Consider the following 133,703-nt stretch of genomic DNA (forward strand, 5'->3'; position numbering starts at 1 on the left):
AAAATTAAATAAATCGTCTCGGAAAAGATTTCCTTCACGTGATCTTGATCGGGAAATGCTAAGAAAAGTGTGGAAATTGTAAAGGGAGTTACATTTAAGATTTGTTATACAGAAACCATCATAATGCGCCGTTTCTTTTTTTGGTTCTGGCTTACGTTTGAGAGTGAGAGAGCAAAGTAACTGTAAAAACAACACAAGGCTGGGCTCTCTCGTTCTTCTTTCCTTGTATGAGTGAATAGGAAAGACAATTGGATTCTTGTTGTTGGTGGGTTTTGACTCGCTCTCTACTTGCAAATCGAATGCACATTTATTGTATAGAGCAGTTTGACCTTCCGTCTCTGGAATTTGGTGCAAGCCGAAACTCTCTTTGCTTTTGACTAATTGTCAGTAAAAAGGGGAGAGAAGAAGAAGATGCGCTGCTGGAGTGCAGGCTTGAATCAAAATGAAATAAATCGTCCCGGAAAAGATTTCTTTCACGTGATCTCGATCGGAAAATGCTTAGAAAAATGTGGAAATTTTGAATAGAGTTACATTTAAGATTTGTTATACAGAAACCATCATAATGCGCCGTTTCTTCTTTTTGGTTTTCTCTGGTTTTCGTGTGAGAGTGAGATAGCAAAGTAACTGTAAAAACAACACAAGACTGGGCTCTCTCGTTCTTCTTTCCTTGTATGAGTGAATAGGAAAGACAATTGGATTCTTGTTGTTGGTGGCTTTTGACTCGCTCTCCTACTTGCAAATCGAATGCACATTTATTGTAGAGAGCAGTTTGACCTTCCGTTTCTGGAATTTGGTGCAAGCCGAAAGCCGAGAGAAGAGAAGAAGAAGATGCGCTGCTGGAGTGCAGGCTTGAATCAAAATGAAATAAATCGTCCCGGAAAAGATTTCTTTCACGTGATCTCGTTCGGAAAATGCTTAGAAAAATGTGGAAATTTTGAATAGAGTTACATTTAAGATTTGTTATACAGAAGCCATCAAAATGCGCCGTTTCTTCTTTCTGGTTGTTTCTGGTTTTCGTGTGAGAGCGAGAGAGCATAGTAACGGCGAAACAATGCGAGACTGAACTCTGGCGTTCTTCTTGCCTTGTATGAGTGAATAGGAAAGACAATTGGATTCTTGGTGTTGGTGGCTGTTGGCTCGCTCTCCTACTTTTGACTCGGAAATTGTAAAGGGAGTTACATTTAAGATTTGTTATACAGAAACTATCATAATGCGCCGTTTCTTCTTTTTGGTTTTCTCTGGTTTTCGTGTGAGAGTGAGATAGCAAAGTAACTGTAAAAACAACACAAGACTGAGCTCTCTCGTTCTTCTTTCCTTATATGAGTGAATAGGAAAGACAATTGGATTCTTGGTGTTGGTGGATTATGACTCGCTCTCCTACTTGCAAATCGGATGTACATTTATTGTGTCTAGCACTTTGATTATCGGTCTCTGGAATTGTCAGTAAAAAGGGGGGTGATGAAGAAGATGCGCTGCTGGGTTTAGCTACTGCAAATTAATCATTCTGGCTATAATAATGGTCCAATCGGATCCCAATTGGTGATCTGATAGATATGGCGTTTTTAGTTTTCTGCTATCTTCAAAATTGTCGATTTGGGAGGTTTCCGCCCCCTTTGCGGAGGCGGAAGGGGCGTGGCTCATTTTGAAATACACTGGTTTCAGTGTGAGCATACAGCAGTCTGGAGCCAAAATTTGGTGGCTCTAGCTCTTATAGTCTTTGAGAACTAGCCGACAAACAAGACGGACAGACGGACAGACGGACGGACGGACAGACAGACATGGCTCAATCGACTCGGCTATTGATGCTGATCAAGAATATATATACTTTATGGGGTCGGAAACGTTTCCTTCTGTGCGTTACATACATTCACTTTGTGCACAAATACAATATACCCTATTTACTCTTCGAGTACCGGGTATAATAAATGTAATATTGTAAATACCCCATCCATGGCAGAGTACTACTCGTATTTGAATACAGCGGATTCCGTAGCGGAAGCAAGAGATAAGCAGGCGAACAAAGCGAGGGCGAGAGAGCGAGCAGAGAGCCGGCAGCCAGCAAAAGGAGCAGCGTTATCTTCACGCTCTCCCTCTGTCTCTCTCACCGCCACTTAACTGTGCAATTTTTATTGTACTTTACCTTTTGTTCTCGCTGCCTGCGCCATGCTTTCTGTCTCTCTCCTTCTCTGGCTGGTACCTTTTACGCCTCTCCTGATTATGCCCCAAACGCGGACCATAATAAAAATGTCAAATGGCGACAAATATGACAGGATGTACGTTACTAATGAACTGCCAGCCGGCCACCGGAAGTGCCAAAGAGTGTAAGAGCTGTACATTCGATTTAAATCGATTGGTCAATGGAAATGTGGCAAAGCTCTTTGCGCTTGCCTCTCTGCACTTTCATTTGAAAGTAAGGAAACATTTTTAATTAAATTTAATATTTGGGCGAAAGTGGTCCGGCAGGCACTTCGATCAGAACGTGAAACATAAACAGAAAGCTGAAGACAGAGAGGATCCAGCACAAGAAACTATTTCAAAATGAAAACTTCAAGGAAATAAAAAAGAAAACTAGGAAAAAGGAGAAAGATATAAGGCTTGGACACAAAACTTGTGACGAGTTCGCCTAGGAAACGGAATGCAAAAGTTTTTACCAGCCAGCACCAGGCCGTCCGTCCACAGATGAAGTAGAAGCCGCTGGTGGATTTGAGGGCAATGCAGGATGTCGACGGGAGATTGGCGCACAAATGAGCAGCCAAAGCACAGCGAGCGCCAAGGAAATGCACAAAAACTTAACCTAATGAACATTAAGATAATGCAACAACATCAGCAGCAAACATCTCGCCAGAGCGATACCAAGAGGAACTAAGAGAAACCAGTCCTGGGTCCAGTGTGTTCCGCCACTTTCCCTGCCAAAGTCCCCTGCCTGCACCAGCCAGGGTATGGCTACATAATTCTGCATTCGACCTCAGCCGCAAAACTTTTGCTTACAACAACCCTCGAGGCGGACAACAAACTTGGCACAGTGTCACAGTGTCATTTTGAGCAGTAGGCAATTTTAATGTAAGAAATTCACCCCTTTCCGCTGTCATTTATTGCCGAATTTTAAGCTTTAAATATTTTTAACTTATTTTATTTTTAAAACCGAAACTTCATCAATTTATTGCATTATCTCGACTCAATGTGTTTTAATCAAATGAATATTTAATTTATAAATTTAGTGCCAAACGCTGATGAAAACTGAAAAGTTTGTCTGCCATTTCCAGGCTCGTAAAACTCAAGCCCTGTCCACCCACTGTATGCACTAAAAAAATCATAAAAAACTTGTTAATATCGAAAGGATCATTAAATTTAAGTATAATTTCGCTAGGTACCCAGAGACGTCCTTCGCGGAGAGGGGTTTTTGTCATGGCAACAGACCACGGTGCAAATGGTGTGCCTTGAGCAAAATGCATTGGGCGAAAAGTCGAAAGGAAACTTGCGTTTGCCATTTGCCAGTTTGCATTCAGCATAAAGTTTTTAGCTTATGTTGTGATTTTTATGACCCAGGAAAGGCATGGAGGGGAGTCCCAGTCCCAGTCCCTTCCCCTTGGGATAGTGGAGTACTGCACCCAACGGCTTGGCCAGCAAATGAAGATAAGTTTTATGTGGCGCGGAAATTAAGAACTTTGTTTATAGCCCCGGCCAATGCATGCATGTCCGTTTGCTGATGAGGCAACCGACATATGGCCCAAGATGTGGAGGGACACGGGCAATGCTTCCCCAAGTGTGTAGACAAATTACTTTCGTTTCAATGTTAACGATCCAACTAAAACCAACCCATGAAGCCAGCAACGTGGCGCCTTTTGAAATCTGTTATTAAACGTATTAAGAATTCATTAGTTTCAGTGCGAAAAATACTCGATATTCGAGTGCGTAAGCCTGGCAATGGCCTGCTGCTGGCTCGTGTCAATGGCCAATACTTAAATATGCATTAATTTTATACAGATGGCATTAACTTTTGACTTCGCTCCACACCGCTGACAATAGCCCAGAGAGGCCAGACTAATGCTGTCAATGCTGTTGGAATTTAGGTAGAGCCATCAACGACAAAGGCAAAATATTTCTTTGATTGAAACAAAGACAAGGAGCCCAGCAGGCGACAGAAATTCAAATTAATTAAAACTTCTGAAGGGCACAGAAGGTTACCTGAAAATGGTATTCAATTCGCAAAGCTAAAAAGTCAAAAGGAAGAAAAACCTTTTAAAGTCACACAAAGCAATGCTATGTTATCTTCTCTCTAGTAATAATTGCACACACAAAATCTTTAAGGTATAATTAATTATATTTTTAAACCATATGTAGACTCTTATCAAATTAGTAGCCCCTCAACCCTGCCCCAATTGATTCGCTAGCTGATGCGTCTCAATCCCAAAGTGAAACATTTTTTAATCCTGCAAACCAACAAGTCGGAAACTTTTTACAAAAAAAACTCCCACCAGTCACTGCCAGGGAAACTTCAGCGACAGTCCCAGCTTGCTTTCGAGCTGTCGCTTAATTAACTTACAATTGCAGCTAAGGGAGCACAAAAAACCCGTAGAAGAGAATGAGAATGAGTATGAGAAAGAGAAAGAGAAAGCCACCAAAGAAGCTGCGGATAATCAGAGGGAATGGCGGGGTACAAACCTCAGCTAAAACCATATAAATGTCGTGAGGCAAGTTTCAGCAATTAATTATCCGCAAAGTTTTCAATTACAAGCCAATTACGCCCGGCCATCATCCACAATTGCACACACACACACACACACACACACACACACATACACACGTACGCAGCGATACACACACGAAGTAGGAAAAGGAAGAGAGAGAGAGAGCCATCGTGACACAGTGAAAACTATCCAGAAGTGAATCGGGGAAAAGTCTAAACACTTTAATAAAATGCGCTCTATTACTCTCTTTGTTGGGTCGTTCGTAGAATTTGCCGCCTTTAAAATAAAATGGAGTCTATATTTTAGTATTTCCCAAAGAAGTATAACCCTTTCTGTATTTAAGAGATAGAAGCTAAGCATAAGGGGATTAGATATACATAATTAGTTTCCGAAAGATGGAAGACTGAAGTGGATTACCAATACCCAACAATCTCCATTAAATATATAAATAAATAAATTAAGCAATGAATAGCCAACAAACTTTTTTCCCCGATCTTTTTCTGTGCATAATTAATTCATTAAAGATTTAATGCGATCTTGAATAAATTACAGTAAATATTTACTTTTAATTGATGAGCTTTAAGCGCTGTTCATGGAATTTTCCAAGGCCTTTTTGAGCACACCTCCCCCAACCCATTCTTCAAACAGGCTCTCGCACGTGTCATCGGTCCACCTCTGCGGCACCCAGCTCCAGATGGCAGCCACTGGACTACCGCGGACACGTACATCGGACATTAAATGACATTTTATTGAGCAGCATCGACAGGGGCACCAGAACGAGTGCCTGTGCCGTACCCGTGCCCCAACCACCCTCCCCCTGGTACCACCTTTTGATGGAGTTGTCAACTGTCGGCGGGGTGGAGCGAGTGTCAGTGCTGTGTCGATGACACGTTTTGCCAACGCATCATACAACCTTGATGATGCCAAAATGAATGCGTCCTGCCATAACGGAAATGGAATGAACCCCCCTCTCGAAAACCACCTCACTCCAATCAAAATGACGATTTGGAGAGAAAGACAAAGCGAGAGAGAGAGAGAGGGAGAGCTTCCCCTGAACGAGCTAGAAACATTCGCAAATGGCTGACAAATATGGCAACGCGATGCGTAGCAACAATTGAAACTGTTTTTGTTCAAATTTGCAGAAGAATTGACTGCTGCTGGGGAGCTTCGATGAGCTGAGGTGGGGTTAGGATTCGACGCGTGCGAAAGGATATTGGTTTTTGGGGAAAAGCAACGGTCTATTGACATTTCCACTGCGTTCACAGCTCTTAATTAAGGTGTAATTTTCAATATCGAACGCGCGGCAGACAAAGCTAAGTTTTTGCAATTGAAATGGGGTTTCCTTTTTGTAATTTTGTAGCAGGATGTCAGGGAAAGCATAGATGAACGTTGTTCAATGTTTAGAGAAGCAAAAGCAGGCCGTTTTATATTGTATTTTAGTAAGAAACTTTTAAAACTTTGGATATATATAACAGTTACACCACGAACAATTACAACAATGAACAAAATTAAAAGGAAATCTGAGGAAAAGTGCAACAAAAAATCGAACAAGACCGCGTCGTTTGCTGCAACAAATGACATCGTGCAGGGAATGCCGAAAAAAACAGCACGCAAACAGAACATAACCAAAACCAAGAAACAGCTAAAAGTGTGGCAGCCAGAGGCCAAGGATCTGAGGAAGTCCTCGTCGGGAAATGTCACCATGAAGGGGATCCAACACAGTTCTTTCACGATACTCTACCCCAAGGAGCCAAAAAAAGTGACTTTAATAACGCCAATGCAGATCAATGGCACAGGTCAAAGATCAAAGTACGATAAACATAAGGAAATAAGGATTCCCAGCGCAAAGGTTCAACCAAAGAAAATGAACTAATAAGCATTTAATTTAGAAAAATAATTGAAAATTTGTATTAATTTGTATTGTCTGGGATAAAGTGGAAAATCATTTGTAAATGTTTTGCTATAATGAAATTACACGCAATTATGTTTAATTTATGGATTAAAGCAATGACACCAATCCCTTTTAACCACCTCAAGCTTCATCTAAAAATCAGCCATTCGCCATACGAACCTTTACCACTCATAATTCCTTACCCACTTTCATTGGGTGTTCCTTTCAGCTGTGGTTTCAGAGAAACCCCCCGAGCCCGACAATAGTTGAACCCATAAACTAGAGCAAGGACTGCCTCATTGTTAGGCTTTGGCCAGGACTGAGTACTATATGGAAGTTCATGTTTATCCATAGAAAATAGTACATAATGAGCCCGAAAATCGACCAATTGATTTCAATTATATTACACATACACATGTACATAGACACGTGCACATAGCCGTAGAGGTCGTTGAGTCAATGATGTGGTAAATTATTCACAAACGAATTGACAAATGCTTCACGGGGTTAAATTATTTCTAGAACAATTAAGTGGAAAACCAACTATCTGCCATCTAAATGTTTCGTGTTCGACTTTTAATAGAACTTTTGGGCTGTGTGTGTGTGGACTGGGTTGGATGTAAAAGAAACTATTTCCAGCACTTTTCATTATTTATGAAAACCCTTCAGCCAACCAAACACATGTCAGCCAGTGGGCCAAAAGCCACGCAAAGGCAAACCCAGAGCAAATGCAAGGCAGGCCAGGGCCAGGCACCTCGTGCACCTCCCTTCCCGTTTTGCCACGTTATTGTGTGGCTTGGCATCATGCAACCTTACAGAGAGACGGAAGGTCGTAAAGAGGTAAAAGGAGAGCAGAAATATTGCTTGGCGCAAACGCACAAAGTGCAGGACGTGTCGGATCCCTTTGAGTGCAACTGGAGAGCTACTAAACCACCGCTGGTTGCTGCCTTCTCAGCAGATTTTGATTTAACTAAAATTAAAATCAGCTTCGTGTCCCGCTCTCTCCTGAGTCTCTTACCCCACCATCTACGGCTAACTGCATGTCCTTGTCGAGCGACTAAGTGACCGTTTCCCCACACACATGTCAGTTTATATTATCCGAGCGCATTTATCTCGCATTGGCAATTGGATTTGTAATGTGACCAAAGCCAGACAAAACGACAGCATAACAAAGCAATGGCAATGGTCATTGAAAAGGACAATTTTCTGTGAGTGTGCGTGTGTGAGAGACGTGTGCATCGAGCAAAGCTGATGGACAGCCTGACGGGTGTACAGTTGTGCTTTTGTTCGCTCAAGATTAAGCCACGGACTTCGCTGGGGTGGGTTCAAATAAAGTGTTTTGACCTTTTTAGCTAGAGTCCAGATTTTATTCATTTGCAATGATGTTTGATTGAAAAGTTCTTAAGTACTGAGCTTAAATAAAATTAGGTTATTTGGGGTCACTATTTGCGAGAGGAATACGATGAAGCTGAAACCATCATTGATCTCGGCAACTAAATAGAGACTCCCCTGTGGTGATGTCTTGCAACGTTACCTTCTACGTAATTTCAGTACAGATGAAAGGATTAAGCTGAGTCAATGTGCACACACATATTCAAGTGAGTTAGAGAAAGCAGAAAACTAAGAGATAGCGATATCAATGCCTCAAAACCAAACTAGTTCACATCGGGAAGCGGGAACGGGAACGGCAATGGCAGCACCTCGACCCAACGCACTATACGTAACCAGAGAGAAAATCCGAAAACGCAAATTTAAATGCGTCGATGGTGCGATGGTGTTGCCGACACTAGACACTCTCCAAGCTGGGGCAAGGACAATTGAAGTGCACACATGGCACGGCACAGGGCACACGGCAGACGGCACACGGCACCGTGGCAAAGTGAAGAGAGTGAGAGAGCGAGAGCGAGTCGTGAAGCACTCAGTTATATTGTCCAACTGACTGACGGTGAAACAACCGCACCCAAAGTGCTTGCCCTGGCAGTGCATAGATAACAAACGAGTGCAAGGATAACGAGGATACACGGCAAGGACTACGGACTACGACTATGGCAGCGGAAGTAACGCGAAAAATGGCGAAACAGTAAAAGCAGCGATACTTACACATTGAAATATTGAAATACAATTGGTTTAGAATGCGCTCTTCCCCCTCGAGGCACACAGGATGGCATTTCAGGAGAAATACCCACCCAAGTTAGAGTTGAAGGATGTGACATAAGAGGGTTTTTGTGGCTCTTTCGCTTAAAGTTTATCGGCTTGATTTAAATTATGCGCATCAAATATTAGATATTAGATTAAAAGCTCGATTCTCAGACAAAAGATCAAGCAAATTAATGGCGATAGTCGACGATGTTGTGCCGAAACGCCACCCCTTGAAGTGCCACGCCAGGGCTGTCCTCCATCCAGGTTTGTCCTTCGTCTAAGGTAGTTAAATTGCGCGTTAGTGTCAGCGCCAGAATTGAAATCCTTTTTCCCTTGCAGGCACTTTTCCTTCGCGGAGCACTCCACTCGTCTCTCCGCCAGCGTCAATCACGAAGCGTTTTCCTCCATTGAGTGGGACACGTTCTCGAGCAACTTTTCCAGCTGCGCCGAAAAGTTCGCCACAAACAAGGCGACACATGACACGTACTCGACTTGACTCGACTTGAAGCTTCGTCCTCTCCACCTTCTGCTGCTTGTCTCGACTGAGCTTCCAAAAACCACCAACCCACTGCCACCCTCCTAGTCACGGGGATTATTTTTAGTTTTTTGTCAGTGTTTTAAAGTTTAAAGCTCTTTTGTGGCATATTTGCATATTAAGTGGCATGCGTTGGGCTGTAGGACAAAGACAGTCGTGGCACTAGAGCCTTTTTGAGGGCGGGAGCAGGTCCTGGCACGAGAGCCTTTTAGGGGGCGGGAGCAGGTGTTGATGTTGTTAGTTCTTGCCTAGTCTTACGCTTGAGCCAACTCTCTAACCGAAACCGTTTTCGGTACAAGAGGAAAATTTAAACTAGAAAAAGGGAACTAAACACGGATCGAAGCAGGGAATACTCTAGCAGGCGCTTTTGAGTCGTATCTATATTCGGATTTTAATTCAATTTACAAGCAGATCTTTTGAAATCTTCCAAATCAAATTTCGGGTTTCAATAGAAGAATTTTAACATCTCTAAAAGGTACAGAAGGTACCTCTTCCCTTCTATTGCATTTCCTGCAAACAACTCTACGAAATATCCAACACCCTTTGGCAGTGTATAGAAATCACTGCTGTCAGCATTAGGATTACCTTTCTCTGCCTCTGTCTCCGGCTCTGTCTCTGTTCGAGTGTGCAGGGGTTTTAGATGGTTTAGGGTTCCATTCCGTTCTTGTTCCTGGTCCCCATTCAGAGCCTGCCAAAAGGTTTCGAGTGCCTGCGCGTTCCTGTGTTAAGCTCAAACGAGCTGATAAGTCAAATTAGCATAGATTGATGAAAACTGGGGTCGCTCTTTGGAGGATTTGCTTTACATTTACAATACATTTCGAGGAACATTGAGCAACTACAGCTAAGACATTTACGTACAAATACTCAGTTAACATTTATCACTTGTCAGGTAATACAAATCGGTGTTTTTTGTTTTGTTTTGGGATCATCCCGTTGTAGCTTTCTGCTTAAACAGAAATTGTCCAAATATTAAATTTCCTTTGTCCCCCAACTAGGTGCTCTTCATCAGTTGCTCCACGCGCACGCTGGTGGTCTTGACCAGCGCCTCCGTTGGGTTGGAGCAACCGTTTAGCACACCATCGACGCAGGCTCGCACTGTCACTCGGTAGAAGGACTCTGGCTGTAGTTCATTAAGGTAATAGTAGTGCTGATTGCCCGGCACTTGGATGCCAGTCATCTCTTCCTCGACAGTGCATTTCTCCTCCAGCCGCTGGCTGACAGTGGCATGGTCATCCTGGCACTTTTTCATGGCATGCGGTATCTGCAGACTGCATATATCCAAATCCTGTGCGGCACGTTGCCGCTGCTCAATCAAGTTGCGATAAATATCGTATCGGACTGCGGCCAACTTTTCCTGAACGTTGGTTAGATTGCTGGGCGCTGGCCTGGTTGGCGCTGGCGTGGTGGTTGGTGCTGGGGTCGTTGTTGGTTCTTGCTTCATGCCAGCCCTGAGATCATCAAAGTCAATTACTTTCTCAAACTTATCCTTCTTTGGCTGTTCCTGGCGACGTCTAAAAAGAAAAAAGAATACTTTAATGACTGTGGCTTAATTTAGTCATAGAAAACCTACGAAACATAGATTAGATTGGGCAGTGCATCTTCGTAGGTGATCTGCTCCTTGTTATAGTAATCCTCATCATTTGGCTGTGGCCCCGAATCGTAGGGCGTCACATCGTCGCACTGGCAATCCAACAGACTCACATTAGCGGGCCTCGGATTCAGATAGTTTTTGCCTTGCTCTGCTTTGGTGAGATTGTGTGGCTCAAAGGTCACATAGTATTTGCTGATGATGCCATTGGGACGACGCGGTGGCCACCAATGTAGCAGCTATCAAAGAGCATAGAATAAGCATTAATAGATTGCGATATATTCTGTTTATCCTTACAATCTGAGTGCTGAGCTCCGAGCTGCCATAGATCCTGGCCACGGGACTGGGCTTGTCCGGCAGTGTTTGAAAGTAGCGAATTTGTGAATAAGCATCAATCTGCATGTGATAGTCCGTTCGGGTAAGAGTCTTCACAAAAAATGCATACTGTGTGTAAGGCTTGAGGCCGGAAATGACATGACGCCGACTCTTGGTGGCCGAGACATCCATCAGCCAACTGCAAAGCGACATAAACTTGAGATATAATTCGAAATTTTGCTAGTTTCTCCCTTACTTGTCGTGCCCACAGCCGTGACGTCCATCGTACATTGTAACATTGCGCTGTGGCGCTTCCTTATAGTAGTAGGAGTAACCAATCAGCGTCTCCATGCCCTCCCAGTCCATGTAGTCCAGCAAAATGCGCACCGCTGTGGCACTTAGATCATCCACAACCGGTTTCAAAGTGCGCACCGCATCGCCACAAATGACGCGCTCGCCATTCGAGTTGGGTGAGACTTCTGCCACGGATATGTGCTGAACACTCTTCAGGGATGGCTCCAGCTGTAGAATCTTCTCATGGCAGAGGCGCGGGTTCAGGTGAAAGAAAATGGAACCACGTTGCACGAGCACCTGATGATTGGGTGTCCAAATGTTCTCCAGGTGATGATTGTTCACCACGAAGAGCGCGTATCTTAAAGGGCATAGATGTAGTCATCTTGCAGTTTGGGTTTCTGGGTCACTCACTTGTTTTCAATCAGCTGATCGCCACGTATGACATCCAAATTCTGCAGAAACGACAAAGACATCAGCTGAGCCGAGTGCAAGACCTTCAGATAGCCAGTAATTTCCTTGACACTGGCCAATGCCTTCTCCAACGGCGCCACAATTTTCTCTAAAATAAATAAATTTAAATATAAATGCAGCCAAGCCAGGTAAAACTCACCCTTGATGTCAGTCAATTCAATGATTAGTGATCCATTGATGGTCACACAATCCTGTAACGGTTCCAAGTCCGCTCCACTCCGCACATGATAGACACCCTTGCACTCCACCTGGCAGGTGATCAAACCATTTGGATCACTTACTTCCTTCTGATTGGGGGGACATTTATCCACACAGCGATAGCCGCGCGTGAGCGGTATCATTCCCAGCTGACGGCACTCCTTGTAGCTGATGCACTGTCTCTTGTGCAGCTCGTAGCTGATTACACACTGATCCACACATTTGCCTTTGCTCTGATAGTTGCCACACAGCGTACAATTCTGATCGGAACAGCCCGTGACGCAACTGTTCTTGCAACAATTTCCCACATTGTCGCACCCATGGAGACCACAGGCCGCCGGACAGCCCTTGAGGCGTGGCGGCGTGAGTCGAATCTGGGCAGTGTTCATGTTCCAGCAGAAATCAGAAATATTCTGGCGGAAGGCATAGTCCGCGGCCAGCCCACCACACACCGGACAATGACTGGAAGGTTTGTTGTGCTGTAAGCAAATATTTATTAAGAAAATATAAGAAATAAGGTGTCTGTCTTACCTTGAGGGAGAAATGCTGCTGTGTGGCATTGCTCAGTAGGTGCATCCAGTCCACGGTCTCCACAAAGCACAGCATCGGATTCGTTTCGATGCGTATGAGACCGTTTTGAATGCGCAACAGCTCGACCAAGCCCAGTTCCCGCAGATTCCGATTCTCGTAGACGGCGAGGGCATATTGATCGAAGAGCAAGGCCTGACCCCGTATGATGCGCAATTTAGGAAATATCGCCTCCAGCGTGGGCAGCCCCGTGCACCGATACACCATCAGATAGTCGCTGATTTCCGTGACATTGCTCGAGAGTAGTTCCAGGCTCGCATTGCTCGCGGAGTGCAGGTCGACATACGCAATCCGTACGTGACCGATCACGTGTGTACAGTTTTGAAGTTTCTGAAAGTCGGCGACCTTGTTTAGCTCCAGGGAGCCGCAAATTGTGTCGCATCTGGCCAGAACCGGCCACAGTGTGAAGCAGAACAGTAGCGGCAGTTGCCTCATGGCTGCCAACCTGACACTTTCAATTGACAGCACTTGACCCCGGGCCGCGCGATCGATTGGTGGAGTGGGAGGGAGTCGACAATTAACGTCAGCCCGCTTGAATGTCAATGTCGCTGGATGTTCTGTATTTCTGGCGATCTCTGGATAGTTCTAGACACGCTCTCTCGATCGCGTTCCGTTGCGGCGAACGCTTCGATTTTAACTGATTTACCCGGCGGCAGCGACGCGACAGCTTCTCCATGTTCGATCGCTTCAATTAGCTTCGGCCACCGTTTCTTCTGCCCCTTTCGTTTTTGCGTATACCCTAGCGGTGAGTGTTTTTAATTTGTGGAGCTGTTTGCAATGCAAAGAAGGAATTAACAGGGGAGGGGAATTGAGAATTGTCTGTCTCTGCCGCAGGAACTTGCTAAGAGATAAACTCATCACACAGAAAAGCTCTCTTAAACATAACCTATTCAAATACTTGCTTTGCATATCCCATAAAGCTCAAATATGAATTAACTACATGAAAGAGTATCAAAGACGTCGGCCGCTGCATCGTACTCTTTCATGTTATTGTTTTTTCTCTTCGTGCGCCCGTCTTCTGCTTCTAATCGGCTCACTACACCAGCTGCAAATTTACTGTACGCCAAGATTTAATTGTTTTACTTGCGTGTGCTCTCTGTTTTGCTGCTGGTGTAGAGGCGCTGCGCTGTGCTAGGGCGTGCGCTGACAGTGACTAGGAGCTGAGTGAAAATTGGCGTAATAGCATTTCGAGTGTTTACTTTTTGAAGTGTAAACATAATTCGCAAGATTACGGGAATATGTAGCTATTTTTTGTAGCACCAACAAACACCCCCCTTGTCTAACCTTTATGTACGCCTCTGGCATTCCTGTGCTCCTCATCTTGTCCATCTGTTACGATTCCACGTTTACGTTGTTTCCTTCTTCTGTTTCATTTGGTACCGGCAGCCCAAAAACACTTGTTACTCCTGCATCCATCCGCCTTCTCCCTCTTCTCATCCTTTGCGACCTTGCAACAGAGCGAACCGGTTAACCATATTCCATTCTGTCTGCTCCTTCTATCGCTGTTCATTCACTCTTTTCCTTTGCTTTTGTTTTCTTTTTCTGTGGCTTGGCATGGTTGGTTGTTTGCTCGCGCTGTCGTCGCCGTCGCTGCTTCTTCTCTGTCTGTCGCTCTCGTCGCTGCTGCCTCTCTGTCTGCCGCTGCTTCTGCGTCAGCGCGGGGTGAGTGATAACGAAAATGCAATGCTGCGCAGAAATTAAATTGCACCGACGAACAATTCAATTAGAGAGTAGGAGTAGGCGAACAAAACAAGAAGTAATAAAAGATAGAGAGGAATCAATATGCCAACAATGGGATACCCCTTATTTTGGGTTCCATTAAGTGGAAATTTTTCAAAATAAACTGAAACGAAATAGTATTACTTCTTCGCATCTGTAAATACATATGTACATATGTAACTTATGTAAACTCTGTATATGCATAAAAAAAAGGATTTAATGCTTCCTCAGGCATTTTCCAACAATCACCAATCTACCGACAGACTACAGGGTAACCAAAGCGTAACCAAAACCGAAGCTTTGGCACACCCAATTCAAAGCGTGGTAATGCAGTTTTGGAGTCGGGAGCACAGTACACAGTGAGAGCGGTGAGCAATGAACAATTGGCAGTTCATTAAAGTGCACGTAGCGCTGAGAAAACTCAATTGAAATTGTTTTTCTAAAAAAGAAGAGATTCTATAGGTATATATGTATGTATGTATGTATGTATAATCAGTAGCACCAAATAAGAGGACCTTTAAACTGGTAATACATCAAATGAATAATCAATTTATGTTGGCTTTATACCAATGACATGTATGTACATATGTACCTATGTGCGCCAGGGTCGATAGTTTTGATAGTTTCGAGCCCTTGTTGACACGGCCTTGGTTCAGATGTACTTAAATATGTTCATATTATTATATAAAACTCCATGAAAAAGAATTTGTATTCAATATATTTAATTACTTACATATGTATGTGCATACATACATATGTAAATAATAAATACAAAATCAATTCATTATATTTCGCTGATATTGTAAATTTTCGTACAATGTACATTGTGGATTTGTATGTATGTATGTACATACATATTTACAAAAATATTTCATATTTTATTTCTATACATATGTATGTTCGTACATACGTACATACATATATCAGAACATACATTCATATATGAATAAAATTGTTTTTTTTTTTTCCATGAACTAGATTCAAATTTAATGAGCATATCGTTTTTATTTACAATTTATTATCGGATTTCGGTCCACTATTTTGTTGCCCTTTCACGGGGAGTGTGCATAATGTTGACCATAAGTTACAAACCCAAAGATTCCTTCTGAACCTTAAAATGTATGCATTACTTTTGTCAGATAATTTAAAGTAAACCTACCCAAAAGTATCTGTCCATACGTCACTTGGTTTTGAAATTGATTAGTGCGATTATGGTTTAATTTTGCTTAAGAATATGTTAACCTGAAAATGCTCTGTTCAAAAATCGGATCTGTTAGTGTACATTCAACTTCGGCCATCCCCGACTTACACTCCATTTATATTATTTCAAAATTGAGTAAAATAACGAAATCCAAAACATTCATTTTAACGAGCACAAAATTCACAATTCCACTCAAAAAATATCTACTACAAAATCCAGTCTGTGGAGCGTGTGAAAAAACCACACACGCACACACACAGACACAAATCTATCAGTTTTGTCCGCTTTGTTCGTTGCTTTTTTCTCTGTGAATCAATTTTCGCAGTAATTTGTAGGGCCTGCACTGATGTATAACGCAGAAAATGTAATGCACCATACTTTCCGGCGGCACGTCAAACTATGAAGGGAAAGTAGACCAGACCAACGCCATAACCCACACAACCAGAGGCGCCAATTATTGAATATGCCAGAGGCAGCATCAGGAGCAGGAGCAACAGCCGCGGGCCACATAATCCACCAAGGAGTTGGCGGGAAGACGAGTAGGAGTCTCTTCATGGTGCGCCAGTATCGGAGGCGGCAAACACGTAACGCCATTTTGCGGCGCGTGATAGGAATCCCTAGCAAGGACGTGTGCATATGCCTATCGCGAGGAGTGAGTGGCACAAAGTGAGAAGAGGTACGGATATTGAAGGCTGAGAGACCAAACTTGGTTGAGTGCGAGGAGGACATAAGTCAGTAGGTCCGTCACGGCAGGTTCGTCGTCCCACGCACGTCGCTGCATTTAAGTGCCAAATTAGAAGGTAGCCACGAAGGACTCGGAGTGGAGTTCCTGTCCGTCCCGCTATCCTTTGCACATGGCATCTATAAATCAAACGGTGATGCAATTTATGGCATTGCCTATTCAATGTGGCCCCGGCTGCTGTCTCATCATGACCCATTATTATTATTATTATTACGGGCCTTGACAGACTCGAAAATTAATTAAGTTTGCTGCAAAAATGCAATCCAGCAAATAGGCAATGGCAGCGGCAGCAGCAGCAGCAGCAGCAGCTGGCTTGCCTCACACTCGGGCGCCTCTTGAGCTTGCCCGTCCAGTCCAGTGCAGTTGGTGGCAGTGTGATTGATGTGCCACCGAGCAGCAGCTGACAGCAGTCTGAGCTTGAGCGGCTGATGCACTTTGACACATGACAAAGCATACTGCATGGTAAATCTAACACGGCCAACTGCAATAAAAGCTGTTTTGGCCAGCACACAAGTGGTGTTCCTTCAGTTGAACTTTTGGGAACAAAGTTGTGTAACGCTTTGGAAAAAATTGAAAGTTGAAACAAATTCAGTGAAGATCATTCTCAACTGCATTTTTGCTGTAAAGCGAAATTAAAACTCTGCTTTGAAACTATTTTGAATAATTCTATTGGGTTCAATTCATTTTAATTAAGTTGTTTTTTCCATACGCTCTACTAGATTTAATTTGAACAAAAAGTCCGTGTACTTTAATCATTGAATAAACATGATGAATTAAAATTACCAATGAATGAATATTCAGAAAAAAAATAGAATAAGCCAGTTGAGCCTCGGGCAAGGCTAAATCACACTAAACAGTTGTTTAAATACTTAGAAATAATAACTAAAATATCAATTACGATAAATAAATTAATTCAGATTTCACCTGAAGTGTTCAATTATATTATTAACTTAATGTGGGCATAAAAACAGTCCATAAAAACAGAAAACTGATAAAAACGTGCAGTGGCAATGGCAATAGATTAGAGCATTAAAGTTTGCTTAATTGGGTACAACTTTTGCAGGTTTAATTTGAGCATTTACTGGTCAAATGTCAATGCAAAGTTTGCTGAAAAGTAAAGTCTAAGAAGCATAAGAACAGAAACTTAAACTTGTTGGAACTTGTTGCTCCTGAAACAGTAGTTAAAGATCAACCAATAAATGACGCATAAGTCCGAAACCTAGAACAAAATATCTTTGAAATTTAATAAAGAAACATCACTAAAAAACGGATCACTAAATGCAGTTATTCTTTGCACATCAATCATGGTGGTACATCGACTTAAAGGAGTGCGCTACCACCCACTGTAATGGCTTCTTAAAGCACATAAAAGCTTTCCCATATAATTTTACTGTCCAGCCAATGATGTCTCTTCCTGGTCCTTCCCATTACCAATGCAGCTGGCAAGCAGCGTTGCATAGTTTAGGGCAAGCCATGGAAAAATGGCTGGAGCTACCCTTAGGTTGGCTAGGATGTGGGCAACCTTTATGGCATTTGCATTACGCATCCGCCGTGTCATCGGTGAAATCTTCAAGTTTATGCTAAGTTCTGGTGTAACCAGACCACAGACACACAAAGTTTACATTTCCATCTTTTGCATTTTTCCTTCTCCATTTTTATTTCAATATCCCATATAGCCACATGCCGGAGTCACCCTCCCCCATGCCAAGCACTTCCTGCCGCCTCTGTATATGCGTTCCTTTCATGCAATGCAAATCGTTGCAAAAATAGTTTATTTTTTACATATAAATATGTACATGTACATACATATGTATGTATGTCTGTGCGTACTCTTTTTGTATGCAAGTTTTCTCCCTTTGTTGCTTAAGCATGTAATTTATGTGTGCCTGAGTGTGTGCCACAACAATTTGCATATGTGGGGCAGCAGCAGCACCACACACTCACACACACCCAGGCTCACATGCAAACGACACGTGCCTGTGGCAGGTGGAAAAATTTTTCTATTAGCCACGCATAAAGCTTAATTTATTGGCACTTGCAGCTCGGAATTTTTACTCCCGTTTTTGGCCAGGAAGTTGCAATCACTTTTATCCGCCCGCATGCAGAGCGGCCAGAAATTTGGTTATCAAAGAAAATTAATAATGCATACACACACAGCACACGGGGGACATGCCAGAAGAGATGGCTGGCTGCAGCACCGAATGTAAATATACCCTTGCAGGAGCACTGGCAGCTTCATGTTGATTCGTTTTAAATTTCAAATTTTTATTTTGATATTTTTGTGACTTTGTAAATCCTCTATGTGGTCCTCTCTTAATTTATTTCCCTCAAAATTTAAATACCCTCTCCAGGCACAACAAAAAAAATAGCAAGGGTTCTTTATGCCGTGGCGTCGTCTCTGGTATTTTGCGTGCGATTGCGGAATTTCGTGTTAAATAATGAGTGGAAAATATTTCAAAAGGCTTAACCAGCCATAAAATGGCTGAGCAGAGGGCAGGCAGCCTGCATAGTTTGCTCTCTGGAGTTCAAAGATCCCCACGGCTCCATATTATCAAAATGAAATTAAAGCCATTATTAAATTTCATGGCTGAGTGCGAAGGCGCTGACGCTGGCACTGGCGGTGACTGAGACTTCGGCTGAGAGCCTTGTGGTGTGTTGATGGCCAAATTAATTGCATATCTGATGGCTCTAAGACTGGTGTGCATGGCCGGGTCCTGAATGCTTAGCTCAGGCTGATTGCCGAGACAAGTCGTTGGGGGCCCGCACTCGGCACCATTCGCCCATGGCTTTGTTTTCGATTCGAAATGGTAATGTAAATGGCACTGGGTCTGGCGGGTGGTGTGTGAATGCGCCTGACTGGACGCAGCTCCCTGTGATTCCCTGTGCCCGGGAAATGGAGTGTAGCTCGAATGCGTCACGGATTACCAAAAACGATGGTGATGCGGCGATACGAATCGCATTTGAAGATAGCCTCGACCGGTGTTTAATTGAGCTGAATGGGGGGTTGAAAAGGGCTGTTATTTGGTAGAGCAAAAGGTTGAATGCCGCACTAAAACCATTCAACTGATTTTGGCCTGGGTCTTAAATGCAGCAATGCAGAATTTGCACATCTAAAATGGGATTTCCATTGATGAGGTTAAAGTTGAAACGATATAAAAGTAGAAAGAAAAAATCTAACATTGAGTGGTGTGATTTATGTAGAGTGTTTCTGTTATTATTATTTTATTTTATATATTCGATTTTTTCCACCTATTTTATGTAGCTACTGCGAGAGCTAAGTCCGCTGGAGAGCTGTGTGTATCGTGAGAGCGTTAACATGGCGCTGTTACTGGGAGCGGAAGCAGGCTGTTAACGTAGTACGAAAAGCAGCGATAACAGACTGTTAACAGCGCTGTACTCTCTCTCTCTGCAGCAGTGCAGCTTCCATCTAATTCCGCTGTATCGAGCACCAAAAAAATCCTTATTGAAGAAACACCACGAACTTTAAGTAAACAAAAAGTATGCTCCTTGCGCATTCCATTCCCGAGTAGTTTTCTTTCTTGACTCCCTTCGGCTGGTTCATTAGTTTGCCACGAGCTGCCTCGAGCTCTTTTCGTTTGCTCTTCTACTCGAAGCAATGAGCATGGAAGCCAAAGCCTGTCTAAGCTTAGCCAGAAGTCATCGCTGCTCCGTCTGCAGCCTTATCCCTCGTGGAGCTCGTAAACAAATGCGCACCTCAAATTTGTAAAGATTAGCAGACAATTCGCACACAGTCAACGCTGCCATCTAGCAATCTCCAAGGAGCAGGAGGAGCTGCGGAGAATGAGAATAGGCACAGAAATGGGTATAGAACGAAAGGAAGACAAACAGAAACAGGGACCCGGACACGACCATGGACACGGGACAGGGGACACGGCACAGGTTCGTGGTAACCGCCTTGTCTAATCTAATAGCTGCCGGCTGACAAACATTGACATTTTCTGTTATGTAATCAGACGCCCAAAGGTATGCCCAAAAAGCAAAAAAAAAATGAAACACAAAGAACACGTGCCCAACACACTCCAAGCAGAGGACGAGGACTCCGAAAGGAAGAGCAGAGGCAAAAACGCAATAAATTGTCGCATAAAAATTGATGTTTTATTTTCAGTTGCCTTCGCCTCTCATCCTCGAGGAAGTATTTTTTTTGTGTACGGTGCTATTGTTATACCCTTCTTTGAGAGAGTTTTGCAGATGCTAAGAAGATTTGTTGGGATATGGAAAAATAATATTAATATAGTAGGGATAAATATAAAATAAATATAAATAACTTCTGCTGGCATAAATATTAAATAAATGTATATCAAATAAATATAAATACCTCCACTTTGACACTAGTATTCTCTCTACATATTTATCCCGATCGTTGCAAAGTTTCTCCACATCTAAAAAAATGCTCAATAATTTTAAAATCAAATGAGAATTGAGAGCCATTAAAATCTGATTCACAATTGCCTTTCTATGTGCAATCAATCTGCAATATAAGTTAAGATATCTTAGTTGGTAGCTTAGGGTATCTAATGCTACGGTTTTCGTTTCTTTTCTCCTTCTTCGTGCACCTTTTTCTTGCTTTTTTGCTTACCGCTGTTCTCTTTCCCTTTTACCATGCAAAACGTGCATGGAAATCGCAAAATTTTCTTTTTGTTTTCGGTTAGCCGAAACATAAACAAAGTAAGCCAAGTAGAAAGTTGCCAGAGGGCGCAGCCAAAAATGCTGCTTAGGGGATTGTACATATCCGTGTCGTAGCTGTCGAATTGGGTCTACCCTAGAACCCCCTAGATCAACGCTGATAAGTCGGGCAAGTGGCATCGATAGAAAATATATTTAAATACTTGAAAATTCAGTTGTTAAAACTAATTAAATTTACACTTTTCATACTCTGAACATTCATAAAGTGATCCTTGTTGGCGCGTCGATTTGTTTTGCCATTGCCGCTGCGCTTCAGGTCATCCACAATGATGACGCCAGCATTCAACTGCTTATACTTGGCGGAAATGTGTGAATTAACAAAGTCCAAGACATCCTGTGCCTCCAATTTGCTGCCATGCCGCTTCACCACAGCAGCTGCTGCCTCATCGCCATTAACCGCATCCCAGATGCCAAAAACACAGACCTCGGCGACATCGGGCATCTGTGAGATGACACTCTCAATCTCATTGGGATAGTACATGATGTTGTGGTACTTGATCATGTCCTTCTTGCGATCCTCTATGAACAGAAACCCATCCTGATCGACGTAGCCCAGATCTCCAGTGTGAAACCACTTTTGGGCGTCGCGTATCAGACGCGTCTCCTCGGGATTGCCGTAGTAGCCAGACCAATGCTGACCGGAGTAGAGGCACACTTCACCCACTTTGTTGGGGCCCAGTGCCTGTCCTTGTTCATCGATAATCTTCAGCTTGTTGCCCGGCACGGGTCGACCCACAGAGTTGGGTTTGGCATCAAAATAAAGGTTGACGGTGCCCGTGCTGTTGAGCTCCGTGATGGAATAGCTGAAGATCAGATTGCCCCTGATGCGGCTGCGTATGCGCTGCTGAATCTCCAGCGCGCAGCGGGAGCCACCGAAGATGTAGGTCTCAATGCTGGACAGATCTGCCTGCTCGAATTCCGGACAATTGGCCAGCATGGCCATGTGCGAGGGACACTGAAAGACCAGATTGATCTTGTACTGCTCGATCATGCGACACATGAAGGCCGGATCGAACTCATTGTCCGCAATGACATTTGTTGTGCTAAACGCTCCAGCATGGAGGAGGACTATAAAGCCCGAAATCCAGTCCAAAGTGCTGTGTGTATATTGCATGGAATTCGAGCTCAAACGTCTGTGAAGAAAATTGAATATATGAGAGATAATTGGGAGGATTAAAACTGCATTAAAGACTTACAGCAGTGGCACGAGTAACCGTTGACTATTCGTTATGGTAACTGCTTTTGGCACGCCCGTCGTGCCCGAGGAGCAGAGTATGGCCACAATCTGATCGGGGCCCTGTTGCAGTCGCACCGGCTGAAAGTTCGCCTCTATGGGTGTGGTTAGAACATCCAAAATGCTGAGAGAATCTCCACCCACTGGATGCTTCCGCATGGTAATGATTGTGGCCTGCAGCTGGAGTTTCTCGCTGGCTGCCCGCACACGCTCGTACTCATCTCCGTCGCAGAAGATCAAACGCGGTTTGGTGATGCTAAACAGTTGCTCTATGGTGTCCTGTTCGTAGGAAATGTTTAAGGAGTGAAAGGGCATGCCATTGAACAAACAGGCATATGCCACGGCCACCAGGTGCGTCGTGTTCCTGGCCATCAGACCCACAATATCCGTTTGCTTGAGGCCCAATCCGCGCATGTAGCTGGCCACACGCATGGCATTGAGACGCACCTCCTCACGGGTCAGTCGCGTGTGCTCAGTGGCTGAGATCTGTAATGGAAGTTGATCTAAATGTTCCACATCTAATTATTATATTAGCTTACTTGAGCTATGAGCTTTGGATTGCTCTCCAGCTCCTTGTAGATGATCTCCCCAATGGAGAGATGCGCTGCAAAGCAATTTGATCTTTCGCCGCCACTCCACACCTTCAGCTCGTCATCGTAGGTGACTTCTGGCATGTACGACATGGTTTTGTATGTTTCCTCAACTGTTGGCTACACTTGGCCAGCTGCTACCCTTTTATACAAACGGCCACATGCATTTTTGGGGGGCGCTCAAACGATAAGCGCGACAACAAACGATAAGCCAGAGGGCAGCGCAGAACGTGGAATTCATTCTAACACATATAAGAAGGTTTACAGCTTTACTTTATAATGTTTATTGCCTCAAAATAAGGTTGCATCAGAGGAAAGAGACTTATCAGTCGTCAGTCTCTGCTTGGACTATATTTGTGGGTCGCTGCACCCCAATAAAATATCAAAGGCAAGGAACTGCATTTTTGGCGCGTTAAATTTTGCGCGCTCTTTGACTATTTATACCCGGTACTCGAAGAGTAAATAGAGTAAATTGTAAACTATATATTGTTGTATTGTAAAGGGCGAAAACCTCCCCAACCTACAATTTTGAAGATAAAGGAAAACTAAGAACGCCATTCCGTAGGGAAAGACCATATCTATCTATCTATCTATCACCAAATTGGGATCCGATTGGATCATTATTATAGCCACAATGAAGAAATTTATTTGCAGTGGCTAAACCCACCCCGTCCCGCAGCTTATATTTGTTTTTTGCACATTCTCTCATTCACACTCTGCTTCGCGCAGTGTGCGATCTCTGCCTCTGCCGTGAGTCTGCAGTGTGTGGGTCTAGGGAAGGGGGGCGAGCTAAAGGAGCGTGTTGGCGTGAGTAGTGTTGTTGATGTAGATGACAGATGAAGAAAAAATTTAAAATTTGACAAAACACCGCTAAGGTGCAGATGTAGTACTGAGTGCCGGGTACAAAAGTTGTGACGCGTAAGAAGCGTCTCACACGTCCCTTCTCGTTGTAAAATGTATTTGCTTAAAATTATTGATTGTATATTCTAAGTATGGAATGCGCTCTGCTCATCCATCTGCACAATCTATTTTTTTATAACACATAAGTTTTTCCATAATCATTCATAATAAATCCATCAAAAATCAAAGATAAATATTCCCAAATTTTCCCTTCTCCTCCGCATAGTTTCGCACCACTACCTACTGTAAGTATTCCAAGATAAACCGCATAAGAAATGTTCTCAAAAACCACTCCATGCTCCCACTTTACAGCCACCACAAAATACCTTCACTCTGTGGCAATGTTTTACGTGAGAAATGGGCGTGGCGTGGCATGGTGTGTGGCAATGCAAAATCCAGTGTAAGCTTACAGGGGGCCATGATTATTTGATGTCAAGCTCGGGGGTTATTTATAGGCAGCTGACATGACTATCTGCCCCGCACAAGTAGTTGGAGGCGACGCAAATAGTCTACAAAGAATTTGCTTAGCCTTCGGCAGAGAGGGGGGGATAGAGACTGAGGGGCAGGTGGGAAATTAATATTTGCCACGTGTAGAGCTTTGAGAGGTGCCCGCCGCCGGCCCAGGACATGTGAAAAATGTCGAATAATCCATTACTGGAGGATGCTGCATGGGGCAGACGCCTGACAAGTGGGCTCTTATCGTCCGCAGAGTCCTCTGCAACAGTTTGTTGGCCAAGGCGAGAGGTGTGGCCGGCGAAAGTTAAGAACTTCACTCACTGCACTTGACATGGCAGCAGCAACAGCAGCCTGAGACCCTTGAACTGGCCCATAAATATGCCCCAAAATGTCAGTCAAATGCTTGTCTACTTTCTTGCAACATAAACTGTGGCGCTGCCCCGAGGCGAGTTGAAAGTTTATGGACTTGAAGTGGGTGAGAAATGTTCTTGAATTTGCTTCCAACTAAACCGCAAGGCAGACAATGAGTTTAACTGATTGATTTCTTGGAAATATATCTTTTTGCAATGCTTTAAGTGATTCAACGAACAACTTTTGGTCCATTTTTATAAACATAACTAAACAAATAATGTTATTAGCTAGGAATATTTGATACCAGAGCTCAGTCAGCAGCAATTTCCTTCACAGATAATTTGCCAAACCCTTTATATGTCAATTTCCTAGCCCTGTCCGTAATGCAACTTATGTTTTGCGCTCACATTTTGCGGCTATTAAATAAAGCTTTCTATTTATGCCACATGTCTATACAATTTATGATGAACCCTCGTGGCAAGGGGCTAAAATTGGTTTATCAAAATATGAGGAAAATAGTGGATGAACCCAACAACGAAGTCATCTTCCAAGCTACAATCCCTTTCGCCGTCGAACCCCAAAACTTAACTCAAATATTATGGCTGACTTTTTGCCAGACGAACACCCAAGGAGATACAGCTAAAGATAGGAGGCAGGGAGAGTGTAAGAAAGGGATACAAGCGAGACGGAGAGACATTGAGAAGTAGCTGTAAGTAGGGGGCCTGGGATTGAGAGATTTCTGTAGAGGGTAACACGATAGCGAAGCGGAAATTTGAGCAATGCAGCTAAATTGCGTTTAACCAAGCAAACGAACAAAACTCAAACTAAAGGCATTGGAGAGAGAGATAGACTCAAAGACACGCAGAGGCCCCAGAGGCCAAATACCCAAACCGAATACGAAACCCAAAAACCAGACCCCGCCGCACACCTTTTGCTTGGGTTGTGTAGGGGAAGACAAACTGCGCGTTGAAAACATAAATTCTTGATTGCAATAGACGTCGACAATGTTGTCACCGCCAACGTGGTTCCGGAGGGGGGTTGTGGGGTGTGGCATCATCGTCATCATCAACATCATTTTGATGTCGTCTCCTCATGAACTTGCGCCATATTTCACTCCCAAGGCTAGCATTTCAAAAGGAACAAACACACGCCCACAATCCATCCAACCCGCGCTGACCAAAAGTAACAAAAGGAATAACACGTGACATCTGCGGCACATAAATAAAGCGAATGCGAAAGCGGAGAACCTGTGTAAATTATTGCACGAAAGGACTTTACATTGGTGGGGGTCAACATTTAGGCAGTAAGCTACCCAAAAGACCACCCCCGCTACCATCAATGAGCTACCCACTCCCGGCAATGGCTTACAGCTCTCCTTGCCCCTGCCTTTGGGCAAATTAAGTGCTTAAATTTCAATTAAAACTTGTACTGGAACGAACGTCTTACGCCGCGGAACGCGTAACGTCTTCCATCTCATTAATGCTAAATATCTGCGATATTTTATAGTAATTAGGAGGAGTCAAATTGAATTGGCATTAGACCCACCCCTCCCCCAGCACAATGCTATAAAAAGCAAATGTTATTAGGGTTAGGCCTGGCATAGAATTTGATGGCAAAGCCAGACACTGGGAGACTTTACTTGAGGAAACAGATTGAAGATCCATTTGGAATGTAGAAAAAACTTTCATAAGCACATTATCCTCCAAGGGGAGATATTTCTAAAAATGTGTTGCGCCCATAAAGTGCCCCCAAAATGATGGGTAAAAAAGAAACTTGGCTGGCAAGGTAAATTTTGAACAAAGTGGAGAGATTCAAAAGTTTAAATTGCCGCCTTTTGGCTGCTACATAAAAGCTTCAAATTATTGGGATACAGACAATTTTTCGAGTGGAATATTTTATGGTGTATGTAACGTATTAAGAAATGTTGTAAGTGGGTCTAGAAATTGTATATGAAAAGGTGTTGGACACGTGTGAAACTTTGTTTGAAGGAGGCTCGAGCCCGCTGTTGGAGAGCTCTTACAGTGAGCTGTAAGCGGAGGCGATAACATACTGTTAGCAGGGGATCGCTAGCAGGCAAACTGTTAGCAGACTGTTAGCAGCGGCATTGATGGCATTGATTTATGTTTTTAAAAGTCCTTTAAGCTTTTAAGTATGCATTTACGAGTATCTCCACGAATCGTTAAATTGTACAAAAGTATTACACAATTTCAACGATTTCTTGTATTGGTCAGTGGCTTGGAAGACGGGCAGATATTTATCCTCTCCGGCCCCCACCAACAAAATACCTCGTATGCTCCTCGTACAATACAATTTGATTTCCATTTCGGGCTTGGATCTCTGTCTTTGATTGCCGTTGACCTACTTGCTGCCTGATTACCCAAAAGCGAACACACACACTCCACGCCATGCCACTCCACGCCATGCCACGCCACGTCACTTGCCTGGCCACACAGAAGGAGGTAGAATGCTGCCTGCTTCATGTGGCATAGTTTGAATAACTTGAGGCCCATGCCGCATTCCTGGCTGGCAAATAGCTTTGCATACTTTTTGGTGGCGCCAGCGGTATTCATGCCGACTTTGCCTTGATTTATGCAACAAACAGTTTCGATTAATTGGCCACAGAGCCACAGCTCATTGTACATAAAGGATTGTGTATGATATCCAGCTACTTCCCAACAGACTCTTCACCGCTTTTATTATTAATTTGATGCTCGACTGGTCCCAGACGCCTTTAAAACTTTTCTTTGTTTGTCTTCGAGTTTAGTTTTAATCGCATTTGTTTGACATCGTGTCTCCTTCTGTGTGGCTCTATCTTTGGCTTTCTGGCCTAAGTCAATATTTTGGTTATAAATCTACATTTGCATCTAATATATTAGGATTAGTGCGCAAAGCCACTACGAATATTCATCATTTAATTATCAAGTGCAGAGAAAACAGAGTCCACAGGCTTAAAATGGGTTTGGAAATAAATATTTAAAATACCAAAATAATAGAAATAACTGAATTGATATTTTAAAGATATTTTAAACATTTCTTTCTTCCTTTCAGTGTTGAATATTTGGAGATCATCGCGTATGCACAAACATTTCATTACATTTGCCATCATTTGCAATTTATCCCCGTGGCAAAACTATTTTATATATTTTCGGTTGGTCCACGTCCTCGTTCAGGCAATCTCTTCCTCTCTCTCGCTCTCTCTCTCTCCCTCTCTTGAAAACAAGTCAAGCGGTAGCTGCCGAGCTGTCAACCGCACAGATATGTACAGGATGCGGAACTCAGACTCAGAGCGTAGAGTTTGGGACTGGGGCATCAAAGGTAAGTAAGAAAGAGGCAGAGCTTTTCATGGAACGGTACTCTAGACGCACTGTGCAGTGCAGAGCTCTGAGCTGAGGTGAACTGTACCTGACGCATGGGCAAATACACCAAGGGCCAACTAGCAACGCTGCTCTCCCTGCCATCGCATCTTCCTCTCCCTCTTCCTCTCTTTACGAGTATATCGCCCTCTGAGTGTATGCTTCTGTTGCTAATGTAGTTTACTTACGCTGAAATATTTGCTTTGGCCCAACTGCATTTCCATTTCGGAGCAGGAGTCAATTTTTATCACTCGCTGGAAATTTGCATACGGACCCTGGCAGTTTCACTACAGCCAGCACTGGCAGCAGGTACAGTGAGGCGAATAATGCTTGAAATGTGTATAAGAAACGGCAGCGCACATTTTGCATTTACACATGCACTTGCTTTACCGTTATCTTCAATCACGGCGCTCTTCACAATGCACGCGGCTTGAGAGCGCACCGAATGCTTGGCCTCGATCGCTGATGCTTGGTTCGCTGCTCTCTTTTTGTTAGAATCAACGGCCGCCACCTGTTTGTCACTCTCCTTCTCTCTTCTACACCGTAAGCCGAAGCTTTTACGCTGCGCGTGTGCCGACTGCGCTGCCCGATACCTGCTGCCGACTGCCTGCTGCTCGATATCTTTTTCTATGCACACAACAAGAATACGCCGCTGCCGGCCTCTGTTCTTCAGACACTGTTACGCTGTTAAGTCTACAGACTCTGTTATTCTCTTAAACACACTTTGCACGTGCGAAGATAAAAAGTAAGTATTTTGCTAGATACTTTTATAAAATAATCGATCAGTTATTACCGTGGACATTTTCTTCAATTTTATTCACCTTTGCACCACTATGCAATTGTCGCACAGAAAGCAGCGCGTGTCCAAAAGCGCATTGCCAAACAGCAATTCGGCTGCTTCAAAAAAAAAAAAAAAATCCAAGAGAATTTTGGTGCCTGCTTTTAGCTGAAATTAAGATAATTATGTGGAATAGTCATAAAAGAGGTGCCATGGCAGAGAGAGAGCAAAAATTAGAGTGAATGTGAGAGAACAGGCAAGGATCAGCCGCAAATTGCCGTCATCATTCTTTGGACCACTACCTTTTGTCCGCCTTTCTTCTGGCCTGGCCTGTCCTGTCCGGGACTTATGAGAAAGGCCAAAATGTCATGTACAACAGATAAAAAGGGACGACACGGGGCAGTGGTACGGACTGGATTGGACTGGGTTACGCAGATGGACACGGACACAGCCACGGACACGGCGGCTAATGACACAAAGAAAACAACACAACAAGGGGCTAAAAAACAACGAGAAGGGAAATTAATATAAAACAAAAAAATGACTGAAAAGCAAGCTCAGGCCCAGAGTCAGAAAAGGGTTATAAAGAACATGTCCCCCGCACCCCGCACCACGCCCCCGCCGCACCGGCTATCTAACTCTGAGCGAGGCTCGACTCGGCGCGGCTCGACTCTCTTCGCCCCGCTCTTATCTTTGGTCTAGGGCATTATTGCAGAGGCTTTTCTTGTCTGTGTTGTTGTTGCTCCTGGCCTACTCCTTTTTTTGTTTGTCCTTTTGTGAATTGAAACAATTTGTCTCTTTTGGCCAAGTTGTTGCCTGTGGCGGATTTTAGCCTACCTCTCAGTCTCTCTCTCTCTCTCTCTCCCTGTCTCTGTCTGTCTCTCGCTGTTGTTCGCCTTTGTAGTTAATGAAATAAATGAAGAGCCGAGACCCAGATGGGCGCACTGAAATCTACATAATATTTCTGACAGTGTTTTATTGCAAGCTGCCAAGTTGGTTTTGCTGCCTCAAGAATTATGAGTGGCTTGATAGGCCAAGGAGTAGGCCAAATTAACAGGAGATTGTGTACATGAAAGTAAATACAATATATAAAGGTACTTTGTGCAGAAAATAAGTTTTGTTATCAAAGTGTATTCAATGCGGGCTACAAATCTTGAGAGGAAAGGTAAATAACAAGCATGGAAATTGTGTAGAGAAAGTTTTGACATTGAATAAATTTGGTTATACAATAAAATATTTAGTGCTGTCTGCACTTAAATAAATACTAAAATAAAATAGTATTAACATTATTTATTTTGATAGAGTTTCCATCAATTATTCAGCGCATTTATTGACTTTAGCTCTTGATAATTCACATAAAAACTGTTGTCTAAATTGTGATTTAAATTGATTCTGGACTAAAATGAGTTTATAAATACATTTGTGTTAGATGGAGATTAGTTTCCCATTAGTTCTTCATTTTAAATGTTGAATTTTACACTAGCATCTCAGAAATAATTAATGTAAAATTAAAATCTATTAGAAATGAGAGGACCAAAATCATTTTGGGTTAAATTCAAACCTTAGAGCAAAAGAAAGAGCCTTTATATTAATGTTTAAACTTTAATTGAACACAAAAATTATATAAATAATTTGTTGAATAATTTTTAAGATTTTCCTTTCAAATTTTAAGAGGAGAATCATCTCAAAGCCATCACCTTTCTCCATTGTAATCGCATTCAAGTAGCGTAATTTTGTTCGCCATTGATGCCACTCCACAGGCCTGCACTTGTTTAATTCATTGTTTACGCAATTATCCTCCGCCAGTGCGGTATAAGGGAGTGGGAGGGGGGTGCTCACATTTCGAGCATATGTTTGATTCGATTCGATCCACTTTATTGAATATCCCTCTGTCAGGCAGGCAGGCGGTCAGTGAGGCCATCGATAAATGCCAGCACATCCGATGCGGTGTTGTACGAGAATGAACTGCATTTCATTAGCTCACCGCACTTGCCACGTGCGAAAAACAGCAAAAACAAAAACAAAAACAAAAACAAAAACAAGAACAAAAAACAACTTGGCAAGCAACAAAAATCAGTCAGGCTGTTAAATTGTATTGAAATGCCATTTCATTTGCATAACTTACGAATCGTATGGAGCTCCACATTGCATTACATTAAATGAATGCCAGATGGCCACTTAGGGTGAATAAAACCAATTGAAAATGTTCACACAAGCAGTTAAAGGCCAAAACGAAATAAAATAAATTGAATTAAAATAAAAAACGGCCACAGAAAAATATGTAGGAAAACGTTTTCAGGTTTCAGCTTACCTCAAAATCCAAACAAATAAATAAGATTATGTCGGGGCAGTGGCACTGCAAGGGGGCATGAGGCAGGGGGCACGTACAGCGGCCGAGCTGTGGACGCACTTAACCTCAGCCGTGTTGGGGCATCCTTATCCCTAAGCCCTCGGATACAAAGTCCAAGTTGGTCGTTTGATCTGCTGCAGCCGGGCCCCACTGTACACCTGGCCGTGCTGTCCATCGTGTCCTTTGCCGGCCTCCCTTTGAACTTTGCCCAATGGTTACCAAATCGGCCTAAATGTCTAAACAGGAAATCAATTCTCAACAACCTTTTGTGTTCCACTCACACTGAAGGCCCACAGCTCAGGCCAGGCAGTGCCCATGTCTGGCTCCTCGAATCAGAGCTCGGGATTGGATTTTGTGCTTGACCAGTGGCTGGCAAAATGTTTGCTCGCTGGCGGATAGTCCGGATAGATGAGCGGCAAAGACACTGCCATGGAGTGTTGGAGTGCTGCTAGACCTCCCAAGAGACAGAGTTTTGGTAGTGTTTTAACTCGAACTTTGCAGAAATTCTACATATACCCCGCCGAGATTTGATTTCTTGAATGGTTCTCTCTTCAAATTAGCTCTCAATGCACTTCTCTCTTTGTCTTTGAATGACGTTCTGGCTGCTCTTCAGGCAGAGGCTCTTCCAACAGTCAATTGCTTCTGCTTCAGTTGTTGCCTTTGCCCTGCTGCTATGTTGTGTGTGTGTGTGTGTGTGTGTGTGTGTGTGTGTACTCATGTCTGGGGCATTCTTCAAATGCAACATTTCACCGGAAAGCAGCGGAAAGTCTTTTATATGCGCCCGGCCAACTTCCGGTCCATAGAAAACTAAACTCAGTTACTAAAGAGTTGCCGCTGCCGCTGCTGCTGCCACCGCTGCAGCAGTTGTTTGTTGCCCCAAGTGGTGGCAAGTTAACAAAAGGTGCGCCTATGCATATGCCGCATGCCTCATTGTTGCTGCTGGTTTTTGCTCCTTTTTCGCTTATTTTTTTCTCCACTTTTTGTTGCTTTATTTCTCGTTTCTTTTTGTTGCTTTTGCTGTCGGCTCAAGCCGCAGTCAAGCGGCAATAAAGAGTGCAGGCGGCATTCGGCCTTAAACTTGGCAAATTACTTTAACACAGGTTGGAAATTTTGTTCTCTCTTTCACTCACTCTCTTCCGCTCTCTCTCTATCTATCTTCTAGCAGCGCCGACCCTAAAGATAAAGCGCACACGAAAGTTACTCAAGGAGAAGACAAAACAAAGAAACAGAAAAGAAAGGTGCAAGGCAGAGGCAGCATTGCGACGTGAAGGTACCTCGTAAAGGTACCTCCTCCATCTATTGAATTTTTTTGTTTTTATTTATTATTATTTGTTTATTTAATTTATTTAAATTTTTAATAGTTTTTGGTTGTTTCTCTTCTAGCAAACTTTTACCTTCGCTGCGCACATACCCCTGAGGTACCCTGGAAGTACCAGGCATGCCCAAAAATAAGAGCGACAAAAGTTAATGGATTTCTCTTGTGATATTTGACTTGAGCACTGACCCGAACCCGAGCCCCAAACCCCCGCAAAACAGTCCTCCTTCAAGCCCCAACAATTCTATATTTTCGGGCATATATTTTCTATATTGGGGCATCTTATTTTATTTCGTTCTTTATGCGCGTCGTGAATTTTTCAACTGACAAAGTTTACATTTATTATCAAGGTGTGTTGGCGCGGGGGGAGTGCGGGGCAACAAACAACACATTACGTTTAATTGAATGTTGCGGTTGTGTCGCGCCGACTCCTTCTTCGTGGCACGCGCCGCCCAAGAAGAGAACAGAAATTATAATGTAGTGTAAATATTTAATGATGATGTGGCTTTAGATTACGCAGCCGTCACGTGGCAGCACCACCCACTCGCGTGTAATGGCGGAGGCTGGAACGGGCATGGCAGGCTTGACCTGACCTGACCAATTCAATGAGCTGGAAATGTCGCTACCTGCAGGCGTATTTTTTAACGTACGCACTGTCAGAGGTCGCCAAGTCTTGATGTAATTCCTTGAGCGGGGCAGTCACTGAACCGCAAAAAGCAGCAGGCAGCAGATATGCAAATGAAAGTGAAACATGAGATATGGCATTTATATGGTGCATATATTTAATGAGGCTAAATAAGAAAGCAGTTAAACTTTACTAGTATATAGTAAAAGAAATCCCTTAACCCATAGCAAAATATGCATTGAGCTATAAAATTATGTTTGAATTTCCCGCGGGATTTCCTCGAAAGTTAGTCGTGGAGTTGCCACACCCGCTGAACAAGTCACTTTTGCAAGCTATCGTTCCATTATTTACTCGATACTTCATCCAAACTTCATAAATATTAGGCAACTTTTCAGCTGTAGTTTTGTTGACCTTTTTTAGTTTTTACCGTACTTTTTAAACACTCCATTGGCTAACATTTATCAATTTTGTAGAAAATTGATTCTTCGTTCAGGAAAAATTATATTTTGGCTGCTAAAGATCCCAACGAGCCTGAAATATTAAACCGAACATCATAATGAAGGAATCTGATTTACGTCGGAAAAGTCACGGCCGTACGCTATCGAGTGCCGTGACCAATCGATTAAATGTATAGTGGTGGGTAAACGAAAAATGCACTTTATATATTCTTGGTATTCGTTTAATTGGGCTAAAAACAGTAAAAAGAGTCATTAAATAAACCATTATAAGATAAATAGGATTTGATTAGAATTCATACGTACACAATTCATATATATTCCATATTCAAGTGCTGTCTATGCTTATCGCACAAAAATACCGATACCGTGCATATCGATATATTGGTACATCATGTGAATAGAGAAAATTGTACGTCATGTGATTGTGGATTCTTTTTTTTCGCACGAAGCAGTCACCTGTCGGCCGAGAAAATACAATTACGCCTTCAATTTGGTGAGTGTGCCAGCAAAATATGGAAAATTCAACACTCTGGAACGTCTTTCACATTAGCTAGACAAGAAAAACCTGCAAAATGGCGGCCCAAATACGCACAGTGGTGACATCGACTTTCCTGGGGCTCTTCGCGACCGCGGCCACCATCCTCATCCTGTACTTTGTTATGACTGGCAAGGGCGAACGGGTGAGCGTTGGCTGGTTCCTCGCCTCGTCGAATCCCTACATGTGGGCCTGCCTCGGCATTGGACTGGCCGTCTCGCTGTCCGTGGTGGGCGCCGCCCTTGGCATCCATACGACGGGCACCAGCATTGTTGGCGGCGGTGTCAAGGCGCCACGCATCAAGACCAAGAATTTGATTTCCGTCATCTTCTGCGAAGCGGTGGCCATCTACGGCCTCATCACCGCAATTGTGCTCTCCGGCCAGCTGGAGCAGTTCCAAATGGAAACGGCCCTCAACAATCAGGCCATCATGAACACCAACTGGTTCTCCGGCTACTTGATCTTCGGTGCTGGTCTCGCCGTCGGCCTGGTCAACTTGTTCTGCGGCATTGCCGTGGGTATTGTTGGCTCCGGTGCTGCTCTCTCGGATGCCGCCAATGCGGCGCTCTTTGTCAAGATTCTGATTGTGGAGATTTTCGGCTCGGCCATTGGTCTTTTCGGCCTTATTGTTGGCATCTACATGACATCCAAGTCGAAGATGGGTGACAAGGAGTAGGCCAGTCTGCCAGTCGTCAGAGTAAGTTGGACAACAGCCGAATGGATGGGAGCAGCAGCCTAATGCAGTTTCTATCCCCATTTGCAGAACAATAATCAGCCATCAAGTCATTCCCCTAACCCCAAACATCAGTGAGGATTTGGAAATTACAACAATAAGCTTGCAGTTTACACAGTTTGCTAAATCTGCCGAGACACGCTTTAAACTGGGACTTTAGTTACTTATTAAGTTGATAGTTTTTTGTCTGTAGTTTTGTTTATTTTTACCGCCACGCCCACTCGCGCAATTTATCAGCATCCAATTTTCAATTGATTGCTGAGTGTGCATGGTGTAAAAATGACAACGATTTCGTTTTGTTTATATAATTATTTAAACGAAAGACATTTCTATGTGTATGTGTGAGCGCGTACGTGTGTGTGTGTGTGTGTGTATTTATGATTATAAGCCGAGTTTGTTATGTTTTCGTTTCCTTCCTGGCAATTGTGTTTCTAATTGAGAATGTATTATATTAACTACTACAAAAAAACGATGAAATTGTATACTTGATGAAGATACACAACAGTCGCATTATTATTATACATACATAGAAAGTATTCCATATTAAACAAGTAATAAAATCTATACGTTTTGTTTATCAATCGTGAATGAATCTGACTGACTTCGAGGTCTTATCAGAAGCACGCGCAAAGTTGTTATGTGCATACATACATCCATACATGTATCAGCTGTATCTAAGTACATACATACATATGTATGTAAAAGTATCCAATTGGGATTACCTAAGGTCACTCTCCTTATGCAGCTGTACGCTGCATCGGTACACCTGCTTAAACTGTTGTAATTAAAGCAGCTAAGATGCTATGTCTGCGTTATCTTAAATGTGCAAAGTCAATAACATGAAAAGAGATTGCGATTATTTTATTTTGGGGATATTTTTTATTTAAATTGCCGCTCCATTGTTATACAGCACTTATGTTTTGCAATGCCCAACACTTCAATCAGGGCTGCATAGTACCGATAGTACTTTCGATGACTAATCTTGATGGCGGTTTTAGCTTTTCTGCTGCTGCATTGTTGCTAAGGGCATCGTTTATGTTCTGTAGCTAAACTGATATAACATTATTATTGCCAAAATATAACACTTATCGCACAAAAGTACCGATATTAATATCAGCCAAAAGTGTGCATCGATATATCTTTGCCGCCCTTTATGAAAAGCTAACGCCATCTTGTAACCTCTTTCTTTCCTTCCTTTTCATGTCTCCTTCTTTTCTTTGAAACGGTACAGCGACGCAGACGTGCACTAGTAAAATTCGTAATTTGCAGTTTAATTTTGCATTAAAATGTCCGAATCCGAAATCGAAGCGACTGTGCAGGTGGCCGAGGCGCCTGTGGTGCCCATAGAAACTGCCGATGATGAGATCTGGGAGGAAGAAGGAGTGGCTGCTGCCGGCTATCAGCAGGCCAATGAGTGGCCCGAAATCAAGCTATTCGGCCGCTGGGCCTGCGATGACATATCCATAAGTGATATTTCGTTGCAAGACTACATTGCCGTGAAGGAGAAGTTTGCTCGCTATTTGCCGCACTCGGCTGGACGCTATGCGGCCAAACGTTTCCGCAAGGCCCAGTGCCCGATTGTGGAGCGTCTCACCAGCGGGCTGATGATGAAGGGCCGCAGTAACGGCAAGAAACTGCTCGCATGCCGCATCGTGAAGCATGCCTTCGAGATCATTCACTTGCTGACATCGGAAAATCCGCTGCAAGTGACTGTGACTGCGATTGTCAACTCGGGGCCACGTGAGGACTCTACACGTATTGGACGCGCTGGCACTGTGCGCCGTCAGGCTGTGGATGTCTCGCCATTGCGTCGCGTCAATCAGGTAATCAGAACATAACAAAATAAAGCTAAATGCAAAGAAATCATTCCCCACCATTTGCCTTGCAGGCCATTTGGTTGATCTGCACTGGGGCACGTGAGGCTGCTTTCCGCAACATCAAAACCGTGGCCGAGTGCCTGGCCGATGAGCTGATCAATGCCGCCAAGGGATCGTCCAACTCGTATGCCATCAAGAAGAAGGATGAGCTGGAGCGTGTGGCCAAATCGAATCGTTAAATTGCGAAAATTTCAATATAAATACACACATACATATGCGTTATGTATGCAAGCATCTACGATGTAACTGTAAATACAGTGTTGTATTGCCATAAACATATAGCTGTTTCATTCTAACAACCGTGGCCGGAGTAAAGACTCCCGCGCTTTGTATATACAGCCATCCCTTTCTCGCTGCTGTGTGTGGTGTTTGTTGCCAATTTTAAAGGCTCTCCAGTCAGCCTCCCACTTTGATTTATCAATCAATCTGTGTGGAAATCAATTTCCATTCATTGAACGGAGTGCTAACGTCTGAAAAATCATGAACTTTCGCTGTAAATTCATTTTGCTGATAATTACCATATCGATCGTCGTCATGGCGGCTGTGGTCCTCAGCCATGTAATGACGAACATTGGCGAGCGCATGGGACTTGGCTGGTTTCTGTACACGACCAGTCCGTACTTGTGGGCTGGCCTGGGCATTGGGTTGTCGGTGTCGCTGTCCGTGGTGGGCGCTGCCGTCGGAATCTACACTACGGGGACCAGCATTGTCGGCGGTGGCGTCCGCTCGCCTCGGATCAAGACCAAGAACCTCATTTCGATTATATTCTGCGAGGCGGTGGCCATTTATGGTCTCATCATGGCCATCGTTTTGTCTGGCAGCATAAACAACTATCGTCTGGCGAAGATGCTGAGCAACAAGGCTCAAATGGCCAGGAATATGTACACAGGATTCGCTGTATTTGGAGCCGGGCTGGGCGTCGGATTGGTTAACATCGCTTGCGGTGTGGCTGTTGGCATTGTGGGCTCTGGCGCAGCCCTAGCCGATTCGGCCAATGCCTCGCTGTTCGTCAAGGTGCTGATTGTGGAGATTTTTGGCTCGGCCATCGGTCTCTTTGGACTGATTGTGGGCATATACTTAACGTCCAAGGCGGAGATGATTTAATGCCCGATTACAAATCAAAACTACTATTTATTAAGGCGCCTATTAAAGTAATTAAACACTAATCTTCCTCATCGTCGTCGTCGCTGTCATCCGCCTCGTCGTTATTGGCCGCCTGATCACTGCCCTCGTCATCCTCCTCGTCCCAGTGCTTGATCTTTTTGTTGGTCATAAAGTCCTCTCGCAGCACATTCCACTCGGACTTCTTTTTGCCAGTGGAAGACGCCGCTGCAGTGTCATCATCATCCTCGTCCTCGTCGTCATCATCATCCGTGTCCTGCTCCTCTTTCTTGACAGCGTTGTCTATGGCCGTGGATTTGGCCCGCTTGCCGCTCATCAGCACGTCGAGGAACTTTCTCTTGTTGATATTATTCAGCACTGCATCCTGACGACTGTCCAGTGGCCCCGCATCAGCCAACTGCTGCTCGAGATCCTTCTGCTGAATGCGCACAGCGTTGAAGAACTGGACGACACCGCGAGTGGCCACCTTCCGCAGTGTTCGCTCCCTCTCCAGGTCCTGGTAGCTGGGCTTCACTCTCAGCTGCAGCGGCACATTTTTGCGCTCTGATTTAGTCAGCTGCGCGTCCAATGCAGATCTGTCAGCGTCGCCATTCTCCTCGTCATCGCTCTCCTCCTCTTTAACATCGCCGCCGACGACTTCAAAGTCGAATCCAGGCTTCTTTGCTGTCTCGCTGCTTTTGGAACGAACGACTCCGGGATTCTTCTTTGCCCGGGACAGCACGGTGGGTCCCACCGACTTGCTCTTCAGCACCTTTCCAATGCAATCTGCCCAGCCGGCGTTGGCGCCTGTCTCGCCGTCAGCATCCTGACTGTCTTCCGAGTCCGATTCGTGGTTGGAACTGTCTGTAGCCGGTTCAGCTTCTTTTTTCGTGCGCTTCGCAGTGAGAAGAGCCATTTCAAGAGCTTATAAAATGAAAACAAATTTTAAAAACAAAATACGCGTGCTCCTCACGTTGCTAGGGGTGGTATATAAATGCGATAGCCGTAATCGATAGCTAATGGCATCGAGTACAAGCAGCTGCGATAGTACCATCGCTCAACGGGCACGAAGAAGAAGAAGCATTGCCGGCTGATGACAAATACTGACGAAATTTGTGTGTAAAAAACGACAATAAGTAGACAATGCTCAAGAAGAAACTAGAGGCCTTGGGGTATCCCACACCCAGTGATCTGGCGCTTAGCAGTAAGTACAATGTAGTCAGATTTCGGGCTTTATTAATAGTGCAATTGCACCACAAACTAGATCGCAAGGATTTTGCGAGCATTGTCCTCTGGCTGGAGGACCAAAAGATACGACAATACGCTATAGAAGACCGCGCAATACTGCGCAATGTCGACAATATCGAAATGTGGGAGGATGCCTACCAGAAGTACTGTGCAGACCTGAATATGCCAAGCCTGGGGACACAAAACGAACAACTCGCCTGGATATTGGGCCATGCCATACGTCTGGAGTTTCTGGACGATCCAGCCCAGTACGAGTCGATCAACAGCAAGCAAACGCTGCCCAAAATCAACAACAAGCAGTCGCAAAAAAAAGTGCAGATGATATTTGACGGACAAATTAATGGTAAGAGAGAGTTCGCAAAGAAAAATAGATTTACCATTACCATTAATATTTTCTCTGTTAAATAGTTAACGATAAAGAATTTATTGCTGGTGTGCGCACACTGGCTGGCCAACTGAATGTTCCTCATCATCCCAATCATCTGGTGCAGCTGGAGGCCGTAGCCCGGGTGGTACACGAACGCATTTCGCCAGCTGCCAGGGGACGACAGCCCATTGTGGGCACACCCTTTCCATTTGACAAGGGCAACGATGTGGTGTCCGACAGTGATGCCGCCCTGGACCTACCCATGCGCATACTGCGCCTCTTGCAGATCCAGAGTCTGCGTCAGCTGCAAACGCACATTAACGAGACCATCGTGTCGGTTCAAAATCTAACTGCCAATCCAAAGACTGACACCAAGCTGGGAAAAGTTGGATTCTGAAGTGGGGATGGATATGCCCATGAACAAATGCAAAAGCCAAGCAAGAGCAGTACATAACTAATTGTAAATTTAATGAGTCGGGGCTAGCTAATAAAACCGTCTGCCTGTCTAGCGTCTAGCAAAGAATCCATGATCCTTGGTTACAGTCTGTGCTGGCGTCGTTCCCTCCTCCGGTTCCTTCTCAGCACTTGACTTTAAAAAAACTGCATTTCCCAGGCGAGCCACGCCCAGAGCTCCAACAGCTAATGAATGGACATTGAACCATTAATAAGGGAAGGGAGTGTGCAGTGTGGACAGGGAATACGCACCGGCGGCCAAGCCCTTCATTGTGTAGTTCTCGAGCGGCTTGCTGCGCCGCTTTGCCTGGGCCAACAGAAAGAATCCGATGCCGATCAGTCCGAAGCCGCTGACCAAACGACAGCCCAAGCAGTCCACTTCACTGCTGTTGTTGTCTTTGTTCCAAAACGACAGTCTTCCAATCATTTTGACTGCTTTAAAATAATACAAATTTAAAAAATAATAGATTTCACTCCAAAGGCCAACTCTGGAACACACAAACACATACGATATATCGATAGCTATCATGTAGCAAACACGTTTACATGTGAATGGCACAAACAGGTGTACATTTTAAATTGTTAAATTTTTGTTGAGATTTAATTGATCGGCTGACAAAAATGGAATTTCAGCGTAACGATGCCATGCTCATGGAGATTCTGCAAGATCGAAAGACCATTGTGGGATTCCTAGACTCCATCTTTGGTTTTCTGCGTCGCAAGTAGATAGATTTTCACTCAAAACTTGGCACTTTTAATATTCGTGCTTTCGACAGCACCGACTTTTATCACACAAAAAAGGATGAGGCTGACAAAATTGGATTTCCCAAAGGCATGCGGGATCAGATACTCTATGGAGCAATGCAGCGCTATGACCCGGACTGCGCTCTTCAAGCAATGAACGCCGAGAGTGAAATGCCAGCGCCGCCGGCTGTGCAGGAAATAATTGTGGAGAGCAGTGATGCACCCAAAAGTGAGGCTGCTACTCTACTGAAGTCTGCATTTTCCCCTATTGACTACAAGAATGGAGCTGCCTTTGCCGGCCATTGCTGGTCGCAGACGTTAAAGGATCTGGAAGTGCAAGTGCTGCTGCCCGAGGAGCTAAAAACATCTAAAAATCTGAACATAGAAATCAGAGCTCAAAGCCTTCGAGTGAGCAGCAAACAGAATGCAGGGCACGTGCTTCTAGAGGGGAATCTCAGCCAGCGGATCAAGCACAACGAAGCCTTGTGGACCATTGACCACAACATGCTGCACATCAGTTGTGGTAAGTACTTGGACAGTGATTGAATATCTTAAGTAATTCCCTTCCCTTTCGCTAGACAAGTCCAAGGAGCTCTGGTGGGATCGACTCTTTGAGGCTGACGCCGAAATTGATACAAAGAAAATTGACTGCGAGCGCTACATAGACGAGCTTCCCGACGACACACAGGCGACTATAGAGAAGCTGCGAGTGCAACAGTTGGAGGCGGATAAGAGGCAGAGCCAGCTGCAGGCTGCCAATCCGGAGCAGGCCAAGACCATGGACCGCTTACGCGTTGCCTGGGACGCTGAGGGTTCACCATTCAAGGGGCAACCATTTGATCCATCCATTGTGAGGATGAGTTAGTCTTTAATGTGTCAATATAAGTACTAGATCTAAATGAGAAGTTATTTTTGATTTACTGAGCCTTCAGCTCGTGTTTCTTGCACTGCAGTTGCTGCTTCTGGTAGGCCACATCCTTGTCGTCCGTGGACCAGGCCACGTACATGTACACGGTGAGCAGCGAGGCCAGCAGCAGGCGGTCCAGGCTCATCACATTCGTGGCAAACAGGATGACCGAGAGGCCCACAAAGGAAGGATGACGCACATGGGAGTAGAGGTTACGCAGCTCGTTCGACTTGTAGGCAATTGGCTCGCCATACTCTTTGAGGTCATAGTAGACCTGCTTGATACCCAAGAGCTCTGGCAGATCCATTATGAGGCTGCCGCCGAAGATAACCGCCCAGCCAAGGCCATGGGTGACCACAAAAGTCCACCAGAGTGGAGCACTCTCGTCCACATCAATTTGCCACAAGACAATCGACTGAGCAGGCAGCCAGTTCTTCAGCAGATACTGCAAAGTGGAAAAGCGTGAAATTAGTGTTTGCCTGACTGTTTGTTGGTGTAGTAAAAATACAAACATGTAAACAAATCGATGACGTCAGGCTATAAATAGTTCGCTCTGCGGCAGCCAGGCCCAATGTGCGCCACAAATTCTTCACCAGTGCTGACTTAAGGAAGCTGTGCTGGAAGATGAATCCGATCAGGTAGAGTGTGTCGAACACAATCGGGCCATAGGCGGTCTCCAGCCGGGACTTGTTGTCCAGTAAATTGAAAATCCAAGTGTGTGCCTTCGAGATGGAGCGAGGTGTGGAGAGAAACAGCATCAGCTTCCCAACCACGAAAAAAGTATACGCGAAAGTGGCCACCGAGGCGAGGAGCAGCAACACCTTGGCAAAATTGGCCATGGTTTACAACAAAAAGCAACACAATAATACTCTTAATTAATGGTAAAAGAAATGTTTATGTGATGGCTTGGACGGACGCAACAGGGTTGGGCGGAAACTTGATAACGCCAGCGATACTATCGATGGTTGAAAAATAAGCCGACCATCGATTGTTGCGGTTCACCATCGATGGTATCGAACTTTTGGATTGTTCAGAATGTTTCCCTGTCGCCCCACGCTTTGTGCAATTTTCATTAAAACAATAGAATTTCTTTTCCTCTTGCGTTCTATTTTTCACTAATTTTTATTGTCATCAGTTAACATGTGTCTCTGTTAATAATTTACATACATTTACAAACTGAAAACAAAGCTCCACCGCTTCCAGAAGGGGGTATTTGAATGAAAAAATTAAATAAAAATTTGTAAAATACAATGTCATCGGGTATACAATCCATGAAAAAAAAGTATTTATAATAAGCCAATCTGATTCTTCAAACGAATTAAATTATTCTTTCAGTGTTAAAAGTTTTTGCCAGCTAGTAATATTAAATGGAACATCAAAATCGAGGAATATGATTTAAGACTACGAGATACTTGCGGTATATTTATAAAATGATTTGGTATATTTTAGCATATTTTTGATGGCCCGTCGGTATATATTATCGATAATTCCTGGTCACACTGCAACATAGTTTTTTTTTGTGTGTGTTTTTCCGTTTTCCGCGAATTCTGTATATATCAACAATAAATATTGTTACTTATGCGAAAATAGTGTGCACATTCATGCGAATGCGCCCAGTGGATATAGTAAGTAAAGAATTGGTTACACGCAATTGCTGCTGCAGAAGTACATGACCCGAGCGAAAGCTTGCGCTGGACAAAAGGGCCACAATGTGGCACACACAAACAATAACATTTCGGCTTAAAACGGGAAACATAACACAAAAACGGATCAATAGCATTATTACTTAGATGTTACCATATTGTCGAGTGGGCCGGGTGACCGGAAGAGGACTGGAGATGAAGGCGGACGTGACATGTTGCAAGATGCCAGCACGCATGCACCCTGAGCCCGCTGCCCGTCTGCGGGTCTGCAGCAGGGCAGCGCAGGCGGCGTGCCACAAGCATTGCCCAATTATTTTGATTTTAATTGGGCGTCAATAGGAATCTTTCATTCAGGCTATTACAAAACGAGTTTATTTTTTCACACAGTAATGACAGAATCGATTTTGGCGGGATGTTTGAGGCAAGATATGTTGTAAGAATGCATTTTGGCTTCCTGTTTTTGCAGCACTTGAACGGAAACCGTGCCGGAGACATCGGAGTTTGATGCTCTACACAGAGGAATGGCGGTCAAGGTGCAATTTGAGATTGGCCACACGTCAAAGCTGCGCAGCAAGAAAACCCCACACCCGCAGGCCTTCACCCACGACTGGGAGATCTACGTGCAGGGCGTGAACAAGGCGGACATCAGTGCCTTTGTCGAGAAGGTTGTCTTTCTGCTGCACGAATCCTTTCCCAAGCCGAAGCGTGGTAAGTGTCGGTAGCCGCTCACCCTGCACAAAAGATTTGTGTTTGATTATAATTTCTTTGCTTTTTCGCATGCAGTCATCAAGGAGCCACCGTATGCCATACAGGAGTCGGGATATGCCGGCTTCCTATTGCCAGTCGAAATATATTTTCGCAATCGCGACGAGCCCAAGCGCATCATGTACCAGTACGATCTGGAGCTGCAGCAGATGGGGCCACCGCGTCACCATGTCGAGGTGAAGACGCACGTCTTCGAGGCCCCCTCCGAGGACTTTCGCGCCAAGCTGATGCGCGGCGGGGGCGTGCCTGTCTTTGGTGCGAATATCGGGGCCAGCAGCCTCAGCCGCACAGTGTCACCCAGCGTCGGTGGCGGCAGCGATGGACCCCACAACGAGGTGGCCATTGTGAAGGCCAAGGGTGGCGGCAGCCAGGCCCTGACCATCGATGCGGCACCCATCAAGAAGCACAAATCGCGCAACGATGATCCTGGCAAGACGAGCGCCTTCTCCGCGCTCTTTGGACCGCCCATTACCAAGGGGAACGGCGGCAATATGTTGGCCATTGCCGCACCCCCGAAACACTCGCCGGAGAGCAAAGTCTTGCCCGCCAGCGGCAAGAGCGGCTCGCACGATGGCAAGGAGAAGTCGAGCAAGGAGCGCGATAAGTCCAACAGCGGGGACAAGCCGCGCGACAAGGACAAAAAGGATCGCCATGGCCGGGACAAGGACCGCAAATCGAGCAAGTCCGGCGAGGGTGGCGGCAAGCATGATCGCGACAAGGAAAAGTCCAAGAAGGACAAGTCCCGTGACAAGGAGCGTGAACGTGAGCAGAGCTCCAGCAGCACACCCTCCTCCACGGCCCTGGTGCTGGCCAATTCCTCGGCATTGGTGAAGCGTACGGCAAGTCCGAAGCCAGGCAAGGCCGAAATGAGTGCGCCTAGTCCCAAGAAGACGCTCACAGAGGCGTCCACTGCTCTGGCAGTGCCCACATCGCGCTCCAAGGAGCGTGACGACCACAAGTCCGGCAAATCCGAATCCAAGGACAAGGAGCGCAGCTCCAACAAGAAGTCCAAAAAGGAGAAAAAGGACAAGGAGCGTGAACGCGAGCGCGAACGAGAGAGGGAGCGGGAGCGGGAGAAACAACGCGAGGAGCACAAAGACAAGCGGCTGCCCAAGGATGAGCGAACTGGCCAAACGGACAGTCCGCTGGCCACTGGCAATCCACAGCAGCATCAGGGAGCGGCCAGTCAGAGCGTCTCCGCCACGGGCAAAGCGACGCCCACGTCTGTGGGTAGCAACAGCAGCAGCAGTCTGGCCAGCAGCGGCAAGAGAGGCGGCGAGCACAAAGAGGACTCAACGACGACGGCCACTGCGAAGCATTTGGAGAAAACAGTCACAGATCCAAAGGCCGACAAGGGCACGAGCAATGGCAATGCAGACAACAAGAAGTCGCACAAGCACAAGAAGAAGGAAAAGAGCAAGGACAAGGACAAGGAGCGCAGCGAGCGGGAAAAGGACAAGGAGAAGCCCAAGGAGCGGGAGAAAGACAAACAGCAACTGGCAGCTGCAGGAGCGGCGGCAGCAGCAGCAGCAGCAACTGCGGATAAGCCATCAGTGGCTGAGCCATCGCCCAAGACAACGGGCGCCAGTCCCAGCGGCGAGGCCACAGCGATGGAAAAATTTGCAGCCAGCGGGGGCAGTGCCAATGCCGGCAACAGCAGCAAGAAGGAGAAGCACAAGAAATCTAAGGAGAAGGCCTCCAGCAAAGATGATAAACGGCAGCGAGAGGCCGCCGGACATAAGCAGCCAGAGGCGAAGCACAGTGGCAAGCAGCAGCAACAGACGCATCCACAGCCGGGACAGAACAAAGCTCCAAGCAATCTAGACCTCAGTGATGTGGACTCGGCACAATCGGCGCCGGATCTGGCAGCCACCAGTGCACTGGCCGCAGCAGCGGCTGCCACGCTCCAGCACTCGGACAGCTCCAACAGCAGTTTTCCCGATCTGCCGGCGAGGGGCAGCCAACAGAAATCAACGACACAGGCGGTCAAGGCCAGTGCGGCGTCCGGCAAAGACGCAAAATCGGCTGGCAAAGAGCACAAGGGAAAATCAAAGCCAAGCGAAAAGCCAGAGAAGAACGTGAGCGAGAAACCCGAAAGGCCGGACAGAACGCCAGAGACTAAGGCGGCGGACAAGTCCGAGGCAAAGCCGGACAAGGAGGAAAAGAAACGGAATCGTCGCAGCTCACAGAACAGCAACAGCGGCAGCGGTGGCGGTGGTGGCTTTATAGAGCCACCGGTGAAGCCCTCAAAGAAGGAACAGAACAAGGCGCCGCGCGAGAAATCCAAATCGCCCTCACTGCGTCCCTCGAATGCAAACTCCACGGCGCTGGTGCCAGTGTCTGGCTCGGCGGGCTCAGGATTCCTGCCGCCGCCACCATCCTCGCCCAGCAATAGTCATCCCAGCGGTGGAGCGACAGCAGCCAATAGCCTGAACAACAATAACAACAACAACAATAACAATAGCAGCAGCAGCGGGCACTCGCCGGCTGAGCTGACACCCTCGCTGCAGGTGAGCACGACATCCCTTCCAACGGAATATCTGAGCGAGCTGCAGGAGCTACATCACAAGATAATGACGCTGCAGGACAACGAGGAGCTGCAACAGGTCGTTGAGATGATTGCGGCCACCGGCTGCTACGAGATCACTCACAAGACCTTCGACTTTGATCTGTGCAAGCTGGACCGTGTGACTGTGCAGCGGCTGCAGGAGTTTCTGGCCACATCCGTCTCGTGACACCAAATGGGCAACGCCGCCGCCGCACCAGCTCTCTACAGCTAGACGATGCACAAAAACCCTCATGCACATAACCAAATCGATAAACGTTAATGAAGTTTTAGTTTAAAAAAGTTAGTAAGTGCCCAAGTCCCACACCACGGGTGGTTCCCCCTCTGTGGCTACCCTACGCTCTCCCCCCACCACCCCCATTTGTTTAGATTGTTAAGTTAGAGGCCCGAAAAGCGAGCAGCAGCAGTATGCGATACTCTCTCTCTCCCACTCTCGATGCACAGGAAGGCTATCTATAAGCATACACAGAAATCTATCCATAATTTCCATACATACAGTAGTACCTACTGCCTATAAATATAAATAAATATATATTCGACATTTGATGACACCGAACCCTTAGCTCGAGACTCATTTACAAACTAAGAAACTATTTTATGCTTTTAAATATTATTCTTATTGGTTTCCTATTCGTTTTTAAATAATATGATTACTTTTTTTTAACTTATGCATCTACATTTATTTGTATTAAGATCTTTTTTGATACGTTTTACTCTCTAATTTATTGAGTATTTAACTATGCAAAATAAATTATACATTTTGTACAATTAAGAAAGATTTGGTGCGATTTTTATTTAGTTTTTTGAACCAACCAAACGAGAGTCTAACCAGAAAAGAATAAAAACTAAACCGAAATTGAAGCAAGTATTATAGATATTATCTAGATATATGTACACCCCAAAATTATGCACAGTACCAGAAAAAAATATATAAACAGTAGCATGAAGGAGTGCCGCAGCCCACTACCCTCAAGGATTATATTGAACGATTGCCAGCAGCAGCCTTGACAACACATACACAAATACGTATAATCACGCATCAGAAACCAATGGAATGTAATGTTTAGTATTGTATATACGCGATTACGAATTTACGCAAGCAAAAGTTAATTTTAAACCACAACCCAGAGCCCTGAGGTTCCCCCTTTTCCCCAACAACAAAGAAAACACGCCATTACGCGTATATACTTATCGTATAATGTCTGTATGTGGAGAAATGTTTATCAATATTCAAATAAAAGTTACATACAGGCATACTATAAATACAGTGCTATACAAAAATATATTTATATATTATTCGTGTTGGGTATTTGGTTTCAAAGAGAGGTCGATTCATCATATCATTTCATTGCTTTGTTTCTCTACATATAAATACAAATTAATTAGTATTTGCTTTCATTTTGAGTAAGGGGAGGAACTAATATTACAACAACTGAGGCAGACTTTCAAACTTAATAACAAACTAAAGAGAGCGAGCGGCGTAGTCTTTCGGGGGCAAAATGAAAACATTGTGGGCTGAATACTCGAATTACTACAACTACAAACTAAACAAAATCCTAATATTATTCGAGCTAATTGATTAGCAGTGAGACTAGAGGGAGTTTTGCGTTGACTAGTCGCGGCAATAGCAATATTTCCGCATTTCGGGATCCCGATCGTAGATACATCTGGCCTGATTGCCATACTTGTTCACACGCGAGATATCCGTGAGTTTCGTTGTGGCACTGAATGTCTGCAGATTGTGGGACACGCTGGCCTCGTACAGCCCTTTGCCGGGCTGTGTGACCAGCTGCAGCTGATACATCTCATCGTGTACCTCGGTCTGGCCGGTCATATCCGCCAGGAAGCCATCCCTGTCGCTGTTTGTCTTGAACTGCAGCAGCTCCTTGTGCGGCTGCAGGCGCAGCGCCCAATTTACGCGAAGCAACTGAAAGGGTAAGTCAAATTTAGGTAAAAATCTCCCCAATGGTTTGCTGTGTTACCTCAAGGGGAGCGCAGAGTCCTCGCTGCTCGGCTGTGGCCGCATTGATGGTGTCCACAATGCTCTGAGCCACCTTCAGAATGATGCCAGCGTATTGAGTGTCATTCAGCTGCAGCGAGCGCCAATTGAGGCAAGCGCACCAGTGTGGCTCTATGTAGGCATCGGCACAGGAGCGATTGCTGGGTATGGGCTCCAGCAGCGAGATGGCACGTCCTCGAGCCAATTCCGAGATGTGTATGTGCATGTCGTTGCTCTCGACCGTCGACTCTTCATCGCTGGCAGTCTGCAGCTCTGTGGAGATAAATCCGTAAAGATGATTCCAAATAACGATTAAAAGTTGAAGACTTACGAATGATATGCTTCAGTGTGGCATGCACATCGAATGGCGTTGTGAGACGCTGCTCGTTGGCCACAAAGTTTTTGTACTCCTGGGGGAAGCGCTTCTTGAAGGACTCGGGAAAGGCAAAGCTAAAGAACGGCAGTCGCTCCTCCTGTTTGCCTTGCAATGTCGCACGCACCTCGGCAAAACGATTGCCATGATCGGCCATAAAAATGAGAATGGTGTCGTCCAGCAGAGATCTCTCCTTGAGCGTGACCAGCCAGTCGTGCACATCATCATCGGCGGCGCCCACCAGATTGATGGAATCGTGCGAGAGTCCGCCATGAAAGCTGAACACAAAGCGCGGTGCATCCCGATATTTAAGCATAAACTAAAACAGAAAGTTCTCAAAAACAGATTTGGGAAATGCTTAAGCCAAAGAACTTACATTCTTGGTGTACTCCAGCATGGTGATATGATCCGGCTGATGGCCAATACAGTTGGGCTGACTGTCGCTTGCCATTTGTTCCGCCTGCACAAAATAGGTGCGCAGATAGTGGTCCACGGGCTGCGACTGAAAGCCATTCATGCGGTACGTAAAGGTGCCCACATTCGGCAAATCCTCGTTGAAGGAAGTCATGTAGCCGAGACGTGCAAAATCCTGCCAAATCATGGGATATGAATCCACGCTGCCCGAGCCCGAAAATCGTTTCCTTGTCTCTGGCAGCTCCAGTTCCGTAAAGCCCGTGAGCAGAGGCACCAGCGCCTGTGGCGTGCCATCGCCCACAATGTTATATCCCTTCAGCACGGTGGCGCCCAGTTGATTGGTCAGATACTCGTAGGTCTTTGGCAGCTTGCGCATAAAGGCGTTGCGACTCAACGAATCGAAGCCAAACATCAGGACATTGTAGAACGAGGCGGTGGGCACTTCCTGCAGCTGAGGTTGGGCCTGGGCCACGGCCTCGGGTGGCAATACAGCCAGATTTGGTGCAAAATTCGCAGCCAACGGTCTTTGCACAGTGTCACGTATGCCATGGGCCATACCATACCAACTGTGGGGAGAAAACAAACGAAATTATAACTGATAGCAAAATCAGGAAGCCCATAAAGTAGTCACCTTTGACCGCTGCCCGACCGGCATGAAACTTTAACAAAGTCGCTGCTCTGCAGTACATACGGCTCCTTCATTCGCAGCGTTCGGCCAAAGCGCACCTTGTAGTCGGACTTGCGTATGATGTCCGTATACGAACAAATGACATCCTCGTGACTGGCCGCTATCTCTGGCCTCACAAAGCAAATGGATTTCTACACGAGAAGAGTTCAAAGGGAATCATAAGCATTGCAAAACATTTCTGCTGCAAACATGCCCGTAATCACCTCGCAAATGACCCAATCTAGTCCATCGCCGCAGTGTACTTTTCCCACTGGTTTGTAAAATTTCATGATATCGGGATTATCCACGGGTAGGTGTGGATGTCGACATTCGCCTTGATTCATGGCCGACCTAATGGAGCGCTCGATAATTTCGCTGCACATGAGAATTGCATGTACAAACAAAGTACATAAATAAATGATTATCTGCAAAGCACGCACACACACACACACACTTCGCACATCGCTTGTGCAAAGATAAATACATACATTTTAACATTTTTATCCACATCCCGCTCTTCGTTCAACACATACAAGGAAATGAGCAACAAAATCAGGCAGACGCCAACTGAAATTTTTTGTACCGTCCCGCGGCGTAAGACTCTCATTTTAATTTATGGCTGTAAACAAAAAAATTTAAGGCGTAAGGTCAACGGTGTCGGGTCCATTGTATGGTTCTGTGGACAGCGTACTCACCTCCGTATCCACGTTTGGCTGATTCGACGGTTGGTGTTATATTGCAGTGGGGAGTGTCAAAAACTGTAATTAAGCAATTGTAATTGCACTCAAGTGCATTGTTCAAATGTTAACCACAATTGTTAACAAAAACTCGCGCCATGCACCAACCACAAGCCGGGCGGTAGAGGTGGAAGCAGGACCGATATAAAATATATCGGTAGATGAACAACTTGGGGACGCACGATACTTCTCTCTGTCATTTTGTGTGTAAATTGAATTAAAATAGTGCTGTTCCATTTGAATATATATTTCCTAATCACTAAAAGTTAGTTTGGACCATTCACCATGAACAACTCTGCACAAATTTTAATTAAATTCTATTTATCGATGGCGAGAGTTTTGTTCCATCGATCATGTGGTTTGCGATCCCACCGATATTAATTGTAAACAAAGGCTACACTGGCGAAAACAAGCAACAATTTATCAATTTACAACTTCTTTATTGGTTTTCGGGCCTATAGCGCAAGACCAGGCGCACTGCAATAAAGCAATTATAAAATAAACAGTGCCAATCACCATATAATAGAATGCGTAAACGGTAAACTGTTCAAAAACATTCAAATCGAGATTGACATTCTCCGACACAACCACAAATGTTAGTATGCACTGCAAGAGGAGCGCAACAAAAGTGTTGAAGCCAAAAACCAAGGCAAAGCTGTCCTCCACCAGGCTGCTGGCCAGTTCAGAGCTGCAAGAAGAACAAAAAATGGCTTACATTGACAAAAGGAGATATTGAGGATGAAGACAAACCTGGCCACTGTTATGGCAAAAGCAAATAAGCCACCGAATAACACATATCCCAGGTAGGAATAGTATATGTTGCTGGTCCAGGATGACAATAATATACAGCCACCCTCCAGCACGCACACAAAAGCTATTGTCAGAAAGCTGGTGCGCGTCTTCAGGCGACTTGCAGGAAAATAGCCCGCCAGCAGCGAAAAAATGGCACTGAGGGCTGTCAGTGCAGCGTCCACAGCTCCATTCCATGCAATCTAAGGTAAGGAAAAAATTGTGTACATTGGTCAGCATACATTAACATATGCATCCACCTACTGTTGGCTCGTTGTAGGACTTCCACACCACCTGCATGTAGGTGCTGATCTGGAGGAAGCCCGCCAGGATCATGGCATACCATAGACTCCACTGCAGCACCATGGGATTTGTGTAGGCGCTGTGGAAGTGAGACCACAGCAGCTGCAAGGCTTGCACGCCTGGCTTTGTGGCAGGTGAAGGCTTTGCTACCGTTTCCTCCGGCTTATTTGAACCGTTCTCAATGGCTGCCGGTTCGGACTTTGTGACAAGAGATTGTTTATGGAAATACAAACTCTTTTCAACCTTTGGCAGACCGAATGACCAAAACAGCGCCAGTACTTGAGCTGCAGGATAATGTATATGCTGAGTTATAGATCATCTGATTCACCCGAGGACTGCACTCACATGTAATGCTGATGATGTAGAGCTGCTGGTAGACCATCCACTGCATGCCAACCATAAGCTGAGCCAGCAGGCCACCCACCAGCTTGCCCAGGAACATGGCCGATCGCGTGTATGAGGTCACACGCGGATAATACTGTTTGTCGACTTTGGCGTAGATGTAGGCATAGTAGGCCACCTCAGCCGCCTGATAGAAGCCGTAGAACACCTCAACCACCTGCAGGCCCGTCAGCGTTGTGGTCCACAGCAGCGTGCTCCAGACTAAGATGCCCGTCAGAGCATTGGCAACAATTACGGGCTTGTATCTGTTGAGAGAAAACAGAGATGTGACCTTGCTGCAGCGATTGCATTATTGCATTGGATTACCTGAGAAAGTCTGTGATGAGAAAGACAAAGATTTGTAGAGCCAGATAGGAGTAGGTGCCCACGGGATAGACGGAACGATTGATCTCCTCCTGGGTGACATGATACCAGTCGCTCATCAATATCTCCGCGTGATACGGCTCCGAGGGACGGATCTCGCGCAGGAAACCGAATATGCATAATACCCACGATATCTTCAGCCACGACTCCATCCCGCTGCGGCTGCCAATGCGCATCTAATCGCGATATTTGCTACAACCCAGCGATAATGCTGGTGCGCGCCGCAGTGCACCTCGCGGTGTCTAGAAAGCTTAGACAACCTATTAAAATAATTACACATTCTTCCAGCCTTCCAGCCAGGGGGTTATGAGGGTACCTCTCTGACTATAGAGATTTCGTTTTGACGTCTTTATAATCAGCGCAACCCGCGATTCGATTCGACACGATGCGAGACTTCTCAACGAGCAAAACCTACATGGACTGGACTCGGATGTGTCTGTGCTGCGGGCATGTCGCTGACTTCACACACATGGCGATGCGATGGAGGAGCGTAGGAGAGATTGAGATCCGATGAAAAGTTTCCGCTAATTTGCTGTCAGCATAGCCAAAGCACAATCACGTTGCAGTCGCTGATCCGTTCCCACTCCATGAAATTAAAATTATAAGCTAATTAGACTATTAGCACAGCACTTAAGTGGATCTTTCAGTATAACTTAAATTCTTGGCGACTTGCAAGTCTTTAAAAATGTGGCTACCGCCGCGTTACAGTTTTAAGTGAAATTCTACGCTGATTAGTTAAAGAATTGTTATCAAAATCTTATGTAAAATGTGTGGCAGTAGACGGCGATTAGTGTACAATAATATAAGCAGGAGATTCCCACGCACCATGACGCCAGGAGGTATATTGATAACTTTCGAAGGTGACATTCAAATGTTTTCAGTAAAAGTGTTAATTTAAATTTGTGCAATAAAGTGCAACATCCGGCAGACTTTCAATCAGAAAATATACACATAAAGTGTAAGAATATTTACCTGGCTAATAATATAGAGATGTCGACGTTTAGCAGTCGCTGGCGGCATTCCACAAAAGTTGAAAGCAAAGCTATAACACGTACAAATTGGAATGTGTCCGGTGAGACTTACATAAGCGCATATACATTTATTTCCATATTTACTGGATAAAGCTATGACACCCCTCTAAAATTATAGGTTGTAGCAGAATTGTGGCCCAACAACAACCCCTTAAAGGGTTGAGCAGAGACCGCTTAGTCCCAAAGTTCAGGGATGCCTTTGGCTGTTATTAGCCAATCAGTTTAATAAGCCTTCTGCTGGACAAGTAAAATAAGATTACCTTTTCAGCTAGACACAGCTTGATCTTGATGCAATCGTTGTACATACGTAACATACATTATCAACTAATTATCATTAGCACAGCACTCGAATAAAAACGACAATGATGGTCTATAAAAGCAGGTCTTTATTCCGCGACACTTGAGACAGATTGGGGGCTGTCTATAAATGGAACATATCTACACAATGATTAGCCCAAGTGTTGCCTTCAATCTTTCTTGGAATTCAATCACATTATCGTACACAGAAATCGCTTGAATACTTTCAGTGGGAACGAGACCTGATAGGAACACGTTACATTTAAATTAATTGAATTTGTGCACCACCAACAGGTGATCTTAAGTACTGTGCTAAATGCAGCTACAACTATTCCAACGCATTGTCCAGCTTCTCCGTGTTTGATGCTCGATACATGCACCAAATATACTCGACAAGGACTGATATTAAATAGAGCACGGCCGCGCCAATGAAATAGAATGCATAGGCGGTGAACTGTCCCACCGGATCGAGCTCGAAGCCCGTGTCTGTGACAAATATCATGGTCAGCAGGCTCTGGAAAATGAGCGCAATCAGCGTATTGAAGCCAAATACAAGACCAAAGCTATCCTCCTGCAGATGCCGGGCCACTTCAGCGCTGCAAAGAATTAGAAAATACAATTATAAATAGTTCTAGAAGCAGAGTCATGCTGTATCTTACCTGGAAACCGTGATGGTAAAGCCATAGAGGCCACCAAACAACACAAATCCCACATAGGACCAATAGATATCGTTTGTCCAGCAGCAGATCAGCACGCAGCCTCCTTCCAACGCAGAAAAGAAGGCCAAAGTAAGCAGACTTGTGCGCGAATTGAGCCGATCCGTGTGCAGATAACCAGCGGCCAAGGCACTCAGTGCCGCCAGTGCGGTTAGCACTGCATCCACAGCTCCGTTCCAGGCGATCAGTGGCTCCGGTTCAATCACCTTCCACAGCAACTGCATGTAGTAGGTGACCTGTAGGTAGCCGGCCAGGCCGATGGCATACCACAGGCTCCACTGGATCACGCGGCCATTGGTATATGCACTGCGAAAGTGAGACCACAGCAAATGCATGGCCTTGATCAGCCTGGGCTGCGACTGACTGGAAATCTCCAAGCTGGAGTCCCCTGGCAAATCGGTTTGCGTGTACGAGGACTGCTCCGATATGGCTTCTGGTGTGTCAAACGTTTCATCGCGATGAAAGTACAGGCTCTTGTTCACTCGCGGCAGACCAAAGGCCCACAACATGGCCATAATTTGAGCTGCGAAAGGAACATTATTAAATAAATTTTATTTTTCTGGAAAGTCATCGCTTGTCACTCACTGGCCAGCGTTATGTAGTTGAGTTCCTTGTAGTTCATCAGCTCCAGATTGATCATCACTTGGGAGGTAATGCCGGATACCAGTTTGCCCACAAACATGGCAGCTCTTGTGTGTGAGGTGACGCGAGGATAATACTTTTTATCAACCTTGGCATAGATGTACGTGAAGTAGGCCACCTCTGCGGCCATGTAGGTGCCATAGAAGAACTCCAGAATCTGCAGGGACAACAAGCTAGTGGTCCAGATGAGCATGCTCCAAATGATTACACCAGTGGCACCAATTGTGATGATGAGCGGCTTGTAGCTGCAACGGATGTACAAAGAGGGTTTAGCTGGGATGTCTTCTAAGAGAGTTCTGTTCGGTTTACCGCAGAAAGTCGGTTATGAGGAACACAAATACCAATTGCACCAGGTACGAATATGTCCCCACCGGATAGACATCATGGGTGAGCTGTAAGAACAGATTTAAATGATTATTTTCTTGGTATTTATAGATTTGTAGATGCCAACCACTCACCTGAGTTTCTGTGATGTTACGCCAGGGCCCCAATAGAAATTCCGTGACATACGGCTCCGAGGGTCGGATCTCGCGCACACATCCGAAGACGCATAGCAGGCAGGAGATTTTCAGCCACTCTTTCATTGTGGAAATTGTGTAACGGTGGTGCGCTACGTAATGTAACGTAAGGTAAAGCGCTAGCGTATGCCGTTAGGTTGGGCTGCGGTCGGGCTTTCCGCATTCGTGGAATGAATCGCTTTAGGGTTTTTCTGTTGGTTTAAGCGCTTTTTAGCGAGGCACGGCCACATTTGTTGTATCAGGCCATGGACACCGAGCGTCAATCTAATCTTTGCACTCTCCGGATGGCCATTATCACTTTCAAATGCCTCATTTATTTTTATATTTACACAGAAATCTCTGTTCAAACGATTGTTAGATAATTAAAAGATTTATATTATGCGATGGCCGCCGAATGCAGAACTGAACGTTGCGCCACCCCGACAACAGCCGGCGTTCCACACACGCTTACTTTTTGAATGTCAAACAAACATTTACGCGCACGCAATACATCGTACATACATACATATATGTACATACACATGAATGCATGTACATATGTACATTTGTTCACTGTCCGATCGAAGCGCACAGGTGGGTGTTGGGTGTTCGTTCAGTCTATCAATTTTCAGACACCCTACACGTGGTGCCGCTGTTGGCTCTAAGATCGAATCAAAGAACTTTCTAGCTCTCTCACTGCTTTTGTTATCGATTTGTCACAAAAAAACAACACTTCATTTAAATAGAAATTTACCTTCCAAAAACAAAATAAGCATGAACAACCACAAATCAATTAAAATCAATTGACTTTTGTGCGCGCATAAATAAATTTCGATTTCATGCTGTCGCTGTGCCTGTTACATCACAGCAACGCAACAGAGCGACGACGACGACAGAGCAACAGCGGCGCAGCGCAGCATCTGTACAGTGCGCGGGCTTTCCGAGCGATTGGCAAGAACACCGCAGATGTTCCCACCTGAATGGCAATTGCGTCAGACAAAACAAAAACAGAAACATGAACTAGAATCCAAGGGTGGCTTTGGGGACGGACCGAAGCTTTTGATACCCTTGCGGAGCCAGGGATAAAAATAGACTTTAATTAAATGTGAATAGGACAAAAGGAAAGCTCATTTGATTACTGCGTATTAAGCTTCGTTTTGTTGTGGTTGTAACTCCGAATAATTGTTTTGTGAACTGTCCTTGCTATTGCAGCTGCCACACATCGATTCGTTTCCTTCCTGCTTAAATCAATGGACTCTTTCTTGGGAGAACGAAAACATCTGTTTATATATTGTAAAAAATACACGTTTATTTAGCGCGCTCACTTTAAAATTAGTAATGTGTTTCAATGTTGTACAGGGGGTATTAGGTATTGTATGTATAACAAACAAATTAAATAGGAAAAACGTTAGCTATTTACACAACACACACGGAGGATTTCCCAGGAAATATTAACGCTTCTACACACAATACATTTGACGACGGACAGCTGCCGTTGGACACACTGTTTCCCAGACGGACATTCGAATGACTGGACTTGGACTAAAAGCTAAAATTGGCCACACTTGCGGAAATGGTAAGAAAATTACATGTAAAAAACGTTCTTAACAGGCAACAGTTACGAGTTTCCTTTCGACCTCCTCCTTTCGCACAAGCTTTTGTTAACGGTCACACCATTTCTTTTTTGATTCGTTTCGTTGATTGTTTTGGCCACACACTGTCCTTCCGCTCCCACGCAAGTTTACTGCTGTGCAATGGGGGTGGGCGTGGCCACGGTTGTCGCCGCACCAACTCCTGCTCCTGTCGCTGTGGGATCCGCCGTGACAAATTCAATGGACGCCGAATTGATGCAGTAGCGCTTGCGCGTTGGCTTGGGTCCATCCTCGAATACGTGCCCCATGTGAGCGTTGCAGCGGGCGCAGCGTACCTCGGTGCGAATGCGTTCTGGATGTGCAATTAGTAGTAAAATATTGCCCCCTTTGTAATTTGTATTTTTGCATATTGTGAGATTAATTGGATACGTTTTACGTTTTGTGTTTGATTTTATATAGCGCATTTTTTTTGTTTTGTTTGTTTTACAATAATTTTGTTTTGTTTTTTGGTTTTGTAAATTTTTTTTCGCAGATCAATTTAAAGGTTTTATAGAAAAATAAAAACCAATTTAAAAGAAAATAGATTGCAAAATGAATGAAATGAAAAGCGAAGGAGAGTCAGAGAGAGTGGGAGCAAGGGTTACAGTCAGACATCAAGAGAGAGAGAGAGAGCGATGGAATGCGAAAGAAACAGTAAAAGTAACGGCAATAAATGTGAGTGCAGCGGAGACAGCAAAGAGAGAATGTCAGGTGACAAGGCAATGGGGGGAGGGAGGAGTGAAAGAGCGAAGGAGAGGTGCAAGTGCAGCAGAGATCAAGAGCGAGAGCGAGAGAGCGAAGAAAATAGAACGATGGACGATCGCAATGAAATCACGTAAATGAGGCAAAAAGAGAGATGACAAATAACGTAACGAATGATTTATTTTGTTTGGTTGTATTTGCAGATCGGTGTATATAATAATCATTATGCGGTTAATAAAGCAAAATGTTTATGCATCATGTGTGAGTGTTTTTTTTGTTACAATTTTTAACAATGGATTTCGTGTGTTGGTGTATTTGTTGTTAGCAAAACAAACCCCCAAAGAACAGTTTATAGGCGTACATTAAGTTTTTTGTTTTGGAAGCGAGTTAAAAAAAAGAGAAATAGAAAATATACGAAAATACACATTATTCAGTTTGTTTGACACTATATATATGTAAATATGTATATAGTATGGTATGGGTTCGGATACAGTAGTATTGCTTTATGTTATACATAAAATAATAAATAAAATACTTTTGGCATGAGTAAGAAGCAACAAAATAAAGAAAAACAACCAAAAACAACAAATGAATCAAACCGTCAAAATATAATAAATAATATCGGCATACACATAATGGTGGCTCCCTAACCCAAATATAGGCGACGACTGACCTTGAGCTATGATCGATACGATAAATGGGAATGTTGGGGGGTTGGGTTTAAGCTTTATGTACGATGAGTGCCAGATGATTATTCCGTTTAGTTTTTTTTGTTTGTATGAACTTTGTATTGAAACCGAAAGACAGTAGAGAGTCGCGTGAAAGATGGATGGGAAATTCAACCGAAAATGTAATACATACTTTAACCAAACCAAGGAACTTCAGACTGATCGTTATGCCGAGTATATCAGACCTTTTCTTTTTTGTGTTTTCGTAAAATATAATATTTATCCTCTCACATACATACAATATCTTTTGCCAAGCATTGTTTTTACGAACATTTGTTGGTTGCATAATAAACTCCTATAAAATATCTAAGTATCTGGTTGTTGTTGGTTGTAATAATATAACACGTTAATTCTGCTTGAGAGACGGCTCATTCTTCATCATCTTCGATAGCTTCTGTTTTTTTTTATGGGGGGGAGGAGCAGAGGTGGTCTCGCGCTACACACTATACACAGATCGAGCATTATTTCTTGGACGATGTTGGTGTTGGTGCCGGCGCTGCTTTTCTCACAAAATCTATCGACGCCGAGTTGATACAGAAACGATGATGCTTGGGCGGTGGTCCATCGTCGAAGACGTGGCCCATGTGTGCCGAGCACTTTGAGCAGCGCACCTCAGTGCGCACCATGCCTAACGTTTTTGAAATGACTACTGTTGTTTTAATCACATTAAAAAGGTATTCGGGGACAGAGAAAGAGATTCATAATATAATATGAAATGTTGGTTGCATTTGTTTTTGTTGTTGGACATTTTTGGAGAAAGTTAGAGATTGGTTTTTTGTTTGTTTTTTAGTTGTTTTTTGGGTGGGAAAAAAGATGTGAATAAAAAGAATACAATACTTCAATTAGGAGTTCGTTTTTAGTCTTTCTTTCTTCGGTTAGTTGCACATTCAGGTTCATCAACATCAAAACATCACAGTAGCAATCAACAACAACAACAAGAACAACAACAAAATCATCATCAAATGCCCGGACAGTACGTCTAACGAACGGCACAGCTACAGTGAACACTAGGGCACATGTACCATATAATTTCAAGACAAACCAAGCCGTAACATAACATTAAAAAAGCAAGAAAAAGAACAAGTAAAAGGGAACGGGGGGACAGAACAAGAATGAACACATTTTGCAAATCCTTTTGTTTGGTTATAAAATTAAAAATATAAAGTGTAACTCTCTTTTAACTATCTTTAGATCGTATATTACAAGTTATTAAACATCTGGTTATCTTTTTCTGAGGCTAGTTAGTGCCCCTCCTGAGCTCAACACAAACTTTGATTATAAATGGCAACGAAACGGCAAATGATATAAAAAATCAACTCAAAATTTTGCAAATAACATCTAAGAGTGCTAAACATTGTCTAGACAATAGATAGCCGGCTGGGACAGTCGGACAGAGCTAAACGGACCGAAGCTACATACCTGGTATACTGGCATCCCGATGGAGGGTTACCTTTCCCTTGTCGAGGACATCATTGAACGCCGGCCAGCCGCAGCCCGAATCGTATTTCGTGTCCGAGCTGAACAGATCCTGATGACACACAATGCACTGATACACACCCTTCTCGTAGTGCTTGTTGTAGCAACCTGTGGGTTGGGGGTTTGTTTAGTTTAGTGGGTTGTTTTTTGTTTTGCTTTACAAAAATATAATAAGATTGTGGGGCACCTGTGTAGGGGCGCTCGGTGCCCGCCTCCTGGGTAACCTGATACTGCAGTGGGGTTAGGCGTTTGCGCAGCTCCTCTTTGTTCACGGTAACCTTTTCGCTTTTATTCTCCATGTTGTTGGCTTTGCTGGGATTCGTCTTACCCTCGTCGCTGTCTGTAATATAAAACGGAAAATGTACTTAAACTGCGGTTAAGTTGTGTAGTGTGTGCTGCTGCTTAGTTTACCAGCAATTGAGCAATGGAAACTGTATAGTTATGGGGAAGTGCTTTAGGGTGAGATTCAAAGTACATTTCTGGTCGCTAGTCTGACTTAATCTTTCGCATATCATGTAGACCTTTCAACTAAACCTTGGGCAATCATAATTTGCTAGTCTAAAAACAAATTCGTCGACGATAAGCAAACATAGCAGCCTTGTACTATCAGCCATGAATTGCGAAATGTATTTTCAGAAAGTCCAAAATCATCTTGTTTTGGTAAAGAAAAGAAGTGAGGGCACATGTACGCAACAAACTGCACTAAATAGTCATAATACCCTTCTCGTGGTGCACCACAAAATGCGCTCAATTTGTATACAAAGTCCAAGGCAGACAATAAACCTAATTGTGGGAGGTGTAAACAGATTGGTTAAGTGCAGTCGGAGGAGGAGAAGAGGCATTCGACTACAAATAAAGTGAAGGAACGCATGGAACTGCTACAAATAGATTGAAGAAACGCGTGCATATTGGTTTAAAAATAGTTTTATGCTGCAATAAAACAAAGTGGCGGCACGGCGCCCACCGATCATGAAGTGTAAACAAAATACAGAGCATAGACAGGGAAAGACCCGTTAGAGTGCAGTGGAGTGGCGGGGCGAAGCAGTCTAATTCAATTTGGTTTTTTAGTAGAAAAAACCACTCGACTGTGTCGTAGACAATGATTTAATTTCGAGCAATCAGTGGCAGGGCAGGGGGGGTAGAGTAAGGAATGCACAAGACAATTTGAACTAGAAAATAAAGTCTATAATTAGACATTGGTCAATCGATTGGTTGCTATATAAATTGGCTCAACAAATGAATTAAATCTATTGTGTGTGTGGCATGAAAGCCTCCGCCTGGACACACCCACACACGGCAACCAGACCAAGCCCATAGAGAGAGCCACCCCTCATCCCCTCCCGTGCTCACAGCACACTCACCTGCAAAGCAACGTGCGATGGGCACTACAGTTGCAGCTGCAGCGACTACTCCTAATGGATTGGGATGTCTCCACTTGGCAGCTGCAATAAGTGCGAAATTCCGTGTGTGCCGCAGTGCGTGGCGAGAAAGTGAAAACATTTTTAACTTTTCAGCCGAATATTTTAAAGTAAAGTGACAATCGGAAGGTGTAGGTGGAGACGGCAAAATAACGGAATGCCTGCTGCTGCTTGCTGCACTTGGCACTGGCTTGTTATTTAATCACCGTTTCGTTCGTTCGATGTGAATGGCGAGAGCAAAACAACATGCGAAAACAAACGGGAAAGTCAATGACAGGCCAAAGGTATATTAATTTGGGAGGTATGGGTCAGTTGCACTCTCTGGCCAGTGGAAAACTGTATATTTGATTTAATTAAGCGAACGGTATGTATGCATTTGGCTGCATTCACATGCAGGTACACATATGGGGGTTGCACTGCTTTACCTACAATCGCATATGCCTTGCACTGGCCTGTCCACCAAAACACCCACACACAAAACTAATATTTATGCAATTTCTGCCACTTCCGTCTTTATCCGTTCTATTTTTGTGCAGCTTGTTTTGCCTGCTTCCATGTCCACCAGCAGAGAGTGTGCTTGTGTGTATTTGTTCACACGGGAGAAAGCGCATTAGAGAGAAAGCCGCTGTTGCTCAATTGCACACGCTCATTAAAAGAAAATTGTTTGCCTCGTAGAACCCCCCTGCTCATAACCTGGGGGGACCACCACACACAATTTCCTTCAATGTCAGAACAAATCCAAATATGACTTCGCCCCATGGCCACTTATGGCGAGGGGGGGCACCACGACTGGTCAAGTGTCCTTGAATTGAGTGGGGACGGCGCTAGAAAATATATCTCACCTGCTTCAAATGTGTGTTGTGTTGCTTTTCAGTGCTCTGTTGCTGCTGCTGCTGTGGCTTTGCTTTATTTCTATTTTTGGCGATTGTTTATAACTTTGTGGGCTAGGTAAAGCGTGCGCACGTCGTTGTTACGCAGCGAAGGAAAATGAAAAAGTTAATCAAAAAAAAGCTTGAAACAGCTGCACAGTTGGAAAATCGGCAAACAGCTGATGCGCGTCGAAGTCAACTTGACCGCGAAATTATCGATAAAATATACCGTCAGGGCCTCGAAAATATACTGCAAAATATACCGAAGCATAAAATATACATACAGATGCTGTTGTGGTTTCTTGACTTATAAACAATATCTTAGGTTATCAAAAAAGTATCCAGTCCATTTCGATTACAAAGAACCTCCAATCTATTTTTATAGTTCATATAGTGACAAAAAAAGAGAGAGAAACACCACACAGCTGTGTTTTCCCGCCAGTGGCAGTGCTGCCACCTGTGCCCGAATAACTAGCTCTAAAATACCTGATTTGACAACACTGCTTCTCTCTCTCGCTCCCTCTCGCTGACAATCTAGATGGCTGAAACTGTGTGGCAGCGCTGTCAAAATTGTTATTTTTTGTGTCTGTGAAATTGTTTATCACAAAAAGCATCAGTGAAATTTTGAAAAATAATCCATTGTGGGGCGCTGAGCTTCACTAAAAGCAGCCAGAGCGTGCACCATGCGGGTGGAATTCCATTGAGCTCGCGAAAAGGCCACACGCAAAGAGGGCGTCAACAAGCTGAGGGGGTGGACTTGAGCAAGAGGAAGAGCAGCCCAGAGAGATTAAGAACAGAAGAGTTTCGAACAGTGATAAACCATACGACTGTGACAATTGCGTGTAGTATGAGTAACCACAGGTACCACCATGGCGGCAGCTACATGCATCCACGGATGTCCTATCCCCACCACTTCACCTACGTCAGCTCCTGCGTGAAGTACATGATATTCCTGCTAAATTTCCTTTTCTGGCTATTCGGTGGCTTGCTCCTGGCCATCGGCGTGTACGCGTTCATGGACAAGCTGAAGGATGGCAATGGCTGGCTGCGCCTGGACACCGTCTACGATGTGATCTTCAATATATCCTTGGTCATGATCATTGCGGGCTGTGTGGTATTTGTGGTCAGCTTTGCCGGCTGCCTGGGAGCTCTGCGGGAGAACACCTGCCTGCTGAAGTTCTACTCGATGTGTTTGCTCATGTTTTTCATCATGGAAATGACTTTAGGTGATGACACAGAGCAGTCAACAGTCGACGATTTGTATTAATTGTCTTTCCATTGCAGCCATCATCTGTTTTGTGTTTCCGCAGTACATGAACTCGTTCTTGGAGTCACAGTTTGCCGACAAGATCATACACTCGTACCGCGATGACTCAGATCTGCAGAATTTCATTGACTTTGCGCAGCAAGAGTTCAAGTGCTGTGGCCTCAGCAATGCTGGCTACCAGGACTGGAGTGAATATAAATCAACCTGCAACACAGTTTCCACCAACTAATGTGCAATCCTTCTTCCGTTTCAGGCAAGAACGAATACTTTAACTGCTCCTCGCCGTCTGTGGAAAAGTGCGGCGTGCCCTACAGTTGCTGCATCAATGCCACCGACATCAGTTCCGGCCTGGTCAACATTATGTGCGGCTATGGTGTGCAGGAACACTCGGTGGCAGCCGCCAGCAAGCGCATCTGGACGAGCGGCTGCATTGAAATCGTGCGAGTCTGGGTGGAACGCAATCTCTATGTCATTGCTGGCGTTGCCCTGGGCGTTGCCTTGCTGCAGCTGTTTGTCATTTATTTGGCCAAGACTCTGGAGGGGCAGATAGACCTGCAGAAGTCGCGCTGGTCGTGAGTGCCATACCATCATCCGTACCTGTACGGATATCCGTGCGACGATGACTTGTACTACAACACACAAATGTGAGAGATGGCCCTGGCGGCAGCTGCACGACTGCCGCCACTGAGCTGAATGAACAAATCTGGTCCTTAAAGTGCTCAAGTAGTTTTTGCTTTCACTAAACGCCTCTCTTTATGTATTTTATGTTCTCAAACCCTTTTTGCATTTAATGTTCAAGTTGCAATCATATTTATACTCTCTAGATACAAAAACAAAATCTAGTTTTAGCCATATAAATGTAACCCTAATCGAATCCGTAGTCGCAAAAGACAATTTTTAAGGCAGCTCTGCATCTTTTTAGTGTCTCAGCGTAGTCACAAACAAAAAGACATTTAGTGTTTTTTAACCCACTCAAATATACATGCGCAATATTGTATTATTTACTAATAAAAGACATTTGTATATAAGTATTAGTTTACATAAGAAAATACGCATTTAAAATGAGAAATTATATTTGTAAAGAAGAACAAACTATACCAAAACAGCAGACAAAACAACTGTACTAGAGAATTAATAGAGATTTTAAGTATCTATAATCTGGATCTGTGTTTGTGTGTAAACTTTGTTGTGCTACATAATCAAATACAGACATAAATACGTGTAAATTGGTTTTATCTTATATGGGGATTATGGTACTGCAGTTTTAAGCGGCGACTTACAGTCGCAGGCAAAGCTTTCATTTTAAATTACCCTTAACCTTCACCCTTCCTATTGGGTTCTACATCTTATATAATACATCTGCGAAGACTACAATCACAACTTCATGCCCAAAACAATATTTTAGATTATTTATGGGACTTCCTGCTACCGACTCTTGTGCGTCACTGAAGCGTGTATATTTTGTAGTGTGTTTCTTCTGGTCGAAAAGTACTGATTCGGGGGACCAACTCAGTACCAAAATGAATTTTCTTACTAGTGCGAAATTTGTTGTATTCTAAATGTATTTTCCATTAGTCGCCATAAATCAGTTATACCCATAAATTCGAGTTTTTATCAAGCTCCAGCCCACTCTTGTTTTCGGGGTCTAATTAGTGTTTACTCGATAAAAGATAACTTGTTTGCCACTAACTAACCAACATCACGGGTTGCTTGAAAGCTGCTGCGTTGCAGCTTAAGACGCAGGTCAAGGATGGCGATAACCTGATCAGAATTGAAGCAAGTTGTGAAATTCTATATTTAAATGCCAACCACAATCGTAAAACCATTCAAAGTTCACTGGTTGATAGCGTCCACGCAGATTAGAAGAGCATTCGAGAAGTGGCACAATTCATTCAAGGCGACCCCCTGGCGATAAGCTAATTCATAAATAAACATTTAAAGACATCTTCTGTTTATTCTAATACAATTTGCATGTTGATAAAAGAGTGAAAAACAATCATCTGAGGGGGGTACAAGCTCATCCTTAGTACTTGATGATGGAGCGAATGCTTTCGCCTTTGTGCATCAAATCGAATGCTTCGTTGATCTGGGATAGTGGCAGCTCGTGGGTAATGAACTCATCCACCAGCAGATCCTTCTTCAGGTACGCCTCCACAAGTTTGGGCACATCCGAGACGGAGCGCCAGCCGCCGAAAGCCGAACCCTTCCACACACGTCCCACAACCAGCTGGAAGGGGCGGGTGGCAATCTCCTGGCCAGCACCGGCTACACCAATCACAACCGAAGTGCCCCAGCCCTTGTGCGTGGCCTCCAGGGCGGCACGCATGGTATTCACATTGCCAATGCACTCGAAGGTGTAGTCGAAGCCGCCGTCCGTCAGATCAATCAGATAGTTTTGAATCGCTCCCTTGTCGGCCACATCCTTGGGATTGACAAAGTCGGTGAAGCCGAACTTCCTGGCCAGCTCGAATTTGGAGGGATTGATGTCGATGCCGTAGACCTTGGCGGCGCCAGCCTTCTTGCAGCCCAGACCCACTGCCAGACCAACAGCACCCAGACCCCAGACGGCGCAAGTGCTGCCAGGTTCCACCTAAAGAATTGATTAGAAATCTGCCACATAGCAAACACAAACAATACGCACCTTGGCTGTGTTCAAGGCGGCACCATAGCCCGTGGAAATGCCACAGCCCAGAAGGCACACCTTCTCCAATGGAGCCGTCTCGTTGATTTTGGTCACCGATATGTCGGCCACCACCGCGTACTCGGCGAAAGTTGAGGTGCCCATGAAATGGAACAGCTGCTGACCCTTGCACGACAAGCGGGAGGATCCATTGGGCATGACACCAGCGCCCTGGGTGAGGCGAATCTTCTGGCAGAGATTTGTCTTGCCGCTCTTGCAGAATTTGCACTCATTGCATTGGGGAATGTAGAGGGCAATGACATGATCGCCGGCCTTGAAGTTGGTTACGCCCTCGCCAACGCTCTCCACGATGCCGGCGCCCTCATGGCCAAGGACCACGGGAAAGAGACCCTCAGGATCAGAGCCGCTCAACGAAAAAGAGTCCGTGTGGCAAACGCCAGTGGCTGTAATCTTGATGCGAACCTGCCAGCCCAGTTCAAGTGGCACATAAATCAATTGTTGAGCGGAATTTTCCATTTGCGACCTACCTCATGCGCCTGAGGTGGCGCCACCTCAATGTCCTCAATCACCAGCGGCTTCTTGGCCTCCCACGCCACTGCAGCTTTGCATTTGATAACCTGTGGGTGTGTTAGGCACGTTTAGCTTCTGGTTTTCGTTACCATGTACCAATTAACATTCTGAGTACGTACTTTGCCTTCTGTTGCGGACATCTTGGTAGTGGAAATTGTAGTTTTTGCGATAAGTTCCAGGCGGGCCGGGCGAATGAGAGGCGATAATGGAACCGGCGATCTTTACTGTTGCACGAGCAAACAAGAGAAATACCAAAAAAGCTTAAAAAGCTCTTGAGAGTGTAATCTGGTCACACAGCCCGTTGGTTTTTGAATCGGAAATTTAATTTTTGCTGCCTTTCGTGGCCATACAAAAATGGAGAAATAAAATATCAATCGCTTCCTTTTTTCTTTCTTAATTCCTTAGGTTTCTTTCTACTTTGCTCTTCTTTTAAACGTATGTATCCCCAACTCACCATTAAGCCACGGGACTACATACATATGTATGTATATTTGTATGTATATCTAGCTGTAAAATCCTCTCTAGATGGCAACAATTAAATCCTCTCCGAACAGCTGTTGTTGTTTGCAGAAATTGCAGTTTGCAAAAACACGTTGGGCGCAGGCGTCAGTTTTTTGTAAACATTGTCCGCCCAGCCCAAAAATGCACACGTCGGCAACAGAGAAAGCAGCAGGCAGCAGGCAGCAGAGGCCACAACAGCAGAAGCAGCACCGCCCCCAAACGCCAATGAACGCAAAATCAGCACAAGGACGTGCCGCGATGACCAGGAAAAATCGATAAAAGCACAGACAACGAACGCAGGACAACGGCCGGAAGTGCATTTTGCGGGTGTGTGCGTGCCTGTGTGTTGGGCGTTGGGTAACGGGCGCAGTAATAGAAACGGTTAAAAAAAAGGAGCAGCCAGTATGTTCGGGAAATTGTGCAAGAAAAATATGTGAGTTTTTGTGTCACACCAAAGGACTGAATCTAAGGAAAGGCAAACAAAATGGTGGGCAAAGGTTCGAGCGGCCTGCCCGTCGATATGGGCACAGGGACAAAGGAACGCCCTGTTTTCATACCACCGCGTAAGCGTCAACAAACCAAAACGGAGGCCAAAAAGCAAAACTATGTGGACCACATAGTCAGTGTGCAGGTAAGTTTTAGCGGAATTTAATTTATTCGATTCATCTATATCTCTCTTTGAACTCTAGCAAAATCGACCCAAGCTATCGCCCTCAAATCCAACGCTTGAGGAGGAGCTGCTCAAGTCGAAATTGATTATCAAAAATAAGCAGCCGCTGCCACAGCTGCCGGGGGAGTTGGGTGTGCCGAATGCGCAGGATACGATTGCGAGCACCCATTCGGCCAGCTCCACACAGCACAGCAATAAGTCGGCCCGCTCCACCACCAACATCAATGAGCTGCAGAACTTCGAGTCGATCTCGCAGTGCACCAAGTCCACGTCGACGCAACGTGGCCATGAGAGCAGCACGGTGACGCCCAGCAGCTGCTGCTATTCGGAGAGCAGCCTGGACGCCAAGATAAGCAAGAGCCACGACTGCCTCAGCAATCGGTCATCGTCCAAGAAGAGGGTCAACATACGCACCGCAGATCTGCCCGTGACGGCACGGAATCAACGCTCATCGCCGGATATAGCCAACTATGAGGATCTGGAGTCGGGGGAGACCAGTGTGCTGAACACCTATGACCATAGCCTAGAGCGGTATCAGGCGCGCAAGGCGGCAGGCGAGGGCGGCAACTATCTGACCATGACAGGCACCATCAAGCGAGGCCGGAAGAAGGGCCAGTCCATCGATCTGCAGATCAACATAAGTCGCGAGGAGCTGGAGCAACTGAATGCCCATGCCATGGCCAATGAGTCACAGAAGGGTCGCAGCCTCTGCTGCACCTGCAGCTGTGCCATCGGCCTGCACATCTTTCTGATCTCGCTGCTGTGCCTGCCGTTTGTGACGATCATCTCGGCGGTGTACTCCTTCTACATTGGCACCCTCACCTGGTACAACATGTTCAACTACTACTGTGAGGAGAAGTCGTATCTGCACAAGATCTTCGTCACACCGCTGCTCTTTCTGGCCTATCCGCTGGCCATTGTCCTCTGCACCTTTGGGCTGGGCCTCTACTCGGGCTTCCGGCAATTGAGTCTGCAGTACAGCAGCTGGGTCAACGACATCACGGACATTGAGAAGGGCTTCTATGGGTGGCTGTGCGGCTTCCTGCACATGCCCGACTGTAGCCCTTACGAGGTGGTCATACTGACCGACATTTGTGTGGCGCCGCAGGATCCACAGCGTCTGCATATAAACAAGCCACGCCAGGAGTTATCCATGTAGAGGGGGAAATCGTCGAAAAATGTGTGCCAGAAATCGATTTAATTAGGATTTACTGGACTACGCAACCGGCGATTTCCAATTTTTCGACCATGAGTGTGATATAAAAAAAAAACGTAATTACTTTTTGCAGTAAACGAACTATGTATGTATGTATGTACATACATATCTCTGAAGTCTACTCGTACGACACAAACTTAAGTTTCCTTTGGCCAAATTTGTTCCTTTTACTTACAACTACATATATGTATGCAATTGCTGCTTTAGAGAACAGGAATATATAGGTATATATACACCACATATACCCCCATAGATATCAAAGCTAACACAAAACATAATCCAAGCCCTATAGAGACTAGCATTTAAGTTAACTAGAAAGAGAAACGTTTAACACTCGCACAGAAACAACAAACCCTCAAGTTTTAATCGGTGGAAAATATAACCTTGCAAATCCAACAGATCCATAATATAACCATAATGTACCGTAGAATATATGTGTGTAATTGTTTTATGAATGAATTGCTCAAAAAAAGGTTAGTGTCATTCTGAACAGTTGTTAATTGATTTACAAAATTTACTAACAATAACAAAAACTACTATTATCTCGTGCTTAACGAACTGTAAACTAATTTTCCAACCCCCACAATTACAAAGCAACGCTTTTCGAATTAAGTTACTATTTTTAGTACAAACAAAAACTATAATTACAGAGTCGATATTTTATCTTAATAATGTTAAAGAAAGTTTATCCTTTGGTAGAACATACAAGGATTCCATCCATCCATATCTATTTCGCAAAATTTGCAAGGTTATAACCGATCGAAAAAGGTTAACTGTTGTGGCACTAGCCATGCAACAAAAAAATACAGCATTTCTTTACTTTCCTAGTCAAAGCCAAATCGTAAAACAAATGAAAATATTTATAAACTCTCAAATTGCATTTACAGAATTATGCATTTAAATTTAAAAAACTAAAACCTACAAATAACAGCAAGAAATTAACTGCGCAGTTGAGGTGATGGAAACTTTTTCTTAGTTTTAAGAAAACATTTTTTATTTCTACATACAAAAACAAGAAAGGCAAGAAACAAAAAATACAAATGAATATAAACGCCACACTTATACACGCATAAATATACATATAAGTAAACGTTTTTAAAATAGAAATTCTATATGTTAAGTAAAAACCAGACCCCGAATATCAAACACTTATTAGCCCCCCCTGCCCTACTGGAGAAATAATGCCAATAAAAACTATTTAGCAAGCCAAACCCAACAACCCCAGAAGTTCTTATTGCAGTCGCGTAGTGCAATATATTTGCATAATTGTCGATATATTATATAAGATGTAAATTCAATTAAATTAACAGCAAAAAACGAACTAATCAAACGATACCAGAAGAGAGACGACACACTTCAAAAGAGAGGAAAGACGCAAGCCGGAGTTTTGATACCCTTGCATATGCCACGTTTTTAATGCAGATATTTGTTGATTTTGTTTGTTTTTGCCATGCTGTAAAGTAGTGCATTAGACAAGTCATTATATACATCATAGGCTTGAATTTGTCTCCTTTCGACCATTTTAAACAAACTCTGTTTAAACATCTTGTCGAAATTAGCAAACTCTTCTCAAGGGTAGCAAAAACTGTGAACCTGAGAATGAGCGAATGTCACTTGGTTAGCCGGCATCACACCGCCACCCCCGCTCACGCATAGAATGATATGCAATATACGGTAAATAAAAGACAGCTGTCTCTCAGGTTTCGTCAAGTAAATGCATGGGAGAGAGAATAGAGAGTAAAGAGAAGCAACTACAGTTGGATGCCGATAAAACACGCGGAAAGAGGGCTCGACTGTGGCTCGAAGATAAATCTACGCAACTTGTGGTACAGAACTACATGAAAATATATTCTTTACTAGGCATAAAAACACACACCTGTGTGGTCTAGTTGTTATAAAAAGATCTCATAGGGGATTTTACCTGTAGTCTGGCTAAACCAACACACGCTTCTTCAAATATGTGCGTGCATGTGTGCAAATACAGTCACGTACAGCCAAAGAGAGCTTAGAGGAGCTTTAAAATACTTTAAAATGATTCAATGCAACTTTTCAGAGAGTTGTCGAAATTCGAATACGTATATTTTAGACTTTCAAAATTGAACATTTAAGGCACAGTCTGTATTCCCTTCCCACTGGCGCTTTTAAACACTAATTATCATACAGATGATTTTCAGAAAATTATTTGACAACAGCTGCTATTCGCATGCCCATAGGTGTAGAGCCACCAAGCTAATTGCCGCTCTGAGCACAACGCCGTCGGCAGGGGAGCAGCACGTAAAATGTCTGGGAAAAACGTATTCGATTCTCAATTCCACATCGGTGTCCACAAAGTGCGGTCGTACGGAAAAAGGCAACAAGGAAAACATGGCAACGGATAACTTGACTGCTGTTCTTCATGGCATTGAGGATTTGCGTTTGGTAAGAGGAATTTCAGCGGAACTGTAAGCTCGTGGGTTATTGACTTTGTTCCCCATCCTACAGGAACAACGCCCCATTCCAGAAATAGCCAGCGATGGTAAGCAAATATTTAGCTTGAAAATGGCCAATTCATTTGCAAATCCTTTTCTATGTTACCCCCAGAGGTGCTACTGGCCATGGACAGTGTTGGCATTTGCGGCTCGGATGTCCACTATCTCACTGCTGGACGCATTGGCGACTTTGTGGTGACCAAGCCCATGGTCATTGGACACGAGGCTGCCGGTGTGGTGGCCAAGGTGGGCAAGTGCGTAAGGAATTTGGCTGTGGGCGATCGCGTGGCCATTGAGCCGGGTGTACCCTGCCGACACTGCGATCACTGCAAGCAGGGCAAGTACAATCTCTGCGCCGATATGGTGTTCTGTGCCACGCCCCCATACGATGGCAACCTAACGCGCTTCTACAAACATGCGGCGGACTTTTGCTACAAGCTGCCGGATCATGTCAGCATGGAGGAGGGCGCACTCTTGGAGCCCCTCTCAGTCGGTGTTCACGCCTGTCGCCGTGCCGAGGTTGGCCTGGGCTCGAAGGTGCTCATCCTGGGCGCTGGACCCATCGGTCTGGTTACGCTTCTGGTAAGGAAACCAATAATTGCATTTGGGGATTTCCTATTGAACATTTCTCCCTCACGTAGGCTGCTCAAGCCATGGGAGCTTCCGAGATTTTGATCACGGATTTAGTGCAGCAGCGTCTGGATGTGGCCAAGGAGCTGGGCGCCACACACACCCTGCTGCTGGACAGGGAACAGAGTGCCGAGGAGACGGTCAAAAGAGTCCATTGTACCATGAGCGAGGCACCTGACAAGGCCGTCGACTGCTGTGGCGCTGAGAGCAGTGCCCGTCTGGCAATCTTCGTAAGCTGTCAATGAAAGTGTTTGTTGTGAACGGAACTGACTATCTTTTTCCAGGCTACACGTTCCGGCGGTGTTGTTGTTATTGTGGGCATGGGAGCACCAGAGATAAAGCTACCTTTGATCAATGCCCTGGCACGTGAGGTTGACATACGTGGAGTCTTTCGCTACTGCAACGAGTGAGTGTGTTATCCAGACATCGTACGAGCATTATAAATTAGGTTTTGTTATGCCCTTACAGCTATCCGGCTGCTCTGGCTCTGGTGGCATCGGGTAAAGTCAATGTTAAGCGTCTGGTAACGCATCACTTTGACATCACGGAGACGGCAAAGGCCTTTGAGACCTCTCGCTACGGCCATGGTGGGGCCATCAAAGTCATGATACACGTCCAGCCCAGAGATGCCAACAATTCAGTTAAATTTTGAACCTATTAAATTCTAAAATATACGTAGACTTTGGTAATCCGTGCAAATACTTTAATTTCTTTCAGCAAAAAGGCATTCAATGTAGGGCAATGCCTTCTCGGCCGCCGTGGGTTCGCCATTGGCATCGTAGTCAATCAATTCTGGGTGCCTGCCCTGGGCAATGTAGCGCAGATATTCACGTGTACTATGCAGTCCACCACCCATCGGGTCCACCTTAAAGTTCCAGCCATTCCGACGTGGAGTGCTGAATATTGTGGCCCCATGACAGGTTACCATCTTCGAGATCTTATTGAATACAACGCCCAAATGGTTGTGTGCCTTATTGATGATCACCACACGGACATTTTCGTTGGCCAGCAGCCGTGACAATTTGCGCAGCATTTTCAACTGAGTGGGCCACTGGTAGCAGGCAGGATCGTACACCATTACGAAGCAATCTCCATCCATGCCATCTTCCAAATCAAAGTAATTCTGAGGAGGTGAATCCAAATTGATTGTGGGCGCCAGAACAACTGCCTGGAACAGCTGATTCTGCAGCAGCTTCTGACAAAATGTCTTCAAATGCCTGTAGTTTACCAACGTGTTCATCTGATAGACGTGATGCTGCTTATCCTCACCATAGATAAGAGGCGGCACACCCGGACGATAGCTGCCAAAGTCATTCGGATTCAGATTGTCATTCAAATTGCCGATGCTGCTGATGTCCCGCATGCCGAACAAGATGCGACCGGCAAACTCCTGGGCTAGTTTTCCCATTAACTTGATCCACTTGTCGAGACCATCTCTGTGGTGGTTTTAAAGAAATGAAATGCGATAATACGTGGCGGATTCGAGTTGAGTGTTTCCCCTTTGTAGTTCCCTTCCGGCAGCCATATCAGCCACGAATCGGAATTGTTGTCGGTGGCGCAGGTCTCGACAAGTGCAGGTGGTACAGCCATTTGTTGTTACCTTTCATCTGATAATGGTACAAGAAACACAGATCGTTTATATTGCTTGAATTTCTTTTTTTTTTTTTTATATTCAATCGCTACTGCGAAATTGGTTCGTCGCAGAGATGAGTCCGCATTGACCAGGTACTTCAGTTTTGTGTTGAATATTATAAAAAAGTTACTGAAAATTTTGAACTCAAAAAAGAGTTGTTTGCCGAACGAACACTAGAAATAGAATGCTGTTGCTTGAATTTCACAACAGAAAAAGCTTCTGCTCAAGCTTTCCAGCTGTTATTTCAGTCCATCACTATGTATATCGCGGGCTATCGATAAATCGTAATTTGAAATTCAAAATAAATATCGACCGTTCACGAGTGGCTTTATCTTTCCAAAAGTTAATTGATAAAAATTGCGTGATGCGTTTTAATTTATTATTGGTGTCCCTGAATATTAAAATGTGATAAAAGATAATCAAATAACAATGCGCATAAAAAACTTGGAAACTTTGTTGAGTCAACTAAAAACTATAAATAATATTTTTGTCTATAACTGGTGGTGCGCTGCTTTGTGTATTTTTGTGTCTGCCCCTTTTTGCTTATGTCTAATTGATGTCTATGATTAGAATAAAAGGATAAAACCCGCACACAGAATCGAAAACTAATCAACAGCTAAACTCTATGCTTAATATTATTTACACGGTATGGGTAAATGTATATATAAAAATAGAAAAAATACACTTTATGTGCCCAGAATGGGTAGAACCATTAACCCCAGTTGGCTGCCATTAGCACTTAGAATCGCACCTGCTTGAGCTTGTCGTAAATGCTAAAATACAAGGCCGTCGTCAGGCTTGACTTCAGCAGCGTGGGGGCCACGCCCTTGTACAGTCCGCGAACGCCCTCCTGCTGCACGGTCAGCCGCAGGCAATCCCAAACGCCGTGGCACTGCAGCGTCTGGCCAAACGTCTGCCGATTCGACTCAAAGCCCTGTATCTGCAGGCGTTTCTTGATCAAATCGAAGGGATACACAATCGTCTTGGACAGCATGCCTGAGGAGGCGCCCAGCGCTAGCAGTGTCCAGGTGGGCAGCTTGCTGCGATCCCCCACCTCGAAGAAGGCGCACGCCCAGTCGCTGAACAGGCGATAGGCCATGAAGTTGGTGCCCATCAGCGGTGCAATCTGTAGCAGGGCGGACGAGAGTCCGCGGTACATGCCGCGGGGTCCCTCCTGCTGCACAATGGCGGAAACGGCGCGCGTTGCATTCCTATAGCCCTTGCTGGTGTCCTGGGCAATCAGGCGCGTTCGTATCACATCCAGCGGCGTGGAGATGATAACCGCAGCACCGCCCGCTGCGGCACCGCACAGGAAATTCGACAAGTGCTGGTGATCCTTGAGGTAGTTGGTCTGCTTGGCCTGCAGGCTCAGCTGTTCGTATGTCCAGAACTGACAGATGCCGTACATAATGCTCAGCACCTGGGCGGGATTGTGGCCCTTCCAGAAGGCCAGCACACCCTCCTCCCGGTATATCGTCCTCACCGCCTGTGTGATGGAAATGTATTTGGATGCCTGTCGTGCGCCCGTGGCCTGGGCCTTGCCCAGCGGCTCCACCTGCAGCTGAAAGCGTATCTTGAGCACATCCAGCGGCTGGCAGGTGGAACGTGTTATGGCCGCCGACAGGCCACCAGCCACAATCTGATGCAGTTGCTCGCGCGTACTATGCTTGCGTCGCGGACTCGCAGAGGGGCTGGTTGGGGTCGCACCGCTACTAGTGCCCGTTGTTACCGCCATGTCGTCACGCTGCTGCTGACTGACTGCCTGTTGGTCTACCGAATTCCACTTGTTTTCTGGCAGCTGTGTGTGTGCGTGTTTGCTCGTGCGGATTTCACTTTTATTGCTGCGACGTCTGACTCCTCAATGGCATTTCTGTAAAATCACAAAAAGCAACCAACAACAACATTATTAGTTGATAGTTTTTGGCTATTCAAAACTGTTCATGGGTGCGGCCTGGGGTGCTGTTTACACACTCATCATCAAGATTGCAAAATTGTCGAGACAAGATGGGAAGAGACTTACTCGAGTCATGCCCAGTGGAGCTGTACGGCTGACTATTACTGCGCTTATGTTATGCTCGCCTGCGCGACACTTTGTCCCCATGTTTGCGACTAAAATAGATTCCAACTCTGACTCGAGCGCTTCCCTATTCACATTCATTCATTGATTTTGAGTGAGTGACCAGCCAGCCAGGGGGTATCTGGGTTTATCAGCGATTTCACTTTTTCGTCGTCGTTCGTCTGTTTGTTTGTTGTGTTGTTCGTCTGTTGCCTAGCTGGCTGCTTGATGCTGCTGCCCAGATAAAGAGACAAAGGCAAGGCTCTCTGGGAATGCATAATGACTGCAGCACTTTGAGGGAACACTTTGGGCACTGGGCTTCGGCTTACCGTTAAGTATCTTCAAAAATGTGGCGCGACAACCGTCCACAGCGTCCGTGCACGGGGAGATTGCAGCAGTAAATGTTTCGGCGGCGGCGGCGGCGACGCTTCTTCATTACAAGCAAAGGCCCGTCGATTGCGTCAAAACTTTCTTTTCGCCAGGCATTCGGTTGAGCTGCGAGAGAGCGTGTAATAGTTTCGTATGAGCTGTAGATGCAGTTATGTCGCACTCCGTTGCTCACATTTAGCCCGCTTCTCACTCTATAAACGGGTTTCGTTGCCGCTTGTATTTTTGAAAACAACAAAAAGTTTGGCCTCTAGTTACGTCGTCAAGTGCACGGCAACAGCTGATTCGGCGCTGCCAACTGTCCAGCGGAAAAAGCGAACTTAACACCAAACAACCCCCATCTATTTAAATAGGTGAACAAGATAATAAAATTTGTAACTTCATATTGTAGATCCATACTTCCTCTTTGATTAACAAATAGTTTTCCCACGATATCTAACACCTGAAATGTGTTACAAATCTTACAAGCTTTATTATCATCGTGAGTAAATGGTCGGCAATGGGTTAAGCATTCTCTGCCCATGCTCGGAAATCATATTTATCCATTTTGATATTCGCTTTAATATTACTAGCTAGTTGGGACTCTCAGCACTTAACATATAATTTTATTCGATAGATACATATATTTTCTACAGGATTAGCTAACTTTTTAGAGTTCTTCATAATTTATATTGTATAAAATAAGGTATACACATAAAAGGTCCACGAAAAATATAAGCAATGGAAAGTAACGTAAGTGGGAATGGAATGTTACGTTATTTGACCACTTGTTGCTTTGTAACCGGTAGTGGGTCATTCGTGTACCATATTTCCTTTAATTAATGCTAGAAATGTTTTATTTCGACCTCGATACATATTCCCGGAATCTGTAAACTGCAAAATTTGGTTGAAACAGCTTTAAAGCCTGCGATATCAAACATTTCCGCTGTGGCGGAACATCGATATATCGATAGACAGGCGCAGTGTCACAGCGCTGCCACTGTACACGCGCTTTGAGTTTTATTTGAAAAATGGCTTAAAAAGTATAATACAAAATGTGTAAAAATAAAGCTGCTGCTGCTACTTCCAGCCAATGCCAGCGGAGGGCGCAGCAGCACCTGGTGCACTGGGCGTGGGCTGATAGTCGGGCGGTATGCTAAAGCCGAGAACTTCAAAATTGCCCACAGGAGCAGCAGCGGGCGCCGGGGAGTTGGTCGGATAGGGCGGTAGATTCGTCACAGGAGCAGCCGCGGGCACGGAAGCTGGTGGATTGGTTGGATAGGGCGGTATCTTATGTGGTCCAGGTGCTGGTGTGGACTTGGGATGGGGCGGCGTGTCCTCAGCCTTTGGATACAGACTGGGCTGCGTGGCTGCCGGAACTCCATTGGCAGCTCCATTGGCGCCCGGTTGGCCGAACGTGTAGAACGGATAACGTGGCTTAAACGTGTTGGACTCGAACTGCTCGTCGCTCACATCCTCCTGGAAGATCGGAGCACCTAACAAGGGGAGAGAGAAGTGTAAGCAAGAACGTTAAGGATCTCCCTGTAGGCACCCACCTGGATAACTATTGACGCTGCCATTGGTGGACGCTGTTTGCCCTGGTCCCTTATCCTCGGCACTGCCCAGCAGCGGCACAGTGCCAATGGTGAGTGGAAAATCCACAATTAAATCCCCGCCGCCATGCAAGCGAAATGTTTTGGCTATGAAACGCAGCGTATAGCTGACACGTATGGGATCCCGCTCGCCCAGCGTCGAGGGTGTGGTGGCTGGCACCACCAGAAACTCATGGAACTGCGCCTTGTTGTGCTTCACCACCTCGCCACAGTGTTTGTCCGCAATGCGTGTTTCGGTGGTCTTCAGTTGCTCCTGGGCCGTGGAATTGGCGCGATATGTGACATTCTTGAAGAGGCGCACCTTCACGTCCTGGCACTGCACATCCGACTGATTGTCGAGCACCAAATGGAAGTGTATCTTCTGGCCGGGCACATAGCCGCTGTACGAGGTGCACACATCCATGACCATGGGTTTGTGTGCACCGAAAATGGAGCCCCACCAAAAGGATTTCTCCTCAATGCGTTTCAAAGGTTGCTGGGGGATAAAAGAGGGACATTAAGTAGGGATATCCAAGGGATTCTTTGTGTTCTTTTGTACCCACCGCATTCTCACGCTTGGTGTTCAAATCATGCGGCAGTATGACCGTGAAACACTGCTTAAAAATATTATTATACCGCACGGAACGATCAATGGTGAGGGTCACCTCATGCTTGATCTGTCCGTGGCTGCCATTGAAGGAGGTTGGCGCATTGGGCGGTATTGTGGCCTGAAAGGGAAACACGAACTTGCCCTTGGGCAGCTCCAGCTGCGAGCCGCCACTCTGCCCGTACACATACTTATCGCTGCTATAGTAGATCTCGGTGCTGGTGTGCGTCTCGATTGATTTTGTTGGCTTGCCGTCATCAGCGCCGGGCTTCTCCACACTCTCCTGCCAGCGCGTCTCCCCATAGCCATTTATTGTTATAAATATTGCTATAATTGAATTAAGTTTTGGATGTACTATAGGGGGAAACATTAAGCTGAAGATCGCGGAAATGTCGGGAAATGTGTGTGTTCCACGGCAAATGCATTTGTTCTTCAATTATGCATTTAATTTAATTGCTGCTGACATGCCTTGGCCTCGCTCTTGTGCATTAATAATAGCTTGGATCATGATTGATCTCAGTGCAATTTTCTTAGCTAATTCCTGCCTTAGAAAGCCTCTTGGAATTCCGCAAAATATGCTCACCTCACTCCATTTTCTTAGGCTTGTCAGCCTACAATTACTTTTCATTCATTCTAAGCCTCACCTGGCTGCAAGAGCACTCCAAGCAGCGTCTGTGGTCTGTGTCCAGTAAACCGAATCAAAATTCCTTATAATATAAACAGCAGCTCGTAATTTCAAACTAGTTTTGCCAGCGCTATCAGATATCCGCAGCTCAGTCAGCCGGGCAGCTAGACAGCCGCTTGGGCTACACACATTAACAAACAAAATCTGCCGGCAGCTAATAACAAATGATCCAACAATAGAGCCCCAGCAACAACAATAGAGCCAGCAACATCAGCAACAATATTAATGACGACGCGGACTATTAATGAAGCCCACAGCACAGTTCCCATACGCAACGAAATTGGATGGGCTGGAGATTGAAGAGGGAGAAGCAGCAGCATAAAACCATGACGTCATGGACAAAGACTTCCTACAACCAACAGACAGCGGGCTCTAGGGTGGTGCAGAACTTACAGCGAATGGTTTTTGGACGGTCCGTTGTGAGCTCCGCAGTTCCGGATATAACTTGGCCAGCATGATAGACGCCCAAGGGGTTATTATCAAAGGCAAAGGTCACTTTGCTGCTCATTTTAACAGGCAACGCCTTGACCTTGGCGACGGTATCAGGCAGTGCCCAGGATATATGCAAATGACAAAGGAATGTTTGATAAAAGCGAAGGGAAGCACACGAACACACACCACACGGACGTACCGAACGCGAGCAGCAGAATTTTGTTACTGAAAGCAAAAGCTGGGGGGGACACTGGGCCGCGAGTTCGATTTGATGTGCGTGCAAAAGCGAGATAACACGATAGACTGCGCAGCAAATAGGTTGGGGAAGCACAAAAATAAATGTTGATGTATATTTAACTGGCAGAGCTACTTTTTAACACAACTAAATAGAAATATCACGATTTAGTTTGTCAAATTTTTTGAATGAAATTCAAATGTCAGCATGTTTGCGCCAAACCATCAAAAGCTGTTTTTCTACCGAAACCGCTCTCTCGAGACAACAGCTACAAAACAGTACAAACATGCCCACAAACATAATATTTTTTTGCTCTTTTTGTTGGTTGACCTTTATAATTTGAAAATCGGTTTAAATTATAGTTCAAGCGCTGAGAATCATGACTAGCTCGTAATATTAAATAGAATATCAAAGTCGAGGAAAAGTGCTTGTATATGTTGGTGTGAACGTATATTATTTGCGGTATATTTCTGTGACCGCAAGGTATGGCAAGAAGGTAAAAAAGGACGAGCTTTTTTAGGCTCCACCTTTTTCGCACCTATTGAAAGGATCCTAATAGTGCATGCGAGAGCGTCTGGCAGGAGAGAATTTCCCTGAAGGTTTAGACACAGGAGAGAATTTCCCTGGAGCATTTCCAGGATGATAAAAATCGCAGTGTAATTTACCTAGCGCCACTGGAATTTTTTGTGACGTATTTACCTGTTGTCGACACCTTAGTTTTTGGTACAAATTGCGCACCATGAAAGCTTCCTTGGTTTGTTAAGGGAATATCATTTTATATTCCGAGAGGGTACCTAGCAAGCAGAGAGTAAAGTCTCAATCAAATGGAGGCAACAATGAACGCCAGTTGCTTCATTTGGCCAAGACACAGACCGGGCTGGGCTGTTAACAAAATGTTTTAAGTTGGTTTCCTTTTGGGACAAAGTACTGCTCCACAGGCTCGTGACGTGGAGGGGCGAAGGCGGCGATTTGGACTCAAAAGTATCCAATTTTGAATTGGTGCTTGGAGGCGCTGTTTTACAACTTTGCCATGGGCTCAAATTTTCCTTGGCACGGCCTTGCTGCTCCAACAATCAACAATCAATTTTCACACATTTTCAAAAAGGTAAACAAAACAACACAGCTGACTGAGAAGTGTAACCGTACGGATTGCGGTTTTCACCTCTGGTCACACTCTGCTGCTAGCAAAATATATTCCACAGTTTGCTAGCAAGCGTGTTTTTCGATCTGAGTACAAGGCTTAATTTGGAAACTTTCCATTAAAGGAAAGTCATCAAAAACTAGCCAATCTGGTCGAGAATTGATGAATAATTCGGTTTAAATTATAGTTTTAGCGCTGAAAATCATAAGTAGCTAGTAATAATAAATGGATCATCAAAGTCGAGTAAATGATATAAGATTTCCGGCAAATTTTGAAAATGAGGTTTGTTTTGGTATATTTTTGCGGGTCGCGTGGTATATTTGATCGATTAATGCGCGGTTACACCGTACAACAGCTAGAAAGAACGCGCACGTATAATTTATAAGAAATTTAATTATTTAACCATTTATGGCACCTTAATCGAATTCAATTACACAGCCCCGCGTGTGTGTGTGTAGCTGCATCTGTGGGCAGGCAGGGGCCCGCCCTGGTCGTGTCAAATTGGCGTGAAATCGGTAGTAAACTCACACAGTGGCCAAATCGAAAAAGCTCTCTTCCGCGGTTGTATGTTGTAAATCGGCCCAAATCGTTGTAGTTGTAGTTGTAGTAATTCTGCATATAGACTGACTCAGGGGTGCGGCGCGGGTGTGGAAGTGTGTTGTTGCAGTGCTGCGTTTCTATGTTGCGGCATTTTAATGACGAAAATATTTTTGGATAAGTGTTTAATGAGAGCAGCAGCCATCGCATCGGCAGAATGGAAAGTGAACGGTTACGTATAACGCTGGACAATCCCGACGGGATCTACTTTGCCGGCGACATCATACGCGGCGAGATCTGGATGAATGTGAACAAGCGCACAAAGATTCGCGGTAAGTTGCTGTCATAGTTGGTTCCTGGAAAGATTCACAAGCCGAACTTGCATTTATTGTAGTCGCAAATGAGTCAGGGCCTTGGTTTGTCATTTGGCTGGAATCCATTGTTCGCGCGGGACGGCAGTTCGGTTATGGCCCCATTGGCATTAACAAAGAACTTTGCCAAGCACAGCAGCCATATTATAGTGTACGTACTGCTGCTGCCCGCCTGCCCATGATGATATCTCTACCGCGCACTCTGCCCCCTTTCGCACGAAAATTCGTTCAATTGCCTCTTGCACTTGCGTTTCATTCATCGATAAGCATTCCATTGCAGTTACAGTTGCACTCCCGGCAGCATTTTGCTCTCGTTTTGCGGTAGCATTTGTTTCAGGAAATGGCAAACGCATTTCACTTAGCGCCCCCCAGGGGAGCGAAAGAGAGAGAAGCGCAAGCGTTGTTCTTAGTGTCCGTCTGTTTGTGTGCCAAAAATGCCGTAATATAGTAATGGGTGAAGGCGCAAAGCCAGGTCTGAGGGCAATCAGAGCGGCGCGCGCTCTCAGCACAGTCAAGGCTACCAAAAAGTGCGTGGTCATCAACAAAATATATTGCAACTACTTTAGTCAATAAACTATTTCCTTTATGCTACTTTTTAAATGTTGTTTAAGAGGTGCAGCAAAAATGTAATTGAGCAAAATCAGCATTAAAATCTGCCTTGGAATATGACCCACAGTGCCTACTTTTCCTGCCCACCAGTGTAGAGTTTGGCTCTCTGTTGTCATTTGCCTCTGTGTGTGCAGGTGTGAGCAGCTGACTTGATTGTGTGTGTGAGAGAGTACTCGCCAAAAGGGAGCGCCACACCACGCCATCTCTTGCAGCTTTCAAGTTTGAGTGCGCTACGCAGCAAACTGGAGGGCATATGTGTGTCAATATGAGGGAAGCCATAAGTGCTGACTCCCGCATATTAAGCGTAGTTAGTGCCTGCGGCTATAAATAGTAGAAGGCTGCCCCCGAATAGTCGAAAGTTCAATTATCAGCGCACAGTATAACAAAACGCGATTTATTATCAGAGCACATAGTACAAAAAACGAGTACAAAAAGATGATGTTTATACAAAAAAGGCTGGGGGAGGAACAATACATTTGTATGAGGGGGAATGTTTTGTATACTAGAGGGTGTCGCTGGCTAATCAATACAAAAGAAAGAAGTACATTTAGTTGGACATACACATTTAGTTCGTTTCGCTTTCACATTGTAAGGCTTCGGCAATTACATTTAATTAGACTCCTGCTCCTTCTCCATCTTGTCCCACACATAGATAGATATAAATATGTATGTTTGGGCTTAATTGAACACATTGTTCTTATCAATTAAAATTGTGCACAATTAAAGAAATTCTATTCGGATATAACTGCTTTAACCACCGCTCTATCCCTGGACCTTATCCTTGAGGAAACGTTCGACGCGTGGCCAAATCTCTTTGGTTTCACGTCCCTTGAAACTGGTGACCAGACCACGTTCCGCATACCAGGCCAAAACCGGACTCATCAGCTCATCGTACAACTGCAAGCGTTTGGCCACCACCTCGGGCTTGTCGTCCTCACGCTGGGTCAACCGTTCGCCCGTCACATCATCCTTGCCCGGCACCTTGGGATCATCGAAGCCAATGTTGTAGACTCGACCCGATGGTGCGTGAATCCAACGATTCTTCACGCGGGAAATGATCACATCGTGTGGAATGTTCAGATTGATGACGGCATCGATTTGCTCACGTGCCGCTAGAATATCCGCCTGGGCACTGTTGCGTGGGAAACCATCCAGAATGTAGGACTTGTTGCCCACCTCTGTGATGCGGGCCAGCATGGTCTTGGTGACTATCTCATCGGGCACCAGTTGGCCCGAGTTGATAAAATCTTGCGCCTTCCTGCCCAGATCCGTATTATTGATAATGTTCTGGCGCAATATATCGCCCGAGGAGATGTGCAGGAATCCAAAGGTTTTCACAATACGTTCCGAAATGGTACCCTTGCCGGAGCCGGGTGCTCCGATTATCACAGCACGAAAGATTTTCGTATACATATTAGCTTGCTATCTGATCTATTTGTGCTGCAATTAAATGGAAAGAGGGGAAGTTTACAAGATGTGCAAGTGCGTGTTTCTGTTGTGGGGTTAGTAACTGATTAAAGGGTATGGGCGGGCACTCGCTGAACCAAAAATAGGAATCAAACCTAATTCACTTGTTGGCCACATCAAAGTAGTTTATGGGCCACAGTAAGTTTGCTGATTAGATTATCGAAAGCACTCAACAAAAACAAGTATTCCGATACACAATTATGAAGGTTATTACATACTATATTTAATAGTTTGTGTAGTATTTTATGACTAAACACAGAACTATTATTGATATAGATACGGCTGAGATTGTAATAACAGCTGCTATAATTGTACCACAGTTAGTTTTGCAACACAAATTCGCGATAAATGCAGGTCCGCGTACACCGCAAATCATTCGCGATGTGCGTGGCCATAAGCCACATGGCAACAAGTGTACCGCACCGCACCCAAAGAGCAACACTAACAACAACAACAACGGCAGCAGAAACGAAGAGTAAGAAAACGAATAAGAGCATAAGCAAGCGTGGCTTCTGCGTTTTTATGTTCTTTGTCTTTCTCATAACACTCGCCAGATGGATGTTGTTGTCGCCATAGTTTGTTGTTATTGTTGTTGGTCGCGCTTATCGTTCAAAGTCCAAGCGGAAAATTATAAAAAAAAGTTCAATGTCTGCGCGTGTTTTCTTAATTTTTGCTGTATTTTTTTGTTGCGCCTGCACTTTGTCGCATATGTTTTCTGCATTTTTCGCAGCACCTTGCACTTTTAATTGTTTGTTTTTGTTGTTTGTTATGTAAAGAAACTCGAAGAATTTCATGCATATGTATGCATATTTGTCACACTTACACGGCACTTGGGTTTTATTATTAGTTTTGATTAATACGATTTTCAATTTTCGCCCTCGTCCTAATTGCGATAACTGGTCGCATTAAATATTCTAATAATGTGCGAACAACCACAAACGCGCGTTCTACTACTGCCGGCTGGCGAAAATGATATGAAACTTTATCTTGATGTGTGTTTTAGTCGTCTCCTCTTGTTGTTTAGCTTCTGCTCCCCCAACGTTCGTACGCTGCTCGTATGATTTTTTTAAATTGACAGCCGGTCGGTCGTGTGCAGGGTATGCTAAACAGAAGGTAAAGTCTTTAGTGGCCGCTCTCCAAGTTTGCTATAGCTGGACTTTCGATAAGAGAAAGCTTTGCTGCACTGTCTTACCTACTCTTTATTGTGTTATGGCTACAGCCATACAAAAACAACTGCAGTTGAAAGAGAGTCACTCTCTGGCTCTCTCTTTGCAGTTTTGCTCTGCTCTCATGTGCATTTGCATGTGTGTGGGTGGGTGTCAACTACTGGAAGCTTGGTGCATGCCTTTGGACTTGGGTGGTTCTGTTATGTCTCTGAATGGAATGTTAAGAAATAAATTAAACAATTTGGAAATCAATTTGTTGGGCTTACACAGCATGCCGGACATGCTAAAAAGAGTTTGCTTCGAAAGCTTCTTTATTGAGTAGAGTCGCTTCTGGTGTCCAATAATTGGTTAAGGATAATAACATATTACAAGTTTTTGAATATCAAAATCAAATATGTATAAGAACTAAATCAAAACTTAACGCTGCATTTTTTCTTTTCTTTTTGCTTTTTTTTCCTGCTTTTTTATTCTCTTACGTCCTTGGATGTCGCCTCGATGAGTCCCTGTTTGCGTTCCTTTTGTGCATTTTTGATCATTTCGTCGACCTCCTCGATTGTGGGATCACTTGCATTATTTTTGGAACCATCGGCATTCTTTTTCGGATCTCCTGCAGCACCATCGTCCTTTTTGCCCGGACTAACGCTGCGTCCATTCGATTCTGTCCGCTGGTCATGATTGAACCAGGCGTAACGATTCTGGCTCCTGCCGCGTCCACGGCCACGTCCGCGCGGCGTATAGCGAGACTGGAAATTACGCGGACTGTAGCTGCGTGAACGGCTGCGGGAACGTGAGCGCCGGAAGCGAGACGCTGGCGATGGTGTGCGCCGGGGCACGAATGGTGACGGTGTGCGGCGTGGCACAAAGGGTGACGGCGTTCGCCGGCGATGAACGGAACGTGAGCGAGAGCGTCGGTCGCGATCGAAGCGTCGACCACGACCAAAGCGGCCACCATAGCGTCGTGGAGAGCGCGAGCGACTGCGGGAACGTGACATGGAGCGGCGCCTCCTCGAGTGCGATCTGGTTCTGGTGCGACGCGCAGTACTGTGCGAACGGGAACGCGAATCGCGGCGGCTTCTGCGCCTCGACGAGCTGCGACGCCGCTCGCTGCGTCTCCTGTTCGAGCGACTCCTGCTGCGGCTCCGACTGCGTGAGCTGCTGCTACGTCCCAGATTCTTCTGTGGCTCCGGCACGGCCAGACGCAGCAATCCGAATTTGTCCATTTGCAGGGGACGCTTAATCTGGAAGGAGAATCTGGGCGTTGGCTGCACCTGTTGTGGCTGCTGTTGGTGTTTCTTTTGCTCCTGGAATTTGGCTGCCACCTGCTGTGCCACCTGCACGCTGTTACTGCCAACAGCAGCAGCAGCAATCGAAGTAGAAGTCGAGGCAGCTGCTGCATGCGCATGACGTGATGTGCTGGGTCCCATGTCATCATAGCTGGTCCTCTTGCCACCGCCAAATGGTTCCTGCTTGCGTGCCATCGAGGGTGGTGGGGGCGGCGGTGAGGCATTGTGGCCGCCACCCTTTTGCAAGTACTCCCGCAGCCTGACCTTCAGTTCGGCATCGCTGCCAGCATTTTGCATTAGCCTAAAAGACAAAGAATATTAAAGAAGAGATTGCATTTACGACACATAGTCGATCGACTTCTAAAGTACATACTTGTCCTGACTAGCAGTTTGAAATTTTAAATGCAGAAAGAAATTTGATCAAATATTTCTACAAACTCAGGACGCTCAACACTCACCTGAAGGCCTCCTTAATGTCAATCTTTTTGAGCAGTTCTATGGGATCCAAATCGTCGTCATCCTCATCGCCGGCATTGCTATTGTTGCCGGATCTTGATTTTGTTTTCTTTTCCTTTTTATCCTTTTTCTTTTTACCCTTCTTTTTGGCCTTTTTGTGCTTGTTGGCCTCGCGCAGCAGTCGGCGCACGCTGGACATGGTCTCATCCTCGTCCAGCTTGAATTCGTTGGCCTTTTCGGCATCGATAATGGCCAGCTTGTCGTCGCCAGCACCGCCAACAAATTGTGCCGGATGGGCGCTGCTGCTGGTGCTGTTGCCACGTGCTCTTCCAGCTAAAATGTAGAATGGGTTAGCACCACGGAAGGGAACCTGCCACGCTGTCTTGTACTCACTTTGATCCTCGCTTTCACTTTCACTGCCACCACTCGAGGAGCTGGACTCGTCCGATGTTTGGGCCAAATCAACAACATCCGTAGTATGCTTACCATCTGCAACTCCAGCTCCAACTCCAACTGCAACTCCTGGGGGCAAGTTCGAGCAACGTTGCAGTGCATCCAATGAGAGACGTGCCTCCGCATGCTGCGGCAATAGATTCAGGCAATCATTGTAGGCCTTGACCGCATCGGGTATGCAGTTCTTCTCCTCGTAGCTACGTCCCAGGGCCACCAGGGTCTCGCACATGTATATACGCGCATTCACATGGTACTTATTCAAGTTTAGGGCCTTCTCGAAGTCTTGCAGACCCTTGAGGAAGCTGCCACGATTCGCGTAGAGGGCACCGCGCGCCACCAAGCCCTCAACATTGCGCGGATCAATGTTCAATGCCTTATTCAGGCACTGAAAGGCCTCAACTTGCTGGCCATTCTTAAAGTGCTCAATGCCATCAGCCACGGAGCTGATTTTTTGTGTGATTTAAGCGATCGATGAAGGGAAACGAAACGGTATGCAAATGGTGGGAATGGAATACACAATTTTTGTCGCACAACTAAACCATTTTGGGTAGGCTGCAAAATACTTACCGAAATGCCCACTGGGAGGCCTGTTTCTGTCGCAACTCCGAGGCATATTCCGCCTCCGGGAAACCCAACTTGATGTGGCTCATCATTGAAAAGTTCTCATTGGGCTGCAGGCCATTGACTTGAAACAGCAAATCATAATTGGGATTCTCAAATTCCGGCGCAGCACTCAGCATATCCTCATAGTGCACAGTCGAAGGATGTTCCTGAATATGAATTTGTCTGCAAAAGAGAACAAAAGGAAGATTTATAAAGGATTTTTTTGGTGTTAGATTGATGTCTACCGATAGTATTTGGGCAAATCCTTAATGTCACAGAGTCCCAGCTTCAAATCTGGCGATTTCTGATAGATGCCAATCATATTCAGTGCCAGACGTTCCGCATCCGAAGAGATTTGACACACCTCACAGCGTAGTATATCGTTGAGGCCAAATTGACGTGGGTTTCCCTGTTTGTCCAGCGGCAGTGGACCCCAATTGGTCTGCATTATGGTGGCCTACAGACAGCAGCTGGGATTAATATTTGCGTAGAGAAATTTCGTGCCTGCCGCACTCACCTTTATGGGTATATCTGCCAGATACAAGTGCAGTGGCTCATCCGAGCACAGCGGCTTCACCATCAAACGATTGAAGCGGGGCAAACTCATCACCGACGCGTAGATAATGCTGCCCTGCTTGAGGGCATCCAAACGATATGTCCAGGCCTTGCGTTTGTCCTTGAGTTGTGTAAAGAACTCATACGGTGGCTGCTGCACAAGGCATTCGGCGCCTAAAATACAAACACGCAATTTATAAGTCAAAGTTTCAATTAGCAAAAAATCCACTCCCCCACCCACCTATGGCCACAACAGAATCCTCCATGACATTCGCCACCAGTCCACGATCGTAGAGCTCGACCGCCTTGCGGGTCAGGAACTGATGCACCTTGAGGCGCTTGGCACGCTCCTGAAACGTGAAATACTTTTGCCGCTCCAGGTACACACTGAAGTTCATTTGGGTGAGGCCCAGCTGGCGCAACTCCTCGCCGCCACGCTCGTCGTCCCAAATCTTTTGCAGCGGCTGGCCATGGTAGCTTATCGCCTTGCCAATATATTCACTATTCATTTTCGCTAGTTGTGGCCCCCGGCCGCACAACAATTTTCACAATGGGCGTCCTCTGCAAAAAACAAAAAAAAGACACGAAAAAAAATGTTAGCCCTTGCACAAAAATTTGAGCACCGGCAAAAATGCTTTACGCGCGACGCAGCTGCCGCATATAATTGGCAAAACTTGGGCCAAATAAGCGCCCTAATTTATGAACTTACTTTAAACACAATTTAGTTGTATGGAAACGTGTTTTTTTCTTAAAATTAAATTTATTTGATGCAAAAAAAAAAGTCAAAGCACAGCATTAGTGTGACCGCGGATTTATCGACTAAATATACCGCACGATGCTCACAAATATACCTTGTCACTTTAAAAATAACAAACATAAAATACCGTAAATGGTAATTTGTACAAATAATACTTTGTACAATTTGGTTGAGAAAAATGACAAACAATTACAAGAAAAGGCAATAATTATGATGAGTAGCTAAATTCAACACAAGATACCATCCATTTCAATACTGCAAGCGCAAAATGCTAATATCGGTATCGATAGGAATTCATAGCTCAGGGCTGCACGCGGTGGTACCATAAACTACCAATAGATGGTGTTTGGTGTTTCAAAAATTGAAATTTTTCTTCCTTCTTTCTTTGCAGCCATTAAAATCCAAGTAACTGGCAAAGGAAAATGCAAATGGATGGAAATACTGCGCAAAAACTCCAACAACAATGAGTACACGCGCAGTTTGTTCTACACCAGCAAGGAGATATACGAGCACAGTGAGACGCCACTGCCGGACTTCGAGCCACGCGGCCTGGAGCTCTCCGCCGGCGAGCATACGTTCATCTTCAAGGTGGCGCTGGGCAGGCAGCTGCCATCCAGCTTTAAGGGCAGCTACGGCAGCATAAAGTACAAGATGCGTGTGCTGATACAGCGGCCCTGGACGTTCGATGAGCGGCACAACATACACTTTACGGTGGTCAAGAACATGCCGCTGCAGGCGATGCAACGCAGTGTGCCGAGTCCTCTGGAGAAGCAGATAACCAAGACGATCAGTCTGTTTGGCACACGTCCCATCACGATGGTGGCCCTGCTGCCCGAGGATTTTGCGGTGCGCGGCGAACCGCTGCGCATCTGCGTCACCGTCATGAACAACAGCACGACGAACGTGGAGAAGCTGCGCTTCAGTGTGCTCCAGTATGTGACGTACTACAGCCATGTGCCGCTGCGCGTGCAGAAGGTCGAGTGCATTGCCATTGCCAACAAGGAGACGGGCTCCGTGCAGAAGAAGAGCGAGAGGAGCTTTGCCCACGAGCTGCTCATGCCCGAGGGAGCCCAACCGACGGACGATCATCTGAGCGGCGTCATCACCATTGTCTACGAGCTGCGCGTGGAGGCGGTGCTGCGGGGATTTTTCAAGAATTTGGTGCTAAATCTGCCCTTCAAAGTCTACTCGCAGGATGCCTCAAACCGTCAGGGATCGATGCGTCCAACGCCCCCACCACGGCCCGAGAATGGTCCGCCCGGACCCGATGCCAACGGAACGTTTGGCAATCCATTTGAGCCCGCACCACCCACCGGAGCCCTGCAGGTGTATCCCTCGCTGGACTCGTCGATTGGCTCGCCCTCGCGCTCCTCACAGTTCAGCGAATGCAGCAGCCTCAACTCCACCACCTCCGATTCGTCGACGGCCACACTGAGTCCCGCCGTGGGCGGTGTGGAGCTGTCGTACACGTCGGGCGGTTCGCAATCCTCGCAATATGGCTCGCAGTTTGGCAGCCCCTCGGCGAGGGTCAGCCTGCGCAGCTCCAATGTGCCCTATATGCCTTATTCGTCCAGTCCGTCGATGGTGCAATCATATCCGCCACCGCATTTGCCATCCTACCCGCTGCCAGAGTCGCCACAGTACTCGCTGCTGGCGCTGACGCCGCCACCACCAATGGCCCCACCCACACCACAGCCCGTGGCAGTGTCAGCTCCAGCGCCGCCGGTCAGTGGCTACAGTCAACTGCCATCCACGGCATCATCGTCTTCGTTTCTGCAGCCACGACAGCCGCCAGGCGTGCACGAGTTGCGTAAGTTTTGCACACGATTTTGGTTGATATTTTGATTAATATTTCCCATGCTTTGGCCTCCTTTGCAGCACCATCCTATGAAGAGCTCTTTGGTCAGGCCCATGCCCCCTCGGAGACGGCAGCGTGAGGCCTGAGGAGCCTTTCGCTGCGACAACCCAGTTACGTCCAAGCTTTGCCTAGATATTAGAGCTTCAGGTTTACTTTAATAGTGTTATCGAATATCAATATATCGAATATATATCATAGACAACAATCGAACAAATAAGGCAATTTGTGCGCACAATTATGTGTAATATGTTTTGAATTTAAGGCTTTGAATTTACACCAAATTAGTTGGCTAAAGAGATCCTTTTTTTTGGCATTGATATATAATTTTGTATATCTTTAATTTGAACTATTTTGTTGTATATTTGGGTTCGCGCATTTGTTAGCATTCGTTTTTGGTTACAAGGCAAATAATTTGTGCAATTATAATGTTTAAAATTAGCGTTTCACTTCTGTATCTTTATTTATGAGTGAATATTTGTTACAAATTAATAGTTATAATATTTCATGGAAGTTATAAAACTCTGTTCAAAATTCTGTCATCAAAATACTTGAAATATTCAAAGCAAATTAACTCGAACTCATAAATGCGGTGAAATATTTTAAACAAAATTCCCAAAACATTGCACAGGCCATCGAATTTAATGCAATTTTCTTGTGCAAATATAAAATCTAAAAAAATGAAGTGAAAAATATCTCAAATGTGTGCGCAAGGCAACGAATTGAATGACAATTTCTTAAGCAAATATAAAAATATTTCTCAAACGTCACATTAAATTTCTTAGAAATATTTCTCAATATTATTTGCATACATTTATTTGTTCAAATTGTTTGCCTTTAATTTGTTTGCTTAGATCGAGAGCTTCGAATGCCAAACGAGTATAAAGAATCCTTATTAATTTATCAAAAATGTAGTGCACAAAAATAGATAGAAAACCACATAAATAGCATACAAATTAGGCAACAAATTAATAACATTAAAATGTCTATGAACAAATTATGAAAGTGAAAACATTGTCTATGAACAAATTTTAAATTAATTGAAATTAAAATATTCAAATTAACAACAGAAGTATTTGGTTGAGCTCTAAAAACTTCCTACAATCAAACGAATTTTAGTATTGAAATATTTTAACACAAAAAGTCTGTCCCTTGGTTCTCGAATGCCGCCCACACCGCCCCTTCCTTCGGACAGCCAAATAAACGAAAGACTTTCACGGGATATTTTATCACTCACTACTCAAAACATCTAGCCCGCCTATTTAACTAATCATTTTTTACATTTTTATACAACATAAATCTATCCAAAGATACTGATTTTCTGAAAGAACAAACAAAAAAAAACAATTTATAAGCTTAAGTTTCGAAATGATATTTGTATACCAAAACATACAGCAAACATGATATAATTTAATTCTCCCATACGTCCTGATTTACACATTTTTTTATAGGATTTAAGTATTTAAGCACAAAAACGAATCATTGAAGCTTTTTAGTGTGCCTCTAAAGAAGAGAATTAATCGAAGAAAATAATTTGTATATCCATAAAATATTAAAATCCATCCACCCAACAAAAGCAAAATCATCTTTCAGTTTTAAGCGCACAAAATGCAAATAAAAAATACGAACAAGAACTTTCTTTAAGGTGCTTTAAATATTATTCTAAAAAAATCATATTTTTGTATACAAATTTTTGCATTGTGTTTTTAGTTTTGTGGCAAAAACTAATTTCAATTTGATTTACTTAAGCGAATAAAAAGCAAATAAAATGTTAATATAATTACCAACAAAAAACAACAGCTAAAAGTGTGGCTTACACTTTCATTAAGGGAAGGGAAAGGCAAGGAAAATCAATCAGGGAAAGCAAGTGAAAGCTGCTATATAACCTGTGGTCATTGAGGAGCGAGGGGCACTGCCGCATTACGCGCGTTTACTGAGAATAAATATATACCCTTTATACCCTTTTCTATATTTTAAGCTCAATCTTTTTAGGCCATTAATTCTTTAATTAATTCCTCAACTTCCAATAGGTATTCAATAGTCGAGTTAGTAGTTGAAGAGCTGTAACTTATAGCTAAAGCAGAACCACCTGAAATGTAGCCAAAAAAAGAAACCCATCCGTAACCCTCTCAGTGCCAGGTAACAGGAGCCAGGACACCCCTGAAAATAATAGTAGAAAAAAAAACTAGTGTACAAAACGTATATTTTTGTACGTGTTAAATTACAATTTCAAGTGCTTGAGAGGCAAGTGCGTTTTTGGAGCCGCCTCGTCGCTGGTGGCAGTCACTCTGCTGTGTCCCTCGCCTCGTCAACGTTCACGTTGATGTGTCGCCCACGCCCACGCCCACATCCCCTGCCCTGTCCTACCCAAGTTACCTGTGTCTGGGGCTGGCGAGGACGACTGCGAGGACGAGTTGTAAACGTGTGCGGCTTTTCTAACAAGTAACGGAAGTGTTAAGTCAGCTGTAATTGTTTTCCTTCATATTTTTGCCACTGACTTGTGGTCGGTCGCCCTCTGCTCTGGGCTCAGCCCTCTCCCTCGTTCAACTATGTCCACGAGGACGACTATTTAGTTTGCTTGGCTGGCTGGCTGGCTGGCTGGCTGGCTGCCTAGGGGGCCTATGGGGGAATCAGAGTAAACCATAAATTATATTCCACATGGCAATGGTATGCGCTGCTCGGTCGCGGGTCTTAGTGGGGAGGCCTGCATGAAAAGCATACATAAACAAAATTGTTAAATAATAGCGACATTTAGCGGAAGTGTAATGCTTTCCACCCCCCTCTGCACATTCTGCAAACTTCAACACGCGCGACAAACGATCGTTCCCCCAGTTTCTGCTTTTTTTTGTCAAATTATAGAGGTGCCAGTGGTGCTGGCTCTGAGCTTTCTCTGCCCATTCCCCTGTGACCTGCACTTAAATGTCTTAATCGCCACCCCACAACTTTCCATTTAACTTTCCAAAGGGGGAGTGTAAGGAGGCTAACGATTTGTTGGTTTTGGTTGGCAGCAAATTCTGATGCTTTGCTTTTTGGCATTGAAACGTGCCACTAACTGATATTGAGTATGCGCCATGTGCTGCCCCACTGCTGATACATAGATACAAACGTGGCTCGAACTAGATTAATCTACAGTTTGACCGCATTATGTTTGTAGTGTCAAATGTATTTACTTTGCTCATACATCCATATTTGCGTGCGGCATAAGTGGCAATCGGAGTGGGAAAATGTAGGGGTTTATCGAATTATTAATCAGGTTGTGGACTGAAGCCACTTAAATACCGATTACATAGTAAAGTTACAAGAGCTGAAAATGCTAAATCATTCCACCAGAACATACAGAGATTTTTCCAACAGACTGCAGCGATAATGTTATCGATTTTTAATCGGTAATTTTTAAAATTAACGATTGAGTATTGATATGGTAAAAGTATTCGAAATGTTGCTAGTAAGCAGAAATGTAATGTATTAACGATTAATTATCGATGCATTTTTGTTATCGATTAACTATTGGATTCCTAAATTACCTGGAACAAGCTTATTTGTTGCATAATGACACCTATGAATAATATTAAGTGTTAACCAAAGCTAAAGTTTTTATAAATTTATAATTTTATCGCAGAATCGATAACATAACCATAGTAACTACCTTCCAATTCGGCATTCTTTGACCGCTTTTTCCAGTCGCAAATCCGCAATCTACCCCTCTTGCCTTTTAGTTAAGAGATGATTTTGTTTAGTTAACCTTCCGACAGAAACTTCCGTCGCATATGGCACAATGATCAAGTTTATATTAAAACTTGAAGCACATGTCCGTGTGCCATTGCGAGTCTGAGCTTCCCCTCAGCAAACGTACAGCTGCGTCACTGAATGACTGGGAATTAGTTTATTCTGCTGTCCCACAAAAAAAAGAAAAGGAAGAGAGATAAAGAGGATGTTCTTGGGAAAAAGGGCCAGAGCATATTGCCTAATGCCAAATAACCAAATCAAAACTAATCAGGCAGAAGTTACTGCCACAGCCAGCCAGTCAGCCAGCCAGCTGGCCAGCAGGGCAGGTGCCATTCTGTGGATGGTTCTGCCCACAGTGAAAACGGTTTTAAATTGCTGCCTGATTGTCTTTCAAGTTGGCCAACACTTGTTGGGCATGCTACCCCTGCCATCCCTGCTGCCAATGCCAATCCCAAATCCGATGCCAACGCAACCTTCTCAACTGTGAGTCGAAAATTTAATCAAGCGTTGAAATTTTTGCACGTACTTCGTATTTTCTATTTCTATCATATTCAATGGCCTCCGAACCACCAAAGCCAATTTCTGTCCACAAAACTCTTGGTCACATGTGTTGCTTCCCCCCTGTTACAGTTCTCAGTGGCAGTCCCAGTCGCAGTCCCCGTCCTCTGTGGCTTCCTCCTGCCGCTGTTCGGACTTCCGTGAATGGGTCCTGCAACGAGCTCTCTGGGGGCAGCAGTTGCCAAAGACTGTGTGACCCCCTTCCTTTCACCCACAATTCTTTCTTTCTTTTCCTTTTTTTTCCTTCCATTTTTGTGTGTGTGTCGCTTCATTAAGCTTTTTTTGTGGCACGAACCACACAAGCTGTGACGGATTGAAGGTGCGAGGGTGTGGCCATAGAAGCTTCCCCTCAAATGCTACAATAATTAACCAGATTCTTTCATGTTTCTCATATTTTTAGGACTCCAAAAAAGTAGCAAGCAGTTATAGGTTCTCGATTTTTTGGGGCATGTATTCCATTGCGTGTTGCTGCTGCAACATCTTGACTCCTTTTTAATATCAATTTGACACAGTTGTTGGCCTTTCACGTACCGTGCTCATTTTTCTCTTTTGGCTTTTGATTGCAGCAGGACGAGAGACCGCACGGGGCACACACACACACACACACACACACACACACACACACAATATGTTGCAATTTCTGTTAATTTTGTTATTGAGACACGTTCCACTTTGGCCACGAAACTGCAGAGGCGGCAGCACAGCACACATCTGCTGCAGCTGCTACACCATGTGCAATCGAGGGGGAGTATCTTTTGGGGCCACAAGTTCGGTTTTAGTTGATTGAGATTGATGCTGGGTGGGGGGAAGGTGGAGAGCGCTCTCTCCCAATTTGGCAAAAGAAGCCACAGCAAAAGCTTTTGCGGTATATGCATATCATTTTCATGGAAAGAAATCCGAAAGCCTGTTGGGGGCTATTGGCCACAACAAAGCAAAGCAAAGCACATGCCTCAGAGGCTTTCGGTAGTGCAAATTTATAGACGTTTAAGCCTTGGCATGCCAGCAAATCAACTCGATTGAGTCTTCTTCGTCTTCTCTCTCCGGGCAATTAATAATTCCTTCGAAAAAAAATATTGAAAGCTTATTTGAGTGGAAATTTGTTGGCAAAGTTTGTGGTTAGACTTTAAATGTAATGAACAATAGCAATTTGAGGGGCAACGGAGCAAGAGGACAAATGCAAAGGCACGGCTTGTGTCGTCTTTGCTGCACTTAAAGTTGAGTTATGTGTAATGTGTATGTATGTACATGCAAATGTATGAATGTACATATGTATGTATATAAATTCATAAATATGTAAATGACACTCAATATCTACTCGCGCTCACTCTCTCTTATTGTACACACAACGCACTGTTACCCTTACAAACCCCTCTCCATTTCGCTCCCCCCTCCAAAGTTACCCCCAGCCTAAGTCTCGCGCTTTCGAATTCATTTTAAGCTAGAGAGGTAAAAAGAGGAGACGAAGGAGAGCAGCAAGATTCCATTCAGTCGGCAGAGATCTGCTTTCATTCCGTCCCGCTCTAGCAGCTGGCTCCAGATGTTACTCTCTTTGCCTGCTGAGCTTCGAGCTCTGCCCACACTTCGGCGATTCTTTCTCTCCCTCTCTGCATTTCTCTTGAAACGGTTTCGGCTCGGTGTAGCGGCGCTTGGCGTGGGTGCTTGTTGTTGGAGTGTGTTTCTATGTTCTTTTTGTTGTTGTTGGAGGAGGAAAGAAGAATAGAAAAAACTGCTTACGTTGAATCTATTTTCTGTATCTAAATACCCTTAAATATCACAATCTTAAAAGATTTTATAGTAAGTATGTATTTAGCCTATTAAAACCACATCCTAATGGCATGCAAACTTCCAATCGAAGAACCATTTATCTGATAGTCAATAAGTCCATTCTGATTGACAATTAAAATACTTAAACTGCCAAAACAAATTCCATGTTGATGTAACACATTTCAAACAAACAATAGACCATGGCCATAGTTTTTTCTTGTTTTTGCCCCGTTGGATGTGCAATCGGTCGGGTCAATAAATATGCAATTAATGTGCAAAAATCAACATAATCAAATTACGACATTCGGTTCGATTGGCTAAATTGAATTTGTAATGATGAAGCAGCAGCAGCAGCAGCAGCAGCAGCAGCGGCAGCAGAATTGCAACAGAAACCAGAAACCATTCGCAAATGCCGCACATTCGATGCTGGGGATAATCAGTTTAGTATTTTGTAATGCCTGAAAAGTACGGGTCTCCGTGTATCTCTGCGGCTGCAATGCAAATTGTTCGCTAAACCATCGATGCAACCACAAAAAATAGAAACACACACAACAGAAACAAACAAATAGAAACAACAACACTTTATGTTGCATTAACACTTTAATCTGTGACAGGACAGCCCGACCGCTCCCCCATTTGTACATGTATTTGAAATTAAATTAAAGGCATTTTTCCATGCTGAAAAAACGGAATTTGCAATTGAAATATTTATAAATATATGTAATACTCTGCCCCAATTATTTGCCTTTATTTATTGGCGTTAACTTGTGCAAAATGTTAACATTTAATCAAATCAAAACAAGCCTACAAACCCCAACAAAAAATAAAAAAAATAAAACAGCGAAAAAAATGGCAATAAATATTTGATTGCTTTTTATAGGGCGCATTTCAAGCAAATATTCTGGAAAAAGAGAGATAAAAACACATATGCATATAATTAGTTGCTAAAATTTGATTTGTACAGAGAAAACATTTTATAAGGAAATTGCAAACGAAATGAAATTTAAATCAATTTTGCCAACCAGCAAAAATGAAAATATTAAAATTCGAAAGGTGAACTAAATGGAGATCTGGGAGAGGAAAAAGTATGGAGAACGAATGTGGAAGGAAGCACACTCTAAGATGGGAGAGGGGGCTTTAATTAAAGATTGGTATAAAAATCAAATAATTCAACTTTTAAATCAACTTTTTAAAAATAATATACAAGAAAAAGTGATACAAAAAATATATAAAAATATACTTGGACATTTTTTGCTATGCGTGAAAGGTTTCTATGGACGTTGCTCTGCTGCAATTCCATAATTTGCCTCTCTTTAATAGAGTACACGAACAACATTCAAAAATCCATTTAAAATGTTTTTTCAACTAATAGAAAGAAATGAAACCAAAAAGAAAAACCATAAGAAATAAATTCTCTCAACAATTTGGACAGAGATAATTTTGTTGGTGACAAATTCAGCAAGGGAGAGGGGAAGAGAGGGGGAACAATTGGTTAACTAGAAATTCCGTTGCCATCTCAAAAGCCACAGGATCCACAGGACATCAAGGTAAACGCTTCGAAGTGAAATGCCAAATTAAATTTCGGAATGCTTTCGATGGTATTTCCAAGAGGCTATGACAAAATACTTGAAAGCTAACTCCTCTCGCTCTTGGCCACATTCCTGTGGCTTTATGGCCTATTACACCATGGCCAGTGGCCAGTGGCCTGTCCTGGTGCCGTTCCTCAAATTAATAAAATCCAAATATGCGCAGTGCCAGGCGAAAGTTAACCAACGACCCAGCAGTGGGGGCAAGGCTCTGTTGATTAGTAGCAGAGATTTTCTATGCCACATTCCATGGTGCAAATTGATTCAATTATTGGCATTTAATTAAATGCAAATACGAGGTAACAAAAACCACCTAGCTCCACATTTTCCCCACCTCTCTTGGGCAACTTCTCTACCTCTGCCCTCTCTCCCTCCTTTCTTTGCTGTTGGGTCCAGCTTTTTAAGAACTTCATTAAAATGCCAGCAGCCGCCGCCAGGAGAGAGAGAGAGAGAAACAGGAGCCGCAACCGAAACCGAAATATTTTCTACATTTCATTTTGTCAAATTTAAATGCCCCTTGACACAAAAGCGTCTCCCTGCCACCCTGCCACCCTTCCCCATGCACCAAATGAATCTCAGATACAGATACAGATCCCAGACATTCAATCCCTCTGCTCGGCAGCCCCCGTTTCAGGTTTCCCTGGATCCACTCCATTGCCATGTAATTGTTGTCCGTCTGAAGGAGCAGGCAAGCAGGCGGGCAGGCAGTCAGGGCAGCCCCTGCAGTTATTTGCATTCAAATCGCAATTTTTGTCTCATTAGAAAGTATGCGGAGAAGTGTGGGGATGTAGGTGCTGCCGGGGGGGAGAGCATTGTCGTCACATTCCTGGCCCTCGAAGCAGCAGCAGCACCACCAGTCGGACGGACGCTTAAGTGTCCCAAAGTTGGGGGGTGTCCGTCAGGCAGGGCAGGCCACAGAGCTAAATGAATGCCAACAAGTCGTAAGAGACACAGAGGGGAGGGGCGGAATACCACTCTATGGACTGAGGGGGGTGTGGTATGGGGACGCACACACAGTGGGGACATTCAGTCGTTATCGCCTCGGGGCTTTAGTTTAATTTCACTTCAATTTTCATTGTACAATTTTCGCATTTTTCGATATGTTTCCATAGGGAGAGGAGGGCAGTTGGCAGGAGACCAGACCAGTGGGGGTGCTGCAGAATGAGGGGAAAGGGGGGATGGGTGGCCTGTCTGTCAGGGCTAAGGGTTGCTGCCTGGCTGGCTGACTGGCTGCTTTGGCAATTTGATATTGCCTTTTAAGTAAACGTAAATCAATATCCAAATGCCTTTCGGATTTAAGTTTGCAGTAGCCAGAAAAATACAAGACGACAAAAACTTTCATTTAGAGAAGGGAAGTAGGGATGGGGAATACTCTTTTGTTTTTGGAGGAATATTTATGAGGAAATCGAAGGATAAAGCGTTCATTAAGCGAGATTTATAATTTACAATAGAAGGAAGATCTCATAAAGCATCTACCAAAATTCCATACTGAGTGGTTCACATTCAAAAGAGCCAAAAAATAACTAATTCAAGAATTATTCTTACGTAAAAAAGGTTCAAGAAAGTCTCATAATAGTTAGGCCTCAGATATTTAGCTGAAAATACAAAATAATCCTCACTAATATGCACTTCAATCCTTCCCCGATCTCAACATCTATCAGCAAAAGGTTGTCATGGAAAATGTGTGTTCCCAAAGAGTTCGAAAATCGCTTGTACCCCATTTTGTTCCGAGGGTATGGGGTAGCGAGTCTCGCTGGGAGCGCTTCATCAACCAAAATATCTGCAATGATGATGAATGAAAAAGAATATTCCACTCTCTCTTCCTGTCTCTCTCTTTTTTTTTGTTTTCGCGCTCGGTTTTTAATTTTCCAAAGTGAAAAGCAAATTTGTCACAAATTTTGCTCCTCTTTTTTTTTTTTATCTGCTATTGGATTTGAGCTCCGCGATTTGATGAGGAAAAATAAGGCTGTGGATTCTGCTGCAGTGGCGGCAGGGGCACGAGTGCTGAGGAGGGTAAATGTTAATGCTAATAAATTATACGACAGCCTTGGAAAATTCGAAAATCCAAGCAACCGACGACAACTCCTCAAACGAACATTTAATTGAAAAACTGTTTTCCTTTTTTTTCGTCGTTTTGTTGCGCGTTTTGCATATAAATCAGTGGGAAACGAAGTGGGGGCGGGCCACGCTGCCTGCCTGCAAGCGCATTGAGGGGTGCGACTGCTCCTGCCCCAGCCTCATCCATGTGTCCATCGTTAGGCGACCCGCCACGTTCGCGTTTCTCCTTCCCTGCGTTTGGGAGCAAACAAATGCGACGCGACTCGCACAGGTCAGTGGATATTCAGAGCAAACTCTTGCCGCACATGCTACATGTATGTGCGGGGGCGTGTGCCACGCCTAGTTCATGTAAGAGCTTCCCCATAGAGCTCTTTCAATTAGCAATTTGTCAGCTGACATTCAACGAAAGAGGCAGCAGCAGCAGGGCAGGCGGCAGGCGGCAAGCGGCATATGGAAATTATTCTCTAAAAATATACCCACCAAAAATTGACATCTATGTACGTGCAGATATATGTGTACAGTTCATTCCCATTTACAAATCTGTTGTAATTCAATTAAAAAACTAGAAATAAAATAAAAATCTATGTATAAATATTTCCATAAACAAAATGTCGCTGCTGCAGCTGCTGCTGCTGCTGCGTCATACCAGAATTCATTTAAATTTCGTGTTCATTTCCCACCTTTTTCCACCTGTTTTCCCCCAGCCGAGTTATAGCTCAATGGATGCTCTCGCGCTCTCTCTCTCTCTCTCTGGTTGCACGAACAAGTCAAATATGCAACGAGATTTAATTAAAAATTCGGCAGCTTTTGTGCAGATTTTTATGCTTCTTTTTTTAAATTTAGTCGAGGAGCTGCTGCCAAATTTTAGACCATTTTGACAGGGATTTTTCCGGTGTGCCTATTGCTATGGCTTCATACGGATTGATGGATATTAGAAGACTTGAAAATGTATGATTGCTGTGATTACAAAGGAGTGGCTATGACTTTGAAGCGTTGAGTTCATAATGCAACTTTTTTTTTCATGCATTTTCTATTTGGATTTTTTTCATTAAAAGTTATTTTAAGTGCGAGTTTTTATTTTTGAAGAAAAATGGCATTGTAAAATGACTTTAAAATCCCGCAAATGAACATACACAAAAAAAAGGATTGGCTCATTCGCTTAAAACGTAGGCAATGCCCAGGCCCCAATGGCATTCGCATCACGTTTTTCGGGTTACAAATTCACTTTTTACTTGCGGCCACCGGCAGTCCGTCAGTGCACAAAATGTCAGCTAATTAAAACCCATTGACCGTGATGATGTTTACTTCAGCAGCACAGATCGCTCCGTGACCAAAAAAAAAGAGGAGCCAGGAGAATAATAGAGAGGCCAACACAGAGGTTTAATTCTAATCAGCTTGCCTTGAGTTTTGTGTCGATTTACCAGCACTGCCTGCTGGCATTACTAATAAATTATCTTAAATTAAAGATCTCCACTTGTCATGGGTTGGCTACAAACGATGACGGGTTGGATGTATTCAATTATATCCTGCTTTGTGCACAGTGACGGTTATGCCATATCCTGGATGCCTTTTTGGCTAAAAAAGCAACCAAAGATCGAGGAAATAGCGTGGATTGAAGAGGACTTTGAAACTCTACAAAATGATTTTCTACCGAGTCCACATATACCAATTAGTCCATTCCTTGAAGCAGAGTCTTTCCACGTCGAAACGATGAAGGCAATCGCTACGAAAGTAAATCCATACGTAGTTCCAGCTGCAAGTGAAGCCAGCTGTCAATCCGTTTGCCAACACTGCAGTCTGGGCCCAGTCTTAAATCAAATACAACCCATTTACTATGTACCAGAGGACGAAGTGGATTCGTAAGTTCTAAGGAAGCTAAAAATTATTCAGAGATCGCAATAAGAATATCACAATTTCAGGACTTATGTCTTATGGATGTTCATATTCTCATTGTTCGTGGCTGTTGTTGTATTTATCCTATTGGAAGCTTGCTTTGTGAAAATTAAATGCTGTCTCCGCGGTCTTCTTGGGCGTCGGGGTGCACATCGACGAGTGCATCCCCGTGCTTGCTTTGTCAAGCCTCGGCTTTAATATGCGAATGAGTCAAGAAGAGTCCCATGGAAGACACGGACGTGGGCAAGGAGACGGCCATGACAGCCACTGAAGAATGCCAATCTTTTTTTTTTTTTTATATTAATATTTTGTTGTTTGTTTTTATATTTTATATTTCAACATTTTATAATTTCACTGGATCCATTTAACTATTACTCTAAAAGTGATAATTATTTGAATTAATTGTATAAAACATAAGGAAAACTTTGGAATTTTATTATCATTTAAAGTTTTCAATCAGCAGTTTCGAATAAGCGGAATATTAAATATTTGACTCGTGCCTGTTGAAGTCTTAAGCCAACCCCAAAATGAGCTAAAAACTTTTATTCATTGACTTTATATTCCATGCGTTTGAATTTATTTGTATGCAAATTTTGGTGCGTCACATTAGCTGACTCCCTGCCGCACTTTTAGTTGCTATTGCGGGCTGTGGCAAATAGCAAAATGCCGCTGGATAAATGTATATGCAACTTCATTGGCAGTGTGGCAATGGGGCAGGTGCATAAGTAGTTGCAGCTCGTGCGGAGTGGGGAGTACTCATGCGAGGTGCAGTCGAACAATAAACGCGACGAGCGAGCGAACGGACGGGACAGACGGGGACGGAAGTAGCAAATAAAATTCAAATTTGTGCCAAAGAATTCCCCCGTGAGTTTGCCGTCTCTCTCACTCCCTCTCTCACACTCCGTCTCTATCTCTTTCCACCTGCACTCCATTCTCTACACACTTTCCGCCACTCTGTTTCTCTGTCTCTGTTTCCCTGAAGTTGATTTCAAATCGCTAATGTGCCTCATATGTGTGGGTTCTGCTACGTGTTCTGTATGTGTGTGTGAAAAAGCGCTTTATGGGACTACACCCCCTCACCGCCTGTGTATTTGGCGGTAATAAATTTCACTTCTTCCTCTCTCTCGCTCTCTGTGCTCCATTTTCGCCTTTCATTTTGCATTCATTTCAACTGCCATTGTGTTGTGTCACTCCTCCTCCTCCTCCAATGCTCTCCCCCATCCACTCCCTAGTGTTACCTTTTGTTGGTAGCTGCAATATTATTATGGTAATTATCTTTTTGATATTTCAATTGAAATTACATTGCAGAGATGCATCTAGCGAGAGACACAGAGAGAGAGGGAGCAAGACAGACCTGAGCACCGGCATTATTCTGTGGTTTTCATTTGATGAAGGCATTAAGTGGCTGCCAAAAACGGGGCAAAATCAAGTAGGAAAATCAAGAGAGTATGTAACCACAATATGCCAAGAATTAATGTCGAAAACATGACAGATGGCAAGGCGATTATAGATATTTCGAGATTTTGCAAAGACAATAAGTAGGGTCTACAGGGAGAGTAGAAGTAGGAGGAGTGGCAGTAAAGGTAGCAGCATAAGTAACAGGAGGAGGAGGAGTAGAAATAATAGAAGAATATTACAGAAAAGTTGTTAAAGGGTGGCAGGATATACAGGAAAGTTTTATATTGTTAGGGGCTTAAATGCTTCTAAAATTTTAATCTTTGATCATAGAATTCTTAGACACATCCACAGGCCCCCTCCCTCTACTTAATAAAAGAATTACCGCATTTTGGGTGGCCATGCAGCAATCCAATATTATTGAAATGTAATTGAGCCGCCGAGTGGAGTGTCCGCCAAATGGAGCTGGAGCTGGAGCTGGAGCTGGTTGTGGAAGTGGAGGTGCTGGCAGTCTCTGGTGTGTCGTTAAACCTCCAGTAGTCTATGCCTTATAATTAGCTGCTGTAACTGTAACTGCTGATTGCCAATGCCACGCCCCACACATACACATATGCAACAGCAGCAGCAGCAGCAGCAGACCACCAGCTGGAGATCGCTCTCCCTCTCTCCCCCTGACAGCTCTCGTTTGGACCCTGGGCTGTGGCCCTGTGTTAAGTTTAATTGAATTGCCTGGCCCCCACAGACGTACACAAAAGGCCAACGCCAACACACAGGAGGCAACAATTGTGGGTCCCACACCCCCCCCCAAAGCAACAAGAGGACACACAAACACACACACGCACACACAGGCATTTATCATTATTCACACAGATACAGATACATTATTATTGCTGCTGCCCGCCGCACATTTGTCGGCGTATTCCCTCACTCCGCCCGTCACCGCATATGCAGTCTGCCGCCTGTTTATGTTTGTTGTTTCTTCTGCCCTTCATTTATGCATGTGTGTGCGCGGACTGTGTGTGTGCGTATGTCATACACGTTAATAATTGTAAATACAGATACATTGGAGGCTGGCAGCAGGGCATTATTATTATTATTGCTTGGGGGGCGGTTCATTCTTTTTTTGGTGTTGGTTGTTGGTGGCATTTGTTGCGGCTTAAACGTAACCACACATTTGGGGAAATGATTGTTAAGAAGCAGCTGCGTTTTTTGCCAGCCAATCCTTAAAACTGATGCCCCAATCCCAAATCACTGAAACATGACGCCCCAATGCCCAATCCCAATCGTACGCCGCTTACCCCTGATGCCGCCAGCTTCAGACATAAATAAATATAATATGGAATTTAAAATTTTACTGGTGATTAAGGGGCAACCGAAAGGGCACAAGCCAGGCCAAGAGTATTTTTATTTTGTAGGAATATCTAGGAGAAAATCATCAAAATTGAACTCATAATGTGGAAATCAAATGTATTCTCTAAACTTTTAGAATTTTGTACAAATTACACACAAAATGTCTCAAACTATTTATTAAACATGCATTTTTTCTTATTAATTCAAACGGAAAAAATAGTTTGCTACATTTTTCAATTCTAATTGAAATGATATTATTTTGTAGGTATATTTTCCTCTTCTGTTTCTCAAAACTGACTTCCCGTGTTTTTCCTTGTCATAAAGCGTTCTCCGGCTTTAATCCACTCAAGCTTTTAGCTTCAACTTTCGATATTTTTTACATTTAAGGTCTCTATTGGGTTTTAGGTTTTATTAGATTTTTGATTACGGAAATACTTACACTCTTACACTCGTTTAACTTAAGTTTTTTATATAAATATAACCTACAAGCAATTAGTTTGAAATGCAAAACTCGCACTAAAAAATATTGCCATAAACTAAAGCGAAATTTAGTTCATGCTACTAGCATTAGGCGCGCCAATGAGTGTTTTGAGCCGCTTTTTATATTTTTAGGGGGAGGGCCATAAAGGACACGGATGGACGATTGTGTGTTGCTGCTGCTTCTGCTGGATGTAGTGCTGCTGTTTTATGATGCCAGAAATACCAGGAATATGGTTACGATTATGATGGTGTACGCTAAGCATGGGGGATCGTTAAGCAGTGCACTTTGTAGAATGGATTTTATTGCACATGCATGCAAGAGGTAGAGAATAGAGAGGCAAGAGAAGCGAATGAGAGACATGTTTACTGTTTTTGGCACGAAGCATAGGCCTTCATAATAATCATAAGTAATCTAAATTCACAGTTATTATATGTATTGTCTGCCACTCTACTCTATCCCACTCCTTCGAGGCTCGCTCTCATTCCCGCCCTCTCTCTCTATCGCTCTACTCTCTTCTCTCTCCTAAACTTTACCTCTTGCGGTACTCACTCGAATTTCAGTTGTGCTTCAAGTGCTCTCCAGTGCTGTCAAAAAAAAAGCAGAGTTTTGGGAGCGTTTTGAATGCGTAGAAAAGGAAACCAAATATTTAAAATACATAATATATAAATTGAGTACTTTAAATACTATCCTAAATAAGATAGCATAGGCGTGAGTACAGCAAAAATAAATAAGCAAATATATATATAGTTTTCAAAAATAGCCAAAACTAGCAGACAAAAAATAGCTAAATTGTCAGCACTGGTGTGCTCTTGCTTGCCCTTTTCTCTCTCACATTCGTTTCGTTTCGTGCATGCCCGCTCCTGCCTTGCGAGTGCAATTGTAAAGTGCATAATTTTATAGCTTACTTTTGGGTTGCTTCGTGCTTTTTTGCATTATTGCGGCGAGTCGCCCTGTGGCCGTTTGCTTTTGTTGTTTTCCCTGACACACACACTGCTCTGTAATTTAAATTTTTACAGCTGATGTTGATGTTGATGATGATTATAATTGGCAGATGTGATGTGATGTGTGGTGAGGTGAGGTGATGCATCCATCCATCGCTTGCAATCATTGCTGCCGTCCAGCAATCAAAGCGTAGAAATATCGCGCTATTGTTCTTGCTTAGACCAGCATCAGCATCAGATGCACGCACGCAGCACTTGTTTTTAATTAATTAATTTCAACCTGTTTTATTATGTGGGCTATTTTTGCTGTGAAACATTATTATTTCATTGCCATTCAAAATGTTGTCTTTTTTTTGTTTTGTTTACTTTTTGTATGCGTGTTTATTTTTCACAGGATTTTTCAACCGTATTTTATGTTGCATTAAATTGATATGCGTGAAAGATTGATTTAATTGGCATCATTTTCAGTGATTTTTCTAAAGGATTGCCCATAGAATTGGAAACCATTGTGAAAGAGTATCTGAAAATCGCTTTTTTTAATTGTGAATTAAGGTCGTGTTATGTTTAACGATTTCAAATTATTCTTAATTAATAAAAGTATGCACCACATGCACAAAAAATAACAGAGGAAATGGGAGAATATTCCAAATAAATGATGAAATATTGAAGCTATTAGAGCTATTATAGAGTTTAAGATAAATGAAGCAGAATCCATCTGTGTGTATTTTTAGTGTCATTTATTATGCTGCAAGAAACATAATTTTTGGTAGAAATTTATCAAAAATAAAGTGCATTTAAAGCGTGATACCCATAAAATGACCGAAAACATTTCAATTTATTAAAAAAATTGTGTGCTAAATAATTAAATGTTAGAAACAAAAACAAAGCTGCACATTTAATGAAGTTTTTGCTCCTAGACTCGCCCACACACATGCACAACAATTAACTATGCTGTGTGTTTTATGTATCTGCAAATGTATTTTGTATCAGTCTTGTGTCTGCCTCTCTCTGTTTGCCAAGTGTCTCTGTCGCAGTCTCTGTTTCAGTCAGAAGGGGCTCTAAAATCAAGTAAAATATTTACTTCAGTTTTAACAATTAATGGAAATTTAATGCAGTTGTATAAATCACAGAGTTGGCAGGCGGTACATGCCAAAGTGCAGGCTGCTATAAATATCTTAAGTAATAAAAAAAAACAAAGTAGAAATATTGAACTTTACGCAATGTGGAACTACTCCTGATGCTCCCCTGTCTCTGCTGCTTCTCCTTGTTTCTGCTGCTTGTTCTCTCTCTTACCAACATAATTAAAATTGTGGTTGAATTATATATTGCACCTGTGGCGAGTGGACCGCAGGAGCCCGAGCGCGTTTTGCCAGGGATTCTCGCTGGGTGAAAACTCTGTGTAAAGTCCACAGCGCTTTTAAGCCTTGCCCCCCATTCATGCCCCTAGTTTTTCAGCGGCTGTCTCCGCTTGCACCTTTCACAGGCCATGCCACAAAGTTAAAGTTGTCTGCTCGCCTGCCTGCTGCTACTTTTTCGGGGGCATAAATTTTAAGTGCAACACATTAACGGGTTGCAACCCAAGCGCAGCAGCAGTGGCAGTAGCAGAGGGAGAGCTGGAGGGGGAAGAACGGTGGGCAAAAGCAGTGGCAAATGCATCTAGCGCACAGCTGCCACACAGCGGCTCTTAGTAGCACTTGCAACATATGGATGTCGTGTTATAATTGCCACAGCCTCACTGGCACGGGGAGAGGGGGCAGAGAGTGGAGGATGGAGTGGGTGAAAACTTCACCTAAATGACTTTCCATAAAGCAACTGCTGCCGGCGTTCGTGTTTTCTTCTTTTCGTTCTTTTTAGGTTAACTTTTCTATGGCGCCCTCTTTCGGCTGGCGCTTGTACCTGTGCTTGTACCCCCTGCAGCCTTCAGTGACTTGCATTATTCTTTGAGCTGTTTGAGAGTTTACTTAAACATTTTGTGGCTCTATTTGGATATCCTTTTTGTGGGGTGACAGAGGTATTCATGTTAAGGGTAAAAGTTTGCCAAGAACCAAATGTCTGCGTCGGTGGTGGTTTAATTTTTGTAGCTCTGAGATTTATAAATACAATACGTAAATTTCAAATAATTTAGAATCTAAGATCACTCACACTTTGACATAAGCATCAAAAATGTTATTTAAATAAATATAATTATTAAATTGGATAAATATATTTTATATTTAAATTATTTATATTGGCCAAAATTTAATATATTTTAATAATTTGAACGGGTTTTATGTACATATAGATTAAAAAAATGCTTAAAAGCCTCTTTAATATATTTATAATTAAATCAAATTTAGTTCTAGTTACATAATTCCTTATTTGTATTCAATTGAATTTAATTGAAATATGGACTTTTTGCCTTTACTTTGTAGTTATAAAAATATTATAACAAATAGAGTATTTCTATAAATTAAACCACTTGATTTTTCTTGAATTTTAATCGCTTTCCTTCTGGTTTTCTGGGTTTCTTCTTTCAGTTCGTTCTTTAACTGAATTTATTTGGTCTTTTTTCCTTTCTTTTTCTGTATTTTTTTTGCCATTTCTTTCTTTTTTTTCCTTCAGTTGTAATAATGCCCAGGCAGTCTGGACAACATAATCACGGGTTTTATGCATATAATTTTCTGCATGAACAGGTCCTAAAACCCGCTACCACAAACGGCCACCACACACCCTCCTGCTGCTCCTCGTGCAGCTCTGCCACCCACTGCCAGTGGCGCTCCACCTCCGTCACCACCTGCTTCTGCTCTAGCCCTGCCACCCACTTAAATATCCATGACCAAAGCTGTTCATAGTCATTAGGTGCTCCACTGCTGATCCACTGCTCCACTCCCCTAAGCGCAATCCGCTCTGCCCTCTCCCCTCTCTGTATTCTCTGTGCTCCGTTTGTCATGAATAATGACTTGCCACTTGATATTGTTAGCAAATAGCGAAAATTATTAATGTGCCTCAGTGGGGGGTCGGCCGTGTGGTCGGTGGGCGTGTGCTTAGGCCTCAACCAAAAGGTCAGTCAAAGCCTTGGCTTTGTGGTTCCAACAAAATGCAACCGAGATTGTGCTGCTTCGATATGACCACATCGATTAATGATTGGGTTTACGCTTTTTGTGAATTTATAGGAATTTAAATGAGGCACACAACATTCGAAAAGAAATACAAAAAATGGGAAAAAGCAATACAAAAAAAAGAACCCAGCGAAGAAATATGTAAATCGAAGAAAAAACCGCCCCTATCTGTTGTTGAAAGTCAAGAGCTGCGCTTCGAACATTAATCTTTATTTTTATTTTATTTTGATTTTCTTGGTTCTTTTTATACCCAGTACGCGAAGAGTAAATAGGGTATATTGTATTTGTGCACAAAGTGGATGTACATATGTAACGCACAGAAGGAAACGTTTCCGATCCCATAAAGTATATACACATATTCTTGATCAGCATCAATAGCCGAGTCTTCCAGCACTCATCTCCCCCCTTTTTACTGACAAATAGTCAAATGTAATTGGAGCGAACATTTTAGATCTATAGATTTCAAAGCGCATGGAGAGTGTACCAAAAATGTGAAATCACTCTACACTAATTTAGTCGGCTTGCATCATAATGCAATCCACCAACACCAAGAATCCAATTGCCTTTCCTATTCACTCATACAAGGAAAGAAGAACGAGAGAGCCCAGTCTTGTGTTGTTTTTACAGTTACTTTGCTCTCTCACTCTCAAACGAAAGCCAGATGGAACCAAAAAAAGAAACGGCGCATTATGATGGTTTCTGGAAAATAAATATTAAATTTATTTTCCTTTACAATTTCCGAACTTTTCTAAGCATTTTTTGATCGAGACCAAGTGAAGGAAATCTTTTCCGAGACGATTTATTTAATTTTTATTCAAGCCAGCACTCCAGCAGTGCATCTTTTTCTTCTCTCCCCTTTTTACTGACAATTAGTCAAAAGCAAAGAGAGTTTCGGCTTGCACCAAATTCCAGAGACGGAAGGTCAAACTGCTCTATACAATAAATGTGCATTCGATTTGCAAGTAGAGAGCGAGTCAAAACCCACCAACAACAAGAATCCAATTGTCTTTCCTATTCACTCACATAAGGAAAGAAGAACGAGAGAGCCCAGTCTTGTGTTGTTTTTACAGTTACTTTGCTCTCTCACTCTCAAACGTAAGCCAGAACCAAAAAAAGAAACGGCGCATTATGATGGTTTCTGTATAACAAATCTTAAATGTAACTCCCTTCACAATTTCCACATTTTTCTTAGCATTTCCCGATCAAGATCACGTGAAGGAAATCTTTTCCGAGACGATTTATTTAATTTTTATTCAAGCCAGCACTCCAGCAGCGCATCTTTTTCTTCTCTCCCCTTTTTACTGACAAGTAGTCAAAAGCAAAGAGAGTTTCGGCTTGCACCAAATTCCAGAGACGGAAGGTCAAACTGCTCTATACAATAAATTTGCATTCGATTTGCAAGTAGAGTGCGAGTCAAAACCCACCAACAACAAGAATGCAATTGTCTTTCCTATTCACTCACATAAGGAAAGAAGAACGAGAGAGCCCAGTCTTGTGTTGTTTTTACAGTTACTTTGCTCTCTCACTCTCAAACGTAAGCCAGAACCAAAAAAAGAAACGGCGCATTATGATGGTTTCTGTATAACAAATCTTAAATGTAACTCCCTTCACAATTTCCACATTTTTCTTAGCATTTCCCGATCAAGATCACGTGAAGGAAATCTTTTCCGAGACGATTTATTTAATTTTTATTCAAGCCAGCACTCCAGCAGCGCATCTTCTTCTTCTCTCCCCTTTTTACTGACGATTACACAGTCAAATGCAAAGAGAGTTCCAAAAGAATTCCAGAGACGGAAGGTCAAACTGCTCCACACAATAAATGTGCATTCGATTTGCAAGTAGAGAGCGAGTCAAAAGCCACCAACAACAAGAATCCAATTGTCTTTCCTATTCACTCATACAAGGCAAGAAGAACGCCAGAGCTGAGTCTCGCGTTGTTTCGCTGTTACTTTGCTCTCTCGCTCTCACACGAAAACCAGAAACAACCAAAAAGAAGAAACGGCGCATTATGATGGTTTCTGTATAACAAATCTTAAATGTAACTCCCTTCACAATTTCCACATTTTTCTAAGCATTTTCCGATCGAGATCACGTGAAAGAAATCTTTTCCGGGACGATTTATTTCATTTTGATTCAAGCCTGCACTCCAGTAGCGCATCTTTTTCTTCTCTCCCCTTTTTACTGACAATTACACAGTCAAATGCAAAGAGAGTTCCAAAAATATGAAATCACCCTACACAAATTTATTCGATTTGCAAGTAGGAGAGCGAGTCAAAAGCCACCAACAACAAGAATCCAATTGTCTTTCCTATTCACTCATACAAGGCAAGAAGAACGCCAGAGCTGAGTCTCGCGTTGTTTCGCTGTTACTTTGCTCTCTCGCTCTCACACGAAAACCAGAAACAACCAAAAAGAAGAAACGGCGCATAATGATGGTTTCTGTATAACAAATCTTAAATGTAACTCCCTTTACAATTTCCACACTTTTCTTAGCATTTCCCAATCAAGATCATGTGAAGGAAATATTTTCCGGGATGATTTAATTCATTTTGATTCAAGCCTGCACTCCAGCAGCGCATCTTTTTCTTCTTCTTCTTCTTTTTCTCCACACAATAAATGTGCATTCGATTTGCAAGTAGCAGAGCGAGTCAAAAGCCACCAACACCAAGAATCCAATTGTCTTTCCTATTCACTCATACAAAGCAAAAAGAACGACAGAGCTCAGTCTCGCATTGTTTCGCCGTTACTTTGCTCTCTCGCTCTCAATGTTTTCTTATTCTTTCTCCTCTTCACTTCCTCATCAGCTAAATGTAAAGAGAGCGCAAATCCCATGCAAAAACGTAGATTCACCCTACACTGATCTGGTCTGGTATGGTCGGCTAGCTCAAAATCCCAGAGAGCAGTAGGCCCAAGTCCACGTCACAATGTATGTGCATTAGATTTGAGAGTAGGGGAGCGCGGCCTAAGCCACCAACACCTACGCAGTTTACTTCTTTTGCAGCTTCCTCATCCCCACTCAGTAGTTAAAAATTTGTCAGCGCGTTCGGTCCGGTAAGGATTCGGTCCGCGAAAAATCGAAAAAATCGGGTAAAATCGGGAAAATACGGGAAAATTCGGGAAATTAAACGGGAAAAAGTATCGTGCAGTGTACAACAACGAGTATGTGTTAGTGAAATCTATAAAAAATCAAGATCATTTGCGGAGGAGCACAGCAGCGAGGCTAGAAGCAGATCGTCGATGGAAATATGCGGCAATATGTGAAAGTGAAGTGTGTGTTAGTGAAGTGAAATAAAATGTGGTGCAATGGTTGAACATTTTGTGGACAAAAATGCGAGATCATATGCGAAATCTACGACAATATGTGAAAGTGAAGTGTGTGTTAGTGAAGTGCAGTGAAATATGGTGAAATGGTTGAACATTTTGTGGACAAAAAATGCGAGATCAATTGTGAAATATGTGAAAGTGAAGTGTGTGTTAGTGAAATATGGTGAAATGGTTGAGCATTTAATGGGCAAAAAATGCGAGATCAATTGCGGAGGAGCACAAGGCAAAAAGCAGATCGGCGTTGGAAATATGCGGCAATATGTGAAAGTGAAGTGTTAAAAGTGTTTTTTTTTTTCGTACAAATGTATGTACGTAGATAGAGCAAAAATGTTCTAAATTTGCACCAAGGGCTTGCAATGTGTGTGTGTGTCAAAATATGCCAAAAAAGGCGCGAAGTTGTCCCCTCCCTTTACCATGCAATCATATAAAAGCGCAAGAAAAAAGAAGAGGCGCAAAAAGCAAAGAGAAGAGCGAGTGTCAGCGCTCTCAATTCAAGTGTCCCCTAATAGGGTGAGGCCACCCAATTCGTGCGAGTCTGACTCTCTCTCGTTGAGTGTGTGCATACGAACTTCCGTCCGAATGCCTCACCCTAAATTAATGTGCCCAAAATCTGTGCTCTTATTAGAATCTCTCGCTTGATCCCGTTACATTTATTTCGTTTCGTTCGTTTCGTCGTATCGTCGCGCGGGCTACGTATGCATGTGTGTGAAGAGGACAATAAGTGCTTCACCGCACATGCGAAAAGAAGAAGCGCAATGAGGAAAAGAAGAATGTAAAAGGCAAGTGAAAATATATGTTTTATGTTTGCTTTACAGTGTGTACTTTTTTTTTGACGATCATTTTTTTTCTTTACTTCTTTTTTTTGTTTAGTTTATTACCAAAAACAATTCTCCTTACACTTGCACCTCTCGATAAGTGAGTGTGGGTGCGCGCAAAGGCAGTTTTTAATTAACGTGTTTAAATGGGCTTTCATCCTCCCATTCCCTGCCTCTCTTTGCATCATTTGTATACCCGTCTCGTATAGCGTCTCACACGTCCCTTCTGAATTATTATTATTTATTTTTTTTTTCCAATGTTTTTTACAATTTTTTCCATATTTTTTAAATATTTTTGCCATATTTTTTCCATATTGTTTTTACATTTTTTCTGTTTTTATTTTTTAAATGAATTTGATGTGTGCGTAACGAGACTTTTGAAGCAAATTTTTTGTTGTGCAAGAGAAAGTAACGGCGGACGAGTATATTACATGAATCAATGGAGCGGTCCAAATGATTTGTTTATAAATAAATACCAAGCCCAGCAACCAAAAAGGGGGCAAAAAAAGAGACAAGCCGATATTGAAATGAATTTTAAAATGCGATGAAAGTGGAATTCAGAAAGGGTGAATCTGATATGGCAAAGGGGATTGTTAAGGGTTATCCGAAGAGGGGGGTTAGGGGAGCTGGGGTGTCGGCAATCTCAGAATCCGGAGCAGCAGCAGGGGGCCTCCTCTGGTCACTCTATTAAAAATGCATTATGAAAAACACGTCTGTTTGTTTCTCTCATTCCCTCTCTCTGCCTCTCCATTTGGCTGCCTGATGGATGCCATAAAATGGCCGTAAAAAATGGAGGATTATATGACCCGCATGAGCATGTGCCTCTTATGTACATTCACCTACCTTCGATGCGGCATTCAATTGCAGCAGAAGGAAATAAACATGCATGAACCTCGGTGTGCACACGCATCGCCGTAAACATGTCGCGACCGATGGAACGGCTCTGGCCACGGCGGAGGACGAGTCCAGTAGCCATGGCCGTGGCACACGCCAACAAACCGAAACCATGCACGACATGCCACTCATTTCGAGTGGTTGCCAGCGACCCACTCTGCCTGCCTTCCCCCCCCTCCCACCACACATGCGTCACTACATTCAGCAAGCAATTGAATAAAAACATTTCCCCATTTGCCTGCGTCTTTCATCTGACGATTAAATTAAAGTTGCAACTTGTACGTGAAAGCAATGGCAACCAGGGAAATTCTACAAGTTTCGCCCTGGCATCAGGGAAATTCTACAAGTTTCCCAAAGCATCAGGAAAATTATGCAAGTTGTGCCTGCAGCAGACACAGAAGTCTATTGTCTGTGGTGAAAACCATTTGAAAGCGGGCAAATTAATAGTTTTAATGGTAAAGGAGTACAGAAATCAATTGCTAGATATTTCAGTACTTTAACTAAATGAAGGTCAGAACTTAATAAGGTAGTAAATTATTGTATCTGTATTTTCTTTCTCTGAAAATCCCAACAGTATTCAGCATTAAGCACACAACGAAATCAATCATCAGGCCTTGACGCTAGGTTCAGCGAAATAGTTGATTCATTTGAATGAAATCAAACACAAAAGCAGCAAAAAATGTGAGTGGGTGGAGTGTGGCATAAATAAATCGCTTTTTGTGTGTGGCATAAATATGCAGCTTACTAGCGCAAATATCGAATATCGTCAGCGGCAATATGCCCCGCCGCTAGCTTTTTTTTTCCGGATATAGAAATGTAAATACAATTTATGCATAAATGTGGGTAATGCTACTCTGCCACGCCCCACGCTTATGATTTATACACACACAAAAAATGTATTGTATAAAACATACTCCCGTACTCCGTATATGCGGGTATTTTTTTTTTGGTGCCGTTTTCAATGTCACTTGGGGACCGTTAAAAAATGTGAAAATATTTGATATTTGCAGCTTACGCGATTGCACGCGATTTTTTCTTTGCTGCATTTCATTGGAAGGTCTACGTGTCGGGGGATTACAGCTTACGGCATTTACAGCTGAAAGTGAGATGCAATTCCTTTTGTGGAAATTTATGGCAATTCAGTTGGAAATTTCAATGATTTCCAATGACATTTGGACTTTTGATTAGCAGCAGCATTTTTTTCGGTCTGGACCTTTGTGACCTATTTTTTGTTGGTTGAAGGAATTGTGTTTAAAAATAGTTTTAAAGCATTTGCTGTTATTTTGTATTTTTTATACTAAGTCCCGCTATTTTATATGGCATTGTTGTGTGTTTAATATATTCTTTTGTGTTATTTTATACTTTAAAATTATGAACTATAATATAATGCATTATTTTATTTTCTAAAAAAATGACACTAACATTTTGCTTTCTCTTTTACAGCCTTGCAATTTTTCCCAACTCCTTCGTTTCACTACAAGGTAAAAAAACCATAAACCTTATATTTTAAGCATGTTTTTCTTGTATTTAAATCATTCCCTTAGAGAGCTGTTAATTTTCTTGAGCATTTTAATTGGTTTCCTCCATCTATGTGGGGTAGTACATAAAACCCTCAACTTGAGAGCGTGTAATAGCATAAAGTGCACTCGAAACGGAATTATGCTTACACATGTAATTCAGAATCAAATCAAATTAATTATCTGCCGGCCATAAACATATAAATAAACTGCTATAAAATCGAATTAAAATTACCAAACATTCTGGCGAGTGGTTGGGGTTGGGGCAATCGTAGCTCTCTCAATGGTTGCCATGAACACCACTTGAGCTCGGGGGCTAAATATTTTTCATTTATATAATTAAATTCAATAAGCTGCAAACCAACCACAGGACTACAATTACATTTAAATTTATCAGTAATAATAAATGCGAGTGTGCATATATATTTATCAGATACATTTAGGTATTTGCTCTGCTATTTACTGGTATTATTATGGGGCCACAAATGTGATCAGGCGCTTCCTGAAACGTGAAGCCAGTCGGTTCCAAAAATTAACATTATTTTGGGGCGCTGGCAATTTATTAACATAATAAAATTCTCAAATGTATTCGCATGCAGTTGGTGCTGGTCGCATAGTTAGTTTGGGGTTTTATCTCGTTGCTAACGGGAAAAGCACATCGCATGCGTGGCCCCGTACAAATTAGCCAAAAATACAGGTGGAATGGCCTGCTCATTGAACCACGGCATTTGCCGCGCTCTCTCTCACTCTTTTGCATTTTCCCTGCCTTTCCTCACTCTCCGGAGCTTTCTGTTTGCTTCCCATTTTGGTATTTGCTTTGGCGGATGCATAATTAATGCATAATTATTGACAACAAACAGCACACAAATGGCGGGGGTTCACTGAAGTTCAATTTGGCTACACAAAAACACACACACTCACACACACACTCACACACACACACACTATGAAAACTGCTATGGAAATCAATGTTTAGATAATTTTCGCTGTGTGTGTTTGTGCTTTTCAGTGGCCAAAGAGTAGTGCAAAAAAAACCAACAAATTGACTTGCCATTAAATATTATTATCAATTTGCGGCTGCACAATTTTTGGCTGCTAATTTTCATTTAATTGCATATTAATTTTGTAGATTTTGTTTTTGGGTTCTATGTGGCAGGCTTTTAGCTAGAGGCAGCAGCTTGGCGTGGGGCAAAAGAGAGAGCGAGTCCAGTAGCAGTAAAACACTTTTGCTTTCAGCGAGTGCTTTCGCCAGTATGTGGCCAGTGGCTGTGTGGCAGAAATTTCCTGTGCTTTTTCCAGTGATTAATGTGCCGCAATAATGTTACCCCGAGCCTTTAAAAAGGGAAATGGCTTAAAAGATACAAAAACCACACACAGACACATTGTCCGTGCACTTTTCGGCTTTTCTTAGAAGCTGGCAAATATTTTCGACTACTTGCTAGAAAATATTGCAACACAATGGCCTGTTAATGGGGCCTGGGATTTTTACGTATATTTTTTCTCTCTTTTGTTCTTTTAAGTTTTAAACATAACAAGCGATAAATTAACCAGAGGTTCATTCGGTCCTGACAGCCGCACACGAAGCACACATGGCGGAGAGCTTTCCACTAATTGCGAACCGTATAAAAATTCCATTGCTGGTTGGATTTTAAAGTGCTTGGCCCTTGTCTCTCACTCTCTGACCTTTAAGTATGCTGCTGCAGATTCCATGCTCTCCTTTTTATACCGCATCCACACACATTAATTAATTATGTTATTATGCACGCAAAAAAAAAAAAGAAAGTTGTTTACTGTGGTGGCAATGGCCAAAAGTTTGCTGCTGCAACGTGCAACAAAATATTGAAAATTAAGACCCACCCAAAAGTACTTTTGCCCCATTCTGTCCCTCAAAAGGTGTAAGCATTTTTATGTGCAAAAGTTGCGTTTCTCTCCATGAGCTGCTCTTCTCGTCTGGAAAGCTTATACACATTTTAAGCGTTTTTATAGACACTTTGCTGCCTGGTTGCAGCCACACACACACACACACACTCGCTCGTGTATGGCGCTGCGGGGGCGTATGCGTAATGTGTGAAAAGTTTTTTAATGATTTATGCGGTACATAAAGAGATACAAGAAAAAAAACTTAGGTGCAAAAAAGAAAGGGTTATTATTAAGTGTTGAGTGGAAGAGAAGATTAAAACATTAAAATGAATGGCATTGAAATGGAATCTTTTTATAGGAACAGCAAAGTGCAGACATTTTTGGTGCAAGGAGCGGAAATTGGTAGAAGAAAGATTGTGTCGCTGAGAAGTTGTTTCAGCTGAAACTGTTATAAATCGGTTACGTCAAGGATCTATGAGAGGAATCATTTTAAATCACAGAAAAGCTGCTAATGAACCGGTTACATATCGGTTGGGAATCACTCACGATTTATCCCAAACAAATATCCCTTCTGAAACGCGAGAGGTTCACAAAGAAAGGTAAAACTTTGCCGATAATCTGAAGTGGAGCTGCGGCTGGGGTGTGGCACGGGTGCTCCTTGCGGTGTGCGTTTGGGTGTGAGATTTGCCCGTGGCAAATGCTGTGTGACTTGTGCCAGAGTTTGTCGAGTGCAACAGTGTGTGGCGTCAAACAAGATTCAAACGACTAACAATTGCCGATAAATCATTACAATGCCAAAATGCCCGACTGGTGTTGTTTGTATGCGTAAACACAGAGAGGAAGAGAGAGACAGAGAGAGAGACTCTGGAGAGTGAGTGAGAGAGCGGGAGGGAGATGTAGTGTAGTGTTTGCACACACATTCAGTCGCTCACACTTTCAGATACATTCTGTGCTGGGCATACACACACCCACACACCCACACACATTTTCTGGGCCACACTCTGGCCCCTGACTGACACTTGAATATACATAAATGCATGGCGTTTATGTTAAAAGCACCCAACGGGGGCACTTACCAATGCACACCCCACACCCCACTCCACACCCAGTACGCAGTGTGTTGTCAGGGCTTTTGGGCAGTTATCCACTCCACAGCTCCTCCTATTGTTCCTGGCTGCCCCGAGGCTGCTGTCGGCATGAGTGATTGCTCTCCTGCATACGAATACTCTCGCACTCGCAGAGGCTACGCAACGTACTTGCCGTCATGCGATACTTTGACAGCTTTATTTTGCCCCACTCCCCGAACAGAGTGGCGAGAGTGAGAGAGAGTATCCCATAGCGTAAAGAGAGAGTGAGAGTTTTCCCAGGGATAAAACGCCATACAACATGACAATGCACAGTCGCTTAAGGCACTAAAATTTGCTCTCTCCCCCCTCTCTCTAGTTCCTACTTTCCCCCCTGCAATTATCCAATCCGACTTCAAACAGGTGGCCACACAAATTATCTAAAGAAAAACCCTCCGTTGCAGTCAGACGTGGAGCTTGCCTTTTAAATTGAAAATGTTTATTTATTAAAGCGCAATGCAACTCTGGGAGCAGAAGCAGTGAAACGGTAAAAGACGTGGGCGCCGCTTTCTCTCTCTCTCTCTCTCTCTTTCTGTGTGTGTGGCTCAACGCGTTTATGCCTCAATAAGCTCATGATTAATAGCCCGTCTCGGTGGCTTTGTAATGAGCAATAGGCGAACGAAAGCAAAGGAACACGTCCCCAACCGCAACCCCAAGTCAAGCCACAAATGAACGAAGCAACGAATGAACCAAAGGGCAAAGTGGAAGAAAAACTGTGTGTTCGTGTGGGGGCTGAGAGAAAATCAGCAGCCAAAGCCCCGAGTTTTTCTTTTTTCCCGATGCTTCTTTTTTTTTCTTTGCGCTTGCTGTGGAAGTTTGTAAAACCCCATAAGATGCGAAAGCGTGGGATACAAAATTCGCTGAAAGAAAATCGAACCGAAAGGAAACTCGATTAAGATTCGAAGCCAAGCTGGATAGAATGATCAATGGATCGAACTAAAGAATAAGAGGAATTGAGGATTTGATGGTTTAAAATTAAAACTTTAAATGATTGGTAGATTTTTGAGCTATTTAAAATGGGATTTAAAGATAATTCGAGGTATTTTTGAACCGATTTTGTTTGGAATCTGTTATGATTATTGAGGTGATCTTAATCTATTAGCTGGCTTATGTAAAAAGTAAAATTCAAATACCATGTTTAATGGTAAAAAAATAAATGCAAATATTCTTTCAGAAATTTCGTTGACTTTTGGCAAGTTAAATTCCGTTTATAAGCTCTTAAATAATATGTTATAAAGCGGTTATGAATCACCTATTAAGCGTTTCAATTAGTTAAATTTTAAAGTAAAAAGTTGGTTCTAAAATTAATTCTAGATAATTATAACCTGCTTGGGAGTGTCCCAGAGCTAACTCTTAAAACAATTATGAATCCATCTATATGTACATATGTATTATGGGTGCTATTATGTATTTTTAATATGCATATCATATTATTTTATTATTTCGTTGTAGCTGTCGCTGTAGCTGTATTCTCTTATAGCTTTAAATTTATTTTGTATCGCTAATGAATCACTTATCAAGATTTGATAGCACAACCCCATAAATAATTCAAATTTAAGTACGAATCCCAGTCAGTGCGCCCCTCCCCAAATTGAATCCGTGAACCACTATCACATGCAAAGCGCACTCTGTCTCTCTCTCCCTCTCTCTCTCCCTATATCCCTATCTTCCTCTATCACTCTTTTGCTCGCTTCCTTTCTCACTTACCTTCAAATGAGGCGCACAGCTTTAGAGGGGATGAGAACTCTGCTGATGCTTGAATATTTTGTTGTTGAAAGACTTTTGCGATGAGGCGGGACTTTGAGGGACTTATGCAAATATTGAAGGAGTCATCCTGACGGCTGCCACTGCCACTCTGCCACTGCCACTGCCACACAGTGCGGCATCGTCGTCATCTCATTGGCATCGTCACCGCAAATCGTTGCTTCACACACGACTAAATCATTGCCGGGTCGCGGGGATCTGCCATCGTGCTAAGTATACCACGAGAATATGGTATCAGCAGAGGGGGGAACTATAGTGTAAAAGGAAGGGGCTGTGTGTGTGCTGTGTTGGTTGTGTAAGGGGCACACCTTAATGCTTTTACCATTACCATATGGAATATGGCATCCTTTTGGGGCTGCTGGAATCCTGAATTCCTGGCTGACTGTTTTGGCGTTTTCGTTTGTTTGTTGATTTTGCGTTTTTGGTTTTCTGGTTTTTGTTTGCTTTTGGAGTGCGAGTGGGGGCTGCTCCTACTAACATTCGCTGACGGCGGTTAATGTTACGTGTAAATGCGCATTTCCGTTTCCGATGTGGGCTCAAAACCGCAACGCCACACCGGCACCAGCAGCGGTACTCACAGCCTCCCCAACCCTACCGTCTTCTGGGTGTCACATATGCCATTTTGTTGGTTTGTCAAAAAGCCAACTGTTTGACAGGAAGTTGAGCAAAGAAATTTTACAGCCTGTTTGCAGTTCACTTGACGGAAAGACACAGAAGTAGGCAGGCAGCTGTGATGGGGTTGTAGGTGAATAAATAGTTGGGGAAAGGCTGCAGCTAAAGATTTATTTGGGGTAAATATTAGAGCAAAATTGGAGAATAAAGAATAAACCGCAGGGCTTTATTTCGTTAGAATTTCCAACAACATTTTCCCCAAGTCTAGTGTCCTTAAGACGAACAAATTAGTATCCATCGCCTTCAATTAGTTTTCTTTTTAAAGCTATACCCAATCAAGGATTCATTGCTTTGCCTTTCCTGCTTTCACTCAACTATTCATTGCTTCGTTTTTTGTCTTTCTTTATCTTCAACTATTGCTTTGTTTTTTTTCGTTTGCTTCCTTTCTGAATCTTTTATGTGCTGCCGCCTTTTCATTTGATTATCCTAGATTTCCCCCTTTTGCGTCCATAGTTCAATGACATCTGTAATTGGCTTGATCTCCCCCTCACACTTTATCTTCTTCCCTGTCCCTCTATCCGACTCTATGGCCTTTTTTCAAGCCTCTTTTTTAACTGTTTTGATTTTTGCCTCCCCTCGTTTATAATGAATTTAAATTTGCTGCTAAATGCCTAAGAGCGAAATTTGCCTCTGTTGCTGTTGCTCTGTTTATTGCACTGCATTGACTCCACCTCTCTCTCTCGCTCTCTGTATCTCTCTCTGTGTGCCGCTCTCAATGCCTCGGCAACGACCGCTTCCTCGCCAGCTCGGACGTCGTTACTTTCATTAGCAGCTACGACTTTTTATGCCCTACAATGAGGGGAGTACATTGATTTTGAATGCGATTTTGGAATGCAATAAATAGGGAAAAAATTAATAACAAGAGAAGAACAGGTGATTTTTGTAGTTTTATTTATATTTAAATTTATTTTCTTTGTATTTATTTCACTTTTGTTTATGTTATTTGAATTGGAAATGGAAGAGAAAACCGTATTATAATTTATTAAAGGGTATATGCTCGTAGTTTCCACATTACCTTCTTAGTTTCAGTGTTTGTTTTTTTGCTACTTTTTCGTTTGTTTGTTGTCTTTTTTGTGTGCTTCCTGTGCTTCGAAATTGAATTACAATGTTGTCGCTGCACTCCCCCCTCCCCTATCGGACCCGCTATTTTGCACTCGCTGCTGCTGCTGTTTTTGCTGTTGCTGGACCTCAGCTGCGTTGTTGTTGTTGTGTGTAATCAAATTGTAGACGATTTTTTTGCACCTCTCTCTCCCTCCGTTCGTGTGCTTTGGGCAAGTCATTTAATTTGGCTTTTTATAAAAGTTGCGCCTACCACATTTTTGTTTCTTGTATATTTTTGTTGGCAAGTGGTGTGAACACAAATTGCACACTTTGCTGCTGTTAAAGTTTTTATTTACTGCAAGTCCGTTCCCCCTCACCAAATGAGTTATTAATTGAGTTATTAGTTGCAGAAAATTGCTGCAGGGCTGGGATTTGGGTGTGCAGGGTTGATATTTTTAATGGGAATTTGATGATTTGCAAATGGTTTACTACAAAAAATAATTGTATTTGATTTTAATTAATATAAAATAAAATCAAAATAAAATAAAATGATTATCTACGTAAATGGAAAACTAAAAGACATTTTTTAAAGTAAATTCTTTGTAAAATGACTAAATGTAGCTCCTCAGCATCTGCAAAATATAAATTCCGATATTTAGAGGCAACTCCCCGAAAATTTCATCGATTCTTATTGCCATTTATTAACCATTATTTCTGCTATTTATCATCCACTTCATACAAAATTATGAATTTCAATTGCTAGGAGATGCCACATCTCGGTCTATAAAAAAGAAGAAAAAACTTCAATCCAAACGAGAAAAATAAAGAGTGAAAAAAGCGAATAAATGAAAAACTCATCGTTCGCCCGTAGCCTGGTGGCTGTGTGCGCTGTGCGTTTTTCTATCAATAAATCTTTACGCAGCAGGCGGCGGGGAGGAGGAGAACGAAGTGGAGGAGCTGGAGGTGGCTGCTGCTGTCGGTGCACTTTTCATTTGTTATTGGCGCAATATGCGCGTAAATCGCGATTTCAATGGCTAAATATTGATTGAACGAATGAACTCAATATGCAAGCGAAGAGAGAGTGATAGAGAGAGAGAGGGGTAGTGGTAGCTGGTGCCTGTGCGCCCAACTATATATAGTATAGGATGGCAGCAACATACCAGGTCGTATCCCATTTCAGGCCATCTACTATAACACAACCATTCATCCATCCATCCATCCTTCCTTCTATCTATCCAGTCATCCGTCTATGCATGTAGCTGCGTGTGCAGCTCTCCCTGGCTGCCAGTTAGTTAGCAATTGCAGCAGGCAGGAGGCTGGGGCTGGGGCTGGGTTTGGGTGTGCGGCATGCTGCATATTTGTTCGCTACAGGCACACACGCACATGGAACCCATTGACAGGGAGAGCGAGAGGGAGTTGCATTTTCGGGGGTCTGGGGTTATTGCAATGAAAATCGCTTTAAGCTGCCAGATGCAAACTGCATTTTCGGACTATGAACAGGAGCAGGAGGGGGGCTGTAATATTACCAAAGGGAATGGGCAACCTTTAAACGCTCTTTCTCTCTCTACCCCTCAGTGTCTCTCTTTCGCTCGCTGAAAATCATGTTACCTGCACGTTTTGGCCATCTATCCCAAGCGTTACCACACACAGACCATGCCCCTTGCATGTTGCCTACTTTTTCGGTGGGTTGCACGCAGGCGGCTTTCGTGTTATTGTAGCAGCTAGCGATTTATTGAAATGCGCACACACACACACCCATGCATACCATACATAGGCCATGGTACATTGAAAAGGTGTGTGTACACTGAAAGAAATCAAGAGGTTTAAATATCATTTTGGATACGGAAAGCAGCAGAATTGGCAACCGTTGCCGAAATTTAATTAGATTTCTATGAAATTGTAAAGTATTTGAAGAGATTAAATCTAATTAATGGAAACATTTAAATTGTCAGTGAATTTCAAATGCAGTCTAAGATTTGTGTAAAATGTATACTAATTTCAGCCAAAATGTTGGTATAAAAATACATTTTATTGGAAAATTTAGTTTATATTTTGATCAAAAACAGTCTAAATATAGTCTGGATTTTTTGTATAACTTTTGGTCTAAACTTTGGTTTAAGTATTGTACGGAACTTCGGTCGAAACTTTGGCTTAGGTCTGGGCGTTTCTTGTTTAAACAAAAATCTGTAGGTAAAAATAGTCCTTAATTATACAATACAAGCACGTTTTTTCTTCAATTCTAAGAATTGATTAGCAAACAAATAATTCTACTCTCGATCCCAAACTTTATCGTTCCCATCCCACAAAGCAGCTCCTATTGTTTTTTGCAGTGCATGGACTGCATTTTGTGGATTTTGTGTGAGGCTTTTTGTACAACGTTTGGCAGCTCCTGTCCCAGCTCCAGTCGCAGCCGCTACGTTCGTCGACGCTTGAGCTCCAATTGATGCTGTGGTCACGCTTTATTTTCATTGCAGTCTCCCGGGTGCAGTACTGTGCAATGCACTGACCCCCGACCCTGCACCGTCCCGTATCGTCCCGAGCCGTCTCTTGCTTTGAAGTGCCTGCGGCGTGGTGTGTGTGTGCGAGTCCTGGGAGCCCTGTTTCTGCTTTTGCTGCTGGTGCCCCAAAATGCTATCCCTTTACCTCCAGTGCAGTCTTTATTAGGCCTGAAACGCAGCTAAACATCAATTACTTAAGCTTTGTGCCGCACCAGAATCAGAACTAGAGCTAGAACCCCAAAAACCAAAGCGAACATTTGCCGGGCGAAACGGGGAAAAAGAGCCGCCGGCAAGTGCATCGAATGGCAATTTTGTTAAGCCTCACAAATGACGCTGTCAACCGACAAGAATGCCATCAATCATGAAGCAAACTCCACCAAAACTCGCCGCAGCATTCAGAATGTGCAAATGGGAATATTTATTTTATATTTTATACAATTTTAGAGAGAGTTTCGAGTGCATTAAATGTTTTTAAATGCATCTAAAATCTGATACAATTTTAGCTGCAGATTTATGACTTATTTAAGCCACAAAAATGTTACAAAATGAGCAAATAATTCTACATAAAATTCCAAGAAATGCGCAAAATAATTCCTCATAAATTCCCAATTAATATCCAATCACTTGCTGAGCAAAAAGCATCTTCAAAAAACCTCAAGCAAAGAGTATTTTAATTAAGTTATAACATGCACTTCAATCTTCATTTAGTGCCTGAGAAACAAATGCATTTGCTGGCCCCACACACACGTTCCAGATAGCTGCCTTAACCCATGAATGCCTCAAGTTACGCCTCATAAATGTCGTTGCGAGCGAATTGTCTCGTACGTTTGGGGCCTGCAAAACTTTTTGTTGCCTTCGAATTACAAAATAAATCAGCAGCAATGTGACTTTTTAATGTTGCCCGCAAAGCATTGTTGTGTGTGTGTGTGCCACACCTATGCAAAGTGGTTGGCAAAAAGAAAGAAGGGGAAAAAAACAGTTTACCGTAGAAGAGAAAGTTAGCGCTTTGCTTATTTTTGGAACAAATTGATGTTGTGTTTGACAGTTGAAACTTGCAACAAAAACGCGCAAATAAATAAATACACTGTGAGCTCTCACGGCGCCAGCTTCGGTCGGGGGAGGGCAAAAAACAAGCGAAGCAAAAGAATGAAAGGGAAAAAGCAAATGCAAATGTTGGAAAATGTACACAGTTAAATGTAAAAGTTTTATTTTTGTTTGCAAATGAATTTCAGGAGTTTGTTTTTTGGTGCCATTGTGTGGCGCTGTCTGCCCTGCTCCTCCCCTGAGGTAGAAGGTGTTTTGGTAGTCAATTTGGTTAGAATTTAGTTGCCAATATATCGGGTATGCGTCTGTCCGTTTCTCAAGTATCAAAAGTTGCAGTAAAAGCCACAAGTTGTGTGCCACAAAACTCTTGGCGTGTGTCCCCCTGATACGGGATACGGGATTGGAATATATTTGTATTTGTAGTAAATAATACGGAATATGCACTGGGCGGAAAAAATGGGTAACATATCTTAAAAATGACTAGTAATGAACAAAAATAACTAGAAGCAATATTCCACATTATTTTCTCTAGAATATTCGTTTTAAGAAATGTTTTTCGCCCAAGAATAATTTCTTTACCTAATTTCCTTCCTTTCTGCTTAATTTTACTGCCATTTATTTCTCTCAATGTATTCAACTTTTTAGCTAGAGTCTGAAAGTCTGGCACTGACCCTTCGGGAAACTTTGCTGCCTGCGAAATCCAATAAAACATTCAGAGTGTGCGACGCATATGAGTAATATTTTATGCATTTTGGTGCTGCAAGTAGAAATCTTTGTATATTTGGCCAGCAAATGCCAAAAAGTTCTTTCTAGATTGCAGACTATTCATATGAGAATTAACTTCCCAAATAATTTGTACAGCCTACGGAGAGACTCAGCAAAACTCTCAATGAAAATTAACTAATTTTTCAGCCACTGACCGAAAAGAGTCAGTCACTCATGCTCAGGGGCTGGGGAGTTGCTTCGAACAAAGTTGCCAAAGCGTGAAATTGCAACATCAAAAAACACCAGAGAGTAGGGAGAGGGAAAGGGGGCACCGAAAAAATAACAATGTCAAAGCTAAGGGAGCACTAAAACTATAATACAATTTACTAAAAATAACACACAAAGGGCCCGGGCTTGTGTGTGCGCCACAAAAGAGCACTAAATACACACACACACACACAGGGAGAGGGTGAGAGAGAGGGAGAGGGAGTGTTCTAGTGCCAGTGCTAGTGTCATATGTAAATTCTCCCCTGACGCCATTGACAGAGACACTTGGCTATGTGCTCCACTCCAGGCCACTTCACTCCCAGCCCTAAAAAGATACTACCAAAAAAGGATATAGGAAGCAAAAGCAAAACACCCGAAAAGTGTCGGGCGAGTGCTATAAACTCGATATAGCATACATTTAGGCGGCAGCAGGGCATAGGATTCCGCTCTCTCTATAAATTGTAGACCCCTCCCAACAGAAAAAAAAAACAAACTCTAAAATCCACACACACGCATAAACCGTATCTTTTGCAGAGCATCTCTGAGGAGCTGGAGTAGGAGTTAGCCATAGGCCAAACCATATTGTATGTGTGGGACGTATCTGTGTGTGCCCTGCACAATGACCCTAATAACTGTCTACGGGCCATGTTAAGTGTCAGCGGCGACATGGCCCTGTCATGTCTGCTGGGCCTCTATTTCTCTCCCGCTCTCTCTCCCGCTCCCTTGTGTGGCGGCAACATAATATTGTCTATATTTCTTGTCAGCAAATAAAGTGAGAAATAAATAAAACGCTGCTAAAAAGTTGCACCCAATGACAAATAAACCAAAAACACAACAACAGCAGACGAAAACCGAAAGAGAAGAAGCGACAAAAAAGATGTCAAATTGCGCCTAAAAGCAGACCGCAATATTTTGTAACAGCAACAGTGGAAAAAAATGGTGGAAAGGAGTTGTCTACAGACTACAGACTGTGGGGATGACCATTAAATACATTAAATATGAAATTGTAAACAGCTTTAAGGAAAGCAGAAATCAGCTCTTGGAAATTTCAGTAACATCTTTTAAAAAATCTCTAAGAATTGTTCTAAGAATGTCCTCAAAAATGCGAAAAAAACGAATCAAAAACTGACATATTTTAATCACAAATTCTTTTATAAATCGTAAAAAAACGAATATAAATTCTTTTATAAATTCCACTCAAAGTCTAGAAAAATTAAACCAAATATTAAAGAACAATTCTTCCAATCAACAGCGACAAATCGAACAATTCTCGAATTTCGAGAAGTGTGTGGAAAGTCTAGACAAATTCTTAAAATAGTTCTACAAAAATGCAAATAAATCTAGCAAAATGTCTTTAAAAATTTTGTCTCTTATTAAAAATGGTTCCTAGAGGTTATATACTCACTTAATTAAAGGGTATCTATACGTTTAGCTACATTGAGCCATTTCTGTTAAAATTTCTGCCTGTTACAAACCTTTCTTCAAGTACAAGACATCCTTTGTGGCGCACGTCTACCCTTTTTCCAAACTATTGCCTGGCGATCCGTGGTTCGCAGTCTCCATTCCCCACTCCCTTGGCTCTAAACCCCCTTCCCTGAGATACAGCGCGGCTCGGACTTTTCCCACGTTTCGCGTGGGTTGTCGATTTTGCTCCAACGCAAAAGTGTCCGTTGGGTTCGGGTGGGGTTGCTGCTCGTTGAACTTTTTCCATTTACTTTGGCTCATGCATTTTTCAAACGGCACAAACGGGGCACAAATTGTTTCTCTCTGCCTTACCAGCCCCACTCCCAATGCTGCCTTAAGTGTTATTTATCTTTTGCTCCCACGACATTACTCTCTCTCTCTCTCTCTAGTTTGGATCTCTCTCTTCTGCTACGGCTGCCCCATCCCCTGGGTGCTGCTGCTGAGGGCGGGCTGGTACTTCAGACTGCAACTTCCCTGCCTTCTGCTGGACCCTGCCCATTGTCCAGTTGATCAAATATTATCTTTGTCCTTTTTTGCATTCGTTGTCGCACCCTCCAAAAAATAATTGTTAAACTTTTCCCTGCTGCCGCATGTCCTTTGTTTCTCTATTGGAGCGGCGACTCCTACGTTCTAATTGTGTTTGCCACCGAAAAGTAGGCGATGAAAAGTTAATTGCAACCAAACGGAAAAAAATAGGAGGAAAGGTGCTGCTGCATTGCTGTTGCATGCCGCATGGCTGCATTGCATAAAAGTCAGAGAAATTGCCAGACTGCCCCCCGCGTGTCAGACTGACTGACACACGTTTGTGGCAACCACAGCGCGGCACTCTACCTCGCCATCACTCTCCGCTTCTGTGTGTCTCTCTCTCTGTGTCTGCCTCTTGCTAGGGTTTGGGGAATTTCCGCATTCAGGTCGTGATCCCTCCCACTCCCCCTGATCCACCCAATGCGCTCTCGCTGCTTGCATTTGCATCGCACAGCAAACGTTTCAATTTCGGGTTTATTTCCTTCCCTCCCCCTTTTCGACCCATTCGATGCATTCGCATTTCGCGTTTCGTTTCGTTTCGTTTCGTTTGATTTTTAGCCAAAAGCTTTATTTGGCTTAGCTCTCTAAACCCCTCCTGCACCCTCACTCTATCACTTTTATCCCTTTCTATCTCTCTTTGTCTCTCCATCGCTCTCAGTTTGAGTGTGAAGTGCGGGGGTTTATTTTGAGTGCGAAATTGCTAAAAATGACAGTTTATAGTCGCGATTTTTCCGTGCGTTTTCTCTGCATTTTCTGCTCGCAGGAGTAGCTACAAAATTAATGGCAATAGCGCGCATTTTTTTTTTCCTATAATTTAATATTGATATTCGAACTGCAGGGCGCAAAGCAGCTATTCGTATTGGCAATTTATCTGCAGAGGCAAGTGCCATCGACTATCAACAATTTATTGGCATTATTTTTTAGGGTGAATTCTGCTTTGATTTCCCTCCACTGCCTACAGCTTAAAATGCGGCTTTTCCATTTCAAATTTCTTGTTGCACAAATCATTTTCATTAGCAAGGCTTCCCTGGGGCGCTGCTCGATAGAATGTAACCTGAGAGGACGAATCAAAGTGTGTGTTTTGCGCCCTGGAGCATGGAATGCCAGACAACTTTCCTCTGCATTATAGCCATTATAGTTTATGGCCAAAAAGCTGGCGCACATACACGTATAAAAAGCGAATTACATGGCCAAATGCTTGTACAAACGCCACAGAAGCCACAGAAAGAAGAAACTAATAAATTTTATTACAACAAATGTCATAAAATCTAGCACTAGAATGGGTATACATAGATATGCATGTAGGTTCAAATAAATAGGGATATACATATCCATGTGGGGGCATGGCAAACATATCCTGTGATGGTATGTGAAATTTGTATGCGAAATGTTTTTGTGTGTAATTTATGCGAAAATACGAATATTTAAGTTGAAATGTAAATATTTAAGTTGCATATGAAATTTGTGCAACATTTTCTGCTGTTGCTGCTGCTACTGCTGCATATCACCGATAGAGTCACTCCAAAAACCCAAACAAAGAGAGGGAGAGACAGAGGAAGAGAGCGTGCGATTGCGATGGCGACTATAAAATTCTAAAACCACAAAAAAAAGTAATAACGAAATCAAAAGAACAAGCGATAAAAATATATACATAAATACACGTTTATATCTGCGCTGTTGTGTGGGATATATGTATGTACATATGTATGTATGTAAGTGTACATATTCGTATGATGTCAGGTTGTAAAACATATTTTATATGTTTCTATTGCTTCTTCTTTCGTTTTCACTCAGCGAACAGTTACAAAAATCTACACGCAAAGAAGTGCAGCTGGTGAGACAAGAGCAATTGATACCCTGCAATATGTGTACATTTATATGTACATCACTGAGAGTACATCACGAGAGTGATCTTTTTAAAGTATGTACAATTTGAAAAGTATGTACATACATATGTACATATAAAATTTACTTAAACTATTTCCAACAACAATGATTGGTTTCCTTCCTGTGTCGAATATACCCTCAGGATGGCACTTGGTACTCAGATGTCTCGATCGTTTAGGCAGTGCGCAGTCTCATGTGTTTTTGCATTGCTTTATTCTACTTCTCATGCAGAACGCGACGTACCCACCCCACGAGCAACGCAGTAGCAGAGAGAGAGAGTGAGAGAGAGCTACTTTGAGAGAGCTTCACTTGGCTTTTCTACCTGCTTAAAAGGGTCATTAGCCGGCAGATCACTCGCATGCAGAAACCAATGTAAATGTCAACAACAATTTTGCAGAGTTTTTGGTCTCTTCGTTTCTTTGCCTTTCGAGTCTTCGACATGCACAAACTTGCAGGGCAGCGCAATAGTCCCGTAAATTATGCTCTTTGCCTGTATGAGTGTTCAACAAGCGCCATTCCATAAGGAATGTTTTGTTTTGAGTGTTTTCCTTAGAGAATTGCAAACGATTGTTTATATTTTTTAGCATCAGCGCACACCATAATTTGGTTGTGGTTACCATTATTTTGGTGCCTTGCTAGATCCATGAGCCTCTGAAAAGAGCTGGAAAGAAAGTGGATAAAGTGTTATTTTTTTTTTTTTTTTAGGCGAAAGGTGCACAAACAGAGTAGAGATGCTGGGCATGGAAGTACTGAGTACACACATAACCCAATACAAAAGGCAAAAAGTCACAAGGACATTGACTGTGGACTAACCTTTGTTTGTCTTTTGGTTATATGTCCCCTTTGTATGTATTTGTGTATCTGTATCCGTGTATCTGTATCTTCGTGCGTGTGTGTGCTTTGGCATAGGTAGGAGTGTATTTGTTTACCCATATGTTTGCTTTATTGACAACAAAACAACAAAAACGAACTCTATCTGACATTTTGTTTGTTTATTCAAGTTTCCGTTATTTTTACTCACTTTTTTTGGCTGTTGTTGTTTTTGGTGCTCTTTCATTTGGCATTCAGCATTTATGTTTTTTATTCATTGTATATTTTTTGTTGCCTTCCTACATGTAACTGTCCGTTTGTGGATAATCTAATATTTGTTTTTGGGGGGGTGCAGCAGTTAGCGAAACGAAATTGAAAGGGAATTTTCAATGAATTCGGAAATGCTTTAACAAACAGAATGACGAGCAGATTTTTAGACGCACAGAATCCAATTGATGATCCAAAGAGCCAGCAGGAACTAAAATCAGGAGCAGAACTAAAAAATAAATATGTGAAAATTAGAAACAGATTTTAGTAAGATTTTTGGATGAAAGTTTCGCTTCAGCTGCAATTTCAGAGACTCCATAACAGGCAAATCTATTTTTCGAATGTACACATTTCAATAAATTTAAATTAAATCAATACACAAGAGTTTAAAGAAAAGATCAAGATTCAGAAAAAAACTTTGAGTAATTTTTGCTGTCACATCCAGGCGACTTTTATTGTTTGTTATTTCTTGGAACCAACTTTTGGGCGTCGCCAAAGTCTGTAAATTTTGTTGTTATATTCTACGATCCAAAAAGTTAGTATTTTCTGAGTCTTTGCAAAGACAATGTACTTATTCCAGAGAGGTCACCGCTACATTTACATCTATAATTGTCATCTACATCTTACATTTTACATCTAAATTTGTGATCTAAATCTCACCTATTATATCGCTCTTTATCTACATTTAAACTCGTTACCTCTAAGCCCTTTTCTGTACACCCAACAAAATTGCTGCCACATATTTCCAAACTTTCTTCACAGCGGGATCAAGCTCTCTCCTTAACCACTCCAAAAGAAGGCAGTGCACTCCCCTATTCCCTCGTACCCTTCCCATTTACTAATGCAATCTATTATTATCTATTAATACCCGTTTCAAGTAAAATTTAATTAAAAGTCTTGGGCCCCTCGCTACACAAAACTTTTGGTGGAAAACTATTGCGAAAATTAAGAAAAATACCCAATGCGGTTATCATTTTTTTCCCCCATCCCTGCTCTCACTCTCTCTTTCGGCTTTTCCCCTGCGGCAACGGGCATCGGGCCATCGGTTGGGCAAAACTTCTTTCTTTCTTCTCATCT

The 133,703-nt window shown here is 43.6% G+C and overlaps 25 protein-coding genes across 32 annotated transcripts; 10 read left to right on the forward strand and 15 right to left on the reverse strand.

Moving 5' to 3' along the window:
* Nucleotides 1-10,037: 10,037 nt before the first annotated feature.
* On the reverse strand, nucleotides 10,038-13,349 carry LOC117897698 (insulin-like peptide receptor). Its single transcript, XM_034806719.1, has 7 exons — nucleotides 12,651-13,349; nucleotides 12,061-12,598; nucleotides 11,862-12,009; nucleotides 11,413-11,808; nucleotides 11,139-11,355; nucleotides 10,824-11,080; nucleotides 10,038-10,764 (listed from the first exon to the last, which is right to left on the reverse strand). The coding sequence occupies exons 1-7, from the start codon at nucleotides 13,140-13,142 to the stop codon at nucleotides 10,245-10,247; spliced, it is 2,568 nt and encodes an 855-aa protein (XP_034662610.1). The 5' UTR covers nucleotides 13,143-13,349; the 3' UTR covers nucleotides 10,038-10,244.
* A 7,875-nt stretch (nucleotides 13,350-21,224) lies between these two features.
* On the reverse strand, nucleotides 21,225-22,995 carry LOC117898857 (luciferin 4-monooxygenase-like). Its single transcript, XM_034808534.1, has 3 exons — nucleotides 22,847-22,995; nucleotides 22,270-22,793; nucleotides 21,225-22,206 (listed from the first exon to the last, which is right to left on the reverse strand). Exons 1-3 carry the CDS (start codon nucleotides 22,988-22,990, stop codon nucleotides 21,225-21,227), a joined length of 1,650 nt encoding a protein of 549 aa, XP_034664425.1. The 5' UTR covers nucleotides 22,991-22,995.
* A 10,847-nt stretch (nucleotides 22,996-33,842) lies between these two features.
* LOC117897901 (V-type proton ATPase 21 kDa proteolipid subunit) lies at nucleotides 33,843-35,220 on the forward strand. Of its 2 annotated transcripts, none has more exons than XM_034806979.1 (3): nucleotides 33,843-33,976; nucleotides 34,034-34,715; nucleotides 34,782-35,220. In XM_034806979.1, the coding sequence occupies exon 2, from the start codon at nucleotides 34,056-34,058 to the stop codon at nucleotides 34,692-34,694; it is 639 nt and encodes a 212-aa protein (XP_034662870.1). In that variant the 5' UTR covers nucleotides 33,843-33,976; nucleotides 34,034-34,055; the 3' UTR covers nucleotides 34,695-34,715; nucleotides 34,782-35,220. The 2 variants fall into 2 exon arrangements, with proteins under 2 accessions (XP_034662870.1, XP_034662871.1); XM_034806980.1 differs by having other exon boundaries at nucleotides 33,870-33,976; nucleotides 34,038-34,715.
* A 744-nt stretch (nucleotides 35,221-35,964) lies between these two features.
* On the forward strand, nucleotides 35,965-36,903 carry LOC117898052 (40S ribosomal protein S5b). The gene is made up of 2 exons (XM_034807213.1): nucleotides 35,965-36,574; nucleotides 36,640-36,903. Exons 1-2 carry the CDS (start codon nucleotides 36,038-36,040, stop codon nucleotides 36,805-36,807), a joined length of 705 nt encoding a protein of 234 aa, XP_034663104.1. The 5' UTR covers nucleotides 35,965-36,037; the 3' UTR covers nucleotides 36,808-36,903.
* A 171-nt stretch (nucleotides 36,904-37,074) lies between these two features.
* Nucleotides 37,075-37,809, forward strand: LOC117899793 (V-type proton ATPase 21 kDa proteolipid subunit-like). The gene has a single exon (XM_034810073.1). The coding sequence runs from the start codon at nucleotides 37,109-37,111 to the stop codon at nucleotides 37,730-37,732; it is 624 nt and encodes a 207-aa protein (XP_034665964.1). The 5' UTR covers nucleotides 37,075-37,108; the 3' UTR covers nucleotides 37,733-37,809.
* LOC117899788 (RRP15-like protein) lies at nucleotides 37,740-56,662 on the reverse strand. The gene is made up of 2 exons (XM_034810063.1): nucleotides 56,656-56,662; nucleotides 37,740-38,653 (listed from the first exon to the last, which is right to left on the reverse strand). Exon 2 carries the CDS (start codon nucleotides 38,643-38,645, stop codon nucleotides 37,791-37,793), a length of 855 nt encoding a protein of 284 aa, XP_034665954.1. The 5' UTR covers nucleotides 38,646-38,653; nucleotides 56,656-56,662; the 3' UTR covers nucleotides 37,740-37,790.
* On the forward strand, nucleotides 38,774-39,871 carry LOC117899790 (RNA transcription, translation and transport factor protein). The gene is made up of 3 exons (XM_034810065.1): nucleotides 38,774-38,933; nucleotides 38,994-39,320; nucleotides 39,386-39,871. Exons 1-3 carry the CDS (start codon nucleotides 38,873-38,875, stop codon nucleotides 39,739-39,741), a joined length of 744 nt encoding a protein of 247 aa, XP_034665956.1. The 5' UTR covers nucleotides 38,774-38,872; the 3' UTR covers nucleotides 39,742-39,871.
* LOC117899794 lies at nucleotides 39,788-51,135 on the reverse strand. The gene is made up of 3 exons (XM_034810074.1): nucleotides 51,129-51,135; nucleotides 40,050-40,229; nucleotides 39,788-39,983 (listed from the first exon to the last, which is right to left on the reverse strand). Exons 2-3 carry the CDS (start codon nucleotides 40,222-40,224, stop codon nucleotides 39,850-39,852), a joined length of 309 nt encoding a protein of 102 aa, XP_034665965.1. The 5' UTR covers nucleotides 40,225-40,229; nucleotides 51,129-51,135; the 3' UTR covers nucleotides 39,788-39,849.
* LOC117899786 (nudC domain-containing protein 3) lies at nucleotides 40,358-41,446 on the forward strand. Its single transcript, XM_034810060.1, has 3 exons — nucleotides 40,358-40,519; nucleotides 40,574-41,064; nucleotides 41,120-41,446. The coding sequence occupies exons 1-3, from the start codon at nucleotides 40,419-40,421 to the stop codon at nucleotides 41,404-41,406; spliced, it is 879 nt and encodes a 292-aa protein (XP_034665951.1). The 5' UTR covers nucleotides 40,358-40,418; the 3' UTR covers nucleotides 41,407-41,446.
* LOC117899789 (nurim homolog) lies at nucleotides 41,377-42,369 on the reverse strand. Its single transcript, XM_034810064.1, has 2 exons — nucleotides 41,961-42,369; nucleotides 41,377-41,893 (listed from the first exon to the last, which is right to left on the reverse strand). Exons 1-2 carry the CDS (start codon nucleotides 42,285-42,287, stop codon nucleotides 41,459-41,461), a joined length of 762 nt encoding a protein of 253 aa, XP_034665955.1. The 5' UTR covers nucleotides 42,288-42,369; the 3' UTR covers nucleotides 41,377-41,458.
* Nucleotides 42,948-46,646, forward strand: LOC117899773 (protein AF-9). The gene is made up of 3 exons (XM_034810044.1): nucleotides 42,948-43,073; nucleotides 43,558-43,799; nucleotides 43,875-46,646. Exons 2-3 carry the CDS (start codon nucleotides 43,613-43,615, stop codon nucleotides 46,589-46,591), a joined length of 2,904 nt encoding a protein of 967 aa, XP_034665935.1. The 5' UTR covers nucleotides 42,948-43,073; nucleotides 43,558-43,612; the 3' UTR covers nucleotides 46,592-46,646.
* LOC117899775 lies at nucleotides 47,673-50,737 on the reverse strand. The gene is made up of 8 exons (XM_034810048.1): nucleotides 50,571-50,737; nucleotides 50,364-50,494; nucleotides 50,100-50,250; nucleotides 49,840-50,027; nucleotides 49,171-49,774; nucleotides 48,753-49,113; nucleotides 48,405-48,694; nucleotides 47,673-48,349 (listed from the first exon to the last, which is right to left on the reverse strand). The coding sequence occupies exons 2-8, from the start codon at nucleotides 50,480-50,482 to the stop codon at nucleotides 48,035-48,037; spliced, it is 2,028 nt and encodes a 675-aa protein (XP_034665939.1). The 5' UTR covers nucleotides 50,483-50,494; nucleotides 50,571-50,737; the 3' UTR covers nucleotides 47,673-48,034.
* Nucleotides 51,032-52,705, reverse strand: LOC117899778 (thiamine transporter 2). The gene is made up of 5 exons (XM_034810050.1): nucleotides 52,413-52,705; nucleotides 52,050-52,351; nucleotides 51,666-51,988; nucleotides 51,363-51,604; nucleotides 51,032-51,300 (listed from the first exon to the last, which is right to left on the reverse strand). The coding sequence occupies exons 1-5, from the start codon at nucleotides 52,643-52,645 to the stop codon at nucleotides 51,036-51,038; spliced, it is 1,365 nt and encodes a 454-aa protein (XP_034665941.1). The 5' UTR covers nucleotides 52,646-52,705; the 3' UTR covers nucleotides 51,032-51,035.
* Nucleotides 53,869-56,367, reverse strand: LOC117899779 (thiamine transporter 1). The gene is made up of 5 exons (XM_034810051.1): nucleotides 55,614-56,367; nucleotides 55,465-55,547; nucleotides 55,099-55,400; nucleotides 54,457-55,036; nucleotides 53,869-54,393 (listed from the first exon to the last, which is right to left on the reverse strand). Exons 1-5 carry the CDS (start codon nucleotides 55,737-55,739, stop codon nucleotides 54,126-54,128), a joined length of 1,359 nt encoding a protein of 452 aa, XP_034665942.1. The 5' UTR covers nucleotides 55,740-56,367; the 3' UTR covers nucleotides 53,869-54,125.
* A 670-nt stretch (nucleotides 56,663-57,332) lies between the features above and the next one.
* LOC117899791 (methionine-R-sulfoxide reductase B1) lies at nucleotides 57,333-62,605 on the reverse strand. 5 transcript variants are annotated; one of them, XM_034810071.1, is made up of 4 exons: nucleotides 62,450-62,605; nucleotides 60,377-60,529; nucleotides 60,133-60,297; nucleotides 57,333-57,629 (listed from the first exon to the last, which is right to left on the reverse strand). In XM_034810071.1, exons 2-4 carry the CDS (start codon nucleotides 60,486-60,488, stop codon nucleotides 57,394-57,396), a joined length of 513 nt encoding a protein of 170 aa, XP_034665962.1. In that variant the 5' UTR covers nucleotides 60,489-60,529; nucleotides 62,450-62,605; the 3' UTR covers nucleotides 57,333-57,393. The 5 variants fall into 5 exon arrangements, with proteins under 5 accessions (XP_034665962.1, XP_034665957.1, XP_034665958.1 ...); XM_034810066.1 differs by lacking the exon at nucleotides 62,450-62,605 and adding an exon at nucleotides 61,551-61,816; XM_034810067.1 differs by lacking the exon at nucleotides 62,450-62,605 and adding an exon at nucleotides 61,551-61,815 and having other exon boundaries at nucleotides 57,333-57,596.
* Nucleotides 62,606-63,010: 405 nt separating this feature from the next.
* Nucleotides 63,011-64,648, forward strand: LOC117899787 (tetraspanin-33). The gene is made up of 3 exons (XM_034810062.1): nucleotides 63,011-63,702; nucleotides 63,761-63,931; nucleotides 63,997-64,648. Exons 1-3 carry the CDS (start codon nucleotides 63,324-63,326, stop codon nucleotides 64,317-64,319), a joined length of 873 nt encoding a protein of 290 aa, XP_034665953.1. The 5' UTR covers nucleotides 63,011-63,323; the 3' UTR covers nucleotides 64,320-64,648.
* A 1,029-nt stretch (nucleotides 64,649-65,677) lies between these two features.
* Nucleotides 65,678-67,215, reverse strand: LOC117899782 (alcohol dehydrogenase class-3). Its single transcript, XM_034810055.1, has 4 exons — nucleotides 67,074-67,215; nucleotides 66,912-67,001; nucleotides 66,385-66,846; nucleotides 65,678-66,333 (listed from the first exon to the last, which is right to left on the reverse strand). Exons 1-4 carry the CDS (start codon nucleotides 67,092-67,094, stop codon nucleotides 65,767-65,769), a joined length of 1,140 nt encoding a protein of 379 aa, XP_034665946.1. The 5' UTR covers nucleotides 67,095-67,215; the 3' UTR covers nucleotides 65,678-65,766.
* Nucleotides 67,216-67,506: 291 nt separating this feature from the next.
* On the forward strand, nucleotides 67,507-69,977 carry LOC117899780. Its single transcript, XM_034810052.1, has 2 exons — nucleotides 67,507-68,086; nucleotides 68,145-69,977. Exons 1-2 carry the CDS (start codon nucleotides 67,940-67,942, stop codon nucleotides 69,282-69,284), a joined length of 1,287 nt encoding a protein of 428 aa, XP_034665943.1. The 5' UTR covers nucleotides 67,507-67,939; the 3' UTR covers nucleotides 69,285-69,977.
* A 1,635-nt stretch (nucleotides 69,978-71,612) lies between these two features.
* On the forward strand, nucleotides 71,613-73,110 carry LOC117899781 (sorbitol dehydrogenase). Its single transcript, XM_034810054.1, has 6 exons — nucleotides 71,613-71,759; nucleotides 71,823-71,856; nucleotides 71,922-72,391; nucleotides 72,451-72,669; nucleotides 72,724-72,845; nucleotides 72,908-73,110. The coding sequence occupies exons 1-6, from the start codon at nucleotides 71,706-71,708 to the stop codon at nucleotides 73,089-73,091; spliced, it is 1,083 nt and encodes a 360-aa protein (XP_034665945.1). The 5' UTR covers nucleotides 71,613-71,705; the 3' UTR covers nucleotides 73,092-73,110.
* A 12-nt stretch (nucleotides 73,111-73,122) lies between these two features.
* Nucleotides 73,123-74,074, reverse strand: LOC117899785. The gene is given in 2 exon segments (XM_034810059.1): nucleotides 73,123-73,888; nucleotides 73,891-74,074. Coding segments are annotated over 2 exon segments (885 nt in total). The 5' UTR covers nucleotides 74,030-74,074; the 3' UTR covers nucleotides 73,123-73,142.
* A 341-nt stretch (nucleotides 74,075-74,415) lies between these two features.
* Nucleotides 74,416-76,789, reverse strand: LOC117899784 (mitochondrial thiamine pyrophosphate carrier). 2 transcript variants are annotated; one of them, XM_034810058.1, is made up of 3 exons: nucleotides 76,691-76,783; nucleotides 76,458-76,623; nucleotides 74,416-75,942 (listed from the first exon to the last, which is right to left on the reverse strand). In XM_034810058.1, exon 3 carries the CDS (start codon nucleotides 75,805-75,807, stop codon nucleotides 74,812-74,814), a length of 996 nt encoding a protein of 331 aa, XP_034665949.1. In that variant the 5' UTR covers nucleotides 75,808-75,942; nucleotides 76,458-76,623; nucleotides 76,691-76,783; the 3' UTR covers nucleotides 74,416-74,811. The 2 variants fall into 2 exon arrangements, with proteins under 2 accessions (XP_034665949.1, XP_034665948.1); XM_034810057.1 differs by having other exon boundaries at nucleotides 76,458-76,789.
* A 677-nt stretch (nucleotides 76,790-77,466) lies between these two features.
* LOC117899783 (arrestin domain-containing protein 1) lies at nucleotides 77,467-80,004 on the reverse strand. Its single transcript, XM_034810056.1, has 4 exons — nucleotides 79,772-80,004; nucleotides 78,650-79,020; nucleotides 78,051-78,582; nucleotides 77,467-77,990 (listed from the first exon to the last, which is right to left on the reverse strand). Exons 1-4 carry the CDS (start codon nucleotides 79,884-79,886, stop codon nucleotides 77,575-77,577), a joined length of 1,434 nt encoding a protein of 477 aa, XP_034665947.1. The 5' UTR covers nucleotides 79,887-80,004; the 3' UTR covers nucleotides 77,467-77,574.
* A 1,533-nt stretch (nucleotides 80,005-81,537) lies between these two features.
* On the forward strand, nucleotides 81,538-92,621 carry LOC117899776 (arrestin domain-containing protein 17). The gene is made up of 3 exons (XM_034810049.1): nucleotides 81,538-82,055; nucleotides 89,835-91,253; nucleotides 91,322-92,621. Exons 1-3 carry the CDS (start codon nucleotides 81,941-81,943, stop codon nucleotides 91,378-91,380), a joined length of 1,593 nt encoding a protein of 530 aa, XP_034665940.1. The 5' UTR covers nucleotides 81,538-81,940; the 3' UTR covers nucleotides 91,381-92,621.
* Nucleotides 83,067-85,191, reverse strand: LOC117899792 (GTP:AMP phosphotransferase AK3, mitochondrial). The gene is made up of 2 exons (XM_034810072.1): nucleotides 84,994-85,191; nucleotides 83,067-84,143 (listed from the first exon to the last, which is right to left on the reverse strand). Exon 2 carries the CDS (start codon nucleotides 84,114-84,116, stop codon nucleotides 83,466-83,468), a length of 651 nt encoding a protein of 216 aa, XP_034665963.1. The 5' UTR covers nucleotides 84,117-84,143; nucleotides 84,994-85,191; the 3' UTR covers nucleotides 83,067-83,465.
* On the reverse strand, nucleotides 85,589-89,468 carry LOC117899774 (tetratricopeptide repeat protein 14 homolog). Of its 2 annotated transcripts, XM_034810046.1 has the most exons (9): nucleotides 89,396-89,468; nucleotides 88,928-89,247; nucleotides 88,649-88,860; nucleotides 88,377-88,588; nucleotides 88,096-88,314; nucleotides 87,469-87,971; nucleotides 87,078-87,408; nucleotides 86,993-87,001; nucleotides 85,589-86,920 (listed from the first exon to the last, which is right to left on the reverse strand). In XM_034810046.1, the coding sequence occupies exons 2-9, from the start codon at nucleotides 89,193-89,195 to the stop codon at nucleotides 85,801-85,803; spliced, it is 2,874 nt and encodes a 957-aa protein (XP_034665937.1). In that variant the 5' UTR covers nucleotides 89,196-89,247; nucleotides 89,396-89,468; the 3' UTR covers nucleotides 85,589-85,800. The 2 variants fall into 2 exon arrangements, with proteins under 2 accessions (XP_034665937.1, XP_034665938.1); XM_034810047.1 differs by lacking the exons at nucleotides 86,993-87,001; nucleotides 89,396-89,468 and having other exon boundaries at nucleotides 88,928-89,195.
* Nucleotides 92,622-133,703: the final 41,082 nt, after the last annotated feature.

The sequence above is a fragment of the Drosophila subobscura genome, chromosome O, assembly GCF_008121235.1.
Source record: "Drosophila subobscura isolate 14011-0131.10 chromosome O, UCBerk_Dsub_1.0, whole genome shotgun sequence".
In the NCBI taxonomy this organism is placed as follows: domain Eukaryota; kingdom Metazoa; phylum Arthropoda; class Insecta; order Diptera; family Drosophilidae; genus Drosophila; species Drosophila subobscura.

Excerpts from the sequence above, each read along its gene's own strand:
- LOC117897698 (XM_034806719.1), bottom strand. The coding sequence starts at position 13,142 with ATGAGGCAACTGCCGCTACTGTTCTGCTTCACACTGTGGCCGGTTCTG. Across the intron at positions 12,599-12,650 it reads AGCAGCATTTCTCCCTCAAG|CACAACAAACCTTCCAGTCA; the intron begins GTAAGACAGACA and ends ATTTGCTTACAG. Across the intron at positions 10,765-10,823 it reads CCCAATCTAATCTATGTTTC|ACGTCGCCAGGAACAGCCAA; the intron begins GTAGGTTTTCTA and ends TTTTCTTTTTAG.
- LOC117898857 (XM_034808534.1), bottom strand. The coding sequence starts at position 22,990 with ATGTCGTACATGCCAGAAGTCACCTACGATGACGAGCTGAAGGTGTGG. Across the intron at positions 22,794-22,846 it reads ATCCAAAGCTCATAGCTCAA|ATCTCAGCCACTGAGCACAC; the intron begins GTAAGCTAATAT and ends CTTCCATTACAG. Across the intron at positions 22,207-22,269 it reads CGGTTACTCGTGCCACTGCT|ACGTTTGAGCTCGAATTCCA; the intron begins GTAAGTCTTTAA and ends TTTTCTTCACAG.
- LOC117897901 (XM_034806979.1), top strand. The coding sequence starts at position 34,056 with ATGGCGGCCCAAATACGCACAGTGGTGACATCGACTTTCCTGGGGCTC.
- LOC117898052 (XM_034807213.1), top strand. The coding sequence starts at position 36,038 with ATGTCCGAATCCGAAATCGAAGCGACTGTGCAGGTGGCCGAGGCGCCT. Across the intron at positions 36,575-36,639 it reads CATTGCGTCGCGTCAATCAG|GCCATTTGGTTGATCTGCAC; the intron begins GTAATCAGAACA and ends TTTGCCTTGCAG.
- LOC117899793 (XM_034810073.1), top strand. The coding sequence starts at position 37,109 with ATGAACTTTCGCTGTAAATTCATTTTGCTGATAATTACCATATCGATC.
- LOC117899788 (XM_034810063.1), bottom strand. The coding sequence starts at position 38,645 with ATGGCTCTTCTCACTGCGAAGCGCACGAAAAAAGAAGCTGAACCGGCT.
- LOC117899790 (XM_034810065.1), top strand. The coding sequence starts at position 38,873 with ATGCTCAAGAAGAAACTAGAGGCCTTGGGGTATCCCACACCCAGTGAT. Across the intron at positions 38,934-38,993 it reads CAGTGATCTGGCGCTTAGCA|ATCGCAAGGATTTTGCGAGC; the intron begins GTAAGTACAATG and ends ACCACAAACTAG. Across the intron at positions 39,321-39,385 it reads ATTTGACGGACAAATTAATG|TTAACGATAAAGAATTTATT; the intron begins GTAAGAGAGAGT and ends TCTGTTAAATAG.
- LOC117899794 (XM_034810074.1), bottom strand. The coding sequence starts at position 40,224 with ATGATTGGAAGACTGTCGTTTTGGAACAAAGACAACAACAGCAGTGAA. Across the intron at positions 39,984-40,049 it reads AATGAAGGGCTTGGCCGCCG|CTGTTGGAGCTCTGGGCGTG; the intron begins GTGCGTATTCCC and ends TCCATTCATTAG.
- LOC117899786 (XM_034810060.1), top strand. The coding sequence starts at position 40,419 with ATGGAATTTCAGCGTAACGATGCCATGCTCATGGAGATTCTGCAAGAT. Across the intron at positions 40,520-40,573 it reads TTTGGTTTTCTGCGTCGCAA|CACCGACTTTTATCACACAA; the intron begins GTAGATAGATTT and ends TGCTTTCGACAG. Across the intron at positions 41,065-41,119 it reads CATGCTGCACATCAGTTGTG|ACAAGTCCAAGGAGCTCTGG; the intron begins GTAAGTACTTGG and ends CCCTTTCGCTAG.
- LOC117899789 (XM_034810064.1), bottom strand. The coding sequence starts at position 42,287 with ATGGCCAATTTTGCCAAGGTGTTGCTGCTCCTCGCCTCGGTGGCCACT. Across the intron at positions 41,894-41,960 it reads CGTCATCGATTTGTTTACAT|TATCTGCTGAAGAACTGGCT; the intron begins GTTTGTATTTTT and ends TCCACTTTGCAG.
- LOC117899773 (XM_034810044.1), top strand. The coding sequence starts at position 43,613 with ATGGCGGTCAAGGTGCAATTTGAGATTGGCCACACGTCAAAGCTGCGC. Across the intron at positions 43,800-43,874 it reads CTTTCCCAAGCCGAAGCGTG|TCATCAAGGAGCCACCGTAT; the intron begins GTAAGTGTCGGT and ends TTTCGCATGCAG.
- LOC117899775 (XM_034810048.1), bottom strand. The coding sequence starts at position 50,482 with ATGAGAGTCTTACGCCGCGGGACGGTACAAAAAATTTCAGTTGGCGTC. Across the intron at positions 50,028-50,099 it reads TAGATTGGGTCATTTGCGAG|AAATCCATTTGCTTTGTGAG; the intron begins GTGATTACGGGC and ends CTTCTCGTGTAG. Across the intron at positions 49,114-49,170 it reads TGCTGGAGTACACCAAGAAT|TTTATGCTTAAATATCGGGA; the intron begins GTAAGTTCTTTG and ends TTTCTGTTTTAG.
- LOC117899778 (XM_034810050.1), bottom strand. The coding sequence starts at position 52,645 with ATGCGCATTGGCAGCCGCAGCGGGATGGAGTCGTGGCTGAAGATATCG. Across the intron at positions 52,352-52,412 it reads CTCATCACAGACTTTCTCAG|ATACAAGCCCGTAATTGTTG; the intron begins GTAATCCAATGC and ends TTCTCTCAACAG. Across the intron at positions 51,989-52,049 it reads CTACATCATCAGCATTACAT|CTCAAGTACTGGCGCTGTTT; the intron begins GTGAGTGCAGTC and ends ATTATCCTGCAG.
- LOC117899779 (XM_034810051.1), bottom strand. The coding sequence starts at position 55,739 with ATGAAAGAGTGGCTGAAAATCTCCTGCCTGCTATGCGTCTTCGGATGT. Across the intron at positions 55,401-55,464 it reads CTCATAACCGACTTTCTGCG|CTACAAGCCGCTCATCATCA; the intron begins GTAAACCGAACA and ends CATCCGTTGCAG. Across the intron at positions 54,394-54,456 it reads TTTACCATCACGGTTTCCAG|CGCTGAAGTGGCCCGGCATC; the intron begins GTAAGATACAGC and ends AATTCTTTGCAG.
- LOC117899791 (XM_034810066.1), bottom strand. The coding sequence starts at position 61,689 with ATGTTTTCACTTTCTCGCCACGCACTGCGGCACACACGGAATTTCGCA. Across the intron at positions 60,530-61,550 it reads CATCGCACGTTGCTTTGCAG|ACAGCGACGAGGGTAAGACG; the intron begins GTGAGTGTGCTG and ends TTTATATTACAG. Across the intron at positions 57,630-60,132 it reads TCGGGATGCCAGTATACCAG|GGGGCAATATTTTACTACTA; the intron begins GTATGTAGCTTC and ends CAAATTACAAAG.
- LOC117899787 (XM_034810062.1), top strand. The coding sequence starts at position 63,324 with ATGAGTAACCACAGGTACCACCATGGCGGCAGCTACATGCATCCACGG. Across the intron at positions 63,703-63,760 it reads CATCATGGAAATGACTTTAG|CCATCATCTGTTTTGTGTTT; the intron begins GTGATGACACAG and ends TTTCCATTGCAG. Across the intron at positions 63,932-63,996 it reads TGCTGGCTACCAGGACTGGA|GCAAGAACGAATACTTTAAC; the intron begins GTGAATATAAAT and ends CTTCCGTTTCAG.
- LOC117899782 (XM_034810055.1), bottom strand. The coding sequence starts at position 67,094 with ATGTCCGCAACAGAAGGCAAA. Across the intron at positions 67,002-67,073 it reads TGTCCGCAACAGAAGGCAAA|GTTATCAAATGCAAAGCTGC; the intron begins GTACGTACTCAG and ends ACACACCCACAG. Across the intron at positions 66,847-66,911 it reads CGCCACCTCAGGCGCATGAG|GTTCGCATCAAGATTACAGC; the intron begins GTAGGTCGCAAA and ends CTGGGCTGGCAG.
- LOC117899780 (XM_034810052.1), top strand. The coding sequence starts at position 67,940 with ATGGTGGGCAAAGGTTCGAGCGGCCTGCCCGTCGATATGGGCACAGGG. Across the intron at positions 68,087-68,144 it reads ACCACATAGTCAGTGTGCAG|CAAAATCGACCCAAGCTATC; the intron begins GTAAGTTTTAGC and ends TTTGAACTCTAG.
- LOC117899781 (XM_034810054.1), top strand. The coding sequence starts at position 71,706 with ATGGCAACGGATAACTTGACTGCTGTTCTTCATGGCATTGAGGATTTG. Across the intron at positions 71,857-71,921 it reads TCCAGAAATAGCCAGCGATG|AGGTGCTACTGGCCATGGAC; the intron begins GTAAGCAAATAT and ends TGTTACCCCCAG. Across the intron at positions 72,846-72,907 it reads GTCTTTCGCTACTGCAACGA|CTATCCGGCTGCTCTGGCTC; the intron begins GTGAGTGTGTTA and ends ATGCCCTTACAG.
- LOC117899784 (XM_034810057.1), bottom strand. The coding sequence starts at position 75,807 with ATGGCGGTAACAACGGGCACTAGTAGCGGTGCGACCCCAACCAGCCCC.
- LOC117899783 (XM_034810056.1), bottom strand. The coding sequence starts at position 79,886 with ATGAGCAGCAAAGTGACCTTTGCCTTTGATAATAACCCCTTGGGCGTC. Across the intron at positions 78,583-78,649 it reads ACACCAAGCGTGAGAATGCG|CAACCTTTGAAACGCATTGA; the intron begins GTGGGTACAAAA and ends TTTATCCCCCAG. Across the intron at positions 77,991-78,050 it reads CAGCGTCAATAGTTATCCAG|GTGCTCCGATCTTCCAGGAG; the intron begins GTGGGTGCCTAC and ends TCCCCTTGTTAG.
- LOC117899776 (XM_034810049.1), top strand. The coding sequence starts at position 81,941 with ATGGAAAGTGAACGGTTACGTATAACGCTGGACAATCCCGACGGGATC. Across the intron at positions 82,056-89,834 it reads CAAGCGCACAAAGATTCGCG|CCATTAAAATCCAAGTAACT; the intron begins GTAAGTTGCTGT and ends CTTTCTTTGCAG. Across the intron at positions 91,254-91,321 it reads GCCAGGCGTGCACGAGTTGC|CACCATCCTATGAAGAGCTC; the intron begins GTAAGTTTTGCA and ends CCTCCTTTGCAG.
- LOC117899792 (XM_034810072.1), bottom strand. The coding sequence starts at position 84,116 with ATGTATACGAAAATCTTTCGTGCTGTGATAATCGGAGCACCCGGCTCC.
- LOC117899774 (XM_034810046.1), bottom strand. The coding sequence starts at position 89,195 with ATGAATAGTGAATATATTGGCAAGGCGATAAGCTACCATGGCCAGCCG. Across the intron at positions 88,589-88,648 it reads TGGCAGATATACCCATAAAG|GCCACCATAATGCAGACCAA; the intron begins GTGAGTGCGGCA and ends TGCTGTCTGTAG. Across the intron at positions 88,315-88,376 it reads GATTTGCCCAAATACTATCG|ACAAATTCATATTCAGGAAC; the intron begins GTAGACATCAAT and ends TCTCTTTTGCAG.